The sequence below is a fragment of the Thalassophryne amazonica genome, chromosome 7, assembly GCF_902500255.1.
Source record: "Thalassophryne amazonica chromosome 7, fThaAma1.1, whole genome shotgun sequence".
In the NCBI taxonomy this organism is placed as follows: Eukaryota; Metazoa; Chordata; class Actinopteri; order Batrachoidiformes; family Batrachoididae; genus Thalassophryne; species Thalassophryne amazonica.
The window spans coordinates 109,630,451-109,752,346 of record NC_047109.1 but is presented as its reverse complement, the minus strand read 5'-3'; the positions used below and the strand labels follow the sequence as shown (position 1 = coordinate 109,752,346).

General features: G+C 40.6%; 3 protein-coding genes across 4 annotated transcripts; all 3 read right to left on the bottom strand.

The window, feature by feature from the left end:
- Positions 1-1,024: 1,024 nt before the first annotated feature.
- sult2st3 (sulfotransferase family 2, cytosolic sulfotransferase 3) lies at positions 1,025-30,517 on the bottom strand. Of its 2 annotated transcripts, none has more exons than XM_034175322.1 (6): positions 30,204-30,517; positions 19,189-19,397; positions 14,440-14,566; positions 13,418-13,512; positions 5,292-5,472; positions 1,025-1,618 (listed from the first exon to the last, which is right to left on the bottom strand). In XM_034175322.1, exons 1-6 carry the CDS (start codon positions 30,337-30,339, stop codon positions 1,503-1,505), a joined length of 864 nt encoding a protein of 287 aa, XP_034031213.1. In that variant the 5' UTR covers positions 30,340-30,517; the 3' UTR covers positions 1,025-1,502. The 2 variants fall into 2 exon arrangements, with proteins under 2 accessions (XP_034031213.1, XP_034031212.1); XM_034175321.1 differs by lacking the exon at positions 30,204-30,517 and adding an exon at positions 25,596-25,773.
- Positions 30,518-37,637: 7,120 nt separating this feature from the next.
- Positions 37,638-63,974, bottom strand: tmem147 (transmembrane protein 147). Its single transcript, XM_034175320.1, has 8 exons — positions 63,913-63,974; positions 59,120-59,231; positions 52,240-52,309; positions 46,946-47,011; positions 46,636-46,772; positions 46,456-46,540; positions 45,118-45,239; positions 37,638-39,017 (listed from the first exon to the last, which is right to left on the bottom strand). Exons 2-8 carry the CDS (start codon positions 59,194-59,196, stop codon positions 38,897-38,899), a joined length of 678 nt encoding a protein of 225 aa, XP_034031211.1. The 5' UTR covers positions 59,197-59,231; positions 63,913-63,974; the 3' UTR covers positions 37,638-38,896.
- Positions 63,975-73,992: 10,018 nt separating this feature from the next.
- On the bottom strand, positions 73,993-94,539 carry gapdhs (glyceraldehyde-3-phosphate dehydrogenase, spermatogenic). Its single transcript, XM_034175319.1, has 11 exons — positions 94,520-94,539; positions 82,646-82,699; positions 80,677-80,773; positions 80,411-80,517; positions 79,024-79,114; positions 78,808-78,926; positions 78,554-78,635; positions 78,007-78,158; positions 77,642-77,804; positions 74,902-74,999; positions 73,993-74,443 (listed from the first exon to the last, which is right to left on the bottom strand). Exons 2-11 carry the CDS (start codon positions 82,666-82,668, stop codon positions 74,374-74,376), a joined length of 1,002 nt encoding a protein of 333 aa, XP_034031210.1. The 5' UTR covers positions 82,669-82,699; positions 94,520-94,539; the 3' UTR covers positions 73,993-74,373.
- Positions 94,540-121,896: the final 27,357 nt, after the last annotated feature.

Below are 121,896 nucleotides of genomic sequence, written 5' to 3'. Positions count from 1 at the left end.
TGGCTTTTTTGTCCATTTTAAAGCATTGGACATCATTGTAGATGAACAGCCTATAATTTTTTGCACCTGCGTATAAGTTTTCCCCTCTCCAATCAACTTTTTAATCAAACTATGCTGTTCTTCTGAACAATGTCTTGAACATCCCATTTTCCTCAGGCTTTCAAAGAGAAAAGCATGTTCAACAGGTGCTGGCTTCATCCTTAAATAGGGGACACCTGATTCACACCTGTTTGTTCCACAAAACTGTCAAACTCACTGACTGAATGCCACACTACTATTATTGTGAACACCCCCTTTTCTACTTTTTTTTTACTAATTGCCCAATTTCATAGCCTTAAGAGTGTGCATATCATGAATGCTTGGTCTTGTTGGATTTGTGAGAATCTACTGAATCTACTGGTACCTTGTTTCCCATGTAACAATAAGAAATATACTCAAAACCTGGATTAATCTTTTTAGTCACACAGCACTACTATTATTCTGAACACTACTGTATAATCAGCCTAGTTCTACTGTCGTACAGGCTAGGTAGGTGATGGCTGAAATTATAAAGACAAATTTCAAAGGCTCTCTGAAATAATCTCATGAAGGCGCTTTCCACAGATGGGTATTTTTTTAAATGTTGGTTCTTTCAGACTGTCCGAGGGTTCTGAACACAGCATCAAAGACACGCACAAAGTTCAGGGGAAGACAAGAAGCGAATTCTGCAACAAGGAGTAACAGGAAGACAGAGGACGGGAATGAGAATGAGAGGAACAGTAGTAGCCACTAAACCAGTATTGATCAGTGTGTCTGATATTTATTTTGTGTATTTGTATTTATATTTGCAACCTGTTTTACTTTTTAAATACTTTAGACACTCTGTGTGCTTCTTACTCTGTGTACTGCTATACAATGCTGCCGGAACCTCAATTTCCCTGAGGGAGTCTTTCCAAAAGATCAATAAAGTTCTATCTAATATAATCTAATCTAAGTTATGAGAAGAAGAAAACATTTTAATTTCTAATAAAAGCACAACAACAAAAAATATTAACCAGTTTCATTTCATTTTTCTTTTTTCCATTTTAGGATTAGTGAAATTCCAGTAAAAACACTGCATATGAATAAAAAAAAAAAAAAAACTAATCAGATTATTTCTGTGGCTTTCCTTAGAGTTTCTTTTTCAGTTACATATAAATTACAAGAACAGATTTCTATTGAGAAACATTTACAATAAGAAAAAAATATATATTTATGCTCTTTAATTTCATAGCATTTAGGCTTTCGTGCATAAGGCAGAATGTGTTTGTCAGTCTTATTAATCATTGTTAGTCAAGAATGTGCAACATGTTAGAGCAGCTGGGCCGACTTCAGAGATGCTGCTGGATACAGGGTTAGTCATGATGCTAAGAGGTGGATGAAGGAGCAGGACGAAGTATCGTCTCTCAGCAGCTGGACAGACGCAGGTGTTGATTTTATTTCCGCTGCTCTCTCTTCGTTTCTGTCCGTGTCATGGCTGATGGTCATTTTAGGTCATAGAACAGTGAATCGGTCTCTCCCTCCAGCTCTTCCAGAATGATTGCCGAAAACTGAGTCAGCTGATCCGGGCTGAAGTGGTTTTTCCAATCTCCAGAGATTCCTGTTAAAAAGACACAGCCATAAAAAAATCATAGAAACCATAAAGTCAAATCACACAAAAATATAGAAAAGTAAACACATTTTAAAGCAAAGAAATTCTGCAAAGACATTTCTTTTTGACAAATCATCCAAACGTCACGCACAGACACAATGCTAAAGAACCTTGTATTCATCTTAATAATCTAAAAACTAATAGCAGCTATTGCATTTGCAAAAACTTTTAAAAAACACTAAAAAGATCTTAGTATCTCAAATGTATTAATAATTATAAGTCAAGTATTTGACCATTTTTCTTAATATCCATAAATTTACATGTTAAGAAATATTCTTGGTTATCTTATGCAATTTGTAAAAAGTTCATTCATTCATTCATAAATTTTCTGCCATTTATCCGAGTCTAGGTCACACTGGCAGCACACCAAGCAGCTCATCCCACACTTCCCTGTTGTTGGTCAAGTTCTCTAACTCTTCCTGATGGGATCCCGAGGCCTTCCTGAGCCAGCTGGGAGATTTAATCCCTCCAGGTTGTCCTAGATGCCTGGATAACGGGGGGGGGCATCCTCACCAGATACCCAAACCACCTCAGCTGACTCTTTTCAATGCAAAACAGCAGAGGTTCTACTCAGAGTCCCTCCCCGATATTCAAGGTTTTCACCCTGTCCCTGAGTATGAACCCAGATAACCGACGCTCTCATTTCCGCTGCTGGTATCCATGACCTTGTTCTTTCGGTCATGTCACATTTAGTAATTTTGTACCAAATGGTTTATTTGTTTATTTATTAGGATCCCTATTCTCTTCCTGGGGTCGACACAGATTTACAAACACAATGAACATAAATCAAAAATGCATTCGAGTATAACAGTAAAATAAATAAGTAAATAAATAAAATAAAATAAAAAGTAAAAAAATTCCAATCAAATTAATCATCATACATGGTGAAGTCTATACACATACAACCCCAATTCCAACAAAGTTGGGAGGTTCTGTAAAATGTGAACAACAGAATACAATGATTTGCAAATCCTCTTCAACCTATATTCAATTGAATACAACACAAAGACAAGATATTTAATGTTCAAACTGATAGACTTTGTTGTTTTTGTGCAAATATTTGCTCATTTTGAAATGAATGCCTGCAGCACATTTCAAAAAAGTTGGGACGGGACAACAAAAGACTGGAAAGTTGATGAATGCTCAAAGAACACCTGTACTCGCTGAAACAGGTGAGTGTCATGATTGAGCATCCCCAAAAGGCTCAGCCGTTCACAAGCAAAGATGGGGTGAGGATCACCACTTTGTAAACAACTGCATGAAAACATAGTCCAACAATTTAAGAACAATGTTTTTCAATGTTTAATTGCAAGGAATTTAGGGATTCCATCATCTACAGTCCATAATATAATCAGAAGATTCAGAGAATCTGGAGAACTTTCTACACGTAAGCAGCAAGGCCGAAAACCAACATTGAATGCCCGTGACCTTAGATCCCTCAGGCGGCACTCCATTAAAACCTGACATCATTGTGTAAAGGATCATACTGCATGGGCTCAGGAACACTTCAGAAAACCATTGTCAGTTAACACAGTTCGTCGCTACATCTACAAGTGCAAGTTAAAACTCTACCATGCAAAGCAAAAGCCAAACATCAACAACATCCAGAAACACCGCGGCCTTCTCTGGGCCCAAGCTCATTTGAAATGGACAGACGCAAAGTGGAAAAGTGTGCTGTGGTCTGATGAGTCCACATTTCAAATTGTTTTTGGAAATCATGGACGTCGTGTCCTCCGGATAAAAGAGGAAGAAGACCATCCAGATTTTTACCAGCGCAAAGTTCAAAAGCCAGTATCTGTGATGGTATGGGGGTGTGTTAGTGTCCATGGCATGGGCAACTTACACATCTGTGATGGCACCATCAATGCTGAAAGGTACATCCATGTTTTGGAGCAACACATGCTGCCATCCAAGCAACGTCTTTTTCAGGGACGTCCCTGCTTATTTCAGCAAGACAATGCCAAGCCACATTCTGCACGTGTTACAACAGCGTGGCTTCATAGTAAAAGAGTGCAGGTACTAGACTGACCTGCCTGCAGTCCAGACCTGTCGCCCATTAAAAATGTGTGGCACATTATGACGCGCAAAATACGACAACAGAGACCCCGGACTGTTGAACAACTGAAGTCGTACATAAAACAAGAATGGGAAAGAATTCCATCTACAAAGCTTCAACAATTAGTGTCCTCAGTTCCCAAACGCTTATTGAGTGTTGTTAGAAGGAAAGGTGATGTAACACAGTGGTAAACATACCACTGTCCCAGCTTTTTTGAAACATGTTGCAGGCATCCATTTCAAAATGAGTAAATATTTGCACAAAAACAATAAATTTTATCAGGTTGAACATTAAATATCTTGTCTTTGTGGTGTATTCAATTGAATATAGGTTGAAGAGGATTTGCAAATCATCGTATTCTGTTTTTATTTACATTTTACACAATGTCCCAACTTCATTAGAATTGGGGTTGTATGAAAAAAATAGTCTATATATGTGTAACGGTACACCAACAGATTAAACCCAGATTACTTGTTGTGTTAATAAATGCAGTTTTAGAAGTTTAAAAAAAAAAAAACATTAATTTGAAGTGAGTTTGATATGATCAGGTAATAAATTCCATTCATTCATACCCCTAAAGATGACAGCATTCTTAATGGAATTAGTTCTAACTACAGGTAGTGCAAAGTTTCCCTCCACAGCATGTCTAGTTATGTATCTATGATGTTCTGAACTAAAAGAAAAATTCCTAAACAAAATACAAGGTGACTTAGTGACTATCTATTTTGAATAATCTGTAATTTATTTATCATTTCTCCAGTGGCATTTGACCAAACTGCTGCGCAATAGTCCAAGTATACTAATATTAATGCTTTAATAGCATAATTTGTTGTGCTTAAAAACCTTGCATGTCTTCTCATAATCGATATACCCCTGCCCATTTTTACAGAAATATTATTTATATGTTTTTTCCATGACAATTTTGAGTCTACCAAGCTTGTTCTCATGTACTTGATTTATTGTCATATTATTAATTTTAATGTTTAATACAGGGTTTTCCATAATAACCTAACTGGAGCCAATAATCATACAGTTAGTCTTTATTGTATTTAACACTAGCTTGTTAGATGTTACCCAGTCAACTACATTGTGCAGTTCCATATTTAAAACAGTTTCTAATTCATTGCATGAGCGTGCTGCTGTATAAATGGTTGAATCATCAGCATACATTACGACACTAGTTTTATCTAAAATATATGGTAAATCATTCATGAAAATTGTAAATAATAATGGACCAAGGCAACTTGCCTGACCAAATGGTCATTGGCAAATGTCTATCATGAACCTTTTTAATGAAGTTTGTACAGTAACTTCATAGCTGTTTTTTTTTAATGAAATCTGTTTCATAGTTGTCACTGACAAAAACAAATATCAAATGCAAGAGTTGGTTTTTTTTGTTTGTTTATTTTTTTTTACAAAAATTATACTTTTCTTGCATGGGATAATTAAAAATTGTACATTTTGTGAAAAAAATCTGTCAAATTAGCATGTTAAAAATGCATTTAAAAAGCATGTCATGATTTCTTCACATTTTCAGGGCAAACGTGATGCCCACAGCAGCCTCACCTTTCCTGAAGAATGAAGACTTGCTGTGGTTCATGAGCTCCTCTGGGACCAGAGAAAAATTGGACATCACGTTGGACTTCATGTTGTTGAATTTGCAGTGCTCTGCTATCTTCTCAATCACGTCTTCATTCAGGCTTTTGTCCAGGAACTTGGAAATGCTCTTTAGAGATCCAGCCAGATCCTAGAACACAAACAGCAGACTGGCATAAGTGAGTATAAAAAATGAATGAATGAATCTGCAGCTCTATTCAGCCTTGCAGCACTAACGCTGTGAGGATCTGTGTTTCTTCCTGTTCTGCTAACCTCTATACAGGACAACACACCTGTTAAATATTTTTCTTCTATATATAACTGGTTATAAAGTCATTTTCACATAAAGAAATAACTAGAATGTAAATATGGTTAAAATAGCGAGTCTGTTGTGTGAACCAGCTGGCTTCTGCGCTGCACTTGTATAAGTCTTAGTGCGCATTAACTAAACACAGATTTGTTAAACAAGAAACTATAAAAAAAATTCTTTGATTCACAAAGTTTTTCATGCAGATTTTAACTGTGAAGGAGCAGATTTAAAAAAAAAAGTCCACAATAAACTCTTGATCACATAATACGAGTGAAGCACTGCACAGTGGTGCGAAGCGCGCTCATGGTACAGGGAGTCCCAAACAGGAAGTACCAAATTTTGAGTCCATAGTGAAACAGGAAATGTCAAATGTCAAGCACTTCCTGGATCGACACTTTCTGGGTTGACAGACGAGATCCCATGGAATTTTGCGGGAACTCAGTAGCAAGTTCACACTGAAACAGGAAGTGCCAAATTTTGAGTCCACAGTGACACAGGAAATGTCAAATGTTGAACATTTCCTGGCATGGGTGGAGCTAGAGTGAAGGCCAGGGTTGCGCTGGACTCCCCTGAAATCTGATTGGACACAGATGATTGACATGTCACAGCACCACACGTCTGGTTGAAAAGAGCTGCATTTTGAAATTACTGTCACATTGACTGCTAGGTTCCTCCTGTCCAGTAGTTGGTGCTGTGTCCCACAAAAAGTTCTAATCCACCTTAGGGCCCAGTCCCACTGGCGTTTAGGAGGATTTGCGTATGGATTGTGCACAAACTTGGCTCATATTCGCTTAACATCCGCAATATGCGTGAAACATGCTTGTATGAGTCGGCCGACACCCGCACATGTCCGCAATTATTCACAGAGGCATGTTTTTCCATTTCCAGGATTTTTGAGCTGCACAAAATTTTGGCTGCGGATGACATCCGCCTTACATACTCCATACATACTCAGTACATACACAAACACACTCTATGCGCTGTATATCCGCCGTCATCTGCTGATATCCGCAACTGACTGATTTATGGCTTGGCGGCGGACTGGGACAGTGTGTAAAAAGGATATTTTGCATGCCCATCATGTCCACATCACAAACTAAAATAAGTTGTAGCAACTGCATACAGATTGGCCATGAATAAAGCGTTTTTATTACGCCTGCTTTGCATCTGATTTGCGGCGGATGCAAATCAGATGCTCTGTGTTCACAGCTGGATGCCGTTCTTTGTTCTACCGGCTGCCGCGCACTCTGTGCTGGATGCTGCGTATATAAAATAATTACTATGTGGTGGATTAATCATTTTATTGTGCAAATTCGCTTTTGAAAATGGCTCTAATCACCTCCTGAATTACAGAGGAAGCTGCAGCTGGGTCGTTCGCGTGTGCACGCGCGTGTCAACGGCTCAGCTGCAGAAAGCATTTTGAGATGTCTAAAAAGGTAATTATTTGACTTGTTTACATTGTCAAGGCTTGATAAAACAGTTGCGTGTTTTTTCCTTCTTGTCTGCAGCTGTTAAAGTATTTATTCCTATGTTTATAACAGATTTAACTTCTTGTTATAATCGTTCAGACGAGCTGCGCTCTGATGCGATCCGCTGACGTCACCACTCGCCTTGTTCACTGCTTATTTACTCCAATCAACTTGTCCAAGTCTAGCAAATGCTCCAGAGGCTGTATTGTTGGTGTGAATAGTAATGCTGAAAGGCCTGAGTGCGCTTCTTTTATGACCGCAATGCAGATGCCGTGCACGCGCAACGCGTGCGTGATGCATTCATAATACACCTGTAATACTGCCGTGATAATCACAATGCGTCGGATCTGTTTCCTCACTACATGCGTTATACAACCGTGACTGTTCATAATATATTCACTATATATTATTAATATATCTGTAATTCATACTGGGAGATTTGTCATTTTTGGCCATTTTTGTTGCGGATGACAACAAATGCCCGTGATTTGTGTACTCAATTCATGCGCAACTAATCATCTCCCCAGTGGGACCAGGTCCTTAGCAGAAGAAGAAAAATGTTTGCTTCAGATTTGAACTGAACACGTCGCTTGCACACCAAACTTATATTGGTGAGTAAATGACATATTTTATGCCAGAAATGAGGTCCAGGTTGTTAAAAACAGCATTTCTCCTTTAATTTGGGTTGTCTTATATATGCGTGTGTCTCCAGTGATTTTTAAACGAGCAGGCAGCTGTTGATTAAATAACTTCTTAATTCTGCTGTCTGAAGTACTTAAATAACCTCTTAATTTTGCTCTCTGAGTGACACCAGGATGATGGATGCATTTCACTTAAAATACCAGAGGTTCTGAACTGTACTTAAAAGTACTGGAACACTTACCCCACAATAAGTAGGGGTGGGCAAACTACGGCCCGCGGGCCACATGCGGCCCGTTTGCCTTTTTCATCCGGCCCGCCAAAGATTGGTACAGAATTGCTCAAATCAAATATCATAATTGTGACAACATTCATTTGACCTGTTCCTGTAATACCTGATCATTCCACCAGGTGGCGCATTACATACAGTGACGCATTGACTTGATTTTGCCAAGCCGTGCTACTCTGTTATCACTCTGCTGCTGTTGTGAACCCATCGGCAGCAATGAGTGGGCTAAAGAAAAGAAAAGTCGACAGTGAGTGCCGAGTGTTTAATAAGGAATGGACAACTAAATATTTTTTCACTGAAGTCCGGTCAAAGGCTGTATGTCTTGTTTGTCAAGAAACCGTCGCGGTTTTTAAGGAATACAACATCAGGTGTCACTTTTCCACCAAGCATGCTAATTATGCTAACAGCCAGTCAATGCAAGAAAGGACAGCTACTGCACAGCGGTTGGCAGCTAGTTTGCAGGCTCAGTAAAACACCTTTACCCGGCAAACTGCCATCCAAGAATCAAGCACGAAGGCAAGTTATTTACTGGCATTCAAATTAGCAAAGACCAGTAAGCCTTTCTCCGAAGGGGAGTTTCTCAAAGAGTGCATGGTAGAGACAGCAGCTACTTTGTGTCCTGAGAGCAAGAACAAATTTGAAGAAATAAGCTTATCACACAGGACAGTGACTCGCTGTGTTGAGCTAATTGACGAAGATTTAGCTAGCAAGCTAAACAAACAAGCAGAGTCATTTACATTCTATTCTTTGGCACTGGATGAAAGTAATGACATGAAGGACACCGCTCAGCTTTTAATTTTTATCAGAGGGATTAATGATAATTTTGAGATAACGGAGGAGTTTTTGGCCATGGAATCCCTGAAGGGAAAAACGAGGGGAGAGGATTTGTATAACAGCGTGTCGGCGGCCATGAAAAGGCACAAGCTACCTTGGAGTAAGCTCGCCAACGTTACCACAAATGGATCGCCAAATCTGACTGGAAACGTCGGATTGCTCAAAAGAATCCAGGACCAGGTGAAAGAGGACAACCCTGAGCAGCGTGTAAATCTGTATTGCAGCTTGACCACGTAGTGAAGCCAGTTGTAAAACTCGCAAACTTTATTCGAGCGAGGGGACTTCAGCATCGTCAGTTTATTAAGTTTCTTCAAGAAACTGATGCCGATCACCAGGACTTGCTTTACCACTCCAATGTCCGCTGGTTAAGTTTGGGGAAAGCATGTCAACGAGTGTGGGAGCTCAAACAAGAGATTATCTCATTTTTGGAGCTACTTGAGAAAGCTGACGATTTTCCTGAGCTGAGTGACACAGATTGGCTTTGTGATTTAGCTTTTGCTGTGGACATACTGACATACATGAACGAGCTGAACGTGGAGCTACAAGGCAAAGACCAGTTTGTGCATGAAATGTACACAAACGTCAGAGCCTTCAAAACCAAGCTCACCTTATTCTCAAAGCAAATGTCAAACAAGTCATTCGCTCATTTCCCCACACTGGCGACACTGAAAGAGGCCCCTCGACATGTGAAAAAATACAGGAAATCACTGGATGACCTGCATGCAGAATTCTGCCGTCGGTTCTCTGATTTTGGAAAAACTGACAAGTCACTTCAGCTGGTTTCATGTCCCTTCACACAAGATCCTGAAACAGTGCCAGAAGAGTTGCAGTTGGAACTGATTGAACTCCAATGTGACACTGTCATGAAGGAGAAGTTCAACTCTGTTAAACTGGATGAGTTTTATGCTTCATTAAGTGCAGCCACATTTCCAAACATCCAGAAGATGGCACAGAGGATGCTGGTGTTGTTTGTGTGAACAGACTTTTAGTGTGGTGAACACCAACAAAGCACCCCACAGATCCCAGCTGAGCGATGAACACCTCAGGTCTGTTCTGAGAATTGCCACAACAAAACTGACACCGGACTTTGATGCACTGGCAAAAACAGGTGATCAACAACACTGTTCCCACTAAAAGTTAATGTAAGTAATAACACTGTCATGCCTTTTTTATGTTTGATATGTATGCATCTGGTGCTGACTCAGCCCGTGTGTCAAATTTTAAAGTCAATGTGGCCCCTGAGCCAAAAGGTATCTTCCTTAAACTCAAACTGAAAGCAAATCTCTACAACTTGATAGAAATTAATAAAAAATATCAAATCCAGCTTCCTGATGAAGTGGTATAGAGGAGGATTTTCTTAAAAAGAAGACCTGAACATTCAGCTACAATTTCACAGAAAGTACATTTGAGATGAAAGTCTAGATTTGATGTTTTGGTGAAAGAAATGTTTGTATTTCTTCATAATTGATGTAAATAAAGTCCAAGACATTTTCAGTGACTTGGAAATGTTCATGTTTCCAACCCCTGACTTGTCTGATGAAAACTGGCAATAAAACTGATTATTATTTACAGGTATTATCAAGTTTTAGAGATTTGCTTTCAGTTTGAGCTTGAAGAATTTTAGAAATAAATCATTTTAGAAATTTTCTTTGACCCTTCGCCATGGAACATCAAGTCATGATAACTCCTTCATGCTTTGTCTGATTGACGTGAAACTTCACATGTGTGATGAGGGTCCCCTGAACACACTTGTCCAATCTGTTTATGCTCTGAGCGCCCCCTAGTGGATGAACAATCAACTTGTCATAACTCATTCATGCATTGTGAAACTTGAACTGTGTGAGTGTCTGATCCTGTATGCACCTGCCCACATCTGGTCATGCTCTGAGTATTATTTTAACTGCACTTGATCCCAAATACCATCAATACTCCTGACGGATGATGACAAAAACTAAGCAGCACTATATGACTACAGATATATGTGAACACACACACACTGATAGGTTGTATGACTCAACCATCCATCCTAGTGAAAACCCCAAGAAATATTTCATGTCCATAGCAAGGGGGCGCGGTGACGCGAGAGCCCGTACATGACTGGTTGCAGTCCTAGATCTTTATATGTTTTGTATATCTTGTATTTGAAATGCCATAAACAAATTAAAATGTGTGAAATACCAAGTGTTCCAATACTTTTGGAGGGCACTGTATCCTTAAATAAATAATGAATGTTTATGAGTTCAATGGTACAAATATTTTATGACGTGAAAGCTGGAACAAACCATTCAACTTGGCTTTGCCTCGTTGAATGGTTTGTTCCAGCTTTCACCGAATTAAATATTCGTTCCACTGAAATAATGTAAAAACATTCATTATTTGTTTTATATAACGGCTAAAACAGATCCTTGTCATTTTATATTATATTAATTTACAAACAACAGAAAAGTGACTTACATTTTGGTACCTCCTCAGTGCAGCGAACAAAATAACGTCAGAAATTATTCCAGCTTTGGTGCGTCACTGCTGCTTTGACATCAACAATCCAACACGACCTTTAAATAGGAGTCCAAAAATCATTCTGATGATGACATGCGCCATGCCGTGCACCAAATCATCGTCCGTCAGCAAAACAAACTCTGCCATGATTGTTTTAAAGCTAAGCACCGCCCGGCTTGTGTAAGTGTATGCGCGGTGCGCAGTGCACACATGTACTACCAAAAAAAAAGACTGTGTGGAACGTATGGAACCAAATTTGCACTCTAAATGGAACCAAACTGCACTCTAAGTGTAATGCAACACAAATGGGACAAATAATCCACGTCATGGGACATACAAAGCACCAATCAAATGACAAAGATCCACTCAACCGTTATATAAAACCTTATGATGTGGTATTATTACTGTTTTGTTTAAGAGTGTTTCATTTTCACTGTTGCTGCATACTATATTGGCCATATTGTACAGCCCTACTGTCAACTAGCTGAAAACTTGGAATATTAAAAAACAATCTGCTGAGGAGCCCTTCAATTGTCACTCTTCAAGGGGCAGAGATTGAAAGGGTCAAATCACTTAAATATCTAGGAATTTTAATTGATGACAACCTTAACTTTAAAGGACACGTTGAACAACTAAATGGGAAACTGAGACTGAAAATTGGTTTGTATTTCAGAAACAGGCTATGCTTTTCTTTTAATGCAAAAAAGAAACTCGTAGCTGCAACATTTTTACCAATTTTGGATTATGGTGACCTCATTTATATGAATTCCCCAACTCAAGTATTGAAACTATTAGACTCAGTCTACCATGCCTCTCTGAGGTTCATCACAAACTGTAAGCCTCGCACACATCACTGCGAACTTTACACATGTGTGGGCTGGCCAGCCTTGGATTCTCGTAGACTCACTCACTGGGGTATGTTCATTTATAAGGGTATTCTCCATCTGCTCCCCTCATATCTCTCTGAATATATTCAACCAAAAGTGGCTGGATTGTATCCCTTACGCTCTCAAGAATCACTGCTCCTGTCTGTACCAAGTGTCCGCACAGAAACTGGGAAGGTGGCATTTCAGTTTTCTGCCCCCACAACATGGAACACTCTACAGAAAGACTGGAAACTAAAGGAACTGGTTCCAATTGGCAATTTTAAACTTTTGCTCAAAGGTTTGGAAATGAAATCCATGATTTGTAAATGTTTTTAAATAGCTGTATTATTGTATGAAAATGTCTTTTATGTCTTGAAATTGTTGTGATCTGTGCTGTTGTCTTGGCCAGGACTCCCTTGAAAAAGAGATTAGTAATCTCAATGGGACTTTCCTGGTAAACTAAAAAATAAAAAATTAATTTACATCTACATTTAAAAAATGCTTAAAGTGGCAGGGGGTTAAGAGGGCTGTAATTAGGGGGGTCTGTGGGGTGGAGCCCCCCAGAAGCTGAAAGGCAAAAAAGAAAAATGCTTAAAAAGGTGGGGGTCCCCCAGAAGCTGAAAGGTTTTAGTTATGCTCATGCTCCCAAGACCCATTTTACAAAAAAAAGTCTGAAGGACCTAAATGACATGGTGAGATGCTGAAGAGCTTCGCTTGTTCATGTCCACGACATATACATATTAATATACTGCAAATCCAGGAACAACAAACTATAAAACTGCCACCATCCAAAGAATGACAAATACTGTAATTTTAGGTCATACTGTCCACCCTCACTTCAACACTTTCTGCCTTTTTCAGTGTTTTGTATTTTGTAATATAAATGCTTTTTCCACAGATATCTAAAATTAAATTGATAAGAGCAAGATTATTGGTATATCTCTAAAAAAAAGCATGCACATTTAGGCTGACATGAATATGACACCATAGTCATGTTCTGAAAATGGAAAAGCCTTCTTTGGTTCCATAAACAATAAACACTGCCACCAGGTGGTTACTGTGGTAAGTGCAAGATTGTGTGACAAGACAAACACTGACATTCCATTTTAGGATCCACCCGAAAAATTCTGTTATTAGATTTAAAAAAATAAATCCCCACTGGCCCTAAACGGGACTGGAGATGAGTCTTTTACCTGAACAAGTTCTTCATATGTGATGTACATGATTCTGTCTGTGAGGTCTGTGTGTCTCCAGCTCTTCACGTGGTCCGTCCATTTTCCAAACAACACTGCACAAAAACAGCCAGTTATCGAAATACAAAGAACCACTGATTCTACCATTCTGCTTCTACAAAAGAAGACTGCAAATTAATTCCATTTCAATTCGGTTTGTTTCATTTATACAGCACCAAATCACAACAAAGCTGCCTCAAGGTGCTTCACATGTGTAAGGTCTAAACTTTCCAACCCCACTGTGCAAACACACAGGCAACAGTGGTAACGAAAAACTCCCTCTGATGATGTTTTTCAGAAATATTCAGCTGGTGATGGACATTTATAAGCGTGCACAAAGCTGAGCTTCCTCACTTTGTCAGTGTGATGTATGACACACCAGATTAGGCTAAGCATCAGCTGGTCAAACTGATGTCAATGTCTCGCTGGACCAAGAACCATCATTTTGGTTTTGTCCAAGTTTAAAAGTAAGAAACTGCTAGACATGCAGCTTTTCAATGACGCAAGGCAATCCTCTAAGGATTTTATGTGTATAAGATTAACAGCAGTTATCCGCATGTACAACTGAGTATCATCAGCATAGCAATGAAAGTAATCTCGTAACGCCATAGTATGTGTGTAAGAGGTGCTATATAAAGGAAAAGAAGCAGGGGCCTAAGATGGACCCCTGTGGAACCCAATATTTAATGGCAACGTTTGAGGTAACGCTATTATACAGGAAACAGTGAGAGTGACTGATTAGGTAAGATGTCAACCATGTAAGGACATTCCCAGCAATCCCAAAATGATTCTCCAGCCTATCGAGTAGAATACAAGGAGTTTAATAGATTGTTAATTCAAATGAAGCCAAAAAGGAGCCGTGATTATGTGCTAATTTTAACTGCAAGCTGCTCATAGTTTCCTTTTGTTATTATTATAATTGTAACATTATTATTTTTGCTTCCCACTTGTATAAATGTTTAATGAGTGATGTGAACTCTGACCTCTTCCCTCCAAAAACTTATCCATGAACTCGTCAAAAGTTCCAGGATCATCCAGGAATGTGGCCATTTGGTGGAAATAGAAGGACGACACCATCACATCCTTCGGATTTCGCATTACATAGATAGCCTGCCACAAAGACAAATCAGGAAAATAGGTATTAAATATCAGCTGAACAAGAAAATGTGTGGTGATGACACAAAATGTGATTTTCATATTAGGAATTTTATGACATTCCTGAGAAATGAGTCCGGATACAGAAGGAGAAACTGTACGTGTTTATAATTATTTAAAAGATCAAAGCAGCCAATGTGATGTTTTAAACAATAAAATTTAATGGAATACGTATCTTTCAAGAAAGGCCCAAACATTCTGCCAATTTCGCTGAACATGTAATGTTCGTGTGCCCTAAAAACATTCTGAGGAGAAAAAAGTTTATACTAAGAGTGGTTACATTCTTATTGTGATTCTTCCCAAAAATGTCAATCAGCTGAGCTCTCACACTTTGTTGAGATTTACCGATAATGATCTCTCAGTTACAGGCGCACCATTCGGCAAAAGTCCTGAAAAGTACACCCCCCCCTCCCTTTTTTTGTGCATCTGACATCAACTTGTTGTTGGTGTTTAATCCCCCCCCCCCCCCACACACACACAATAAATTTCCCCAATTTATGCAGTTTCCCCTGGGATGAATAAAATATTCTGATTCTGATAAAATGTTCCATTTTAATGGAGAAAAAGGCCGACAGGCTGACCTCCTCCAGCCTCAGAGGACAAGGCTTAGAACTGTGGGTGAGCGCGCCTTCTGCTCAGCTGCTCCCACTCTGTGGAATGCTCTCCCTCACCATCTAAGGGCACTACAGACTGTGGATTGTGGCTTAAAAACTCATATTTTTTAGAAAAGCTTTCAACTGACTGTTTTCAGAATCAGAATCAGAATCACCTTTATTGGCCAAGTATCTAAAAGAATACAGGGAATTTGACTCCGGTTTGAATGAGCATGTATAAATATACACTAAACGCAAAATAATTCACAGTAAAAAAGTCAGAATATGCAAATAAATGTGCAATTAAAAATGTGTGCAAAGGAGAAACAGAAACCGTTTTAATTATGGCCTCTCTGTACCTTTGTTTTAGTTATGTATCTTATCTGTGCTTTACTTTAATGTCTCTTAGATGTTTTTCTGTGCTTTTTTATCTTTATGGCTGTAGCACTGTAGCATCATTTATGTTGGGATGATGGTTTCCGTGGGATCTGACAGCTCGGTTTTGACCTCCTCTTCATGAACCCGGGACAAGGCGTCAGATCTTTGGTTCTTGGTCCCGGGGCGGTAGGTGATTTGGAAGTCAAAACGCCCGAAGAACAATGACCAGCGGGCTTGCCTGGGGTTCAGACGCTTGGCGGTCCGGATGTACTCCAGGTTCCAATGGTCCGTGAAAACCGTGAATGGAACCGCAGCTCCCTCCAACAGGTGTCTCCACTCCTCAAGAGCCTCTTTCACCCACATCATAGTTTCGCTCAGCCGGGGTCAACCTGCGGGAAAAATAGGCACAGGGGTGGAGGACCTTGTCGGACTCCCTGCTCTGGGACAGCACGGCTCCAATCCCTGAGTCAGAGGCATCCACTTCAACTATAAACTGGCGGTTAGGATCGAGCTGCACCAGAACTGGCGCAGTAGAGAACCGGCGTTTCAACTCCCTAAACGCGGCTTTGCACTGATCCGACCAGGTGAAGGGGACTTTGGAGGAGGTCAGGGCTGTCAAGGGACTGACCACCTGACTGTAATCCTTAATGAACCTCCTTTAGAAATTTGCAAAGCCGAGGAACTGTTGCAGCTTCCTACGGCTTGTTGGTTGGGGCCAGTCTCTCACCGCCGCAACCTTGGCCGGATCAGGGGCGACGGAGTTGGAGGAGATTATGAACCCCAGGAAGGACAAAGAAGTGCAGTGGAATTCGCACTTCTCACCCTTTACAAACAGCCGGTTCTCCAGCAACCGCTGCAGGACCTGACGTACATGCTGGACATGGGTCTCAGGATCCGGGGAGAAGATGAGTATATCATCTAGATATACGAAGACAAACCGATGCAGGAAGTCCCGCAAGACGTCATTCACCAAAGCTTGGAACGTCGCGGGCGCATTGGTGAGGCTGAACGGCATGACCAGGCACTCAAAGTGACCTAAGGGGGTGTTAAATGCCGTCTTCCACTTGTCTCCCTTCCGGATCCGAACCAGGTGGTACGCATTCCTAAGATCCAATTTAGTGAATATTTGGGCTCCATGGAGGGGTGTGAACACCGAATCCAACAGAGGTAACGGGTATCGGTTGCGAACCGTAATTTTGTTAAGCCCTCTGTAATCGATGCATGGACGGAGTCCGCCGTCCTTCTTGCCCACAAAAAAGAAACCTGCAACCATCGGGGAGGTGGAGTTCCAGATCAACCCGGCAGCTAACGAGTCCCCGATGTAGGTCTCCATTGATTTGCGTTCTGGACATGAGAGGTTGTACAGCCTGCTGGAAGGGTACTCAACGCCCAGGATCAAATCAATGGCGCAATCGTATGGCCGGTGCAGATTCCCTTCCAACCCTGTGTCCACCAGTGCTGGGGCGTGAAGGGTTAGATCCTCACTCAGGATCGTGACTGGGATGCGTGTGGATTTATGGGGTTTCCCCACGTGAGTGTTATGACCCACCCTTAGCCCAGTCTCTAAGGGCGGGCGTTGTAGTTTAACCGCTTGGGGCAATTCCTCTGTATGTGCTCACTCGAGCCACAGAAAAAACACTCCCCGCGGGCCAGCCTCCATTGTCTGTCATCTGATTTGACTTTGGCCCTGCTCGTGTCCATGGCTTCGTCAGCAGGGGGAGCTGTTGCCACACGGAGCTCTCTGGCTGTGGAGCGTGGGGACGGCGGCACCCTTTCGGACCCGGAAGGAAGAGGGACGGCTTGTGCCCGGCCACGCCCTTTGCCCCACTCCCGACGATATTCCTCTAGTCGGTTGTCTAACCGTATAACCAGGTCGATAAGCCCGTCAAAATCCCGCGGTTCGTCCTTAGCCAGCAGATACTCCTTCAGGACCGGAGACAGTCCGTTTATGAAGGCAGCGCGGAGTGCAACCTTATTCCAGCGATGCGGAAGTCGACTGCATACTCGGCTGCACTCCGACGCCCCTGTCTCGTTGACAGCAGCACGTTCGAAGCAGTCTCGCCTCTATTGGGGTGATCAAACACTTGCTTGAACTCCCGCACAAACCCAGCATATGTTGTTAGGAGCCGTGAATTCTGCTCCCAGAGCGCCGTAGCCCAGGCGCGTGCCTCTCCTCAAAGCAGATTTATTACATAAGCCACCCGGCTTGCATCTGACGCGTACATGACGAGACGCTGTGAAAAGACGAGCGAACACTGCATTAAGAAGTCTGCACACGTCTCGACACAACCTCCGTACGGCTCCGGAGGGTTTATGTATGCTTCAGGGGACGGGGGGATGGGGTTCGTTGAACGACCACTGGAATGTCTGTATTTGGCACTCGGTCAGCAGGAGGAGGCGCTGTAGCAGCACCCTGTGTGTGCGCTTCCACCCGAGCGGTGAGAGCCTCCATCCTCCGATTGAGTATAACGTTCTGCTCGGTTAACAAGTCCAACCGAGCAGTGAAGATTTGCTGCAGCTCACCTAACACGCCTCCTGCTGGCGCCTGTGCACCTAGCGTTTCCATTGGTGGTTCATCCGATGGTTGACGCCTCTCGGGATCCATGACGTTGGCCGAGATATCCTGTTGGGAAAGTGTAGTGACACGGACCCACAACCGGGGGTGTAAATGAAAGGACAATGGATAAGCCAAAATATAACAATTTAATGTTGTAAACTGTGCACAACGGAATACAGACAAATGCAGTTTGAGAATGATAGTCAATTATACGAAAAGTGACGTGTGGGCAGGCTCGAGGATAGAAGACGTCCGTCCAGAGAAGAGCCGGGTCCCACACGGCTTCCACCGCCAACGGATCTGAAGAACACCGGAGCCGACAAGTCCTGAATCTCCAGGTGGCCACCGTCTCCAGCTGTCAGACCTGGTACTGCTGGCAGGAAGCAGAGACAGTTAATGGTGGGTGTGTGGATACACACCCAGTAAATCCTCATACACAGAAACAGTTCCTCCGGGAGGGAGCACCTCCACCTCCGAAATAGGAACACAATAGCAGCTCTTGTTAACCACTTATCTGGTTGGAGTGAGAGGCGAGGACGTCGATTCTCTCACAGATCGCCAACCCAGCTGAAAGTGCACCACAGGAAAATGGCTGCAAACAGATCACACATAAGTCACAGTTCAGACACAGCAGAGAATATTACCTAAGCGGTAGATGATATCTCGGCAGCGAGGTGGAGTTGCTGCCCGGTTTTTATGGTGATGTGGTGATGATGAGTGACAGCTGTCACTCCCGGTTGCTCCTACGCCCTCTCGTGCCTGAAGCCCGCACTTCAGGCAGGGCGCCCTCTGGTGGTGGACCAGCAGTACCTCCTCTTCAGCGGCCCACATAACAATTTATTTGATGTAAAGTGCATTTACAAATAAAATCTATTATTAGTATTGTTATCCTTAATCCCAGAGTTGCTCCTGGTGTGTAGTGAGCGCTTTGCATGGCAGCACCCTGACATCGTGGTGAATGCAAGGCATCATTGTAAAGCGCTTTGAGCTTCTGATTCAGATGGAAATGCACAATTTAAATGCAGACCATTTACTCTCCAACCACGAACCTTGGCTTTGGAAGTGTGGAAGGAAGCGGGCATTAGATGGTATGGCAAATGTGAAACAAATGCCCGAGGCGACGTTAAGTTATTCACGACCAATTCCAGTCTGCTCTCCTCCAGCCAGGGAACTCTGTCCCAGTTACAAATGGTCTGAACTGGTGTCAGATCTCCGCCATTCAGCACCAAGGGGAGGATCTCCTGCATCCACACTGTGCCTGCAAACATGAATGGAAAAATCATAAATGTAATTATTTTGCAAATTACATCACTGTTGCTATGGCAATTGTTCCACCTAGTAGAACAATACATACAATTTAATTTCAATTTATTTTCATTTATATAGCGCCAAATCACAACAAAGTTGCCTCAAGGCGCTTCACACAAGTAAGGTTTAACCTTACTAACCCCCAGAGCAAGAACACAGGCGACAGTGGTAAGGAAATGATGATAAAATAGTAAGACCCTTCAGCTGCTCGTTTGCACTCTTGGGTCACCACAGCAAATCCAAGGTGGATCTGCATGTTGAATTGGTTTTACACTGGATGCCCTTCCTGACGCAACTCCACATTAGATGGAGAAATGTGGCAGGGGTGGGATTTGAACCAGGAACCTGCCGCACCAAAACCAAGTGCACTAACAACTTGGCCGCCACCCAACCTCCCTCTGATGATTTGAGGAAGAAACCTCAAGCAGACCAGACTCAAAGGGGGCGACCCTCTGCTTGGGCCATACTACCGACACAATTGACAAAAACAAATGTACAGGAAATTTTGGGCGTCCATGCACAGGATGAGAGGCTTGCAGAAAAACACACCACCCCTCTGGATGGAGCTGCACCTCAAACAGAGAGAAAGAAAAAAAAACAGAATCAGGCATCAGAAAACAACAAATATATTATAATTTGTCAGCATTACGCAAAAAGAAAAACCCTAGGCTTCACTAACAGATCCAGAATTTAGATACAGTTGAGGCTGCGGCACACGCCGTTTACTAATAAAATCAATTTAAAAGGGTAAAAAGCATAGAAACATACTATGCCAGTATGCTAGCCATACGAAAGGTAAAATAAGTGCATCTTATGTCTGGACTTAAAAGTCTCCACAGAATCTGACTGATTTATTGATGCTAAATGTGTTCAGTTTGGGCCCAACAACCTTGGAGATAAAGTATATAAATAATGAATACTTAGGAGTGCAACAGAAAGAATATTGAAAGTTGAAAGATGGAATACACAAAGATGTTTTATTTGTTTTATATGACACCTCAATAGATTTCCATCCATTTGACATTTCTTCTTGCAGCAGAAGGCTGAGGGCAGCGGGACCCAGTTCACTCCATGAAGATGTCCCCGCCAACATGACGGCTGCTGGATTTAGCGTCCTCCTATCATGAAAGCAGTTCTATGAGATGCCAATGGAGATGTGTCATCTTGTTAAATGACAAGCACCTCGCGTCATCATGAAGACCTGCAATAGTGCGAAATGCTTTGGAGAAAAATGCATGGACCGTACCAGCAATGTACGCTCGTGATGTCAGCCATGCAATGGCACAAATAATGAATGTCACGTGAGACAGAATCCACCACTCAAATGAAAGGTGTCAGTCATTAATTTTCTGTGCCCGTTTACTCCAATCAAAGGTCACCGGGCTGGAGCGTATCCCAGCAGCCACCAGCCATGAGGCAGGGTGCATGCTGGGTAGGGTGCTAGTCTGATGCAGGATCACATACAGTGGTGGGCACAGTTCCGCTAATCCACTAACTACTAATTATTGAAGCTAATGTTTTCAATATCAGATTAGCTTTTTAGATAATTTTGAAAACCATCATCGGACCAATTATCTTCCAATAAGATTTAGCCTGATAATTTTTAGATCACTAACACGTTTTTGCAGATTTGTCTAGACAAGGGTGCCCCCTATCTTCAATGTTGTTCGCGATAGTGATAGAGCCCCTGGCTATTGCTTTGAGAGCTGCTGATGGATATTCTGGAATTTTCAGAGGTAATATGGAACACAAGGTATCACTGTACGCTGACGATCTCTTATTATATATATCAAATGGGAAGGAATCTCTACCAGTTATACTATCAATATTGCAAAATGTTGGTATAATATCTGGCTATAAAATAAATTTTTCTAAAAGTGTGTTATTCCCAATTAAGGGAATGGACCAGCAACATTCCAGCTTCATAAATTCATACCCATTCACAGTTTCTAAAAAATTTAAATATCTAGGAATCATTATTACACAAGATTTTTCTAACCTTTTTAAACATAATATATCAAGTTTGCTTGAGTGAATAAAATCAGATTTTGACAGATGGGTTAACCTTCCAGTTTCTTTGGCAGGACGAATTAATGTTGTGAGGATGAGTGTTTTACCAAAATTTCTATTTGTATTTCAATGTTTACCGATTTTCATTTCAAAAACATTCTTCAAAAAATTAGACGGCTTGATTTCTCATTTCATTTGGAACAAGAAGACTCCTAGAATCAAGAAATCTTTTCTGCAGAGACCAAAAACACTCGGGGGCATGGGGTTGCCTCGCTTTCAGTTATATTATTGGGCTTGTAATATTCGTTCTTTGTCTTTTTGGTGTGGTGGACCAGGGGTCGACTGGTTGAGATGGAAAATCATAGCTGTCACCCATCTTCACTACGGGCACTGGTCTATTCTTCTGTTAAGACATCTATTTCGAAAGTGAAAAATGTAGTTGTTAATCATTCAGTAAAAATTGGCGCCAGTTTAGGAGACACCTCGGTTGGAAGATGAGTTCAGTGCTTGCTCCAGTAATGGGTAATCATGAGTTTGCCCCAGGGCATATAGGTACATCTTTTAAGCAATGGGAAACTAAAGGGATACACTGTGTTTGTGACCTTTTTATACAAGGCACTTTTGCTAATTTTGATCAACTAAAAGAGAAATATAACATTAACAGGGGAGATTTCTTTAAATTTTTACAAGTCCGCAGCTTTGTGAAGGAGATGTTTCCCTCTTTTCCCGGTCGACCCCCTGAATACGAGTTGAACTCAATTATTTTAAATGACCCACTGACAAAGGGCTCAATTTCTAAGGTCTATAATGATCTGTCAGATATGGAATATCTGCCCTCTCTAGGCCACCTGAAGGAAGCTTGGCAAAAGGACCTTGGAGTAAACATATCGGACTCCCAATGGAACAAGGCTCAGGATAATGTCCACTCATCTTCAATCTGCGCTCGACACGGATTATTGCAATTTAAAGTTTTGCATAGACTTCATCTGTCCAAGCAACATTTGACTAAAATGTTTCCTGGGACAGACCCATCATGTGACCGTTGTGGCCAGAGTCCGGCCTCATTGGCTCATACCTTTTGGAGCTGTCCAAACATCTATAATTACTGGACAATGGTATTTCAGATGCTCTCTGAGATTTGTCATATACGTTTAGTCCCAGACCCGGTTCTTGCCTTATTTGGTGTTGCCCCAATTACAACTAATCTTTTAATTAAACAACTGTAATAAAATTTGTGGTGCTTCTGGCTAAAATATTAATACTGTTGAATTGGAAGCAAAAGAACCCACCCTCCTTTACTAATTTATTACTGGATATAATGAAACATGTACAATTAGAAAAAATTAAATTTGAGCTGAAAGGCAAGGTGGACACATTCTACGGGATATGGCAACCGTTCCTAGATTACTTTAACAGGTAAAGTGAATTATATTTGTGATAGATGACCTGCCCCCACTCTCATTCTTTCTCTCTTTCTTCTCTTCTTTCTCTTTTCTTAACTCTCTGTATTTTTTTTATTTGTTCCTAACTTTGTATGTGTCAAAAAAAGAAAAAACCTTAATAAAGAGATTTAATTAAAAAAAAAAAAAAAAAACCTTTGATAAGTCTGACATCAAAGATTTTAGCACTTACCTGTTAAATGTTAAGTAGCAGATAAAAAGCTCTACTCTTTGTAAACACAGGAGAGCTGGTTTCAGGAAATACCGGTCTATCCTCTGCAGTCAAAGAAGAGCTGATCACAAGATCATTACTCTTGACACCATACTAACTCACCAGAAATATCACCCAAGTTATCCAAAGGCATGCAGTTTTAACTTATGGTTAAAATTTTAACCAAAGTAATTTCAGACATGTTATTTAAATTAGTGTCACTTCTAAAGTTTTATGAAGTGAAAACATCAGCTATATGTTTTAGTTTTAAAGTATTGCACTAACTTTGAAGGTTTTAGTGTGGACATGCTGTGTCCAGGTGCATTATGGGTAATCTCAGTACACTCATGACAGGAGAAATGCATATGAGACGCTCTGATCAGGCTCCACACGGACAACAGCATTAAACTCTTTGTATATTGTGCCTAAAACTCTCATGATTATATTCTCTGGGTTTATAGATGTTGTTATTGTGTTTGTTTTAAGTAAAAATGCCAGAAGAAGATCAGGTTGCTTCTCCATTATTTTCAATTGGAATCACTGTGAGTTACAATCGATTCCTGTTTGCTTTATAACGTCCTGCTTATTGTCCTACAACACTGTTTGTGTTTATGTATATATATATATATATATATATATATATATATATATATATATATATATATATATATATAAAAGATGAAATTCAGTTTGCAGTGATGCCGTTAGTCTAATCTGACCACTTTTTTTAGTAACGAGTAATCTAACGCGTTAATCTTTCCAAATCAGTAATCAGATTAAAGTTACTTCTCCATGTCACTGTGCGTTACTATTATTTTTCATTGTGGGTCGATAACAGCATTAAACTTGGTCTGTGGGCAGGAGGTCGGGGTTCGACTGAACTGCTCACTTTCAGCGAGCTGTGAGCTTTTAATCCGCGGTTTTTTTTGCAGCTGCTCGACTCGTCCTCACCTCTTAAAGCGCGGTGATCAGCACACCTGCACTGAACTTTACGAAGACATTTTTATACTTTTTTCCCTCCTTTATTTAGAATTCTGAGCTGAGCCGCTCTGTATCGTCTCGTTAAAAACAGCTGATCCTCCGCGACGCGTCAACAACTAACACTATTTTCCACTCAAATGCACCTAAACTCTCTTTCTGAGGACCACATGATGTGAAAACGCAATAAAACTTTCTTACCTGTAAATCTGGTCACGTTTTCTGCATAAATAAATGTTATCCATTCTTTGTGCTCAAACGCCAAAGCAGGGGCGAATCTAGATGGAATGGGGACGTGGGGCAAGGATGCGCCCCCCCCACAACACCCCTAGATTAAAGGTCCAGTTTTGAAGCCGTTTTTTATTACAACTACTAATACTGCTTAAAATAATAATAATTTCGACAAGTAAAATGTTTAGAGAATTTAAATGTTAGAAAAATGTTAGAATTTAATAGTTACATTTATAAACAATGTAGGTTTGAAATTGCAAGTTTTACTGTTACAGTGCTGTCAACAGTTAAATATGAGGTCAAGAAAGACGTCTTTATTTTACTTTTTATAAAATAAGTATTTGTTTTCATTGAAGTCAAGAAAGGGTGACAAAACAGGTATCATTGTCATGTTGACGTGGGTTGTTGTCGGCAGCTGGGGAAAGTAACTAAAAAAGTAACTAGTAATCTAACTTAGTTACTTTTACAATTGAGTAATCAGTAAAGTAACTACGTTACTTTTTCAAGGAGTAATCAGTAATCAGTAATTGGATTACTTTTTCAAAGTAACTGTGGCAACACTGGCGTTCAGCTGATTAGCTGTTATCGAAGCTAACTTTTTGGTTAGCTGTGCCCGCCACTGGTCATATACAGACACATATACGGTCAATTTAGAGTCATCAGTCTACCTAACCTGCATGTCTTTGGATGTGGGAGGAAGCCGGAGCACCCGGAAGGAACCCACACACACACAGGGAGAACATGCAAACTCCACACAGAAAGAACCAGCTGGGAATTGAACCTACAACCTTCTTACTGTGATACAACCTTTATAACCACTAAGCCACCGTGTTGCCCATTACATTTATAAACTATTTTGCTTGTAAATTCATTTTTGACTTTTGCAAATTTGCTTTCTAAATTTAGATTTTTATAAATGTGTTTCTCAACTTGGAACATTTGTGTCTACACTGGTAAATCTGCTTTCTTGTCTAAATTTGGTTTGCACTTCGGGGCCACCCTAATCGTGTGCAGTTCACCTTTGGATAGAATTCATCAAAGGCCACACGGATCTCTGTATTACGTCATCACTGCATGAATCACAAAAGATTAATTCGATTTTAAACACATGCTGGGCTACACTCTGAGTGTCCCTTTAAAACCTGCAGACAAACTCAGAAAATAAATTCCGATTTACACCATGAATAAATTAAAAAAAAAAAAAAAAAAAAAAAAAACATAATCTTACAGATTTGTAAAACAGACCGAAAACGAGGTCGAAAGACAAAATTTGTCCCACCTGACTTCGGGTACGTAACAGCCACGACATCGTCATCTTTAAATGTGAACTCTTGGACAAATTTCAAGCTTTCCAAGGAATGAGTCTCTTTCGGCAGCAAAATACCGTGGTGCAAGAAATATTTGTCTGCGGAGAACATGTTTAGGTGCGCGAGAGACGAGCACAAACGTGTCCAACTCCACTGTTGCCTTCAGGGGACGTAGGAAAAACAGACACCGAGCAATGAACGCACCCCAACCTCAAATCCACAACACTAACTAATAGTTAATAATAATAATAATAATAATAATAATAACTTTTAATATACCTCAAAAAAAAAGAAAGACATGTTTGCTTTGCAATCACTGAAAGCGTTTGGGCGTCATTGCACTTTTCCACACTCTGAATAAAGGACTTTAATATATTTTGAACACTTGCCTGTAAGTTTTTGCAGCCGTGATCCAAAATCAATTCAGCTGACACAGTTTCTCACACGTACCTGTTTAAATACAATGTACACTCATTTTCCATTGGTTTAGAATGACTTAGAGAGACAATCATTTCTTTTTTTAAGCTACATTAGATTCTATTGTAAATGGCATAAAGCACTTTAAACTCAGTATCATGGTGCAGAACTGCATGTAACCACATAGAACAGTGTTACATGTCTTTGGCTTGAGAAAAATCAATTTAAACCATTTTACCATCAGACAAAACCAGGTACAAAACACCTAAAATATGGTTACAAACCATTTACAACATCCGATGTGCATTTAAAATGTACAACCCCAATTCCAAAGAGGTTGGTACGTTGTGTAAAATGTAAATAAAAACAGAATACAATGATTTGCAAATCCTCTTCAACCTATATTCAATTGAATACACCACAAAGACAAGATATTTAATGTTCAAACTGATCAACTTTATTCATGGGCGCAATTTGGTGGGGGATAGGGGGGACATGTCCCCCCCCCACACCTTTTCAACCAGGGGGGACAGAATATGGTATGCCCCCCTCCACCTTCTGACATATATGTGTGTACTTGAAACATGCTATGCCAGTCTTATGTGCAAACCATGTCAGAATAGTATCTTTGTATTTTTAGCAGCATTGACTTGTTTCCAACACCTGTTTCTTGTTTGTCACATTCAGAATTTTCTGGGACTGCATTTGCCCAGATTTGAAACCAAAAATAGTTGCCTCGAGGGACTAGTGTCTACACATAAGTATCAATGGACCATATGCTAATTTACTAAATTCTGAAAGTTAGAAAAGGAAATCAGAAAAGCTATCTGGGACCTCAGACCTCAATTATTGCTTGATCTGCAAAATGAGTCTATGGAAGTGAAATTATGTTCAGTATGAGTGTTGTCATTAGTGCCACTTCGAAAATTAAACTCATGATAAGTAATTTATCATAAACTTATGATCTGTTGTTTTTTCAAACTTATGCAAAAACAAATCTTGAGGAAAAAAAATACAGTATGTGATAGTTAATAATTATTAAGATCCTGTTCTTTCATATTTATGAATACATTTTACCACATTGCAGTTGTTTTTTTTTTTTAATGAAAACTCAACCTATCATTCTTTTTGAGTTCTACACATGTGGTGATACCTTATTTACACCAGGATGTTAATAAAATCAATGCTGGCTATTCTCAGAATAAAGTACTTATATCCACAGTTTCAAATTGCATAAGTCAAATGGTGACCACTTTATGGTCTCAAAACATTAAAATTACTGTTCTGGATGCTCAGAATGCATCTGAGCTTATCTAGAAACCGTTGGCTTCTGGGGGCCTAAAGCGGCCCCCAGACCCCCGCCCTATGGGCTTCGGCCCTGCAGGCCTCGCACTGTGCCCCCCCCCCCCCCCCCAAAAATTTCTAGTTCTAAATTGCGCCCTTGACTTTATTCTTTTTGTGCAAATATTTGCTCATTTTGAAATGGATGCCTGCAACACATTTCAAAAACTTTGAATAGATGACATCTTAACCAAGTCAAAATTGATGAATGTGAATAATTTATTGGTTATAAAAACGGAATTCACTCTTGTGACTTACCAATTACAACCAGTACAAAAAACAGTTTGATTCAAACAAACCAAACCAAAGACCAAAACATCACATGGGAGAAGCTTACAGTAAATAAATGAGAAAGTTATTGTTATCAATAAGGGAAGGAGCTCAAGGGGGGGAAGGAGCCTGAGCCTGTGCGGGAGGTTGAGAGATACTGACTAGAGATAGTCGGGCTCACCTCCACACACAGCTTGGGCTCTGGTACCCAACTCCTGGAGAGGGGCTGGACGCTCCACTTTTCTGGCGTGGAGAGGTGGAGAGCTGGGGTAGCATTGCTTATTGCTCCCCAGCTCAGTCGCCATGTGCTGGAGTTCACCCTGGTGAACGAGAGAGTCGCGTCCCTACACCTTCAGGTCGGGGATGGGTCTCTCACTGTTGTCTCAGCCTACGGGCAGAGCAGCAGTATAGAGTACCCGACCTTCTTGGAGTCCCTGGGAGGGGTACTAGATAGTGCTCTGACTGGGGACTCCATTGTTCTCCTGGGGGATTTCAACGTCCACGTGCACGGTGACAGTGAGACCTGGAGGGGTGTGATTGGGAGCTGAAACCGAGTGGTGTTCAGTTGTTGCACTTCTGTGCTAAGTTAAAATCAGCACAAAACCCATAAAACATGGTTTGAAGCCATTTAAAACATTTTTTAGCATGTTTTATTTAAAATCAGTTTGAAAACACTTTAAAATCAGCCAAGTTTACTAGACTGAAATAAACCAAAACAAAGAGTAAAACATCACACACTAAGTTAAAAATGATAAATGAGTCTGAAATTATCATTTACAACTGTGACTTGTCATTTGGTTAAAACCAGTACCCACCCCACCTCGCGCTCCATGACTGCTGGGATAGGTTCCAGCCCCCCGCGACCCTTAATTGGACTAAGCAGTTGAAGATGAGTGTGTGTGTGTGTGTGTGTGTGTGTACTGACACAGAGCTTTTCTTTAAAATCTATATTAAATACTTGACCTCCAAATTAAGGGTGAAGCTCGGCTTCCTTTATAGAAGTAAGTTGTATTTCCCCTTAAGTGCCCGGAAGCTCCTGATAACTGCTACCTTCCTGTCCTTACTGGACTACGGTGATGTTGTCTACAGTCCCTGACCCCGGTGTATCACTGGTTGTCGCCGCCTCACACACCAATGTGAGTTGTATGCCAATGCTGGCATGCCCTCTTTGAATGCAAGGTGATGTACACATTAGATGATGCTGGTTTACAAGACTCTTATTGGACTGGTTCTGATCTGTTTATCCAGTTTACTTCAGAGATCAGAAAGCCGTTACTCTTTGCATTTGAACGACATGTTAAGGTTCCATGTACCTCATGTCTGCACTGAAACAGAAAAGAAAGTGTAGCAAGCTGAAATCCGGATTGAAAAGACGTTCCCGCTAGCTTGGCTAACGGGGAATTCCCCTTTGGCTGACCTGGTAGAGTTCTGGTCTTTAGTGTGAGCAGTCCGGGGTTTGATTCCACCGTCGTCCTGGCCACAAAGTTCTATGGTCACAATTGGCGTTGTCAGCAGGATGTGGGTAGTCACAGAACATGCTTAAATGCACCTGTGACTTCGGGACGAAGTCAAAAATGGTGGGGAGATATGCAGCAAGATGAAGTCCAGATTGAAAAGACGTTCTCGCTAGCTTGGCTAACGGGGAATTCCCCTTTGACTGTAGAGTTCTGGTCTTTAGTTCGAGCAGTTGAGGGTTCAATCCCACCGCCGTCCCGGCCACAAAGGTCCTACAGTCACAAAAGCTTTCAGTTTTTCTGCTCCCTCTGATTGGAGTGTCCTCCAGTCCGAACTGAAATTGTCTGGGTTAACTTCTTTGAATGTTTTACGCTCAGTTTTAAGAGATCGCAAATGGAATTCTTGTGCACAGTGCCCGTGTCTTTAAATTCATCGTTACAACTCACAATGACCAAGATGATTGTATTGTACTTGTTATTAATGTTCTCTTGATGATGTTAACCTGTCTATTATGATGTGTGCTGCTGCCGTTCTTGGCCAGGTCACCCTTGTAAAAGAGGTCTTGATCTCAGTGAGGTTTATCTGGTTAAAAGAGGTTATTATAAAGCCTTTTAAAACATTTCAAGCATGTTTCCTTTGTTATAAACACTGGATAATTATCTAAGTAGTTCAGAATTGTTGTTCTTTTGGTGACTGTTTCTGAGTTTGAAGAGATTCATGCTTTCATGTTTGCAGGTGACGTTTATGGGCTCAACATTATTCCGTTTAATCTCCTACTTGAAACTTTTCCATCAAACCACTTGGTTGCTTCATGGAGGACGTGAAGTGAGCACGGGCGAAACAGGATGAAAGGATAGACAAAGGACATGCCAAAAAGTAATGTAATCCAGAAGAACAGGATCCACTCTGACAAAACCTGCAACACTGATTTTATCATTGGGGACACGGAAATAAATTTTACTTCTAATTTTGCCTTTTGGTGGCAAAGATCAGCATCCCCTCCAACATGTACGAACAGTTCTCAGAATGGTTGCTAAACTTTATACAACAACATGCAAAAAATTACAAAAATAGTAATAATATTCAGCAAAAGGTACCTGATTTGGGGTAAGTCACCGCAATCACATCGGTGTCCTCCAGCTGGAAGTTTTGGGCATATTTTAAGGTTTGGTCGGAGTGGCAGATGGTCGGCAGGAGGAGGCCGTGGTACTGCATGTACAGTGAGGAGGACATGCCTGTGGCTGGCTCAGAGTTTGAGAAAGAACGCAGATAATCTCAGTCAGTGTGAACTCCCTCGAGGTAGTTTTTCCCGCCTCCTTTTTCTTCACCGCCTTCACAACATTCAAACACCAGCGTTAAAGGTGCAGTACAAAATCAGCCTCCAGCTTTTACAGACAAATCAGCTGTCTGTGCAGTATTTTCAGCTACGTGTTTTTAAGATGTGAGGTGACTGATATTAGCTTCATAAAGAGGTCTATAATGTGAGCCTTTTTGTGATGGATACACCACAAGTTATTTGTTCCACTACTAGGCACTGTGCCGTCGCTGTTGCATTGACTGTCTGTACAGGAGCAGAAAAGGATCCTTCAGTAAAGATGGCGCTCCTATGATCACGACGTGTCCGTGTTGTCCTTCCCATGATCATATCAAGTCTAAACAACAACATATGATTAGCAATGAGGATACATTTTGAGCCCGACCCAACATTTCTCAACACTGCACCCAGTGAGTCAAAACTTCACACATTCTCAAGAAATAGTAGAGAAGCTTGAATCTTCGACTGGACTGGGTTGCTTGACGTGAGGACGTTTCGCTTCAAATCACAGAAGCTTCCTCAGCTAAAATTCAGTTGTATAAAATTCAGTTGTACAGGTGCCCACAACTGCAGAGGGAAGGGCTAAAGAACAACAACTTGTACAGAAAGCCCTCACAGTATGTGGGTACCCATGATGGTCCCTGGACAAAGTGCAGAAGTCCCAGAAAACAAAGAGACCAGATAGACAGGAGACGGAGACAAGAAGAAGAGGAGTGTCTCTCCCTTATTTAGCAGGAGTAGGGGAAAAACTATGGAGGATCTTCAGAAAGCACAAAATCCCAGTTTACTTTAAACCGGTTAACACCTTGAGACAGAAATTAGTTCACCCTAAGGACAGGATCCCTAGTTACAAACAGAGCAATGTAGTGTATTATATCATATGTCAGGAAAACTGTAATGAACACTACATAGGTGAGACTAAGCAACCTTTAAACAAGAGGCTATACCAGCACCGCAGAGAGGTCACCAGTGGACCTCAGTCTGCAGTTCATCTCCACCTGAAAGACACTAACCACACATTTGAGGATCTTAGCCAGAGAGAAGAAATGGTTTGAGAGAGGTGTCAAGGAAGCATTCTTTGTAAAACATTTGAAACCCAGCCTTAACCGGGGGACGGGTCTCAGACACGCTTTGTCCCCTGTTTACAATGTGGTACTCAGGTCAAAGCAGTTTCAGTCTTTTGTTCATGGTAATGAGTCATTCATGTCATCAGGAGAGTCATCAAGGGAGTCATCAGGGGAGGCTTCCATCCCATCATTAGGAGAGTGCTAACTAGAGCACAATAGGTGCTAATTAGAACTATTGTTTAGTCACTAGCCTATAGCAGTCTGCCTCTCGGTAGGAGGGGTCTGGTTAGGTTAAAAACTCCAGCTTTTGTTGGCTTCTGGTTTATTCTTCTCTACAAGAGTCAAGACAGAAGTCAGACTACCAGAGCAAGAATTTTAGCTGAGGAAGCTTCTGTGATTTGAAGCGAAACATCCTCACGTCAAGCAACCCAGTCCAGTCGAAGATTCAAGCTTCTCTACTATGGAAACCACCTGGACAACTGAGAGCCTACACAGAAATTCTCAAGAAATGTTGGTTTCTCACTCAGAATGCCAAAGATGGAGAACCACGCCCTACTTTTTCTGAGTCAGGCTCAAAACTTCTCTATCGCCCCTTGTACGTTTAGCTGACCCGTGTTGGTTCCACCTTGTTAGTGACTGTAAGTGGAGAAAATAAAACACACGTTTTGTCACAGTGGGAAGCATAGCTAACAGATGGCATTGAGTGCACCTTCAAAAAAGCGGGGCGACTGTTAACAGGATCATGGGCATGAACGATACGTCGGGCGTATTGATGCATTTGATGAGATGGCGGAGAATTGGGTTACCTATGTGGAAAGGTTCGAACACTTCATAACTGCGAATGTTACTGAAAAGATGTTCTTCTCGGTGTAATGGGCCCAGCTACAGATGGGCTTTTAGGTAGCCTAGCCAAGTCAAACGAGAGTATGTTGCAAGGATGATGGATTCCAACACTATAAACGAAACCACCAAGAGGTGGGTGAATCAGTGACACAATATATAGCAGTCACTGAAACGCTATCAGACCACTGTGAATTTGGCACAAACCTGCAGGATGAGAGACTGAACACAGATGCAATACAGAAAAGATCGCTGACTGTATCAACGGAGACGGTAGCAAGAGAAATCCACAAGCTACATGATGCACAAAAAGTAAATGCACTGTTCTGATTATAGTCAGCAATGCAACAAGTGTGAGTTTAATGTGCACAGTAATAAATAAAATGCAACATGTAAACAAACTAAAAACAGAAACATGTTCATAAAGTAAAACTAGAGCACCGCCAACACTAGTTTCCAATCCCACAAATTTTACCTTGGAAAAAACTTTTCAACGTCAGATTCCTGTTAGAAGTGACTTTTCATAAGATAAATGTAATGCGATCAAATGTCAGGATGTCTTTCGTTCATGCACTTAAACCTCTTAAGCCCTAGAGCCTATTTCACAAAATCACATACCCATACATTATGATTTATTTCTCAGCTTGTACAAGGTAAAAAATGTAGAAGTTTGGATCAGCTAAAAGACAGGTCCTAGGGGATGGTGTGGATGCAAAAAAATTGAAAGTAAATAATACTTGGTAGGAGTAAATGAGATTGAGATTGATTTTTTCCCAAAAAATGAATTCTGATTTATTTGCTTGGCGTTTCAGCTGTGGTTAGTTGATATGTGATTGAAGTGGATACTTTTGTAGAGGAGACTTCGCTTGACATGTTGATGTATAATAAGTTTATGTTGGTGTCAGCATTGGTTAGTTATGAGTGTTCAAATGTTCCAAAACAAGGCAAGTCCCCAAATTTGGGGACTCTAGGGTTTAAGAGGTTAATCAAAGTTTTTTGTGCTGTTGTTGGGTTTTTTTCCCAACTTTTTCAGTTTCTGAATTCTTTTTCATATAATTTTCACACAACACTGGTTATCTCTGCTATGCACAATTTGTCATTACTTTTTGGCAGTTGGTTTCCGACTGATAACTGGAAGACAAACAGGCATAAAATTGGAACCTCCATCCAATTTTGGTGGTTTTAGTTAAATCCATAACAGAAAAATGAGAGTGATTGATGCACTTCCCAGGAAACACAAAAACATATTCAAAATGTTTTGCTTTGATATTAGAAAGGTTTTTCTACAAAATGCGTTTTGAAAGCATTAAAGTGTCGACTCTCCGAAACGTAACAAAATGTTTCAGAACGTTTCAGTAAGATGTTGTGTGTATGTTTTCCGAAGGTCACAACAGAATGTTTTAGGACAATGTTTGACAGATGTTTCCCAGATGGTTTGAAACAGCAGGTTTGTTAGCGTACAAAAGGTGTGTCCCTCCCTTACACGGGCCTGACGGCTGAAAGTCTCCTCCGAAAGACTAGGCAATTGAAACAAAATACCTTGCTCAAAGGTGTAACTGTTGTGAATGGGACTCGAACAGGTACCAACTTAAAATCTAATAAAAAGATCAATCTCTTTAAGAAAACTTATAATGCGGGAACGTGAAACATCTCTAAACAATGTCTTAAGATCAGGAACGTTATAAAAATTCACCCGAATGTGAGCAAAATCAACACATTCAAGCAGGACATGTTTCACTGTAAGTATGCAGTTACACGGTAAACAAAAAGGCGGGACGCCCGCTGCAAGTAAATATGCATGTGTCAAGTGTGAATGACCTATACGAGTCAACACAATGTCTTCCCGTCGCTTAGCTAGCGGTAGAAGATTAAGCGATTCAATGAGCGGTTGATGGTAATGAAGTTTATTATTGGGATAGAGATCCCACAAAGTTTGCCATATGTTTCTAAAATAATTGTTAATCTTTGGTTTTAGATCCGTGTAGGGTAAGTTTATTTCTGTAACATCCATAGCAAGTGCTTTTGCCAACTTGTCAGCTTTTTCATTCCCCTTAATGCCTGTATGACTACTAGGGATCCAGGCAAATATTACTTGCTTGCCTAATGTACTGATGTTATACAAAGTTTCCAAAAGCTGAACAATAAGTTTATAAGTTTTGCCCTGCAAAGCTGTCAAACTACACAGAGAGTCTGTATAAATAACAAAACATCTGTGGGCACCCAAAGCCATTTTCAGGGCAAACAACTCGGCTGTATAAATAGAACCGTCTGGTAACCTAATTTGCCACTGAAGAGGGCCACTTGCACAAGCTGCACCAACTTTATTCTGGTCTTTCAACCCATCTCTATAGATCTCACAGTAATATCTGTATTTATACATCATTTCTCCAAATTTAGTCAAAAAGATTAAATCATTGGTACAACATTTTCTAAATGGCTTTAATGATAAATCAAGTACAGGGTTCATAAGCATCCAAGGTGGAATATGAGGAAAGCGGAAAGAAGCTATATTAGCAGAACTGAGTATGTGCAATAGAGCATCTTTAATATGTAAACCAAAAGGTTTAATAGCTGACGGCTTTCAAGTATAGAAATTAGAATATCGTGGCATAAAGGTACCACCATATGTCGGATTGTGACAGTTATTTTTTAGTTTAACTGTGTAGTGTAGAGATAACTTTTCTCTCTTATAATTGAAGAAATTGCAAGTTCTAAACATTTGAAACGCATTTGTGTATTTAGGTACAAATATCCCTATTTAAAATCGGTAAAACATTTATAAAGAACAATCAAAACTTTGGAAACTTTTTTGATTTTCTTTTTGAATTCTTCTAGATAATGTAAAAGTATCCAGTTCATTTCTCTTAACCGTTAATTTTCCCTTTGTGTATATTTATAATACAGGAATCTGTTATTGTAATTGTGATGATTTTTATTTTTAATATTTACAGGGAAAGGCAGCAGTGGACCCCCCCTCACTCCTGCAGAGTCTCACTGTGATGAGAGAACTGATGATTAATGAATAGACGATATAGACAAATTAATACCCCTGTAGAGACAAAACTCACAAGTGCAGATTAGACATTTTATTGTAAAGCTGTCTATATTCAGTCATTCATTCATCTTCAACCGCTTTTCCAGGTTTGGGTCGTGGGGGCAACAGCTCCAGCAGGGACCCCAGACTTCCCTTTCCTGTGCCACATTGACCACCTCTGACTGGGGGATCCCGAGGTGTTCCCAGGCCAGTGTGGAGATATAATCTCTCCACCTAGTCCTGGGTCTTCCCCGGGGTCTCCTCCCAGATGGACATACCTGGAACACCTCCCTTGGGAGGCGCCCAGGAAAGTATAAGAGTAAGCTGTATATAAATGGCTATAATAAAGATATATATCAATAATTCAGTGAGATTTGTGTTTGGTATCTGCAGCTTCCATCATATCAAAGTTGTTCGGGAACAAAGTGTGATTAAACACTCAAGTCAGAGAGAAAGTTTGTAAGTTCTCACATTCAATAAGGCAGCTTAGCATACAACATAAGGGTAAAGAAAAGAAAAGAAAAAGAGGTATTGACAGAAAACAGAAACCTAAATAAAAATGTTTAGGTGCAGGGCAGCAGTGGTTTAGTGGTTTGCACTGTTGCCTCACAGCAAGAAGGCCATGTGATCAATTCCCACCTGTCCCCTTTCTGTATGGAGTTTGCATGTTCTCCCCGTGTTTGCGTGGGTCCCTTCTTCCTGCCACATCCGAAGACATGCAGATTAGGTGGATTGGAAACTTTACATTGTCCGTAGGTGTGAGCGTGTGTGTTTGTCTATATGTGGCCCTGCGACAGACGCGTCATGTCCAGGGTGAACCCCGCCTCACACCCTATGACTGCTGGGATAGGCTCCAGCCCCCCGCAACCCTTAACTGGAGTAAGCGGTTGAAGATGAGTGAGTGAGTTTCAGGTCGAGAATCACCCAGATGATCAGATATCTGTCTGGACTCCACAGACAGCAACAGCCGGCACAAGTCTGTTTGAGACAAATGTTCTCCTGGAACACTGACAGCTCTCTGTTCTAAACTAACTACACACAGGACACCAATTAAATTAGTACATTTTATTGTAAATTTACAGTTTATAGTGAACGATTATTATTGTAAAGGTATTTATTGAACCTATTGTCAGAGATTTGATATCCAGCTTCCTCTACGGATATCCGGGAGACTTCAAAGGCCTTCAAATGAACCTATTCATCCATTTCCATTATGTGCTAATCAAGTCTCTCTTTGTCTCCGAGGTGAAAAGGTCCATACCAGGTTCTGGTGATGACAAGGTCAGCTGTAAAGGTAGTAGGATAGGCGGAATGGGTGCATGCGACAACCTGGCAGGACTTCTCCAGATGTATGTTTCTGCTTCAACCCAAAATAAATCTCTTTGCATTGATATATCTGACTCCTGATTGCTCCTTCACCATCATTCTTATTTTATGCTGAATATCATCGCAGAAATTCCACAAGGGTCAAAGTGCTTTACATTGATGTCTCACATTCACACACACACACACACACACACACACACACACACACACACACACACACACACACACACACACACACACACACTGATGTCAGGGCGCTGCCATGCAAGGTGCTCGGTACACACTGGGAGCAACTTGGACCTTATTGTCAGTGGACCCATAATGATTTTCTGGTTAGAAATTTGAACCGCGGATCTTCTGGTCATTAGCCCACCGCTTTAAATAAAACTACTTGTACATACACACGTGTGTGTGTTTGATTTTTTTTGTTTTTTTTACCTCAGTGATAGCCCTAAATTGTCCTATCCTAAATTATTTAATTGAATAGGATACAGGCCTGAAATGCAGGAATGGATAAATGTGAGTCACATTTTTTTTCGTGCCTTGCCACAAAAAGTGCCCCATTTTCATGACATTTTTTTTTCCATTTTGCTATTTATAATCCTCCCCCTTCTCTCAACACTAACCATAATCTAAGTGTGTCCCCTGCCCTAAACCTAACCATAACCCCCTATTTCATGCATCCATCACGCAAAGTGCCCCATTTTTGTGCCCCCGTCACAAACCCGTAGATTAATGTACTTTTCGTAACACCACCAGGAACAGCCGTGAGACTGGGTTGGTATGTGTGCATATCAGCTTACAGTCTGGACTGAGTTTCAGAGAATGAACCAATGAGAGGAAAAAAAAAAAAAAAACTTCACCAGCAGAAAACCAGTGATCAGATAAACACGAGCTGTAACACCCAACAGACAAAACAAGACATCCATCCTTTTTTCACTTCTTTAGCTCTTCATCCTCCTGTTCAATTGTCTGTATGTCTCCTTTCGGTTTTGCCTTCAGTGGCGTTGGTTTGTTAGATAAACGTTTCTGAAGATTAATCCTCCAAAATCCCCTCAAAGAACCATTTAATTATTTCAGCCCCAAAGGAGGCCAGGTGTGCTCGTTACTGCCTCTGCGCCGCTCATAGGTCTGGTCTTTGTTTGGTGTCACAGGAGGAGTGTGGGAATGGAACTGATAACATTTTGCCAAATGCAAATACAGGGTCGGGGGGAATGGAACTGATAACATTTTACCAAAAGCAAATACGGGGCTTTTAAAGAGAATCTGATCATTTTAGGGTTTTACCGCTAAATCAAAGTGATCATTTAAAAACAGCCCGAAGGTCACAGGAGGACGGAAACGGGTTTGATCTCATTTTACATCAAAACTGTAACTGGGTTTTAATATTTTGGGGCTTCTGTGTTAATAGTTTTCCACATGATGACCAAATTTGCAAAAAGCCATTTGACAAACTGTGCTGAAGTTATGTTTTGTCATGAAATCCACATTATGATTACACACACTGTGTCTGCAGCCTTCCACAAACTGACGCTCGTCTCAAAAACAAGTTACAGAGAGAGTCGTTTTCTTGTTTATCAGTTCTATCAGCGGTTCAGGAGGAATACTGTTGGATCAAAACATTTCCAGTTTACAGCAGTAAGAACATCTAAGTCCTGCTTAGGCTCTGAGGCTCACTGATGCCAGGGACAAGCCCCAGACTCCACACTGTGAAGCGGATCAGAGTCTATGACTGGACAGGACGCCAGACCAACTCGGGTTACTTCCCCAGCCAAGGCTGGTCACCCATTTACAGCCGGATCGGACTGGGTCGAGTCTGAAGAAAAGTGTCACGCAAAGACAAACCAGGAATCAAACTCACATCCACATACTGACAGTCCACACAATCCCCAAAAAGTATATATATATATATATGTGTGTGTGTGTAAATTCACTTTGCACCGCTGATATCTGAGTATTTGGTGGACTAAAAGCGTGGTATCGACCCAGAATGCATTTCTCCATGATGGCTCCAAGTCACACGTGTCATCCATGTTGGAAACACAGTGAGTCCCAGTTCTTCTGTTCGCAGATCAAACAGGTTCAACTCAAAACAAATGAAGTGGTGTTTTTTTTTCTCCCTCTGAATGTGAAGTCAGGTCCTGATTTATTAATGTCCTGTTCTGATCCGAGCCGGAACCAATTCTGATCCCAGCAGGGTGCCGAGGTTCAGTTACTGTGGACCAGAGTGACGAAGAGGAACAGTGAACACAGAGAGATGGCGCCGGTCAGCACGGCTTTCACCAACAACACCATCCAGCTGCCCAGCAGGAAGACGTGGACAAATAACCTGCAGACACAGAACGATACACCGAGGACATTACAAAGAGAGAGAGTGTGTGTGTGTTTATTAGTTCATTTTACTAGTATCTGGCAGTAAACTGACCATCTCTGGATTTTGGACAAAAGACATTTGAAGCCATCATGTTAAACTCTGGAAAACTCTTACTGGCATTTTTAATGACCTAACAATGACCTAACAGGGGAGGTGATGGTCTAGTGGTTAAGGCGCTGGACTTGAGACCACAAGATCTTTGATTCAAATCCCAGCTTGACTGGAAAAATCACTAAGGGCCCTCGGACAAGGTCCTTAATCCCCAAGTTGCTCCCGGTGTGTAGTGAGTGCCTTGCATGGCAGGACCCTGACATCGGAGTGAATGTGAGGCATTACTGTAATCAGTGTTGCCACAGTTACTTTGAAAAAGTAATCCAATTACTGATTACTCCTTGAAAAAGTAACTTAGTTACTTTACTGATTACTCAATTGTAAAAGTAACTAAGTTAGATTACTAGTTACTTTCCCCAGCTGCCAACAACAACCCTCTGCCACCTCAACATGACAATGATACTTGTTTTGCCAAAACTCACTTTATAGTCACCCTTTCTTAACTTCAATAAAAATAAATACAACCCCTGGCAAAAATTATGGAATCACCGGCCTCAGAGGATGTTCATTCAGTTGTTTAATTTTGTAGAAAAAAAGCAGATCACAGACATGACACAAAACTAAAGTAATTTCAAATGGCAACTTTCTGGCTTTAAGAAACACTATAAGAAATCAAGAAAAAAAGATTGTGGCAGTCAGTAACAGTTACTTTTTTAGACCAAGCAGAGGAAAAAAAATATGGAATCACTCAATTCTGAGGAAAAAATTATGGAATCACCCTGTAAATTTTCATCCCCAAAACTAACACCTGCATCATATCAGATCTGCCCATTAGTCTGCATCTAAAAAGGAGTGATCACACCTTGGAGAGCTGTTGCACCAAGTGGACTGACATGAATCATGGCTCCAACACGAGAGATGTCAATTGAAACAAAGGAGAGGATTATCAAACTCTTAAAAGAGAGTAAATCATCACGCAATGTTGCAAAAGATGTTGGTTGTTCACAGTCAGCTGTGTCTAAACTCTGGACCAAATACAAACAACATGGGAAGGTTGTTAAAGGCAAACATACTGGTAGACCAAGGAAGACATCAAAGCATCAAGACAGAAAACTTAAAGCAATATGTCTCAAAAATCCAAAAATGTACAACAAAACAAATGAGGAACGAATGGGAAGAAACTGGAGTCAACGTCTGTGACCGAACTGTAAGAAACCGCCTAAAGGAAATGGGATTTACATACAGAAAAGCTAAACGAAAGGCATCATTAACACCTAAACAGAAAAAAACAAGGTTACAATGGGCTAAGGAAAAGCAATTGTGGACTGTGGATGACTGGATGAAAGTCATATTCAGTGATGAATCTCGAATCTGCATTGGTCAAGGTGATGATGCTGGAACTTTTGTTTGGTGCCTTTCCAATGAGATTTATAAAGATGACTGCCTGAAAAGAACATGTAAATTTCCACAGTCATTGATGATATGGGGCTGCATGTCAGGTAAAGGCACTGGGGAGATGGCTGTCATTACATCATCAATAAATGCACAAGTTTATGTTGATATTTTGGACAATTGAAAGGGTGTTTGGGGATGATGAAATCATTTTTCAAGATGATAATGCATCTTGCCATAGAGCAAAAACTGCAAAAACATTCCTTGCAAAAAGACACATAGGGTCAATGTCATGGCATAGGGTCAATGTCAATGAGCAGATCTGATTTGATGCAGGTGTTAATTTGGGGGATGAAAATTTACAGGGTGATTCCATAATTTTTTCCTCAGAATTGAGTGATTCCATATTTTTTTTTCCTCTGCTTGGTCTACAAAAGTAACCGTTACTGACTGTCACAATCTTTTTTTCTTGATTTCTTATAGTGTTTCTTAAAGCCAGAAAGTTGCCATTTGAAATGACTTTAGTTGTGTCATGTCTGTGATCTGCTTTTTTTCTACAAAATTAAACAACTGAATGAACATCCTCCGAGGCCGGTGATTCCATAATTCTTGCCAGGGGTTGTACTTGTTTTATAAAAAGTAAAATAAAGACCTCTTTCTTGACCTCATATTTAACTGTTGACAGCACTGTAACAGTAAAACTTGCAATTTCTAACCTACATTGTTTAGAAATGTAACTATTAAATTCTAACATTTTTCTAACATTTAAATTCTCTCTAAACATTTTACTTGTCAAAATTATTATTATTATTATTATTTTAAGTAGTATTAGTAGTTGTAGTAAAAAAAAAAAAAAGGCTTCAAAATTGGACCTTTAATCTACGGGTGTTGTGGGGGGGCACATCCCTGCCCTACACCCCCATTCCAGCTGGATTCTCCCCTGCTTTGGCGTTTGAGCACAAAGAATGGATAACATTTATTTATGCAGAAAACATGATCAGATTTACAGGTAAGAAAGTTTTATTGCATTTTCACATCATGTGGTCCTCAGAAAGAGAGTTTAGGTGCATTTCAGTGGAAAATAGTGTTAGTTGTTGACGTGTCGCGGAGGATCAGCTGTTTTTAAAGAGCAGATACGGAGCAGCTCAGCATAAAAATGTCTTTGTAAAGCTCAGTGCAGGTGTGCTGTTGTCACCGTGTTTTAAGAGGTGAGGATGAGTCGTAGCTGCTGCAGAAAACTGTGGATGAAAAGCTCACAGCTCGCTTAAAGTGTGTAGTTCAGTCAAACCCCAACCTCCTGCCCACGGGCCAAGTTTAATGCTGCTATCGACCCACAATGTAAAAATAATAGTAACGCACAGTGACTTGGAGAAGTATCTTTAATCTGATTACTGATTTGGAAAGATTAACGCGTTAGATTACTCGTTACTAAAAAAAAGTGGTCAGATTAGAGTAACGCCTTACTTAGTAAGGCGTTACCGGCATCACTGATTGTAAAGCACTTTGATCGTCTGATACAGATGGAAAAGCGCTATATAAACGCAGTCCATTTACCATTTAACAAATAATTTATCGAGAAAAAAATAATAGAGTAAATAAATAATTCTGAAAACTAGAGTGAAATGACTTAAGACACTTGTACAAGATGTTGACAGTATTGCACATAGCTCTGAGTAACTGAAAACTCTGTTCATTATGGATTCATCCTGCAGAAGGAGGAGGAGTTATACAGTCTGAGTACCACAGGGAGAAAGGACCTCCTGTGGCGTTCTGTGGTGCACCTCGGTGGTCTCAATGTGGCTGAAGGTGCTCTGATAGGACATCAGTGTGGCATGCAGGAGGTGGGAGGTGTTGTCACGGATGGTGAGCAGTTTTCTCACCATCCTCCTCTCTGACATCTCACCACAGACTCCAGTTCCACCCCAGCACAGTGCCAGCTCTCCTGATGAGCTTGTTGAGTCTGTTTGTGTCAGCTGCCTTCAGCCTGCTGCCTCAGCAGCATAGAAGATGATGCTGGAGACCACAGAGTGATAAAACATCTGCAACATATTTCTGCCGACACTGAAAGATCTGAGCATCCTGAGGAAGTACAGTCGGCTCTGACCTTTCTTACACACAGCATCTGTGTTTACAGTGCAGTCCAGTTTGTTGTCTATGTGGACAGGTAGGTACTTGTAGTAGTCCACAATGTCCACCTCTGTTCCACTGATGGTAACTGGGTTTGGACGGGTCTTTTGTCTTCTGACATCCACCACCAGCTCCTTCATCTTAGATACACTGAGCTACAGGTACACTCCTGTACTCAGCCTCCTGGTCACTGCTGATGCAGCCCACAATCACAGAGTTGTCCAAAAACATCTGCAGGTGGCAGAACTGTGACCAGAACCTGAGTCTGGGTGTGAACAGAAAGGGAGACAGGACTGTCCCCTGTGGTGCCTCCGTACTGCTCTTGATGGTGTCGGATGTAATGTCTCGACACATCACATACTGTGGGTAGCCTGTGAGGTAGTTGGTAATTAAGGCCACCAGTGGAGCCTCCACCTTCATGTTCCGTAGCTTATCACTGAGCAGGGCAGGCTGGATGGTGTTGAACGCACTGGAGAAGTCAAAGAACATGACTCTAACGGTGCTGCCTGCCTCTTCCAAGTGAGAATAAGCTCTGTGCAGCATGAAGATGATGGCATCCTCCCCTCACCTGTTGGGCTGGTACGCAAACTGCAGGAGATCCAGCGATGACTGTGCAGAGGTGACTTCATAACATGTGATGTTAGGGCCACAGATCTGTAGTCATTAAGTGTGTTTGGGCTCTTCTTCTTGAGCAGAGGAACCAGACATGAGGATTTCCACCACTCAGGAACATCTGGCTCAGGCTCAAGTTGAAGATGTGCTGGAAAATCCCACACAGCTGGATAATCAGTACTCTGGGGCTGAGGCTGTCAGGACCTGCAGTCTTTCCTGGACTCCTCAGTTCTTGCTGCACCCTCTTCAGCTCCTCTCTGTCTCCACTCCTGAATGCAGCCTTCTTAATGTCTACCTTAATGTCCTAAGTTACCCACGGTTTGTTATTGGGGTAATGGCGCACAGTCTTAGTTGTGATGATATTGTCTGTACAGAAGAGTGCCAGTTTGCACCTCATTGTCACAAATGAGAGTGATTGAGGCACTTTTGATTAAGATAAAATCTCAAATGCACATCAAAAGGGTTTTTCCAATGTAAAATTAAAATGTCCACAAAACCCACAATCTGGATTAGATCCACATCAGACTTTGTCAGCTGATAGTGAGTGCCAGTCTGCACCTCACTTTCACATTTGAGAGTGATTGGGGCACATTTGATTAAGATATAATGTAAAATATACATTAAATGGTGTTTTCAATGTTAAATTTACATTAATGGCCACAAAAACATTGTTAGCCGATAAAGGACACCATCCTACATAATGAATGAAAGAAATTCATATGAAAGAAATTGTACTTTTTTTCTTTTACAGAGTTATACATTTTTTAAAATTTGTTCAATGTTAAAGACAGGGAATTTTCAAATTTTCCAAGATTTTTTCCTGACTTTGCCCTTTGACCTTGAAGATTGAATCAGTTCTTGCCTATCAAGATATCAATCTTCAGTAAAAATTTCATAATGATATATGAAAAATTGTGGGCAACAGGCCGTTCACAAACAGACAAACAAACAGGGGTGAAAACATTGGTGGAGGTAGTAAGTAATAGTTGTATCCTTACCCACCACATAAAATACCAGTCTCAAAGAATCCTAAAAATGGACAGATTTCATGGACAGCGGGTTGTTTAATGGGAGCTTTCAACATTGTGTTGTCTATTGACTCCCGGTAAGATAATAACAATCATAAAAAGGCAATCAAACTGGTGTCCAATCACTTCCAAATAAAGGTACTCAACAGAAAATAATGTATGTAATACATGTAATACATGTTATTTATTCGTTTTTTTATTTTTAATAAATTAGCAAAAAAAAAAAAAAAAAACACTTCACATTGTCATTATGGGGTACTGTGTGTAGAATTTTGCTGAAAAAAAAATTAATCCATTTAGTAATAAGGCTCTAACATAAAAAAAAAAATGTGTAAAAAGTGAAGTGCTGCGAATACTTTCTGAATGCATGGTAAGGATTATTGTGAATACATACAATGTGGGTCGTTCTGCTCTCAGTTCAGTGTGCTCTGTTGGGTGGGATGCGGACACTTGACCAATATGGTGAGTGAAGAATATTCAATTTCTTCACTTTGAGAAGCTTTTGGGTTTGTTTGGTACTATGTTTTGGATTATTATCCATTTGCACTGTGAAGAGCCGTCTGATCAGCCTCAGTCAGACCACCCAGGGCTTTGACCCCAGTGTGGGTAGCTTTTGTCTTTAGCTTTGTATGATAAACCATTTGACGTTTTTGGCCTCTAAAAGAAGATACTTAATCCTGAGTTACAGAGAGGGGGCGTCGCCTCACCGTCATCTGATCTGGACCGATGGATTTATGTGGATCTGCAGACGTGGTTCCACTGGGCTCAGCTTACTATCACATTCTCTGAATAAGTAGAAAACTGATCACATGTTTGTGTGTTTGTGAACTGATTGTGAGTCTTACTCCATTAAAAAGGCCTTGTAAACACACAGCGCCAGCAGAATCGTAACAGGAAGCCTGAAGCTCTTCGGAAGGTCGTATCGCGTAAACATCCACACCACTGCTGCCATGGCGATATAATGGACCTACAAAGAGAGAAATGATGGTAATTTATAAGTTGACATGAACATTACACATAATTTGTTGGACTGAATATAAAAGAGTCGAGTGAATTTTTTTTCAAAAACATTTTCCATACACATACTTTTAACTGAACAGTTGTTTTGAGTTGTTTGACATCATTTTTCAAAACAAATTCCAGAACAATTAGGTGGACACATTTCCATGTTACGTCATACTGCCTCTATGCGGTCAATAACACAAGTGCATGACTACAAAGTGAAATGTGCCCTTAGCAGCTCAATGCCAGTTTCAGCACACATTTCCGTACACTTAAACCTACATTCTGTGCATGCCATTTAATGTGTGAACACTTCAAAAAGGTCTCAGTTGGAAAATGTGCTTGATGGACAAAGATGACGCTCAACATCAGTTTTTAAGATCAGATGAGGGTCAAGGCTTCTGGATGAGACATCTAATCCATTGCAGGTTACTTCCCCAGCCAAGGCAGGTGTCATAGACCGAATGGTGTGCCCCTAAATATCGGTCCGCCTTTTGCATCTGCGCATGCGTCATTTCAGACTACAGCAGCACGTCTGAGACGGAGTCTCTTCACCCAAAGCAATCAAATGGATTAATGGGAATATTAACCAGCAGCTGATGAATGGAAAACCTCTTAAATCATTCTAAAGTCAGTTTAAAGCAGAAACAAGGCTGTTTTAAGCAAAAACGAGGCGATATTCGGTGACATATAGCTGCAGCGCTCTGATCGCTTTTTTCGTCTTTTATTACAAAATAATACTGAATTTATGTGGAAATTATTGTTGTACAAAAGCTTCAGATATCTGTCGCTGAGACAGATGATGACTGGAGTGCAGTTTGAAGCAGAAACGAGGGGATAATCCATGAACCGCGTTATCACGGGGGAGCGATTTTTAGGGGGACCGTTCGGTCTGCGAAACAGGTACCAGTTTACATCCTGGTGGATATGAAGTGTTTTGGAAAGACAGACACAGGTAGTCTGACCAAGGACTGAACCCAGCTCTATATGTTGGTATCCCAGCTCCTACCTGCTCTGCCATAAATACAAGAGTCTGTAGTAATTTTCATGAAAGTGATTATCAGACTAAGAATCTTTAAATATGCTCACATTAATGGGAGAGAGTGTCGTTAATTAGACAGAACATTTGATACGTGGACTGAATTTAGGGAAAACAGTAAGAAAACTGTCCATTTACTCACCAGACTGATGTTTGAGTCGAAGCTCATCTGTATGTATTTCCAGTCAAACTCGATCCCTCGGGCACCAACCCACAGAGGAAGACACCTACAGACCCACATCAGGACCGATAAAATCTAATTCAATTAAAATGCAGAAATTGTTGCGCATTAAAGTTTCATTTACAGTGTATCATCACTTGCCTGGACATCACAAGTTCGGCCGTAGCCCAGCCCATAGCCGCCACCATGATCTTATATTCTCCTTTCCCAGCATTACGGGACATCACAAGGTGGAGACCCAACAGGTCGGCCAAGTCCACTGTGGCCTTCATAAACTCCTATTAAAAGAACAACATTCATTTCAGCCTCTCTGAGTGCGCCGTCTTACAAATCTTTATCTGCGTTTAAGATGACTCTATCTTAGCAAACCCAACACACAATGCTGGTTTGTGGTAGTTCTTTCTTTCAGGCACATTTTACAACATTAAGCAAAATGGAGCTGAACACTCACCCCTACGAAGTCATAAACACCAGCTCCTCCTTCCCAGGTGGGGAAAAACGTAGCCAGGAACAGCATCTGAAACAGGATGTCAAAGACTTTTCACCTTTATCAGTAGTGAGAAGAGAAAAAAAAAATTCACACCTCTGTCACAGCCCAAATCAATGAATTCTGAAATACACAACGTCTTTAATAATGTCATGAACCTCAAACTAAACTAATCTATAATAGTAAGTCCGTTCGGCTGCTCCCTTGTTTGCACTCGGGGTCGCCACAGCAAATCCAAGGTGGATCTGCATGTTGAATTGGCACAGGTTTTACGCCGGATGCCCTTCCTAATCTATAATAATAACAAGAATTTCCTGCATCAGTTTTATTACTGCAATGCTGCACTTAACGGAACTGATGAGCCGTATATACGTTTAGGGGCGAAGGCGGGTCTTTGGCGCCTCAAAACCTGTTGCTTCGGGTAGATGGAACTTGTCAGCCTAGGAAGGCAGTTCATCTAGGAGAAGGAAACTCTGATCTCAAACCTCCGTTGCCTTGCAGCTATATCCAGTCTTAGAGTAAACCTTGGAGTAAACCTTGAAAGGCAGCCCACAAATTCTGCACCAGGCACCAAGAACAAAAGAAGAAAGAAGACTCCAGGTCTTCGTTTTGAAAGCTGGAACATCAGGACCATGTGCTCTAGCCTCTCAGCTGATCTGCAGCAAATTGACGATGCCTGCAAAACTGCCATGATTGACAGGGAACTCTCACGACTAAATGCTGACATTACCTGCCTCCAGTAAACTTGGCTGGCAGACAGCAGTACCATCAAGGAAGCAACTTACACCTTCTTTTGGCAAGGGAAGTACTTGGACAAATCCTGGTGGCAGGGTGTCGGTTTTGTTGTGAAGAACACCCTGGTCATGTGCAATGAGCCACCATCAACTGGCAGCGAGAGAATCCTTGCCCTCTGGCTTTGAATGAATGAATGAGTTTATTCAGCACGCACATAAACAAAACAAAACAAAATACCAACATAAACTCTTACTAACATAAATTAAAAAAAAACAAACAAAAGAAAAATACAACAATAACTCAGTTTCTCAAATTAGGTGCGGCCGAAAGGGCATGGGCTGAACCAAAAGCTTATAAACGCCCACCCCGTACACCCGTTACTATCCACAGTTAAATACACTCAAATAAGATAGAAATGAGAAAATAACATAACTAAACAGAATAGAACAATTTCATATTTATATTTTACATTTACATTTTATATCTACATTAGAATATAGTTAGGTACTAACAATTGCATCAATGGCATTCCATTATTTTCAATTCATTTAAAATTTAACACATTTTTACCTTCTAAGCAATTACAAATAGTCTTGCACCCTGATCATTACTGGCATAATGTCATACACCAAATATTGTTCAATGTCTATACAATAGTCTACACTTCTTACTAACTCTATTAACATTTTTACTCATTTATGTACTGTGCTAACATAATGTTTATATTTCTTTTTGAACTTATAAATGTTTCCACACAATTTAATGTGGTTGTCCAAATGATTCCATAATTTAACTCCACATACTGACACACACCAACTTTTCAGAGTAGTTCTTACATAATTTACTATAAAGTTACCACATCCCCTCAATTCATACTGTCCTTCTTTCTTACAGAACAGTTTCTGTATTACAGTTTCTGTATTACATGGCAGTTCATTTTTATTGGCTTTAAACATTAGTAATGCAGTATGAAACTTTACCAAATCAGTCATTTTTAATCATTCTGACCTGATAAACAATGCATTTGTGTGGTCTAGATATCCTACTTTATGCAAAATTCTAACTGCGCGTTTTTGTAATATAAGTTTCAACATGTTCAGACCCAGCCTCCATCATCAGTGCAAACACTCCAACCCAGAGGACAAAGACCAGTTCTACAAGCCTTCTTGATGTCCTGATAAGTCATTCACGCAGGTGCAGATAGAATCAAAAGACAAAAATTTCCTGTATATTTGTATTGCCAACTGTGTTGGTAGCATGGTCCAAGCAGAGGGTCACCCCTTTGAGTCTGGTCTAATTCTGCAACTAGTTCACACTAAATTTGCCAAGAATGGATCCACAGACACCCAACCTTTGATGTTTTCATGATGATATTTTAATATGCCACAGATCTGAAGCCTGTAAAATATTGTGATTGTGGAGACATTACACTAGCACTATTCTATTCTTGACTGACCTTTGACTGGAAAAGCTAGCAGGACCTTTAGCCACACTACGCATGCTCCTGCTGAGATAGTGACTTCACTTATTATCTACCTCTGAAGTCTATGAAATCCTCAACAGGGTGAATGTGTGAAAGGCGGCTGGCCCTGATGGCGTTCCTGGATGTGTGCTCAAGGTCTGTGCAGAGCAGTTGGCTGGTGTCTTCACTGACATCTTTAACAGGTCTCAAACCCACACTACTGTTCCCCCCATCTTTAAGTCTGCCACCATTGTTCAAGTGCCCAAACACACCACAGCCCTGACCCCCATCACTGCAAAATGTTTTGAGAGGCTGGTCCTCTCACAACTGAAATCCTGTCTGCTTGCTTCCCTGGACCCATATCAATTTGCCTGTCGCCCCAACAGATCAAATGAGGATGTCATCTCAACAGCACTCCACCTTGCCCTCACCAACCTGGAAGGCCCTAACACATATGTTAGGATGCTTTTCAATGACTTCAGTTCAGGATTTAACACCGTTATCCCCTCCAGGCTGATCTCCAAGCTCAGTCAGCTTGGCATCAGCAAACCACTCTAACTGGATGTGGACTTTTTAACTACCAGACCTCAGGCTGTTAAATGGGGACACCTCTCCTCTACAATCACACTGAACACAGGTGTGCCGGAAGGAACCATTGTCTTTTCACCCACAACTGTGTCCTTGTTTATGGCTTTAATGCCATAATCAAGTTCACAGATGATACCACAGTGGTGGGTCTGATTAGAGGGAAGGATGAGATAGCATACAGGGATGAGGTTCAGCCCTTGGCTACATGGCGTAAAGACAATAACCTGGCATGCAACACCTAGAAGACCCAGGAGATCACTGTGGACTTCAGCCAAGCCCAAAGCAAAACACACACCCCCATTCACATCAACAAAGACGTAGCGGAGTGTGTGTCAAGCTTCAAGTTCCTTGGGGTTCACATCTCAGAAAATCTCTGTTGGTCTCTCAACTTCTCCACCCTGTTCAAAAAAGCACATCAGCACCTACACCATCTACACACTCTCGATACAGGTACCTGCACAAGCAGGCTTAAGAAGAACTTCTTCCCAGATGTTGTTACACCACTGAACAAAACTCCACCTTCTGTCTAGCACATGTACTTTACCTTACCACAGTTTCATTGCACTGTCACAGTATATGTACGTCTGCACAGCATCTGTTCCTGCTTTACACAAATTATGTACTATATATTTTTTATCATGTAATTACCTCACTACAATCATCTGCACTCCTGTATATATCTATTCAAACACTATTGTATAGAGTGATGTTCATGTCACTGTAGTCACCTATTTATACATTACTGTACATACCCATCTGTATATTATCCATCTCCTATTTGTCAACATCACTCCAAACTGTACATATTACTTAATTGCAATTGGTATTTAATGCTTTTTTTGCACATATATATATTTAGATATCAGCTGCATTTCAATGTTCCTGTATTCTGCACAATGACAATAAAGTTGAATGTAATCGAATTACAACCCCAATTGTTTTACCCCGAAGCCATGCTGTTGTAAAACGTGCAGAATGTGGCTTGGCATTGTCTTGCTGAAAAAAGCAGGGACGTCCCTGAAAAAGACGTTGCTTGGATGTGCAAGTTGCCCATGCCATGGGCACTAACACACCCCCATACCATCACAGATGCTGGCTTTTGAACTTTGTGCTAGTAACAATCTGGATGGTCTTTATCCTCTTCTGTCCGGAGGACATGATGTCCATGATTTCCAGAAATAATTTGAAATGTGGACTCATCAGACCACAGAACACTTTTCCACTTTGCGTCTGTCCATTTCAAATGAGCTTGGGTCCAGGGAAGGTGGCAGTGTTTCTGGATGTTGTTGATGTTTGGCTTTCGCTTTGCATGGTAGAGTTTTAACTTGCACTTGTAGATGTAGCAACGAACTGTGTTAACTGACAATGGTTTTCTGAAGTGTTCCTGAGCTCACGTGGTAAGATCCTTTACACAATGATGTTGGTTTGTAATGCAGTGCTGCCTGAGGGATCGAAGGTCACGGGCATTCAATGTTGGTTTTCAGCCTTGCCGGTTACGTGTTCTCTAGATTCTCTGAATCTTCTGATTGTATTATGGACTGTAGATGATGGAATCCCTAAATTCCTTGCAACTGAACGTTGAGAAACATTGTTCTTAAACTGCTGGACTATTTTTTCACGCAGTTGTTCACAAAGTGGTGATCCTCACCCCATCTTTGTTTGTGAACGGCTAAGCCTTTTGGGGATGCTCCTTTTACATCCAATCATGACACTCACCTGTTTCCAAACAGGTGTTCTTTGAGCACTGATCAACTTTCCCAGTCTTTTGTTGGCCCATCCCAACTTTTTTGAAATGTGTTGCAGGCATCCATTTCAAAATTAGCAAATATTTGCACAAAAACAAAAAAGTTTATCAGTTTGAACATTAAATATCTTGTCTTTGTGGTGTATTCAATTGAATATAGGTCGAAGAAGATTTGCAAATCGCTGTATTCTGTTTTAATTTACATCTTACACAACGTCCCAACTTCGTTGGAATTGGGGTTGTAAATAGCTTGTTTAGGACGTTCCCATTGCAAGTCTCTAAACCTTTCAGAAATGTGCTGTTGTCACTGCACACTATTTTCTTGCTGAGGGCAAGTGCTTATATCACTGTACACATAAGATAATCGTTAGTCGTTTAGAGTTTTCAATCAGATCATTTCTGAGAGCAGTCACACCTTTAATTTAATGAATTAACTTGTATTGCTTTGTTGAGGCAGATAAATAAACAGAACTTAACCACAGGTAATGTTTACACTGAAGTATTCTGAAGTTAAAATAATAAACCCTCTGGTTTCTTCAGAGTGCAGTCGTTATACTCTTCAATCTAGCAATATTATCAAATTATATATTGTGATAAATATTGAAATCTATCAATACTGAGGGGTCGGGATGGATTGCTACAGTATATATATATATTTTTTTTTGCCGTATCTTCCAACACTAGTTAACAGGTCTGCTACACCTGTGGCTGATACAGCGTCTTACTTACCTTACACAGCTGAACGAACAGGTACGTAGCTCCAGCCTGAACACACCTCCAGAAAGCATTGTACTCTGATCTAAACAATAATTAAACAAGTACTTACAATACATGACTATGAAATGGGGGAACACATAATAACCAATGACTAACATTACTGTAAGTAACTTCCAGCAAAAACACAACATCCTCAGTGGAGCCAGTGGTGTGCACAGCTAACCAAAAAGTTAGCTTCGATAACAGCTAATCAGCTAACTGAAAAGTTATCTTTTATGAAGATAAACCACCCAAAAATTTATCGGAAGCTACAGCTAACTGATAACCGATAACTTTCAGTAAACTACTAACAAGCTGACTTTGAGTTTTAACACCACAATCGCTTCTAGTAGTATCAAAAGTGCCCACAAACCCAAACAATGAGTCAACACTTCTGTCTTTGCGCACCCTGCCCACTGCTGGAAGCTCCTGTTTACTACATACAAGGTCTATTAGAAAAGAAACCAACAGTTTTATTTTTTTTTAAAACTATATGGATTTGAATCACGTGTGATTACATCAGCCAAGCTTGAACCCTCGTGCGCATGCGTGTGTTTTTTCACGCCTGTCGGTGACATCATTCGCCTGTGAGCACGCCTTGTGGAAGGAGTGGTCCAGCCCCCTCGTCGGATTTTCATTGTCTGAGAAGTTGCTGAGAGACTGGCGCTGTGCTTGATCAAAATTTTTTCAAAAGCTGTGAGGCACATCCGAGTGGACATCATTCGATAAATTCAGCTGGTTTTCGGTGTAAATTTTAACGGCTGATGAGAGATTTTGGATTGTTTCTATCGTTGTAAGGCCTTCCCACGGAGCCGGACGTTGCGCAGCGCTCCGAGGCGACGTCGTCATCCTGTTTCAAGCTGAAAACCTCCAAATTTAAGCCTCTGTTGACCCAGGACGTCGTGAGAGAACAAAGAAGTTTCAGAAGAGCTCGGAATCAGCAGTTTATCCGGACATTCCACTGTTAAAGGAGATTTTTTTTAATGAAAGACGTGCGGATGGATTGGCGCGCCACAGGAGAAACACCTCCGTGTTGATAACCATTTGTAAAATCCAGGCGGCTTTTGATGGCTTTCAGTTGAGTATCTGAGAAATTGTTTAACAGCAGGGCATGTTCCAACTTGTCCTTAAGGCTTCCAACGGAGGTGTTTTTCCTGTGGCGGGCACGCGGTGCCGGCTGCGAGCCAATTTAATTTGAAATAATTTCAATAATTTGAAATAATGCACTAATTCTGAAGTTCTGTAACAAATGCAGAAACAATCCAAAATCTCTCATCAGCCGTTAAAATTTTCACTGAAAACCAGCTGAATTTCTCGAATGATGTCCACTCGGATGTGCCTCACAGTTTTTGAAAAAATTTTGATCAAGCACAGTGCCAGTCTCTCAGCAACTTCTCAGACAAAGGAATTCCAACAAGGGGGCTGGACCACTCCTTCCACAAGGCGTGCTCACAGGCGAATGACATCACCGACAGGTGTGAAAAAACTCTCGCATGCCCACGAGGGTTCAAGCTTGGCTGATGTAATCACACGTGATGGTTTTTAAAAAAAAAATAATAAGGTCGGATACTTTTCTCACAGACCTCGTATTCTGCAGCAGTGAAGCAGTTGAGAGGAGCAAAGCTCAACTCTACACAAACAAAAAACAAGTCATTATTCCTTAACAGGATACAGTAGTGCCGCCTTGAGGCAGTCTTGGAAAATAAAGCACTTATGACTTAAGGTTTTGAAATAAAATCAAATTATTCCGAATAGAATAACTCTATTAATGTCACTTCTGCCCTTTGTACAAAGTTAAAATATAACATATCTTTTAATTTGAAATAATGCACTAATTCTGAAGTTCTGTAACAAACGCAGACAGATGCCAAAGGGATTATGGGTAAATGGGCCTCCACTAACACTGATTGGTTGATTAATTCATTCTATGTAAAAACCAACACGTTAATGTGACGTGACGTGTCTGTTGGTATTTAAATGTGCTTTTGCAAAATATGACATTTTATTCATAATGTAAAAAAAAAAAAGCCATTTGCAAAAGCCAAAATTCAAGTTGTGATTTGATAACCTTCTGATATAACCAGGGTCAAAATTCATAGAACACTGCCACCTACAGATGTCCAGACACTCAGACCCTTACCCATAATTCTGTGTACCAGTTTTTTTTTGGGGGTTTTTTTTGCGCCAGAGAGTTCTGCAGTTTAAACAACAGAATCCACAACGACAATTGTAAATGCACATTATACAACCAAAATGTACATTTTTATTTCTTTAGCTGCAGCAAGAGGCTGCAACAACTCTCAGGCGTGCAACAGATAATGGGATATCTCAATACTTAGGTGAATACTGCCATGAACATAGCTGGTCTCACTACTGTTTTGTAAACTTTCCCCTTCACTCTTGCTGATATTCTTCGGTCACAAATCACTCCTGCCACCTTTCTCCACCCACTCCACCCTGCCTGCACTCTCTTCTTCACCTCTCTACCACACTCTCCATTACTTTGAACAGTTGACCCCAAATATTTAAACTCATCTACTTTCACCACTTCTACTCCTTGTAACTGCACTATTCCACTGGGCTCCCTCTCATTCACACACATGTACTGAGTCTTGTTTCTACTGACTTTCATTCCCCTTCTCTCCAAAGCATATCTCCACTTCTCCAGACTAGACACAACTTGCTCTCTACTCTCACTACAGATCAAAATGTCATCTGCAAACATAGTCTATGGGGACTCCTGTCTGATCTCATCTGTCAACCTGTCCATCACCACTGCAAACAAGAAAGGACTCAGAGCTGATCCTTGGTGTAATCCCACCTCCACCTTGAATGAGTCTGTCATTCCGACTGCGCATCTCAGCACTGTCACACTATTCTTGTACATGTCCTGCACTACCCTAACATACTTCTCTGCCACTCCAGACTTCCTCATACAATGCCACAACTCTTCTCTTGGCACCCTATCATAAGCTTTTTCTAAGTCCACAAACACACAATGTAACTCTTTCTGTCCTTCTCTGTACTTTTCCAACAGTATTCTCAGAGCAAACATTGCATCTGTAGTGCTCTTTCTCGGCATGAAACCATATTGCTGCTCACAGATCTTCACCTGTTTTCTAAGCCTAGCTTCTACTACTCTTTCCCATAACTTCATGTTGTGGCTGATCAGCTTTATGCCTCTGTAGTTACTGCAGCTCTGCACATCACCCTTGTTCTTGAAAATAGGAACCAGCACACTTCGTCTCCACTCCTCAGGCATCCTCTCACTTTCCAAGATTTTATTAAACAATCTGGTTAGAAACTCTACTGCCATCTCTCCTAGACATTTCCATGCCTCCACTGGAATGTCATCTGGACCAACTGCCTTTCCACTCTTCATCCTCTTCATAGCAGCCCTCACGTCTTCCTTGCTAATCTCTTTTACTTCCTGATTTACTCTCACCACATCATCCAGCCTTTTCTCTCGCTCATTTTCTTTATTCATCAACTCTTCAAAACATTCCCTCCACCTTCTCAGCACACACTCTTCACTTGTCAGCACATTACCATGTGCATCTTTTACCACCCTAACCTGCTGCACATCCTTTCCAGCTCTGTCCCTTTGTCTGGCCAATCGGTACAAGTCCTTTTCTCCTTCCTTACTATTCAGCTTCTTGTACAGCTCGCAATATGCCTTTTCCTTTGCTTGTGCCACTTCTCTTCTCGCCTTACGCCGCATCTCCTTGTACTCCTGTCTACTTTCTTCATCTCTCCGACTATCCCAAAACTTTTTCGCCAACCTCTTTCTCCTTATGCTTTCCTGGACCTCTTCATTCCACCACCAAGTCTCCTTGTCTTCCTTCCACTGTCCAGATGTCATACCCAGTACTGCCCCAGCTGTCTCCCTCACCACATCTGCAGTACTTTTCCAGTTGTCCAAAATTGCTTCCCCTCCAACTAGTGCTTCTCTCACCTGCTCGCTAAATTTCACACAACAGTCTTCCTCCTTCAGCTTCCACCATCTGATCCTTTGTTGAGCTCTCACTCTCTTCTTCTTCTTTACCTCTAAAGTCATCCTACAAACAACCATCCTATGCTGTCTAGTGACACTCTCTCCTGCTACCACCTTACAGTCTGTGATTTCTTTTAGCTTGCATCTCCTATAAAGAATGTAGTCCACCTGTGTGCACCTTCCTCCGCTCTTATATGTTACCCTGTGCTCCTCCCTTTTCTTAAAGTAGGTATTCACCACAGCCATTTCCATCCTTTTTGCAAAATCAACTACCATCTGTCCTTCCCCATTCCTATCCTTGATACCATATCTACTCATTACTTCCTCATCACCTCTGTTCCCTTCACCAACATGCCCATTGAAGTCTGCTCCTATCACCACTCTTTCATGCTTGGGTACACTCTCCACCACCTCATCTAACACACTCCAGAAATCTTCTTTCTCCTTCATCTCACAACCTACCTGTGGGGCATATGCACTGATGATATTCATCATCACCCCTTCAATTTCCAACTTCACACTCATCAGCCTGTCAGACACTCGCTTAACCTCCAACACACTTTTAACATACTCTTCCTTTAAAATGACCCCAACACCATTTCTCTTCCTGTCCTCACCATGGTACAACAACTTGTACCCACCGCCAATGCACCTGCTCTTACTTCCCTTCCACTTGGTCTCTTGCACACACAATATGTCTACCTTTCTCCTCTCCATCATATCAGCCAGCTCTCTCCCTTTACTAGTCATACTACCAACATTCAAAGTCCCCACTCTCATTTCCACCCTTCTAGTTTTCTTCTTCTCCCGCTGTTCGTGGCAATGTTTTCCTCCTCTTCTTCGTCGTCTTTGCCCAGCAGTAGCCCAATTTCCACCGGCACTTAAAGGTTTTTAACTGTTAATGCTTTATTCGCTTCACCTGCAAAAACATACTAGCGATCTAAAAATTATAAGACCAAAATTTATCGGATAATTGGTCCAATGATGGTTTTCAAAGTTATCTGAAAAGCTAATCCGATAATGAAAAGATTAGCTTCGATAATTAGTGGATTAGCGGAACTGTGCACACCACTGAGTGGAGCTAAATAATGACAATTACATGAATGCATTTAAATCATGAACAAGTTTCTGACCCAGATAAAGTCTAAAATTAAACCATTTAATCACAGATAAATCCTACACAAGGTTTCATATCACCTATGACACAGTTTCACAAGTGCTAGACCCCATTGTGTAGTTGTAAGAGGATTTTTTTTTTTTTTTAATTGGGGATCTAAATCTTAAACGTTTAATCAGCTTACCCGCAGACCACCCAGTCTCCAAACATTCTGCTCAAACTGACAAGTACATATACTGTATAGTTTCATAATATATTCATATGAGCAACTCCACAGTTATGGAATTATAATCTGATGAAATGTTTAATAGTGAGCTCCAGAGCTGGGTACCAATTCAAATTTCAAGAACTGATTTGATTCCAATTCTTAAGATTCAGAATTGATTATTTCGATTCGATTTGATATTGATTTGTTATTAAAACCGTTTTTGAGCTGTTAACTAATTGTCTAGTTATGCAACATAATGCCATTATATAGACATTTGACAGCAAATTAATGAAGTATTGGTAGTTAATAATGACGGCTATAAGACTGATGGCACAGACCATCACCCTCCCAGAATGATAGAGTATTTTACAAACATACTGAAGGGCAGAGTTACTGAACAGATCCAGGGCAACCAAAAGAGGACACCAGAGGTACCTGGTTCATTGGCCCTGACACAGGTACATTTCTACACCCTTCCATGTAAAGCTGCAACAAAAATAAAAAAAACACACTATGGCTTTACATCACAAAATATGACCCTCAAAATTCAGGCAATAGTGTTTCAGAGAGTTGTAAATTAAAAATTTTCCATGGGCAAACGATCCCGGTCTCCCCTACAAACACTAGCGTCTGCAGCGCAGCATGATGCAGGAGAACCTTTACCACAGCAAATGCTGGTGGAAAAGAGACTGACTGAAACGTCAGTCCACACCAGTGAACCCTCATGCGAGAAATGAAAGAAAGAAAGAAAGAAAAAAAAAAAACCACGACTGTGAATTAAATGGCGGACTTTTCTCTTTTCTTGCCCGCAACAGACAAGAGTCCCGGTTGTCATGACTGACATGTACGAGAAGAACTGCATCTCACAATTCATGTTTTAGTGTTAACTATTTTATGGGATATGAAAAGATTTGATTTTCCAATGTATTGCAATAATTTCTGTCCTGACATATCAATATTAAACTGACAGAAATAATTTGGAAATATCTGGAAATGACCATACTATATGACAAAGTTATTGCGAGCAAAATCTTTAAAGGCTGTGTGCTACCAGTAAAAATTATTAGAGTTTTATGAAATTGTACATGATGTGTTTTTATGTTAGGTACAACAAATTTAGAGGGTGAGACGAAGTTTTTTTTTTTTTTAAATTTTGACCATTTTTATGGACCACCCTAATATATATATATATATATATATATATATATATATATAAATCGATCTTTGGATGTGTGAATCGATCTGTGGGAATTAAAATGAGAATCGTTTAAAAAACAGCGAATCGATCTTTTCATCCCAGCACGTGAGCTCAAATATGGCCAGATTTTGCTGTCATTGTAATTCCGTTACCTTTGAATTGCTCATATAGCCCATAAGTAAATTATATTCACAAACATAGACCTAATGACTTGTGTTATCAACTCGATGAGTCATTGACATCACAAAACACAACAGTATGATCTTAGTCCATAAATGCACCGACAGGATGCAGACCGCACAGTCATGCATCAACTGTCATTCTTCAGACACTTACAGTCCGCTGCACTTGTATGTGATAAAATAAGGAAAATAAGCCAATGCAAAGCAGTTCCCAAAGTGAAACAGTGTCATGATGTCCAGTCCACGGTGTCGGCCGCTTCAGCTCCCTGTAAGAAAGAAAGAAATCAGGACCTCACTCACTCACTCACTCACTCACACACACACACACACACACACACACACACACACACACACACACACACACACACACACACACACACACACACACACACACACACACACACACACACACACACACACACACACACACACACACACACACACACACACACACACACACACACACACAAATGCGAACCGGCTTGAAATACATTACAAATTGAATGCTTTATTATCTGGCTGCAAAGCCAGAAGGGAAATATTAAGATGCACTCCGTCTCTCCACCCATCACACTTCCTTGTACACAACAACTGAATTTCCCTCCGGGATCAATAAAGTATCTATCTATCTATCTATCTACAACATGAATAAAGTTTAACTGACTTTCACTGAATTTGAAGCAGACATCCTACGTGATGATGGGTTTGAATGTGAACATGACCGGGTTTCCCCAAGAATGTCCAAGGACTGCCAATGTTACGAAAAATACAACTACAGTTAACATAAGTTAACCTCCTCATGTTTTAGTAGTGTGTGTGTGTGTGCGCGCGCGCACGCTGGTATTTAAATAATATTTCTAAGATAGCCACTCAACCAGACTTTCTGAATGTACTCGCTGTGACGCCTAACATGAGCATGAGAGATTCATGAAAGAACTGCGGGAGGTCTGGGGGGGGGGGCTGGGCCATATGCACAAGCTGCGGGCGAGCGTGCCACAACAGCGGAGATGATCGGAGAGGAACAGCCCCTTCTGGAAGTGGCTGAGCTGCTGCCAGCCTGGCCACAGTTGCAGGCGGACCCGGCACCACGAGGGGGCGTTTGGGGGCGACGCCCCCTCACGTCATCAACCTCGCCCCCTCGGATGTGAGAGTTGTCAAAAATAAAAATAAAAAAGAGAGAAAAAGAAATACTGGAAAATATAGCGCCTCGCAGTTTCGCAGATTTTTTTTAGTCCAATTTTGCATGCTTTTTTTTTCTTTTTTTAATTTTTTTTTTACAGCGCATTGTGCTCTGCATCCTCATCAAGCAGGCCGGTGTTCTGTCGAGATGACGGGACACCTGTTGCGGCACCGTGAAGGGAGAGTACGTGCATTGTGTTCTGCGTGTCTGTTTATAAGAATCTTCTCACCCAGAAGAAAAGAAGAGCGCCAACAACTACCCATAACTGTGTTCTTCACTCAGAAAAAGACACCTGCAGCGAGGTGTGAGTGGAAAAAGCTGCGACAATGGCGCAGCGCCAGGACGAAGAGGCACGCTCAGAGGAACTGTGAAATACTGGTCAGTCACTATTAATAATTTCTTATGTGTCCAACCTCGTACGTTGATCGTTAAAATTAAATTCGTTAGTTCAAAAATCCATTATAATTATTTATAGGACGTTCTATTTTTATTTCTCAAATAAATGTTTGGGCTTGAAAACAGGTTGGTCTTATTTTCTACTAAGGTTTGAACTTTGAGAGTGTTTACACACGAGAGAAAAGTGAGAAAATGTTAATGCCTGTATAAGAAAAGTGTATAAAGTGTGTAGTGAGGGGTTTTACAGCCTTAAAACGTCTATAATAATTGTAAAAAATAACGCTGACTACTTCGCGGATTTCGCCTATTGCGGGCTATTTTTAGAACGTAACTCCCACGATAAACGAGGGACCACTGTATATGTACATGAAAGGTTTATCTTTGACCCGCTGTGTGACTGTCATGCCCAATTGCGCTGTGTTTGCGCTTGTGATGGAGGGCTGTATGTGGGGTTAATCTACTGTCTCGTGTCGTTTCTCAGATCAGTTGTTGGTTTGGTTTTGTGATATGCAGGAGATCACTTGACCGAGAGTCTACACATTCAAATAATTAAAAAAATACTGTCATCACTCTTTACTCTTACTCAGTCAGTCTCTTACAACGGTGTAGCCTAAATACACAAGCTTTCTAGGAGCGCACCCAATTCATTACGCACGCTCAGAGGCACGTACCCTTCCGGTGCGCACTTTTTTTTGGGGGGGGGGGCGACCCCGCCCCCTGTGGTAAACTCATCGCCCCCTTAATATTTTTTTTCTGGCACCAGGCCTGGTTGCAGGCAAACATCAAGATTTCTGAATGTATGCATTTAATGTTTTTTGTTGTTGTTGTTGTTTTTAATTGAGGCAAACAATTCTGCAGGAGTGGAGCCCACAGCACTGTGCCACTTTCAGTCTTTTGTTTAAATCTGGATCTCTCTCTCTCTCTCTCTGAGGACATGCAATAGGAGTTCTTTGATGTGCTCATTGTGAGGATGCATGAACAAGCAAGATCTATGAGGCCATTCTTCCATTAAACAATACACAATGCTCATATCCAGCTCCAACAGCAAACATATGGATCTTTAAACTGGGGAAAATCTTTTTGCTAAATGCTGTGGAAATGTGACATCTTATGCCCATCAGAGACCAAATGCAGGAGGATGTACACTGTGTGTGCATCTTGGAGCCAACGTGACCCGTAATTGCAGGTATAGAAAATGGATGGATCGATTATATACTGGATATGGAAAAAAAAGACACTTGATCCAGCAGAGAAATCATTCTGTAAATTGATGAGTGTGCTGTAGGCTTTATTAATGTTATTATTTATTTTAAAAAGTGGGAACATATTTCCACAGTCTATTCACATGGAAGACACTAGGATAATAAGAACTGAACACTTGGGCGCAAACGTGTCATTTGTGTTCAGCTGTGACAGGCTGTAATGACTTTAAAGAATTTTATGATTTTCGTGTATCATATGAGGAATTTTCCTATGTTATTAAGGCCATCCCATTATCTGTTGTACAGCTTTGTCAAAACTCTGCTGATTAGAATACTGTACTAATTGTTCATCTTCTTAATACTGTCTGTGGTAAAGTATGTATCGGGTCACACAGAAATAACAGAGCAATTAAGGTGTTGTTCCAAAATGTAGCCTCAACAAAACCTTACATTACTTCTTATTGTTACTCTCTTCATTGGCTTCCTGTTAATTCTAGAATAGAATTTAAAATTCTTCTTCTTACTTATAAGGTTTTGAATAATCAGATCCCATCTTATCTTAGGGACCTCATAGTACCATATCACCCCAATAGAGCGCTTCGCTCTCAGACTGCAGGCTTACTTGTAGTTCCTAGGGTTTGTAAGAGTAGAATGGAAGGCAGAGCCTTCAGCTTTCAGGCTCCTCTCCTGTGGAACCAGCTCCCAATTCAGATCAGGGAGACAGACACCCTCTCTACTTTTAAGATCAGGCTTAAAACTTTCCTTTTTGCTAAAGCTTATAGTTAGGGCTGGATCAGGTGACCCTGAACCATCCCTTAGTTATGCTGCTATAGACTTAGACTGCTGGGGGGTTCCCATGATGCACTGAGTGTTTCTTTCTCTTTTTGCTCTGTATGCACCACTCTGAATTTAATCATTAGTGATTGATCTCTGCTCCTCTCCACAGCATGTCTTTTTCCTGGTTCTCTCCCTCAGCCCCAACCAGTCCCAGCAGAAGACTGCCCCTCCCTGAGCCTGGTTCTGCTGGAGGTTTCTTCCTGTTAAAAGGGAGTTTTTCCTTCCCACTGTCGCCAAGTGCTTGCTCACAGGGGGTTGTTTTGACCGTTGGGGTTTTTCCGTAATTATTGTATGGCTTTGCCTTACAATATAAAGCGCCTTGGGGCAACTGTTTGTTGTGATTTGGCGCTATATAAATAAAATTGATTTGATTTGATTTATTGGGCACAATTCAAGGACAATATTCCACAAAGTTAGAGAAATTTCCTTTAAAATATTGCATAAAAATATACCCGTTAGATTCTATATGACAAAATTTAAAAAAAGATATTGATACATCTTGCTCCTTCTGTTCTCTGGTGCCCGAAACGGTACCACATCTATTTTGATACTGTGACATGACAAAAAAAAAAAAAAAAACTATGGAAGGATGTTGCAAAATATTTTTCTATAACATTACAATGTCATTTTGATTTAAAGTACGAGCACATTGTATTTGGGTATCATACCCGTCAGTCACAAAAGGATGAGGATAAATTCTTTATTGTTAATCAAATTTTATTACTGGTCGAATACTATATTCATAGAGCAAAATTTGCAGGTGAAAGGCCTCTATTTTCTGTGTTCATAAAAACTCTTAAGTTATACTTCCAATCGATTGCCAATTTGGAAAATGTGAAAGCTCTGAAAACGTTGAATATCTGTGAAAAGTATCATATTGTTTAAATTTATTGATATCTTAAGCTAATGTGAACTGCAAGTGATTTTCAGATACAATATGCTCTTCTATTGTTACACATGGCGGGGACCCCCCCTGATACATAATACACATATATTGTGCCTGCAAAAAAAATAAAAAAATAAAAATAATGAATGAATGAATCCTCTGAGCCTGGCTTTCAAGGCAGACCTGCTGAAGTCGGTTAAAGTGACCACGACAATCCATTTAACACATCGGATATTCAAACAATGTACAAGATTACAATGAAGCGATCGGCTATCTTCGCTTAGCTTATTTTAGTTTAGCTTAGAACAACCTTTAAGGTGTGTGGAGCAGCTAATGAAACCTGGAGAAATGTCTTCAACCAACACATTCACAAACATGTGAAATTTTAAAACGCTGTCATTTAAAGTGAATTTACAGCGAGGGCACTTATAAAAAACGAATCTCACCTCAGAAGATCAAAAACAGCGAGCGACCGGAAAAAGAAACAAGTTGTTGGTTCAACCTCTAAAAGACTCCGATGGGCTTCTTCCGTCCCACTGGCTAATATGTTGAAAGCAACTCAGCCGCCATATTACCACTCCCTACTGACAAGTTCCATAATCTCTTGCACGCCAGAGAGTAGCCAGACAACCATAGACGTCATAAAGAGACATACATACTGTATGTCTGAGTGGTCTGTTGCTGAGTAACCAAGATTCAGTACCATGTCCTACCAAGTACCCAATGTTAAGTCTCATGGAAAATCTTCGTTTAACTATACAAGTGTTTTGTTATGGAATCAATTACCTAGTCATGTACAGAGTCAAAGGAGCAGGTCTCTTTTTAAACACCTAATCAGACAATTTTTATTTGATAACCTCAATGCTGAGGAATCTAGTTCTTTTATATATTATTAATTTTTTTTTAAATAGTATACTATTTAGGTACTTTTTTTTTTCACCTAGTCACAAATTCATATGTTCTCTTTACATTGTTAAAAACAATTTTTTTGTACCCATGTTGATTATGTACTGTATCTGTTTTTTTATATAAGGACCACAATGGAAATAAGCGTTTGCGTTTTTTTTTTTGTGTAATCCTTTCATTTTAATGTTACTTGTATACAATATTTGTTATTGTTATACAATGTACATTTTAATAATAAAATCAATCAATCAATCAATCAATCAATCAATCAATCAATCAATCAATCTCCCCGACATAAACAAGCCCTGAGTGACATCACAAAGCAGGCTACATTTTCACCTCAAACATAATCTTTGTACCAACAAAGCCTCAAACTGTCCCTTTAGGTGTGTGTGCACAGTTTACAGCTTGTGGGATCATTGGGAGTGAGCAGACAAACATCTGACTTGATTCTGAATCAGCAGCAGGCTCGGACTGATAATCTGTGATTTTGGGCATTTGCCCGGTGGGCCGCTGCACGTTTAGACGTGCGTGGGCCGGCCGTCCCATATTTGGGTGATTCTTAGACTACGGGCACTTTTATGTCCCTTGATCATCATGTTTTATGAAAAAAAGAAAAAAAGGGGAAATTTCACACTTCTATAGTTATCTTTACAATGAAAGTGTTTTAAGAAATTTGTCCTAGTAGTCTATGATGACTTTTTCACCTTTTTTCAGCATCATTATATGCAAATATTGCCGTTTTGTGCTTGTCCCACACCCAGACTTATGATCTTCAATGATAAAAATGAATAGCAAACAAATGTTTTTTCTAATGTTTTAAAATATCTCTGAATAAAATATCAGTAAAATAATCAAAACATAATTGGGGTATTCAATGTCATACAACTGTTGTGATTTTTTAAACGAAATGTAGTTGTCCCACACTATTGCCGTAATTTCCACCACAACAATAATGTCCCTTTAAAAAGTTTGTATGAAAGATTGTGTGGGTAGTTTCTATGGAGATAAACAGTAACATCAGAGCACATGTATATAGCACCAAATCACAACAAACAGTTGCCCCTCCGCGCCAAAAAAAAAAATAGTGCGCACCGGAGGAGACGTGCGCTCCTGGAAAGCTCGTGTATTTATGCTGCACCGTTGTAAGAGACTGACTAAGAGTGAAGAGTGATGACAGTATTTTTTAAAATTATTATTTGAACGTATAGACGCTCAGTCAAGTGATCTCCTGCATTCCACACAGAGCCGGTGTTCTGTCGAGATGAGATGCGCCAACTTTCGACACTCTGAGCTGTGATGTACCTTCGCATTGTCCAATAGGAACGACGCGTCGGGCCAAAACACGGAAGACTCATGGCAGAAACCACTGATCTCTACAAAATGGATTGGACCAATCCGATTGGTGCAGAAACCACTGATCTGTACAAAATATTAACGTGTGACAGGACTGCTCATTTATAGAGCAGTTTTCTGAAAAAAAAAATCATTGGAAATGTTTTTTGTTGTTGTTACCTCAAAATTTCTGATTACTGTTAAAAAAGTTTAGAACACTTGTAATTAAAATAGGTAAATAAATCAATAAATGGTTCTTTAGAAACCTTTCATCAGTATTAAAACCACCTGTTATTTCAGATTAGATAATTTCTTGTTTAACATAAGGAACCTCAGACATTTATTTTTAGACAAATAAAATAACATGGAAACTTGTATATTTTTTGAAGTCTGGTAGATTATTTATATCTTATTTCAACCAGAAAAACAAACACTAAATAAATACAAGTGTTTATTATAAATGCAAAAGGAAATAATTTAACAATGTATATATATATATATATAGTCATTTAAACTTGTAATTTCGTCAAAATATGTAATTGCCTTTAATGTTATCAGGATGCCCCTTCGTGGCGCCAGGTCCGCGTTTTGTACTATGATCAAGGTGAAATGACAGTGAAAGTGTGTGTTTAGGTGTGTGTTCATGGTGTTTAGGTGTATAGTATTTGTTCATTGGGGGTTCGGTATGGACGGGTGGGTGTGCGTGTTTGGGGGTGGATTCGTCGGGCCAGTAGTGTGCTGGTCCAGAGGAAAAATGCCAGGGCTGAAATTTGTTCCCAGTCCGACCCTGATCAGCAGTCAACAAGGTTTTGATTTAACTAGCTATCAAAATGCCTCACAAAACCAAGAACGTGGTAAGTGTTGGGGGAAAAAAACTACAAAAATAACCTTTACTCAAAATATAGAAAATCTCTGGTTTCCCCTCGTGAGTCCGTGGGAAGTGCAAATAGAATACTGTTATTTCTACCTGGTTCTTTTTATGTAAAATTCTGCCCCTTACCAAAAATCAAACCATTGTATTCCCCATTTTGACTTTATTCAAGGTCACGTTAGAAACCAGGCCTGGGACCCTCACAGACAGTGTCCATCTTGTGAAAGGCCCCAAAAATCATTCATCTTTGCGCAAAAATGGGTTCAGCATGCATACACATCTTTAATAACACCACAAAACCGATACCCACAGCATGTGCAGCAAAAAGAACAGTCTTCTTTTCAAAAACAGAAATCTGTCCGGGCGGGGCTCCCAGTCCCACATGCCCTCAGTCTAAGCACAAACATGTAACTCCATGGTAGAAAGCAGAAATAAAGCAGACATTAAAAGACATTAAAAATGACTGCATGGTGTTGGGAAGGTGTCATAGCACGGACCCACAACAGGGGGCGCAAATGAACGGACAATGAGTAAGCCAAAAAGTAACAATTTAATGTTGTGATAATACACAACTAAATTTACAGAAATTTGCACAGTCAATTAACACCAGGTGACGTGTGGGCAGGCTCGAAGATAGAAGACCCCCGACGAGAGAGAAGCCGCGTCCCACACGGCTTCCACCAACGGTCTGAAGAACACCGGAGCCGCCAAGTCCCGAATCCCCAGGTGGCCTCTGTCTTCGGCTGTCGACCCTGGTACTGCTGGCAGAAAGCAGAGATAAGATGAATGAGTGTGAGTCCGCACACTCAGTAATCCACAGTCCATACACAGTTAGGAGGGAGCACCTCCACCTCCAATCACACACACTCGTGCAGCTCCTGGTCAACCACTTATCTGGGTTGGGGTGTGAGGCGAAGCCGTCGCTGTCACACCAAACGCCAATCCTCCAGACAAGGCAACACTCCAGGAAAACGGCTGCAATAGAAGTTCAGGTTATTACACACAAAGTGTTAGTCAGCAGAGAAATTACCTCTTCAATAGTAGTCAATTTCTCGGCGAGGAGGTGGAGTTGCAGTCCGGCTTATAAAGTGGTGTAGATGAGTGACAGCTGGTGCGATGAGTGACAGCTGTCACTTCTTCTGGGTCTGGCGCCCTCTCGTGCTTGGAGCCCGCACTCCAAGCAGGGCGCCCTCTGGTGGTGGTGAGCCAGCAGTACCTCCTCTTCAGCGGCCCACATAACACATGGTTTTTTTTTGTGCACTTTTTCTTGACAATTATGTTTCATGAACTAAAATATAATGCAAGAAATGTTTTTATCCACTGAGTTATATTTCTGACAACAATCAACAGCAGTTTTGAAGTGATGCTGTCGCGCATGAGCCCCCCCAATCACCTGACAGAGGTTCAGTGTTTGACCTCAGCAGGTCTGTGACGTCATCAGAAACATCTGCTTTGCGTGGGGTCAGTTCTTATATCTATCCTCGTCTTTTTACCATCATTGAGACACACTAAGTTTCTTTCACTTAACATATCCTCTATTATCTGACTGTTAGTATCTGCCCCCCCACCCCCCCAACCCCCACATGATTTATGGGCATTGAAATCCTCACACCAACTATCAAAGCCTTTCACTTTCTCCAGTTCCTCAAATTCTGTTTCTTCCGCTGATTCATTTTATGAACATTTTTAAAATACAAACACTCATGATTTGATTTTACAGACCACAATGGAAGTAACTGATGACACTTCATCAGTTTAATATGCACTTTATGCTTATATTTAGTAAATTGTCTTACTCCGTAAACTCAATTGAGCCCTTTCAAGAAATTGTATAAAAATCCACTGCAATATTTTAAATGTAGCTTTTTAAATATATTTAAACATGTTTTAATTGCTATCTTATTAAAGACTAAATTTGAAAAAACAAACAAACAAACAAAAATACAAAACAAATGCAAGTCATCAGAGGGCTCATTCATACCCTACATGCTCTATAAATGTACAGGTAAATATACACATACAGTAGTGTTCAGAATAGGGGTGGTGGCCAAGTGGTTGGCCACCACCCTGTATGAAATTGGGCTATTAGTAAAAAAAAAAAAAGTAGAAAAGGGGGTGTTCACAATAATAGTAGTGTGGCATTCAGTCAGTGAGTTCATCAATTTTGTGGAACAAACAGGTGTGAATCAGTTGTCCCCTATTTAAGGATGAAGCCAGCACCTGTTGAACATGATTTTCTCTTTGAAAGACTGAGGGAAAAGGAACGTTCAAGACATTGTTCAAAAGAACAGCGTAGTTTGATTAAAAAGTTGACTGGAGAGGCGAAAACGTATACGCAGGTGCAAAAAATTATAGGCTGTTCATCTACAATGATCTCCAATGCTTTAAAATAGACAAAAAAAAAAAAAAAAAAACCAGACGCGTGGAAGAAAACGGAAAACAACCATCAAAATGGACAGAAGATTAACCAGAATGGCAAAGGCTCACCCATTGATCAGCTCCAGGATGATCAAAGACAGTCTGGAGTTACCTGTAAGTGCTGTGACAGTTAGAAGATGCCTGTGTGAAGCTAATTTATTTGCAAGAATCCCCCGCAAAGTCCCTCTGTTAAATAAAAGACATGTGCAGAAGAGGTTACAATTTGCCAAAGAACACATCAACTGGCCTAAAGAGAAATAGAGGAATATTTTGTGGACTGATGAGAGTAAAATTGTTCTTTTTGGGTCCAAGGGCTGCAGACAGTTTGTGAGATGACCCCCAAACTCTGAATTCAAGCCACAGTTCAATAAAGTTGTCTAAGTCTAAGTCAGTTCACAGTGAAGACAGTGAAGCATGGTGGTGCAAGCATCATGATATGGGCATGTTTCTCCTACTATGGTGTTGGGCCTATATATCGCATACCAGGTATCATGGATCAGTTTGGATATGTCAAAATACTTGAAGAGGTCATGTTGCCTTATGCTGAAGAGGACATGCCCTTGAAATGGGTGTTTCAACAAGACAATGACCCCAAGCACACTAGTAAACAAGCAAAATCTTGGTTCGAAACCAACAAAATTAATGCCTCGCAGATGTGAAGAAATCATGAACTGTGAACTGAACTGTGTAAACTGTGGTTATACAACTAAATACTAGTTTAGTGAGTCACAGGATTGCTAAAAAAGCAGTTTGAACATAATAGTTTTGAGTTTGTAGCGTCAACAGCAGATGCTACTATTATTGTGAACACCCCCTTTTCTACTTTTTTTTTTACTAATAGCCCAATTAGAGTGTGCATATCATGAATGCTTGGTTTTGTTGGATTTGTGAGAATCTACTGAATCTACTGGTACCTTGTTTCCCATGAAACAATAAGAAATATACTCAAAACCTGGATTAATCTTTTTAGTCACACAGCACTACTACTGTTCTGAACACTACTGTACCTGTAATGGTGTTTTTGATTACGTATGACTTCATCATATGACTGCACCCCTTCATTGTGTAGTCATTCATACTAATGAATCACAAATATTTTTTTTTTTTATCAATATATGATGTAGATCATCCATCTGGGCTTCTTGGTTGAGGAGATATTTTTTAAGAAGTAATTTTTCATACCGTTTTCCTTGAGCTTGACCTTTAACCAAACGATTCCAAAAGATAATCATCTCTAGATATCGACCCTGACGTGGGACACTGCGGTCTGCTTTTGGAATGTCCTCTTCTATGGGGACAGCTTGTGCTGTGGCCCACTGACCATGTGATGGATGGATACAGGGCACTGGACTTATCTCATGCCCCCCCATCTGTGGTGCCAGTGACTGTGGTAATGTCAATGGATTTTTTAATGCTATTCTGGTTTTTTTGTTTCTTCAGCTTTGTAAAAACCTTGTAACTGTTAGTATGACCGAAGCAGAGGGTCACCCCTCTGAGTCTGGTCTGCTTGAGGTTTCTTTCTCAAATCAGAGGGAGTTTTTTTCTTACCACTGTCGCCTGTATGCTTGCTCTAGGGGTTGGTAAGGTTAGACCTTACTTGTGTGAAGCACCTTGAGGCAGCTTTGTTGTGATTTGGCGCTATATAAATAAATTGAAATTACGTTGAACCACCATGGTTAACCTTTTGCAGTGTGCAATTTGGGAGATATTTAACAAAAGAACTACTGAAATGAAACAATGATCTGTAATATCATAAATTTGCATCAATTTGTATATGAATTGATTAAACAATTAATCAAATAATATTTGCATGATAACATCCAACTATAATTAGAATATACAACAGCAATTATATTCAACATCCAACAGTATTTGTATTAAAACATGCACAGTGCCTGCATTCTGGAAGAAATTAAAATTTATTCACTGGATCTGGTTTAATCATCTTGGTCCAGAGTTGATAGGTAACCTATCTATCTATCTTCAATATCAATAAGCCATTTGCACTCCCCTTTCCATCTTCTGAAACGTTCAGGCTTGACAACCTCCAACTAGGTCGGGACAGGATGATGAAGAAGGCAGTGGCCAATGTGGATCCAATGCAGCCTGGGCCTGCGGAGACTCTGGTGATGTCGGCTGTTTGCTATCAGTTTATTAAGCCATCTATTGATGACTTTTTCTTTATGCCTTAAAAATGAGGAAATGCTTTGTTTCATACAAGGGTGATTCTTAGACTACAGGTACTTTTATGTCCCTTGATCATATTTTATGAAAAAAAAAAAAAGTATATAGTTATCTTTACAATTAGTGTTTTAAGAAATTTGTTCTAGTAGTCTATGATTTTTTCACTTTTCAGCATCATTATATGCAAATATTGCCGTTTTGTGCTTGTCCCACACCCAGACTTATGATCTTCAGTGATAAAAATGAATAGTAAACAAACGTTTTTTCTAATGTCTTAAAATATCTCTGAATAAAATATCAGTAAAATAATCAAAACATAATTGGGGTATTCAATGTCATACAACTGTTGTGATTTTTTTTTTTTAAACGAAACGTTGTCCCACACTATTGCCGTAATTTCTACCACAACAATGTCCCTTTAAAAAGTTTGTATGAAAGATTGTGTGGGTAGTTTCTACGGAGATAAACAGTAACATCAGAGCACATATATATAGCGCCAAATCACAACAAACAGTTGCCCCAAGGCGCTTTATATTGTAAGGCAATGGTGTGGTGGAAATTACATTTACAAGGCCAATAGTGCCCGTAGTTAAAGAATCACCCACAAACTGTAAAAAAAATGAACCAGTCTCAGTGAGAGAAAGTGATGCATGGATTTTTTTAAGTTATTTCAACTTACCTAGAGAAGTCGTGTGAGATTAACTCAGTTGAATGTTGAAATAACATTTGTGAGACAGCGGTTAATTTTTTAAAGTGTGGGTAGTACCCATATGAAGTCATTTCTGAATGAAGCATTAAGTTATCGTTATTTTGTATGTAGTCACAATTAAATAATGGAACTCGACTTATTTGTAATTACAAATCTAGAGCTTTCTCATCATTATCACCACTATAACATAATACAAGTTCAATGCATTTACAACTTGGAACCATATCATTTTCTAATTGATTGTTTCTCAAACTGCACCATCTACTGGCAGACATATGAAAAACATTTATTTAACCGGACCAAAACTGGGAGAACATGTATCCCAACCAGGGATACAAAGTGAATCACCACAGGGAGGGATATCAAAAGCAGAGAAGGAAATCTTGCACATTGTGAGCCTCTTAAGGATAACCATCACTTGCATGTTGCCCGTGGAGATCCACGGGCTCTAGATTGGGTAGCGTTTATAAAATAGATAGCTGACATTTTTCAAGAGTGGTAATAAATTTTCAGTTTCCAGTGCACGTTGACCTCCGCCAGGGCTGCCCTTTGTCACCGGTTCTGTTCATTATCTTTATGGACAGAATTTCTAGGCGCAGCCAGGGTGTAGAGGGGGTCTGGTTTGGGAACCACAGAATCTAGTCTCTGCTGTTAGCGGACGATGTGGTTCTGTTGGCTTAGTCAAATCAGGACCTTCAGCGTGCACTGGGGCAGTTTGCAGCTGAGTGTGAAGCATCCGGGATGAAAATCAGCACCTCCAAATCCGAGGCCATGGTTCTCGAATGGAAAAAGGTGCTTTGCCCTCTTTAGGTCGGTGGAGTGTCCTTGCCTCAAGTGGAGGAGTTTAAGTATCTCGGGGTCTTGTTCACGAGTGAGGGAGGGATGGAGCGTGAGATCGATAGATGGATCAGCGCAGCATTTGCAGTGATGCAGTCGCTGTATCGGACCGTCGTTGTGAAGAGAGCTGAGTAGGGGGGCAAAGCTCTCGATTTACAGATCGATCTACGTTCTGATCCTCACCTATGGTCATGAGATTTGGCTCATGACCAAAAGAACGAGATCGCGAGTACAAGCGGCCGAGATGAGTTTCCTCCGCAGGGTGGCTGGGCGCTCCCTTAGAGATAGGGTGAGGAGCTCGGTCACTTGGGAGGAGCTCGGAGTCGAGCCGCTGCTCCTCCACGTTGAAAGGAGTCAGTTGAGGTGGCTCTGGCATCTTTTCCGGATGCCCCCTGGACGCCTCGCTGGAGAGGTGTTCTGGGCACGTCACATTGGGAGGTGGCCCCGGAGACACGCTGGAGGGATTACATCTCTCGGCTGGCTTGGGAATGCCTTGGGGTTCCCCCGGAGGAGCTGGGGGAGGTGTGTGTGTGGATCAGGAGGTCTGGGCGGCTTTGCTTGAGGTGTTGCCCCCGCGAGCCGACTCCGGATAAAGCGGAAGAAAATGGATGGATGGTAATAAATTATGCAAAGCTTGTATAATGAGTTGGAATGCCGTGAGTCCAGAATGGTTTTAGAACCTTAGACAACAATTTTTAGAAGAGGAACTCAACTCTTTTTCCTGTTAATTGCGTAATTTTTTAATGTTAATTTATGGTCTTAATGTATTTTTAAATTGTTTAGGTTCTTGTTATCATATACACACTATTATTTTATCATTTTATTTTTTATATGGACCACAATGGAAATAAGTGTTTTCACTTTCTTGTGTCATCCATGTATTTTTAACGCATGTACTTATAATGAACGTAGTAAATAAACTCACACACAGATGCTTTAGATGTACTGCCCCCTGCTGGAATGGTGTCAACCCAGAATGCAATTGGCAACATTTGCTCATTATCTGTAGTTTCTCCAAAAATATTTGTCCTATCAACTTTGTTTTTGCAGCGTTCATCCTTGACCCCAAATACACAAGCACACCAAATGTCAACTTTCCCTTTTTTTTCCTGTGTGATCAACCCCCCACCACACACACAGTGAATATTTTGTGGTGCCATGAATGCGCATTCTGCCAGATGTGACTTGAATAAACTGTTAAAATCTCTCCAGTAAATTACCATTTACTGTTTGTTTAATGGCATTAATAATAAACGAGGAAACAGCTTTGTTTTGAACTTTTATTGGTCTTTATTCTTAACTGGGTTTACATGAGTTACTCTCAGTTTTGCCCTTACACTCTATTAAGCCTTTATAACACATAAAACAGGGAGATGGATACAGCAGTTACCATAGTACTGAGCCATAACGACACATCTAAAGTGACGATGAGGGAGGAGGACACACGGACACGAATACCTTCACTAATCCATCGCCTCGGGATTAAAGTTCATAACGGATAAACTGAGAACACGCACACACATTGTTGCTGCTGCCTACGTTTTAGTAGAGCTACGAGCTGTGATGCTATGGCTGAAACCTGTGATGGAAAGAGAAGGAGTGGGTGGGATGGTCCCTTTTCTGATGTCACCAACTGACAGGACGCGTCTACTCCCTGGAGTGCATGTACAACAGCAGGTCAGCAACACGGTGACTGTAGCCAAACTCATTGTCATACCTAGAGGAAAAGAAATAAAAAAAACAAACAAAGATTAGACTTTAAAAACGATCTTGGATTTTAGATCAATAATACCTTGCTTTTTCAATATATAGTTGGCTATTAAAAATATACTGTGTAGCTTTATAGCTCCATAAAGGAGATTAGAGTCAGGCCCATAGGTATTTGGACAGTGACCATTTTGTTAGTTTTGCCTCTGTATTTCACCACAATGAATTGATACAATCAAGATGCGGTTGTAATGTAGAATTTGAACTAAGGGTCACACACAGGGTGGACCCTGGACAGGCTACCAGTGTGTTGCAGGACCAACACACATACAGCAGGCATCAGTTCAAGATATCTAACAAAAATGGCACATTAATGTGTCAGAGCTACGTTATAGATTTTGATTAAACCAGAAGAATTGTGTTGCCAGGTATGAGAACAGACAGTAATTAAGATCTGTGAATACTGACCAGGAAATGAGCTTCACAAAGTTGTCATTGAGGGAAATGCCAGCACCAGCATCAAAGATGGAGGAGTGTGTGTCACCAATGAAATCAGAGGACACCACCTGGGGGGGGGAACAAAACCTCACATCAATGTCACCATTTTACACAAAGCATTCAAAACCAGACCATTTAACAGATCAACAATTATTTGCCGAAAGGATTAAATCAGTCTAAAATAAAGTCATTCTTAATGCTAGTTTGGACAACCACTTTGAGTTGTGCTACTCCCAGAGGTGGGACGAGTCACTGTCAAGTCATCAATCTGCAGCTTGCAAACAACTGGTGGTCATTATGACTTGGGACTTGCCGATTCATGACTTGAGAATGACTTCGTCCCACCTCTGGCTACGAAGTTCACATATAAAACATCCACACAGTGTAATGCAACTCAAATGTCAAACTGCCATTGTCACTCTCTGGTGATCAGCAGTGTAAGTGTCTGCTGCAGGGAGTGATGACAGCAAAGCAATCACAATACACATTTATCAATCAATCAACTTTTTTCTTATATAGCGCCAAATCACAACACACAGTTGCCCCAAGGCGCTCCATATTGTAAGGCAAGGCCATACAACAATTATGAAAAACCCCAACGGTCAAAACGACCCCCTATGAGCAAGCACTTGGCCACAGTGGGAAGGAAAAACTCCCTTTTAACAGGAAGAAACCTCCAGCAGAACCAGGCTCAGGGAGGGGCAGTCTTCTGCTGAGACTGGTTGGGGCTGAGGGAAAGAACCAGGAAAAAGACATGCCGAGAAGGGGGGCAGAGATCGATCACTAATGATTAAATGCAGAGTGATGCATACGGAGCAAAAAGAGAAAGAAACAGTGCATCATGGGAACCCCCCCACAGTCTACGTCTAAAGCAGCATAACCAAGGGATGGTCCAGGGTCACCTGATCCAGCCCTAACTATAAGCCTTAGCGAAAAGGAAAGTTTTAAGCCTAATCTTAAAAGTAGAGAGGGTATCTGTCTCCCTGATCTGAATTGGGAGCTGGTTCCACAGGAGAGGAGCCTGAAAGCTGAAGGCTCTGCCTCCCATTCTACTCTTACAAACCCTAGGAACTACAAGTAAGCCCGCAGTCTGAGAGCGAAGCGCCCTAATGGGGTAATATGGTACTACGAGGTCCCTAAGATAAGATGGGACCTGATTATTCAAAACCTTATAAGTAAGAAGAAGAATTTTAAATTCTATTCTAGAATTAACAGGAAGCCAATGAAGAGAGGCCAACACGGGTGAGATATGCTCTCTCCTGCTAGTCCCCGTCAGTACTCTAGCTGCAGCATTCTGAACCAACTGAAGGCTTTTTAGGGAACTTTTAGGACAACCTGATAATGAATTACAATAGTCCAGCCTAGAGGAAATAAATGCATGAATTAGTGTTTCAGCATCACTCTGAGACAAGACCTTTCTGATTTTAGAGATATTGCGTAAATGCAAAAAGGCAGTCCTACATATTTGTTTAATATGCGCTTTGAATGACATATCCTGATCAAAAATGACTCCAAGATTTCTCACAGTATTACTAGAGATCAGGGAAATGCCATCCAGAGTAACGATCTGGTTAGACACCATGCTTCTAAGATTTGTGGGGCCAAGTACAATAACTTCAGTTTTATCTGAGTTTAAAAGCAGGAAATTAGAGGTCATCCATGTCTTTATGTCTGTAAGACAATCCTGCAGTTTAGCTAATTGGTGTGTATCCTCTGGCTTCATGGATAGATAAAGCTGGGTATCATCTGCGTAACAATGAAAATTTAAGCAATACCGTCTAATAATACTGCCTAAGGGAAGCATGTATAAAGTGAATAAAATTGGTCCTAGCACAGAACCTTGTGGAACTCCATAATTAACCTTAGTCTGTGAAGAAGATTCCCCATTTACATGAACAAACTGTAATCTATTAGACAAATACGATTCAAACCACCGCAGCGCAGTGCCTTTAATACCTATGACATGCTCTAATCTCTGTAATAAAATTTTATGGTCAACAGTATCAAAAGCAGCACTGAGGTCCAACAGAACAAGCACAGAGATAAGTCCACTGTCCGAAGCCATAAGATCATTTGTAACCTTCACTAATGCTGTTTCTGTACTATGATGAATTCTAAAACCTGACTGAAACTCTTCAAATAGACCATTCCTCTGCAGGTGATCAGTTAGCTGTTTTACAACTACCCTCTCAAGAATCTTTGAGAGAAAAGGAAGGTTGGAGATTGGCCTATAATTAGCTAAGATAGCTGGGTCAAGTGATGGCTTTTTAAGTAATGGTTTAATTACTGCCACCTTAAAAGCCTGTGGTACATAGCCAACTAATAAAGACAGATTGATCATATTTAAGATTGAAGCATTAAATAATGGTAGGACTTCCTTGAGCAGCCATTTATTTACATAAACAACATATTCTGTGTGATTTGGTCCCTTAAATTCGGACAGTCAGTCATTTCTACGTGATTACTGTCTAAATCAACTTTTCAAATAGCTTTTGAAGTCTGCTAGATGTTATGACTAAATCCATTTCAAAATACCTGCTCCCTCACAAAATAAACAGACTTCCATCCAAAAACCCAGCTGAGTACAGTTACATGATTCACCCATTAACTGGGGGCTGTCTGTATCTCAACTGTGGAGATTGTAAAATCAGCAAATTCCACTTTTTTAAATTTTTGTTTTACAATTTGAAATGGTAAAACTGGCTGTTACCTGGTCCTCGGTGTATCCCAGTATTCCCTTCAGGGGTCCGTGTGCGGCCTTCTTCACAGCTGCCTTGATGTCAGCGTAGCTTGCAGGTTGGGATAGACGGCATGTCAGGTCTACCACTGACACGTCGGCCACGGGCACCCTGAAGGCCATACCTGTCAGCTTACTAGACAAAAACAGACTGCTGTCACAATCTGTTTTAGGAACTTCACAACATGAGCTCATGCTTCCTGAACAGCATCTCAATTTGTTCTTCTAAAACAGCGTCTCCGGTTCAGGATCCTTAATAGATACACCGAACAGACAAGCAGAAATATCCCAGGAACGGATTGGGCTGACGAGTGCAAATGTTTCTGGTTTCTTCTTACCCGTTGAGTTCAGGGATGACCTTGCCCACTGCCTTGGCAGCACCAGTAGAGGCTGGAATGATGTTGGAATGAGCACCACGTCCATCACGCCAGGCTTTGGCAGAGGGACCGTCCACTGTCTTTTGAGTAGCTGTGTATGCATGAACAGTAGTCTGCAGAGGACAGTGAGTGACATCAGATAAAACAAATCATAACTCAACACTCAGCCCACATTCTGGGAACAATTTAAGGCTTTTTATCCTGTACGTGTAGTGAAAATATGAGTACTGTCAATATCCAAACCATCAGTGTGGATAGCTAAGCAGAGGACTGAGTTGCATAAGAACTTCAAAACATTTTCACCAGCATGTTTACATTCTGTTCCAAGTCATCATCACTACTATCAACTTATTTCATTCATCAGTGGAAAAGATTTCCCATAAAACATGCACGTATGGTCCAAATGGACCAAAAGTGTCCATACAGTCACTGATGTATAATATCTCCACAAATTAATCCATTCCCAGAGACATAATTTTGGTGAGTATAGCACTTGTTTGTGACTTACCATGAGAGCTTCTTCAATACCGAAGTTGTCATGGATGACTTTGGCTAGAGGTGCCAGGCAGTTGGTGGTACAGGAAGCGTTACTATCAAGAGAATGTTGAATAAGGGTATTAACTGTTATGTGCTACTGAAATTGGTTCACTTGTATTCATTTATTATTGCAGTGAAATACCTCAAAGATGTGAACAGATAAATGCTGGAACATGCCTAAAACCATTTATAATTCAGGTCTGCCCAAATCCAAACTTGTGTTACCTGACGATTGTCATGGAGGAGGGGTCGTACTTGTCCTCGTTAACACCCATGACAAACATTGGTGCATCAGGCGAGGGGGCGGAAACGACTACACGCTTCGCTCCACCCTGGATGTGAGCCTGGCCGGAGACAGACATCATGCACAGGTCAGATGATGTACTACTGGTGAAATTTGTGAGATCATATCAGGAAGTGTCTGTGTGGTTGTATACATACAGAGGCCTTCTCCACACTGAGGAACACTCCAGTGGATTCAACTACATACTCAGCTCCAGCAGCTCCCCATGGAATCTCTGCTGGCTTCATACTAGAATCAGACAAGGAACAGAGCAAATAAGTGTCACAACTACCATGTTACGCTGACAGGACAAACCTAGTCTTCATGAGGACAACTCAAAGACAGCAAATCATCATTTTGTTACACAAAATATCAGAAAACAATGAGACATTGGGGGTAGCTGCTTGCGCAGAGGAACAAAAAATGTGGTTCAGCATTCTTATGACAAGTGGATATTCTGTGTTGTTGTGGTCTGTCCCCTGTCCTGGTCTTATGTCCTGTCTGATAGTTTTTATGTTTTCCAGTATGTCACACTTTGAGTTCCCCTTTAGTTTGGCAATTACTTATGGTTTGTTTTAGGTGCTACTCACCCCAGGGTTCTTTGTGAGATGACATTTGACTCCATCTCTGTCAGTCCCTGCATAGCGTTTGTAGGTGTGTCCCTATCACTTGGTGTTCCTTCACTTTGTGTGTCTCATCACAATCACCTCACCTGTCGCTTGTCACCTCGTTACATGTCACTATTTAAGTTTGTCACGTTCTGCCTTCAGTTGCTGGGTTATTGGGGTTTGTTCTGGCCCCGTTATTTGGACTTGATCCAATAGTCCTTGATTATTTGGCCTATTCCTCGGTTTGGGACTTGCGTTATCCATTATGGCTTCAGTAAATAAATGCTTTACCATTTATCCCCACTGGTTTCTGTCTGCACTTTTGGGTTGAAACCTTTTGAAATCGTAACACTGTGCTACCTCAGTAGAGTGTCCTGAGGTGGCAAACAATCATCTCTTATCAAAATGATAACTGATGTGTAAAGACTGACTGATAAAAAAAAGACTGATTGTGAAAGAGATAAGTTGAGAAACGGCTAAAATTGACACTGTGCTCACAGTACACTGTTTTATACCACTCCAGTTTATTGACATTGTATTTGTGCAGTGCAGGCACGATGCCTCAATGGACTGAAACCACAGTGAGTGCAACAAGGGTGTCAAAGTTATAAGAGCAGAACTTGGTACAGTGGTAGGATTCTTTCTACGTGGCCCAAATTCATCTGGGATAACAAGAGTTCATATCGTACGTGCTTGAAGCTTGTTTCCTCTCACTCTTATACACAAGATGTGACCAAAGAATGAACCCAAACTTATGTGTTGAAATACTCTTGTTTCAACATAAGCAGAGAGGTAACGTTAACCTCCTCAAGTATAAAAAAAAAAAAAAAAAAATTTTTTTAAAGAAAACAGCAGAGCAATGCTGAGCTTGACCATTAGCTTGTAAAATATCACCTGCTTCTATTCAAAGCATAAAACTCAAAACATCTTCTCTTACCATTGGAAAACACTGATGGCGTTGCCGTCAACGATTAGCTTGCCGTCGGCTTGACAGACCTCACCATGGTAACGGCCGTGAGTGGAATCATATTTAAACATGTAGATCTAGAAGGAGTGAATGAAAAAGTGGTTTTATAAAGGCAAAAAGATTATGCATGAGTGACATAGCAATTGTTTAAGAATCCACCCCCAAATTACTGTTCTTACACTGTTAAGATTATTAAAATGGGAATAAATTGTGTAAGTTGATGGACGGTTTCTCACCATGTACTGTAAGTCAATGAAGGGGTCATTGATTGCCACAACCCTGATGCCTTTCTGAAGACAAGCTCTCAAGACCAGGCGGCCAATACGACCAAAGCTGCAGAGAGACAGAAACCACTTTCACACATGTATGTGAACAATGCAGGACACTGTGGTGCAGGAATATTGTCTGACAACCCCATTCAATCATGACCTCAAATGGGCTCAATGTAGAAGTCAAATGCAGGATGACATCTGTGACTGCAGAACATCTCATAGAAACCAGAGTTTGGCTGGATCAAATTGAATGTTGGGGCTCTGGAGTAATTTAAGTCCAAGATCTGACCTGCAGCAGTTACTGACATCTTAACACTTGGTAAATTTTGTTGTTTTTGACCATTATAATAAAGAATCAGTTTCTGATGAAATTACGTATTAGGTCAAGTATGAAGTGGGCATACACTGCAGGACAGAACCACCTTCGGTCCTGGATAGCAACCACCCATGGCAAACAACTTGCCCATCTCAACACTGAGGCATCTGAATGCTGGATTCATGGTCAGAGAAATGTGCCACATAGCCAAAATGGTAAATGGACTGCATTTATATAGCGCTTTTCCATCTGCATCAGACGCTCAAAGCACTTTACAATAATGCCTCACATTCACCCCGTCAGGGTGCTGCCCATACAAGGCGCTCACTACACACTGGGAGCAATATGGGATTATAGATCTTGCCCAAGGGCCCTTAGTGATTTTCTAGTCAGGCGGGAATTTGAACCCAGGATCTTCTGGTCTCAAGCCCAACACCTTAACCACTAGACCATCACCTCCCCCAAAAATGTCATAGCTGAAGTTCCTCCATGATGCAAGTGGTACAGTCCATCAAAGTCTCCCTCAGTAGCGGTTCATGTGGCACAAAGTCATTCTAGGTGTATGCAAGGATCCTCTGAAGACACCCAATACCAAAAACATCCAGTTGTTGCCTTTAGTCCAGGGGTGGCCAAGTTCAGTCCTCGAGAGCCACCTTCCTGACACTTAGTTGTCTCCCTGCTCCAACACACCTGAATCCAATGAAAGACTCGTTGGCAGACTTTTAATGAGCCTTTCATTGGATTCAGGTGTGTTGGAGCAGGGAGACAACTAAGAGTGTCAGGAAGGTGGCTCTCGAGGACTGAACTTGGCCACCCCTGCTTTAGTCAAAGGTTCACATCCATACAGTAATTCAGGAAGCACCAGAACCTTAAAGACTTGGACCTTCAAATGTAGTGACATCAACAAACACCTTTGTCTCGGGATCACATGATTCCACAAGCTCTTCTCAGGTGTCTCTCAATCTCAAAAGCAAAGGACACAGAAACATGAACCTTACTGCTGAAGCAAGTGAATCTCTCTCCAAGTTCAATACTTTCACCACAGAGATATAATTCTAATGGGCGAATCCAGGAAGTCTATGAAAGCCTGGATCTCAACCTTGAGCCACAACGATCACAAACCCAGGCACCCCCGATTCCTCACTCAAATTCTCAAGTACTGCAATCAGGGAATCCACTGATTACCCCAAAACAACAGCATTGGCCATTAATTCAGTTTCAGTAAACCTTTCTTTAATGACAAAAGCACTTAAGCCATTTGTCTCTTAAACACCGTAGGAGCCACGACACATTCCAAATGAACACCAGAATTAAATGGGAAGAAATCAGAGATTCTACACACACTGACACACAAAGATGTGTGTTGTGTCAGGAGGATCTACTCTCTCATTAGTCATTCTATGTGGATACATGTATTAAAATGAATCCAAAGAAGTCCCATCACCCAGTTTCAAAACTTGCCCACTAACACCAGAAAATAAAAATAAATAAAAAACCCTAACGTCTTTCAAAAATTGCAGCTAATTAAAGTCATAATTCTACCATCATCTTCATGCTGGGACTCTCCTGTATCAGCATAAAATACAATGCATTTACTTTTTTTTCCTCCAAACTCACCCATTGATTCCAACACAGACCATGGTTGCAGCTGAATGGGGGGCACTGAGTCACCTGGAGGTAAAAAGGAAACAGGAGTCATTGGGAGATGACATATCCCCCCCGGTCCCCACAAATCAGTAATACAAAGTGCCGGGGATCACCCAAGTAAACACTTATGCTAAATAGGAATGGAATTGGTCAACTGGTTCTTGAGATATCGTGCAAACAAGAGTGGCAATAACAACATTTTGAATATCTCGCTGTGACCACAAGGTCACCGTAATCGACTGGTGTCAGGGGATCACCCAAGTACACCCTTATCCTAAATATGAATGAAATTGGTGAACTGGTTCTTGAGATATCGCGCTAACAAGCAAAAACGGATGGACGGGCAGGCGAAGACGCTTATCGCTATACGCCCCATATGATGTCAGAAAGGCAACTGGATAATGGCAATAAATGCAAACATACAGGCTTCTTACTCATTCAATTAAATTTAAATTTTATTGATGAGCTCAGGTCTAGGAGCATGAGCTGCTGCCAAGTGCTGGCACAGTTCACCCAGGGCAAGTTTCGGTGTGTTGTGCCTCAGCTGCAAAAAGACATTTTTCACTGTGATGTGGACAATGAGTGATTCAGAATGTTGAGCGCTTATTCACTCCCACCAGTGCAGTGCAGAGGATACAGACATCGGTTCCGCTCATGCGTGCACCCACAGCATGTGTGCATACCTGACACAAATTTATCACAGAACCAAGATATTCGAGATGTAAGCTCAGCTCTTGCATGAATTCAGAAGGCACTGTTAATACAGTATTCATACCATTTGCCATTGTGTTTCATTTACCGTACAATAGTTCTTTTTAGCATGCAATTTTCGTGGTACGCCCCAACCACCGCGCATGCTCACACTACTGGGGGTGGTGTTTAACTAAACATAGCGGAGTTTGTTTTGCTGGCAGATGACGATTTGAAGGAGCTAATTGACGCTGCTATTTCTTCTAACACACACACACACACACACACAAAAACCAATCCATGCCGAAAGCTGTCTGGAGGCACGAAGAGCTGTTAAGATGAAAAGCTGTACAAGTTTGACGCCATTTTTTGCTGGATTGAGGAAAGCAGACAGCAGTCTGTATAGTCAGCAGACGTCATCACGGACAACTGAGAACAGTTTTGGACTCCTATTTAATGTTTGTGTTGGACTGTTAAGCACCAGTGATGAGCACCAAAATGTAACTCCCTTTTCTGTTTATAAAATATCAAATGACAAGGATCTATTGTGCCGTTATATAAAACAAATAATGAATGTTGTTCCATTCTTTCAATAGAATGAATATTTTATGAGGTCAAAGATGGAATGTTCCATTCAATGAAGCGAACCTCATGAAATATTTGTACCACTGAACTCAAACATTCATTATTAGTATACTATCTAAGCTAATCTTTATGTAGAATACAGGCATCTATTGGGGGAGAACAGGACTAACATATTTCAGGCACATGATTAGAAAATGAAGGAAGGAGAGTGAGGGTGACTGAGTGCATCTGAATGTGTAATATAACATGTCTCTGCGGACTGAATAAAGCAGAAGCCTGGCCTTGACATTCTGCAACCTCATCTTTCTGGTCTGTTTAATACAATCATCTCCTTGTTTCTAACTTCAATACCTTCTCTTTCAACTCTAGCAAGGATGAGCACTACTGGCTTTCAGAACTTTTTTCCATAAACACAAAAGATAACCAGAGAAAGACCTTGAAACCTACCCTTTTGCTGAATGAGGAACAATGCTTTGGAGAACAGACAGCATCAGTTTCAGTAAACCTTTCCTCAATTGACAAAATTACTTCGATCCCTGACAACTAACACGAATGTAATTTTATGGGTGCAGGTTATTCTTTTTTAAAAAGTTTGTAATAAATACAACCTATCACAGTTATTTAAATACTTTGAGAATTCAATCAACACATGATCAAATAAGCCAGCACAGATTTTTAAGGAAGACTAAGTAGCTTCTTGAAGTTGTTAACTGGCTGAAACGATTAATTAATTAACTTGAATAATTTGATTACTAAAAATGTTCAAGGCAAAATCTTTGCCTTGAGGCTTCATTTAACGGTGTCGTACATACGCTAGGCCTGTATGTGGCGCTATAACACTTCCACAAAAAATGGTGAAGACAATAAATCATGCACACAGCCAATGTAAGAACTAATCAATGTAGCAGGCGATGCTACAACTTTACAAAGCTGTATGCTGGAGAAAATAAAGCCTTTTAAGAGGAAGATGGTCAGTGCTGATCATCTGAAACAGGCTTATTATGCATTTCAAGTAAAGCAGTGTGTTTGCATTTTATTTTTTTTAAACACGGTTTGGTTCACTGGCTGCTCTCCACCTCTACATATGAAGCAAAAGGACACACTTTAAGTGAATCATGTTTAACTATAAAAAAAAAATGCCTTTATTTGGATTTGGTAAGAGATTTTAATAACAGGCTGCTCAGTTGATTTATAAGTTTAATGACAGTTTGTTTCAGTCAAACCATATTTTCAGGTGTGTTAATTTCCTCCAGAACTATCTGCCAAACTAGAAAACTGCTGCATCCTTGTAAGAGCAGAATACTGCTGGAATGAATTTGAATAAGGAAAGTTTGGGTTTTTCTCACTAAATGGATGCTGCACTCACTGCAGTTTATTGTCTGGAATAGTCCCAGATTGCATTTCACAGCTTCTAGAGTTCATTTTCATGCAGGTGGTGTTGGGGGGTAATTTTGGGTTTCAGCTTTTGTTTTTCACCACTTTCATCCCTGAATATGTCAATCATGAGTCACGTTTGTGCAGATTAAAGTTACTAACTGGGACTCCTGTCTTGTTGGGAGAAAGAAATGAGAATCGTCCGCCGTTCTGTTCACACAGCTCCAAACACTGCGCGGCTCTCTGCCGAGTCAAGTTAGAACGATAGAATCCAGTCAGAATTAATAACTTCAAAGCGAAACACCATTTTGTTTATTTTTATTTATGTCCAGAGATCAAGGGTACAGTGACCAATTTCATATTTATTTACTTTAAGACTCAATGAAATACATAGAAAACCTGTAAAGCCTACTTTTAGTACAAAATTCACAAGCGGTATCGATAAGGGAATCGATAGATAAAATCTTATCAATACCCATCCCTACGGCACAGTGCATGCAAGTGCATGGATCAAAGTTGTGCAAGTGTCAGAGGGCCTTTACTCGCAGGACCTGAGACGGTCGGTGTCTCTGAAGTTTCAAGGCTGGTTTTCTGCTTTGAGATGGTTGGTGGGGGAGAAAGAGCCCCCAGTATCCCCAAAACAAGTCATATAACCATTACAATTACTCCCAAACTGTGAAATTCAGGTAAAAAGTGACTTAATTCCCCTTTAAGGGTCTACTGTGATCTTTCATACATGCACTGCTAATACTGCAAAACACCATTCATGTTGAAAGATGATATTAACCATTTACTTTCTATATGTCAGCTAAAAATTTTCTGTCAGAGGTTTAGAGTAGTCTTTCATGATTCAAAAATACAACACATCTGCATTTTGGTCAACAGCTTGCCTACTGTTGCATTTTGCTTTGAATTGTGACCACAATGATGGAGGGGGAAAAAAAAAAAAAAAAAGGCTTGGCAATTTAAAAAACACAAAATTATTGGAGAGATATTTTCTGAAAATTTCTAAATGCGGCAAATATAAGTGAATACAGTAGCAACAGCTAGTGCTGCATAGCCAGTACGCAATGTGTGTTTCTGTGCATGTCAGGCAGAGAAACTAATGGCACTGCAGACTGTCCTTGAACAGGGTTGACTGTCATTGTAGTTGACTTTAATCTCCTAATCTGTTGTCCGTGTGTGTGTGTGTGTGTGTGTATACTCACGCGCATCTCTGTGGGGAACAGAAACTGGCAAGAACAAGCACTTTAAAATTGACTAAAGGGGGGCAACCAGATCAGGATAAATTATCTCCATCATGTAGAGTCCAGTCAAATGAAACAGAAAACGTATTATGAATGTTTTTAGAGTAAATTCTTCTATGTGTACCCATTTCTAGCACCTTCCTTTCAGACCTCAGCAGACACTTACATTCTGCCCACAGCATCAGGCACAAGGCCACCAATCCAGGAAAACCAGAGGGGGTCTGCCTTTCCTCTTCACTTTGTTCCCACCATCAATCACCTAGTGTGCTGACCTTCTCCTTTTCACCTCTTCTGGAGTTTGCTTTGCCTTGTTGCCTACACTCTTTCACACTTTTGGGGTCAGGTCCATAAGTAGCTGGACAGTGTTTTTTTTCTTAATCACTTACCAAATACTTATGATCTGAGTCTCTCTCTGCTCATGCCACTCTCATTTTGTCTCACAGAGCAGTTGCACTGCATTTTCCAACACAAAATGGCCATAGTCCTGATCAACAACATTGTGGCAGAGGGGATTTTTTTCTTCACTAAAGTAAATAAAAACTTGACCTGAGAATGTTTCCCTAAATACAGCATCAAGGACATTTTGTGAATCTCAGAATGTGCCTGTGGAAGGTGGGGCACCTTGTGGGGGGTTTGTTGGCAGTGGCTGGGGTTGGGTTGAAACTGGGGAGTGTCCTAATTTTCAATGACTGATCTGGCAGAGGTACAATTGCAGATTAGTGCAACCGGGACTCTGGTCTTTGCTTCCGGGTCGTCCTTTCAGGCAACATTTGCCTATACATGGTTGCTTAAATGAAACACTTCTCTTACTGCATGTTGTGACAATTCTGTGTTTTATTTCGCTGGTATGGCCAAAAGCAGATGGTTGCCCCACTAAGTTTTGTCTGCTTGAGGTTTATTCCTATAATCAAGAAGTGTGCTTGCTCAAGGGGTGGGTAATGTTTAAACATTGCTTGTGATTTCGTGCTGTAAAAATACATTGAAAGTATGGGCCTCCATACCAGAATTCTGTAGTTGTGAGTCTAGTGACCTAGCAATCAAAGGTGGCAATACAGGTCAAATGTCTTTGGACATTATATTTATACCCTTTCAACAAGCTAGAAAAGTCCATTCTTGTCTTAAAAATAGATAATCGAATGTGTCGGCAAAAATACCCCAGACAAGAATAGGGTTGCGTATCGAGAACTGGTTCTTTTTGGGTATTACTATTATTGTTGTCGTTGCTATTATTAATAATAATAATAAATAAACAAAAATCAATTTAAAAATTACAATTTGTAATACATTTGACTCTTATAACAAACGCTAAGCTATTAATTATTATACAGAAAACAAATGCACACAAACGAGCCGAGATGTGAAAAGCTTAATGCTAACTTTATCATTGAAAATGCCATAGACATGCTAACGTGTTAGCTTCGGTCCTGTTCTTAAATTATAAATTACATCTATCAACTGTTTCAGAAGACCATAACAGGTCGGTTTAACATAAAAAATGTAAATATTACTCACAGACATATGCTCTTTGGGGTTTTAGCAGGGAAAAATTAAGATAAACCGAAATAAAACAAAGAACCACAAAGCAGCGAGTCGGATCAATGCTTCAAGCTTCAAAGAATAGCTGCACTGCAGAAACGGTTGATTACGGACCCTGCAGGGGTTCTGTAATTGATGTAGAGACAATTTTTCCCAACAAACACCCCCCAAAACAATGGCCGCTCTGAAGGACGATTTGGAATTGTTAAGCAAAAAGGCTACTGATGTCGGTGGATCGAATCATTTCTTCACAATACCCGAAAAGAACCGGTTCTCGATACCCAACCCCAGTGATTTCCTCCAGAACTATCTGCCAAGCTAGAAAACTGCTGCATCCTAGTAAGAGCAGAATACTACTGGAATTAATGTGAATAATGAAAGTTGGGTGTGGTTGGATAATGGCATCGATAGATAAAATCTTATCAGATTTGGACTCCACACTGCCACAAATCTAATACAACACATTCTAGGTCTAGCTTGTGTTTTTATATCAGATTTTCTTCATCCAACATGAAACCGTACACAGTACAACATGCTGCAGTGCAGCCTTCTCCTCTTCTGAAACTCTTGAGAGCAAACAGAAGCACTTTAACTGTTCAATACACATAATGGAAAGACATGTTTCTAGCACTTTCCAAGCCTTTCCATTACTCCAGCCAACCTTCCTCTGTCTCCACCTCTTTAATCTGTGTTGTCTTTGTACAGAAGCAATCTCTTCTTTTGGTAGATTTATGTTTAGAAATTCAGTGATTTGCTCTGATACCAGATGTTAGACCAAACCCAAAGCTGAATACTTAAAGTCTTTTGTAGCCACTTCCCTTTCAGATTGGCTAGCCAAAGAGAAAATTCATTGGCCTATGATAGTGCTGTTATCCTCGGTTATGGGAAAGTAAACTGATACTCACTTGTCTCCTCCATCAACTTTACATAAATAAGCGATAATTGGACATAGTAAACAAATGTATATACACAAGATGGGCTCCAGCTCCCTCATGGCCCTTAATTGGAGTAAGCAGTTATAAAAAATAAAAAAGAAAGAATGAATTAGTATTGTGTCAGCCGGATCCTGCAACATAATCCATGTCATCACTATCCCCCGTTACTGTTTGTTGCCAAAAAGAAGCTTTGTTAAACAATATATCAAAGTATAGAGTGTGTCAATTATGTTGACAGCATAATTCGATGCTAACACTAGCCAGTCAACTTTACGGAGGACATGTATTTACTCTGTTGAAGCAGAAAAAAAAAAAAAAAAAATTTTTTTTTTATAAACACATTGAGTATACGAGGTCTGTTAGAAAAGTATCCCACCTTTTTATTTTTTCCAAAAACCTGATGGATTTGAATCACGTGTGCTTGCATGAGCCAACCTTGAACCTTCGTGTGCATGCGTGATTTTTCTTCACGCCTGTCGGTTGTGTCATTTGCTTGTAAGCAGCCTTTGTGTGAGGATGGGTGGAGTCTCTCGTCGTTTTCTCTTTGCAAGGAAATGGCGTAACGACTGGAGCACCGCGACTGCAACACATTTTGCCACAAACTGGGCGACAGCCAGGTGGAAACCATTTGGATTATTCAGATGGCTTTCGGTGACGATCCTCTGGGCATCACACAGATTAAGGAGTGGTACAACCGGTTTAAAGACGTCCGCACAACGGTGGAGGGCGCGCCGTGCTCCAATCGGCATCAACACGCTGAAACGACCGGATCATTTCCAAAGTGAACGCTGTGGTGATGTGGGACCGTCGTGTGATTATCCGAGAAATTGTGGAAGAGGCGGACATCAGCACTTTTTCGGCACATTCCATTGTGAAAGAAGATTTTGCCATGAAAAGAGTGGTGGTGAAATTCATTGGCACGAAGCTGATGGTGCAGCAAATGCGCCTCCGTGTTGAAGTCTCACAGAACATGTTGTAACATGCCCAGCTTGTCAACCATTTGGAAGATTCAGACGGCCTCCGGTGGCTTTTCAGTCGTGTGACTATCCGAGAAATTGTGGACAAGCAGGACATGTCCTGGGGGGGGGGGGGGGGGGGGGGGGGGGGCTGCACAATATATCATTTGAAGATCACCATTGTGATGTGGACATGGGCAATTGTTACATCTCAGGACTTGTGTTGGGGCATAATTAATTAAGCATGCATGTTTACATTGCCAAGTGATAAGGGTAAAAATCCACTTTTGTTTTCATGACTAACCATCAAAAGATGTCAAAGACGTTGAATTTACTCAAATAAAGGAGGCTGGTAATGAAAGTGCATGGTGGCTCCCCTCAACTTCTCTTGTTTTTGGTGACCGAAAAGATACTTTTTAAAAACGGGTCCCAGAGTGGATAAATGTGAAAATGCTGGATTTGCATCTCTGTATTTCTGAAATGATGATGTCATAGACTGCCTCTGTGACCTCAGATGTTCATAATTAATGACACGTTGTTGTCAGTATAATTCAAGGCTTTTATGTCTTGGTGGGTCATTAATGAGATTGATGTTCATCACGAGCAGAAAGCTGGAGACGACGGATGGCTGTGGTGAGCACTGATCGCGAATAAATGGAGAACTGTGACGCTAATAAAATAATGGCAGAAAGAACTTTCAGCTTTTAAAATAAGTTACTTTTCTTCTTGAGAAACAGACCCAGGGCATCGTATTATAACACTAAGGGACATCTTTAAAAACGTTGCATTTATTCACAAGCGACTTCCACGATAAAGAATTAAAGTTTTTCCAAGTGCCGTCTTCCAAAACAAGGCAGTCTTCTGTTGGTAACAGCTTTCCATGGGCTGTGATTATGAATTTGGTTGAAAGAACAAAACAGGTCAGATTAAAAGACTTTAATTACTCATTTTGGCACTTTGAAACATTCTAGCTTTCTGCTGCTACACTGATTAGCTCCTTACACCAGCTGTGAGCATTCATCTCCTGCATTTTTTGTGGAAGTGTTACAGCACCACATACAGGCATGGCATATGTACTATAGCGTTCTTGGATACAGAGAGATGATCCTGCAGGATATTCATATATCGCAATATATGTATATCACTATGGGATAAAACATTATGGACCTAACAAACAATGTAAATAAAATCGATCGACCAATTGATCAGTGTTTCTCCTATAACGTTTTCTGGGCAAGGCCGAAAACTTTCTGAAGTATCCTTGCATTTTTGCTGGACTCTAGTTAACCACAGGGGCTAGACAGTCGACTGCTCACTCAGCAACACATCTGTCAAGAAGTGGAGTAAAGCATTTTAAATATTTAACTGACACCTAATCTGCAGCACTATGAAAAAAAAAAACAAGGACAGCATAAATGTCAAAGTAATTACATGCTATGTGACATTTCATCTCATCACCTTCTCTCGATTATACATTGGGATCTTCTTGTGGCTACATTAATTCATTTTCTAATCTTGATTACTCCAATTAAGGGTCACGGATGGAGGATGAATCCTATCCTAGTGATGGCTGGGGGATGCAGGTTGCACCCTGGACAGGATGCCAGTCTACCGCAGAGAGGTCACATATAAACAAACATATTCACACTCTCACCTACAGTCAATTCAGAGTCACCAGTTCACCTAACCTGCATGTTTCTGGAAATGGAAGGAAAACAGAGTACCTTGAGGAAACCCAAGCAACTACAGGAGGAATTTACAAACTCCACGAGGACCTGGGACCATCTCGCTGTGAGGTTATAGTGCTAACGGCTAAACCACTTTGCTGCTCATCTTGTCACTACATTTAAGAATGATAATAGTAATCATCATCATGGGCAGCACAGTGGTTTACTGATTAGCCATGTTGCCTCAAAGCAAAAAGACTGTGGTATTCCTTCCCACCTGGTCCTTTCTCTGTGGAGTTTGCATGCTCTCCCCATGTCTGTACAGGCTCCATCTGGGTGCTCCGGCTTCCTCCCACTTCCAAAGACATGCAGGTTAGATGGACTGGTAACTCTAAAGTGACAAAAAACTCTTTGGACACTGTCTGGCTGCTGTAAAGGGCTATATAAATAAATGTTGATTGATTGATAGCAATCTTATCAAACAAACTTGTAGGTTGTGATAGCAATTTGTGGTAAACGCAAAGTAAAGGTGAAAATGTGGGGGGCGGGGGAATAAAAAAAAACAAAAAAAAAACACACACACCACACATTAAGCAGCACAACTAAACTGGGGTGGGTGGGTGGGGGTGTTAGTAAGCAAAAAAAAAAAAACCCTCCAGAATGAATTCCTGGACATCAAAATCCCAAAATTTTCTGGGAGCCGTCAGCAGCCCCCAGACCCCCTATCTGCAAAGATCAGCGTTCACAAAAAAAAACACACCTCGCTGCCATTTCAGAGCCAGGCTACCAGCCTGGTTATTGTTACAGTCCTTCAAGAAGCCTCAGAATGTCCCATTTTTCAAAAGCTCCGCACCCTGTAATGGGAGACAGGGGCCCCCCTTCCGCACCACTGCCCCACTCGGTTGCTCCGCTCCCTCACATCTCGTGTCGCCCGCTTGCTACATTTTCCTAGAAAAACCCCTGAAAGGCTTATAACTGAAACCCCCCACCTCAGTTATCACTTTATCATATTCAAATTTTGCAGAAGCTTGATTTACATGACCCATATTGAAACATGCATTTATACCCACCAGTTCCAGATAAAGCCATCAATCTGAATCATTCTTTTCAAATCCGTAACAGCAACGGACTATGCCCTCTGTTTTAACAATGATCAAAAATGTAGAAAATGGCCAATTCACCTGATAATTAAAAAAAAGTTTATTTAGACCCAAATGTAGACATTATGGGGACAATGGCACCATACTTGATGCACAATTTTCAAGTCACTCTTAAGCACAGAACCTGAAATAAAACATAAACCAAACTACATGCAATGAATCATGATATTGAGGTCAAACTGTTACAACTATCAAAATCCATTTAGGACTAATACAAGTAGTTTCTGATTATGTGAGCAAATAAGGGCAGATAGGACTGTTCACATTGTCCTCACCCTGGCTTCTGAAGGGGTGAAAGTAATTATCAGAACAGGGCCTTAAAACCATGTGCTACGTGCCTACAGCACATAGCATCTTCCTGGTGCTCCTGGGCCTATGTAGCAGTGGCTGCCATTAATCCAAAATCTGGACAATAAGGTGTGATAACTTGTGCTCAGTGCTTTCAAATCATTTCAGGACGATAAAAAGCTTGAAAATAAAGATTTCTAGTCTGCCAGCATCACTATAAGAGCTGTAGGCCTGCTGTGACCTTCCCCCTGCTGTAGTGACGACCTTGAAACGACAAGAATGTAAGGCTGCATCTGCATATATTAAATGAAAGATTAAAAGAAAGCATTTAAAGCAAATAAATAAGTACTGATTCATATATATAAAATAAAGAGAGCATGCACAGAAATACATTGTGACAGCCATGCTTCAACATGCATTCATTTTTAACCTATTCGCCATTTTTTCATAAATTACCCCGTTAGTTTCTCTCTGAAAAGGCATTTATCAGATGTAAAGCTTTTTAGGCCTCTTATCGCATCAACAGGTCGATGGAGTCAAACTGCGGCAGAATCAAGCGACACGACGCACAACCCGTCTGCCCTTCAAGATGACGCATTTTACATTTCCACACTTCATCAAGAGAATTCACCACTTTTCGTTCTAAGAGCGCAGCGGCTTCCCTTATTTGCGACAAATCCTCATTGAAATGCAATGACGCATCGATCGACTTCATCAGGAGGAGCCGACGAGGCACGTAGCTTCTCATCTCCATCCACGTATAACGGTTTCATTACAGCTCAGCACGCCTCTGCAGGGCCGCTTTTACTGGAAACTATTTCAGTTTAGTTTTAAAAAAAAACAGAGCCACGATGCGAAATTGTGATATATATAGGGGTTCTTTTACCGCGTTACATAACAGCGTCTTTTTCCGCTTCCGCATGACGCAGCACTTGGAGCGGCTATTGTCACGTTATCCGCTAGCTTCGAATGAATGAATGAATCATTGAATTATTCATTTTAAGTGCACGATAAATAATCCATTACTCCTTTTACTCTTTATAACCAGAAACCCTATGCTGCGAGTGTTTCAGTTAGGAAGCCAGATTATCCAAACGGAATGTATTTGTTACACAATGCAGTCAACCTCATTCCAGGTGATAGCCGCATCCCCCATTTTCATCCGCACCGCTTCAGCGCAAATAAAAAAAAAAGCCCCCCCAAAAAAACGTATTAAAACTGCTGTAATAGCCAAGGGGATGTATTTGTTATATTTCAGCACGATGTTTTCTAGAAAAAAGAAAAACAAAAAAAAAAAACGAACTAACATATCTTACACCGTAATTTGACTACATCGCTAAAACGACGTGTAAAACTTTACAATGGAAGGCCTGCGGATGCTGACTTTTAATCTCGGACGATCTTACCTCTGAATTGATGCTGCTAGAGTCGGAGTAAGCGAACGCAGCAGTGTCGCCTCCCGGTTTTATACTGCTCACGTGCCTCCGAGATCCCGGTTGCCCTGACAACGTGGATCACGTCATCTTCTTCCTGCTGCAAGGATCCATTCTGCACGAGCGTCTGGTCACGCTGCTCCAGAGTGGTGACCGCCACGAAAACACGGCATGTATAAATCATACAGCGACCGCCGCAATCTGAGAATGAATTACTATGAAACATAATATAAAACAGACGTAAAGATCGGAAAGTAATGAGCTAAAAGTCTGGTAGTTTGCTGAAAGGGAAGTGATGAATGACGACGCATTTAATGTGACTCCCACATTCATACATGTAGACACGTGGATCTGATGAAATGCTCATACAGCTTCAAATTCCAAATCTCATTAAGAAAACAAATGTTGGTTTGTTTGTAGGTTTACTGCAGACTATGCAGACAACATAAAAACTGTTTATTATTACTCAGCACTAAATTTTAATTTAAATATTTTAATTAAATGAGTTTATATCGGGCCAAATCACAACAAAGCTTCCTCAAGGCGCTTTGCAAGTAAGGTCTAACCTTACCAAGCCCTAGAGCAAGCACACAGGTGACAGTGGAAAGGGAAAAACTCCCTTTGATGATATTGTAGAAGAAACCTCAAGCAGACCAGACTTGGAGGGGTGACCCACTGCTAGGCCATTCTGCCAAACAGGTTTACAATACAGAACATACACTGTAAAAAAATTTGACCAATGGGGTGTGCAGCCAGTACACTCTGAGGGCCGGTGCCAAGCCCGGATAAATCAGGAGGGTTGCATCAGGAAGGGCATCCAGCGTAAAACAAGCCAACCCAACTATGCAGACTAAGAATCGAATTACCATACTGGATTGGTCGAGGCCCGGGTTAACAACGTCCGCCACCGGTGCTGTTGCCAACAGGGTGCTGGTGGAAATTGGGCTACTGCTGGGCGAAGATGACAAAGAAGAGGAGGAGAACATTTCCACAAACAGCAGGAGAAGAAGAAAACTAGAAGGGTGGAAATGAGAGTGAGGACTTTGAATGTTGGTAGTATGACTGGTAAAGGGAGAGAGCTGGCTGATATGATGGCAAGGAGAAAGGTAGACATATTGTGTGTGCAAGAGACCAAGTGGAAGGGAAGTAAGAGCAGGAGCATCGGCGGTGGGTTCAAGTTGTTGTATCATGGAGAAGACAGGAAGAGAAATGGTGTTGGGGTCATTTGAAAGGAAGAGTATGTTAAAAGTGTGCAGGGGTGGTGGCCAAGTGGTTAATGCGCTTGGTTTCAGTTCAGAAGGCTCCGGGTTCAAATCCCACCCCTGCCACATTTCTCCATGTAATGTGGAGTTGCGTCAGGAAGGGCATCCGGCGTAAAACCTGTGCCAATTCAACATGCAGATCCACTTTGGATTTGCTGTGGCGACCCCGAGTGCAAACAAGGGAGCAGCCGAAGGGACTTACAGTATGTTAAAAGTGTGTTGGAGGTTAAGTGAGTGTCTGACAGGGTGATGAATGTGAAGTTGGAAATTGAAGGTGTGATGATGAATATCATCAGTGCATATGGCCTACAGGTAGGTTGTGAGATGACGGAGAAAGAAGATTTCTGGAGTGTGTTAGATGAGGTGGTGGAGAGTGTGCCCAAGCATGAAAGAGTGGTGATAGCAGGGGACTTCAATGATATTGAAGTCCCCTGCTTCAATGGGCATGTTGGTGAAGAGAACAGAGGTGATAAGGAAGTAATGGGTAGATATGGTATCAAGGATAGGAATGGGAAAGGACAGATGGTAGTTGATTTTGCAAAAAGGATGGAAATGGCTCTGGTGAATACCTACTTTAAGAAAAGGGAGGAGCACAGGGTAACATATAAGAGTGGAGGAAGGTGCACATAGGTGGGCTACATTCTTTATAGGAGATGCAAGTTAAAAGAAATCAGAGACTGTAAGGTGGTAGCAGAAGAGATTGTCATTAGCATAGGATGGTTGTTTGTAGGATGACTTTAGAGGTAAAGAAGAAGAAGAGTGAGAGCTCAACAAAGGATCAGATGGTGGAAGCTGAAGGAGGAAGACTGTTGTGTGAAATTTAGCAAGCAGGTGAGAGAAGCACTGGTTGGAGGGAAAGCAGTTTTGGACTACTGGAAAAGTACTGCAGATGTGGCGAGGGAGACAGCTAGGACAGTACTGGGTATGACATCTGGACAGTGGAAGGAAGACAAGGAGACTTGGTGGTGGAATGAAGAGGTCCAGGAAAGCATAAGGAGAAAGTGGTTGGCGAAAACGTTTTGGGATAGTTGGAGAGATGAAGAAAGTAGACAGGAGTACAAGGAGATGCAGCATAAGGCAAAAAGAGAAGTGGCAAAAGCGAAGGAAAAGGCATATTGCGAGCTGTACAAGAAGTTAAATAGTAAGGAAGGAGAAAAGGACTTGTACCGATTGGCCAGACAAAGGGACAGAGCTGGAAAGGATGTGCAGCAAGTTAGGGTGGTAAAAGATGCACATGGTAATGTGCTGACAAGTGAGGAGTGTGTGCTGAGAAGGTGGAGGGAATATTTTGAAGAGCTGATGAATGAAGAAAATGAGCGAGAGAAAAGGCTGGATGATGTGGTGAGAGTAAATCAGGAAGTAAAAGAGATTAGCAAGGAAGAAGTGAGGGCTGCTATGAAGAGGATGAAGAGTGGAAAGGCAGTTAGTCCAGGTGACATTCCAGTGGAGGCATGGAAATGTCTAGGAGAGATGGCAGTGGAGTTTCTAATCAGATTGTTTAATAAAATCTTGGTAAGTGAGAGCATGCCTGATGAGTGGAGACGAAGTGCGCTGGTTCCTATTTTCAAGAACAAGGGTGATGTGCAGAGCTGCAGTAACTACAGAGACGTAAAGTTGATCAGCCACAGCATGCAGGTGAAGATCTGTGAGTAGCAATATGGTTTCATGCCGAGAAAGCACTACAGATGCAATGCTTGCTCTGAGAATACTGACGGAGAAGTACTGAACTGTTTATGTACACTGTCTTTTCCTTGTTTGATTTTAATGGAAAGCACTTTGTGCACCTTGTGTGTTGTAAAAGGGCTCTATAAATAAAATTTGATTGATTGATTTGAAGTACAGAGAAGGCCAGAAAGAGTTACGTTGTGTGTTTGTGGACTTAGAAAAAGCTTATGATATGGTGCCAAAAGAAGAGCTGTGGTATTGTATGAGGAAGTTTGGAGTGCCAGAGAAGTATGTTAGGGTAGTGCAGGACATGTACAAAAATAGTGTGACAGCGGTGAGATGTGCAGTTGGAATGACAGACTCATTCAAGGTGGAGGTGGGATTACACCAAGGATCAGCTCTGAGTCCTTTCTTGTTTGCAGTGGTGATGGACAGGTTGATGGATGAGATCAGACAAGAGTCGGCATGCACTATGATGTTTGCAGATGACATTGTGATCTGTAGTGAGAGTAGAGAGCAAGCTGAGTCTAGTCTGGAGAGGTGGACATATGCTTTGGAGAGAAGGGGAATCAATCAATCAATCAATCAATTTTATTTATATAGCGCCAAATCACAACAAACAGTTGCCCCAAGGCACTTTATATTGTAAGGCAAGGCCATACAATAATTACGTAAAAACCCCAACGGTCAAAACGACCCCCTGTGAGCAAGCACTTGGCGACAGTGGGAAGGAAAAACTCCCTTTTAACAGGAAGAAACCTCCAGCAGAACCAGGCTCAGGGTGGGGCAGTCTTCTGCTGGGACTGGTTGGGGCTGAGGGAGAGAACCAGGAAAAAGACATGCTGTGGAGGGGAGCAGAGATCAATCACTAATGATTAAATGCAGAGTGGTGCATACAGAGCAAAAAGAGAAAGAAACACTCAGTGCATCATGGGAACCCCCCAGCAGTCTAAGTCTATAGCAGCATAACTAAGGGATGGTTCAGGGTCACCTGATCCAGCCCTAACTATAAGCTTTAGCAAAAAGGAAAGTTTTAAGCCTAATCTTAAAAGTAGAGAGGGTGTCTGTCTCCCTGATCTGAATTGGGAGCTGGTTCCACAGGAGAGGAGCCTGAAAGCTAAAGGCTCTGCCTCCCATTCTACTCTTACAAACCCTAGGAACTACAAGTAAGCCTGCAGTCTGAGAGCGAAGCGCTCTATTGGGGTGATATGGTACTATGAGGTCCCTAAGATAAGATGGGATCTGATTATTCAAAACCTTATAAGTAAGAAGAAGAATTTTAAATTCTATTCTAGAATTAACAGGAAGCCAATGAAGAGAGGCCAATATGGGTGAGACATGCTCTCTCCTTCTAGTCCCCGTCAGCACTCTAGCTGCAGCATTTTGAATTAACTGAAGGCTTTTCAGGGAACTTTTAGGACAACCTGATAATAATGAATTACAATAGTCCAACCTAGAGGAAGTAAATGCATGAATTAGTTTTTCAGCATCACTCTGAGACAAGACCTTTCTAATTTTAGAGATATTGCGTAAATGCAAAAAAGCAGTCCTACATATTTGTTTAATATGCGCTTTGAATGACATATCCTGATCAAAAATGACTCCAAGATTTCTCACAATATTACTAGAGGTCAGGGTAATGCCATCCAGAGTAAGGATCTGGTTAGACACCATGTTTCTAAGATTTGTGGGGCCAAGTACAATAACTTCAGTTTTATCTGAGTTTAAAAGCAGAAAATTAGAGGTCATCCATGTCTTTATGTCTGTAAGACAATCCTGCAGTTTAGCTAATTGGTGTGTGTCCTCTGGCTTCATGGATAGATAAAGCTGGGTATCATCTGCGTAACAATGAAAATTTAAGCAATGCCGTCTAATAATACTGCCTAAGAGAAGCATGTATAAAGTGAATAAAATTGGTCCTAGCACAGAACCTTGTGGAACTCCATAATTAACCTTAGTCTGTGAAGACGATTCCCCATTTACATGAACAAATTGTAATCTATTAGATAAATATGATTCAAACCACCGCAGTGCAGTGCCTTTAATACCTATGGCATGCTCTAATCTCTGTAATAAAATTTTATGGTCAACAGTATCAAAAGCAGCACTGAGGTCTAACAGAACAAGCACAGAGATGAGTCCACTGTCTGACGCCATAAGAAGATCATTTGTAACCTTCACTAATGCTGTTTCTGTACTATGATGAATTCTAAAACCTGACTGAAACTCTTCAAATAGACCATTCCTCTGCAGATGATCAGTTAGCTGTTTTACAACTACCCTTTCAAGAATTTTTGAGAGAAAAGGAAGGTTGGAGATTGGCCTATAATTAGCTAAGATAGCTGGGTCAAGTGATGGCTTTTTAAGTAATGGTTTAATTACTGCCACCTTAAAAGCCTGTGGTACATAGCCAACTAATAAAGATAGATTGATCATATTTAAGATCGAAGCATTAAATAATAGTAGGGCTTCCTTGAGCAGCCTGGTAGGAATGGGGTCTAATAGACATGTTGATGGTTTGGATGAAGTAACTAATGAAAATAACTCAGACAGAACAATCTGAGAGAAAGAGTCTAACCAAATACCGGCATCACTGAAAGCAGCCAAAGATAACGATACGTCTTTGGGATGGTTATGAGTAATTTTTTCTCTAATAGTTAAAATTTTATTAGCAAAGAAAGTCATGAAGGCATTACTAGTTAAAGTTAAAGGAATACTCGGCTCAATAGAGCTCTGACTCTTTGTCAGCCTGGCTACAGTGCTGAAAAGAAACCTGGGGTTGTTCTTATTTTCTTCAATTAGTGATGAGTAGTAAGATGTCCTAGCTTTACGGAGGGCTTTTTTATAGAGCAACAGACTCTTTTTCCAGGCTAAGTGAAGATCTTCTAAATTAGTGAGATGCCATTTCCTCTCCAACTTACGGGTTATCTGCTTTAAGCTGCGAGTTTGTGAGTTACACCACGGAGTCAGGCACTTCTGATTTAAAGCTCTCTTTTTCAGAGGAGCTACAGCATCCAAAGTTGTCTTCAATGAGGATGTAAAACTATTGACGAGATACTCTATCTCACTTACAGAGTTTACGTAGCTACTCTGCACTGTGTTGGTATATGGCATTAGAGAACATAAAGAAGGAATCATATCCTTAAACCTAGTTACAGCGCTTTCTGAAAGACTTCTAGTGTAATGAAACTTATTCCCCACTGCTGGGTAGTCCATCAGAGTAAATGTAAATGTTATTAAGAAATGATCAGACAGAAGGGAGTTTTCAGGGAATACTTTTAAGTCTTCAATTTCCATACCATAAGTCAGAACAAGATCTAAGATATGATTAAAGTGGTGGACTCATTTACATTTTGAGCAAAGCCAATTGAGTCTAATAATAGATTAAATGCAGTGTTGAGGCTGTCATTCTCAGCATCTGTGTGGATGTTAAAATTGCCCACTATAATTATCTTATCTGAGGTAAGCACTAAGTCAGACAAAAGGTCTGAAAATTCACAGAGAAACTCACAGTAACGACCAGGAGGACGATAGATAACAACAAATAAAACTGGTTTTTGGGACTTCCAATTTGGATGGACAAGACTAAGAGTCAAGCTTTCAAATGAATTAAAGCTCTGTCTGGGTTTTTGATTAATTAATAAGCTGGAATGGAAGATTGCTGCTAATCCTCCGCCTCGGCCCATGCTATGAGCATTCTGGCAGTTAGTGTGACTCGGGGGTGTTGACTCATTTAAACTAACATATTCATCCTGCTGTAACCAGGTTTCTGTAAGGCAGAATAAATCAATATGTTGATCAATTATTATATCATTTACTAACAGGGACTTAGAAGAGAGAGACCTAATGTTTAATAGACCACATTTAACTGTTTTAGTCTGTGGTGCAGTTGAAGGTGCTATATTATTTTTTCTTATTGAATTTTTATGCTTAAATTGATTTTTGCTGGTTATTGGTGGTCTGGGAGCAGGCACCGTCTCTACGGGGATGGGGTAATGAGGGGATGGCAGGGGGAGAGAAGCTGCAGAGAGGTGTGTAAGACTACAACTCTGCTTCCTGGTCCCAATTCGCCCAGCCTGGCCTCCAAAGCTACGAATAAGCTACACTTATTACAAGTACCATTACTGCTAAAGGAGGCCGAGGAATAACTAAACATTTCACACCCAGAGCAGAAAAGTGCGGGAGAGACAGGAGAAGCCGCCATGCTAAATTGGCTAAGAGCTAGTAGCTGCGCTAAGCTAGCGGATACCTAAAAACACACAAAGTGAATAATGTGTAAATAATTTAGAGGTGATTCAGCAGAGGGAGTGCTTTAGTTAAGGCACGTGAAGATTACACTGTGAAACAAATCGTTATCTAGTTAACTAGATCAATCTAACTGCGCAGATTAAACAGCTAACATACAGCAAAACACCGCTGTGCTCCGGAACAGGAAGTGATACAATACCGCAGTGAGAGCCAACCACCAGTAGAGGCAAGCCAGTGAAATGAAAGTCAGTAGAAGCAAGACTGAGTACATGTGTGTGAATGGGAGAGAGCCCAGTGGAATAGTGCAGTTACAAGGAGTAGAAGTGGTGAAAGTAGATGAGTTTAAATATTTGGGGTCAACTGTTCAAAGTAATGGAGAGAGTGGTAGAGAGGTGAAGAAGAGAGTGCAGGCAGGGTGGAGTGGGTGGAGAAAGGAGGCAGGAGTGATTTGTGACCGAAGAATATCAGCAAGAGTGAAGGGGAAAGTTTACAAAACAGTAGGGAGACCAGCTATCTTGTACGGTTTAGAGACGGTGGCACTAACAAAAAGACAGGAGGTGGAGCTGGAGGTGGCAGAGCTGAAGATGTTGAGATTCTCTTTGGGAGTGACAAGAATGGACAAGATTAGGAATGAACAAATCAGAGGGACAGCTCAGGTGGGACGGTTTGGAGACAAAGTCAGAGAAGCAAGATTGAGATGGTTTGGACATGTGCAGAGGAGGGACCCAGGGTATATAGGGAGAAGGATGCTGAGGATGGAGCCACCAGACAGGAGGAGAAGAGGGAGACCAAAGAAGAGGTTCATGGATGTGTTGAGGGAGGACATGCAGGTGGTTGGTGTGACAGAGGAAGATACAGAGGACAGGGTGAGATGGAAACGATCGATCTACTGTGGTGACCCCTAACGGGAACAGCCGAAAGATAAAGAAGAAGAAGAAGGTTACTTAAAAAAAACTGTGGCGACAACATGACACATAATATAATTGAATAGATTTTAAGTTAGACAATTTTGATTAAAAATTATCTTATACATTAACTAAACTTAAACAAAAAAGAAGTACATGTTAATAAAAGCAACAGCTGAAATGTGTTGGATTCAGTAATAGCATGTCAAATGATGAGTTATATTGCCAAAATATATATTTCACAAGGAAAGCTGATTTATATTTACTAAATATCTGCATAAAAAAATTAACGGATTAAGAAAATAAAATAAATCAACTCATATTCTGCCACATTGTTGCTTAATTCAACACATTTGCACTGTTGTTCTTACTTATCTGTACCTAAAATAATCGTTTAATATTAAGTTTTAATTTGTATCACAGGACTTTAAATCTATGCAATAATATTGAATGTCACTTTGGCGCCACAATTTTTCTGTGTCTAATTTACCCAATATCCTGATTAAACTTAAGTAAACTGTGGCATCAAGAAACATCAACAGATTACAATGCATAAAACAGCAGCAGATAAACATTTATTTGTACACCTTTTTAAAACATGCAAACAAGTGCAAAATGCCAAAATACAACAATACATATAATAAAACAGAGAAGGGGCAATGTCAAAGACATGATTCCACTCCGCTCAAAGTATGGTTAGAACCATCACACAAAGAACAATTAATTGGAACTCAGTTAAGCCTGCTTCAACAATTTGTTATCAATCACATAAAAGTACACTTTTATGTATACAAAAGGGGCATGTAGAGCACAGAACAGGTATGAATGTGTAGACTCACTGGGGAAAAAGACCTCAGCCATTCTGCATGACCAAATGTGAGAAATGGCCGAGACCCACGTGGCATGAACACTTCTATTTTCTTTTGTTGTATTTTTATGCTACATCATGTCGCTGTATTGGGACCTTTGACTCCATTTCAATTTCAATTTCAATTTATTTCCTTTATATAGCGCCAAATCACAACACAGTTACCTCAAGGCGCTTTACACAGGTAAGGTCTAACCTTACCAACCCCCAGAGCAACAGTGGTAAGGAAAAACTCCCTCTGAGGAAGAAACCTCAAGCAGACCAGACTCAAAGGGGTGACCCTCTGCTTGGGCCATGCTACAAACATAAATTACAGAACAATTCACAAAACAATTCACAGACAAATATATAAGAAATGCTATTGGTGCACAGGACAGGAGGGTCACCAGCATGAACACAACTCCCATCTCTGGATGGAGCTGCACCTTAAACAGCGAGAAAAAACAGAATCAGACATCAGAAAGACCAAAAAAATACTGTATAATTTGCCAGCATTAAACAAGAAAAACAGAAGAAATACTAAGGTGATCGCCGGCCACTAGCCCTAAACTTCACTAAAAGACCCAGAATTTAGGTAAAGTTGAGGCTGCGGCCCGTTCCAATTACTAATAAATGAATTAAAAGAGTAAAAAGCATAAAACAAAACTGTACCAGTATGCTAGCCATGTGAAAGGGAAAATAAGTGCGTCTTAAGTCTGGACTTGAAAATCTCCACAGAATCTGACTGTTTTATTGATGCAGGGAGATCATTCCACAGAACAGGGGCACGGTAAGAGAAAGCTCTGTGACCCGCAGACTTCTTATTCACCTTAGGGACACAAAGTAGTCCTGCACCCTGAGAACGTAAAGCCCGGGCCGGTACGTAAGGTTTAATTAGGTCGGCTAGGTAGGGAGGTGCCAGTCCATGAATAATTTTATAGGTTAGTAGCAGAACCTTAAAATCTGATCTCACAGGGACAGGAAGCCAGTGAAGAGATGCCAAAATGGGTGTAATGTGGTCAAACTTTCTGCTTCATGTCAAAAGTCTGGCTGCAGCATTTTGTACAAATTGGAGACCCCTAATGCTAGACTGCGGTAAACTAGAAAATAGAACATTGCAGTAGTCCAATCTAGAAGAGATAAATGCATGGATCAGGGTCTCAGCATCAGCCATAGACAGGATGGGATGAATCTTCGCTATATTTTGCAGGTGGAAGAAAGCAGTCCTAGTAATGTTTCTAATGTGGAGGCCAAAGGACAACGAAGGATCAAAAATTACCCCAAGGTTCCTCACGTTGTCAGTGTGATGTATGACACACGAGCCAAGGCTGAGCGTTAACTGGTCAAAGTGATGCCAATGTCTCACTGGACCAAGAACCATCATTTCAGTCTTACCAGAGTTTAAAAGTAGGAAGTTTCTAGACATCCAACTTCTCACTGCTGCAAGGCAATCTTCTAAGGATTTTATGTGAACAAGATTACCAGCAGTTATTGGCATGTATAACTGAGTATCATCCTCCATGACACTTATTTTCCTATTCTAACAATAATGTTAGAATAGACAGAACTCAACAAAATAGACATTAGACATTAGAATAGACAGAACTCAACAAAAAAACACATTATATAAAGTGCAAATGATATATTACAACACACCAAACTTTTGAAGCCTGCAGATCATCACCCTCACATAAACACATATGTACAGTGCCTTGCAAAAGTATTCGGCCCCTTGGTATTTCACACATTTTAATTACGCCCGCCAAGGGCGTAATAACATCATCATCGTTTATTTATTTGTCTGTCTGTTAGCATGATTACGTCAAAACTACTGCATGGATTTTATTGAAATTTTCACCACCGATACATATTAGACCATGGAAGACTCCACTGAATTTTGGAGGTGATCTGGATCCAGATTCTGGACCAAGCTTTTCCTTTATATAGGCTTTGAAAGATAACTTCAAAGCTACCTTATGGATTCTCACCAACTTTGCACCACAGGTAGATATTAGGGCATGAAAGTCAACTGAATTTTTGGAGGTGATCCAGATCCGGATTGGTGGACATCAGAAATCTTTGATTGCTCGTTTGTTTATGCCATTTCAAATACAAAAAGTAAATCGAGATGAGATGAGATTTATTGTCATTGTCATTACACGAGTGCAACAACAATGAAATTACGTTTACACTCCAATTACCACAGACAAAATACAGCAATTAATCCAGTTATTACTTGTTTACCGTAATAATGGCACACATCAGAATTAAATACAACACATATACATTTGACATTGTTTATGTGCACTAAAGTTGAAGCAGTCCGTCATCCAAATTGAGGCAAAGTGGGTGAAGGCTGCAGCAGGAGGGGCCCGCGCTGCCCAGCATGGGGAGTTGCAACCTGGTCTCATGGCAAGTCATGATTCAGCAGCACGAAATATACATTAATCTATTGGTTCGTGATATTGTGAAGAAAAGCGCCTCATTTTCGTCACAGCAGCACAAATTCATTCCAATTCATTCTGTGATGGCTGCATGAAATTAAAAGTGAAGCGGGGGTCGGGGTGGTTATGGTTCGGGTGGTGGGAAAGAGTAAGATTAGATTATGGTTAAGGTTAGGGTCGGGGGTAGGAGCAGGATTAGGAATAGTGAGTTAAAAAAAAACCCCATCACAAAAATTTGACTCATTTCGTCACGGGAGCATGAAAAAAACATGAGACTGGGCTGGTAGTTGAAGGCTGCAGCAGTAAAAACCGCGCTGCCTTCGAGGTGGCAGGGAGGAAGCCAGGGTAAGGGGAGTGGAGAGACACAAAGGAGGGTAAGGGGGTGGGAGCATGCGTATCAGTCACTGTCCATGTGTGAGTGGCAGATGAGTTAAGTTTTTGTCAGTTTCTGTCTGTGTGCGTGTGTAAAGTCTGACGTTGCTAGGCAACAGCAGGCTAGGGGGTAGATAGATGAGAAGGGGGAGACGAATTCCTTCACCAAGGGCGTAGATCCTTCTGGGGGAAGAGCAGGGTATTTGACCTTCAGGAGCCGATAAGGTTGCCATGTTGATGTTAGGCGGAGAGATACAGAATTCCATTTACAGCACCTCTGACCGTCAAGAGTCCAAATTTGTGAAGACTATTCTCCGGTCTTCAGCAGCACATTCCTTTGCAATGCAGTGTAAGTCCTCCAAGATGGTATCCGTTTTGCATTTGAGTTCAAGATTTCACACAGTCTGAGATTACACAGCGTTGCCTAAGTCATTAATCATGACGGACAGATGAGGGGACGAGATTCTGGAAGCAGCCATCTTGCTAATATTCCTGTGGGTCAGGGCAGCACACAAACCAAGCAGTGCCAAACCTCCCACCATAAAAGTGAATAGAAATGAATCCTCTACGTCTTCCACAGAGAATGGAGCCACACATGCCACGCTTCATTTCTCTCAGGCGTCGAGAGCATAGCCCGCTGGGTTGGTTCCATTAGGGCATACAGGGTCCCCCAGCCCTGATTTCCTTGTAGAAAAAACTGTTATCAATAGCATTGAGAGACCAGTTGATCAATTCCATGGTTAATCCAAATCTTTTTGAAGAATTCACAGTCTGGTGAAGCTGGGACTTTGAAGGTTGGAGCAGAGATAGAGAAGAGAAAAAGAGGAGAGGAGAGGGGAGGAATGCGACTGTCGTTGCCAGAGTCCCAAGCTATGTGATATAGATATAACTCTCCAAGTTGTAGAGATTTGCTTTGAGTTTGGGTTTAAGGAAAATAATTTTATAAATTTTTATATACGAGAAGCCTGACTTACTTTTTGTAGTTGTAATGGCATAAACAAATTAAAATGCTCAACAACTCAACATATTAATCCAAACTGAAACTGCACGAATGTTAAACTTATCTGAAACGCAAGCATTTCACAAAGTCTTGTGTGTCAGTTTTGACAGTGACTTGTCAATTCACTTTTGATTGGCAAGGGTCACTTTTCTTAAGGCAGTAGCTTATTCCTGAGGGTTCGGCGTCTGTTACAGAAGGAAGGATGCAGCAGCAGCCAGTTAGACTAAAGAAAGGCAGCATGATGTCAGCCGGCTGCTCAGTCGAACACAATAAATCAAGATGGTGGAAAATACTGCAAAACCGCTTATTTCTGTGTAAATCTGTTTACTGTATATTTTGGAAAAAAGTGAGGAATAAACACTTAAATAAAACTGTGTTTTTAAAACCAGATAACACCTCTGAAGTATTTTTCAAGGCGTCTTACAAATGCCTTCAGGTCAAACCTCACGCACGTGCGCACTGTAGACGGCATTAAAAGAAAAAAAATATTTGCTATGGAATTCTCCCCAGATAAATATGTTGTCTTTGTTACAATGAGCGAAAGTTTTGCAACACATTACAAAAATAAATGTACTTTATAGTGCTTGGATTCGCTCGAAACTAAATTTGGTCAGTTTTGTGAAATTTAAAGGGCTTTTATTTAAATTTAAAGGGCAAGCCAAATTTGCACAGCCACAGCAATTAAGCAATCGACCCCAATGACTATAGGTTGAAAGAATACATGCACGAACACACACACACACACACACACACACACACACACACACACACACACACACACACACACACACACACACACACACACACACACACACACACACACACACACACACACACACACACACACACACACACACACACACACACACACACACACACACACACACACACACACACACAGTCAGTCTTATATATTAGATCACGACCTGCTCACTGGAGCCCTTATTTTCGCAGTTCACATGGTACTCAGGTCAGATACCAAGCATCACACTTTAGGTACTATGTAGTAGCGGCTGGATAGGGTGCACTGTAATTACAATCCGAACGGGCCAGTGCACTGCATATGAGCACATTTTTTCAATTAAAATGTACCTGTATATTGCAGTAATATAACATTATTTAAAATAAAATAGAATAAATTATTAAATGAAATGAAATTAAATTATAAGAAAAAAGCTTCTTGCAAGTTTAATATCTATGCAGCGTTTAAGGTGTGTTACCGCCATCTATCATGCAGTAGTCCAGAGTTTCCCATTTCCATTAAGACGACAAGGACCAAAAAGAAAGAAAAAAGAAAAAAACATGAGGTTCTCACAGGCCTGAAGTTATTTTACTTTTTTTTTTTCAGTTTTGGTTTGTTTACATTATCTATTTAAGTTATATTTAGATATGAACAGTTTCCACTTATAGATAACATTGTGCATGATTTTTCATGCTGTTGTTTGAAATACTGGGATTAGGCTTTAGAAGTTACACTCTGCTTCCATCTACTGGCGTGACAGTCATCCTACACAATAAACAGTTTTCATGTTGCTCATGTCAAAATAAGATATTGAAATGAAAATGGACTGTATTTATGAAGTGCTTTTTCATCTGAATCAGAAGCTCAAGAAACTCAAAGCGCTTTACAGAGATGCCTCACATTCATTTAAGGACCATGCCCATTACTGATTTTCCAGTCCGGCAAAGGTTTGAACCAAGGACGCCTTGGTCTCAAGCCCACCGGTTAAGCACGACCATCACCTCCCCAAAAGTGCATGCACTGAAATTCTGTGTTGGCATGTTTATTTATTTTTGATGGACACAAAGAAGTTAATTCTCCTCTGCTGTTCCCTTTTCTACAAGAGACACCAAACCTGGATGAGTTACGATAATAATGAATGAATGAACGAACAAATTTTATTCGGCAAGCACACACACACACACACACACACACACACACACACACACACACACACACACACACACACACACACACACACACACACACACACACACACACACACACACACACACACACACACTTAACAAAAGAATATGTCATAATACAAAAAAAACAAAAGAAAACAAAAACTCAAACAAAATCAAACAAAAACTCAAACAATTTCTCAAAGGGTGAAGGCTGAAGCAAAAGCTTATAAAAGCTCCCCCCCTTCACCAGTTACTATATACACATATATGTACACAGTACACCCATACAACAAATACCAAAAAAGAAGACAAGAAAGACAAGCAGAGACAATACAGATTAATCAGTAAAAGAAAATATCTGAACACAGCAGAACAAACAGCAGTATAGCACAGATAAAACAGTAACAAAGTCAGTTAACCTAATATATCGTACTATAATAAGAAATTATATTGTTTTTATAAAGTCTTTTCAAGCCAGCCAAAGTACTAGATAATTCAATACTATCAGAACACTTATTCCAGATTTTAACACCTTTTATGGAGATGCAGTGATTTTTTTTTTTTACAGTAGTTCAAATCTTTAAGCTGTCAAATACTAATGTTCCTCTCAGGTGATAACAGGACTCCCTCATTTTAAACAGTTCCTGGACATGTTGAGGCAAGAGTTAATTTTTTAACTTTATACATGGTCTGTATCATAATATAATCAACCAAGTCCCAAAAGTTCAAAATGTGTAAGCAAGCAAACAGTGAGTTTGTTGGCTCGCGATATGTTTTTTTAGTTATAACTCTTAGAGCTTTATTTTGTAACTGAAATATTGGGTTTGTGTTTGTTTTATATGTGTTTCCCCAAACGTCAATGCAGCAGGTCATGTATGGAACAAGCAATGAACGATACAGTGAAACCAACGAATGCTGGGAGAGGAAGTATTGTGCTTTATACAGAATCGCAATAAATTTTGACATTTTGGATTTAACATAATTTATATGAGTTTTCCAACTTAATTTATCATTGATAAACACTCCAAGAAACTTGGTTTTGGTTACTATTTCAATTTCAGCATCATCCAAGAATAAGTTTCCACTTAAGTTCCTGGGCTTATTTCCAAATACAATACATTTTGTTTTTCCCAAAAGAAATGATAATTTATTTGAATCAAACCAGTATTTAAATTTTTGTAGTTTCCTCTCCATCATGTCCAGCAGCTGTCCCAAATGATCCCCACTACCAAACACAGTCGTATCATCGGCAAACAAACAGACTTGGAAACCAAACCTATATCATTAATATACAACAGAAACAGTAATGGCCCAAGGACGGAACCCTGGTTCAGAATTTGTCCCCCCAAAATAGACACACTGATACCTACTGCGTAAATAGCTAGCTATCCAATCAAGGGCCAGTCCTCTAATACCATACTTGTAATTTGTCTAATAGTAAAGTGTGATCTATGGTGTCAAATGCTTTCTGCAAATCAAAGAAAACTCATACAGTGTATTTCTTCTTCTCTATTGCATTTGTAACTTGTTCAACAAAATCAAAGCCAGTGAAGTAGTACGATTTGTTTCTAAAACCATACTGCTGTAAACTGAGTATGTGATGTTTAGTTATGAAATCGTTCAACCTCTTCACAGATATCTTTTCCAGAATTTTTGAAAACTGTGGTAACAGATTGGCCTGTAGTTTGAAAAGACATGTTTGTCACCAGATTTGAATCGTGGTATCACCTTATCCATTTTCATTTTGAAAGGAAATTTCCCAGTCATCAATGAGAAATTACAAATATAAGTCAAGGGTTTAACAATATAATTGATAATATTTTTTTTTTTATCAAATCAATTTTATTTCTATAGCGCCAAATCACAACAAACAGTTGCCCCAAGGCGCTTTATATTGTAAGGCAAGGCCATACAATAATTACGTAAAAACCCCAACGGTCAAAACGACCCCCTGTGAGCAAGCACTTGGCAACAGTGGGAAGGAAAAACTCCCTTTTAACAGGAAGAAACCTCCAGCAGAACCAGGCTCAGGGAGGGGCAGTCTTCTGCTGGGACTGGTTGGGGCTGAGGGAGAGAACCAGGAAAAAGACATGCTGTGGAGGGGAGCAGAGATCAATCACTAATGATTAAATGCAGAGTGGTGCATACAGAGCAAAAAGAGAAAGAAACACTCAGTGCATTATGGGAACCCCTCAGCAGTCTAAGTCTATAGCAGCATAACTAAGGGATGGTTCAGGGTCACCTGATCCAGCCCTAACTATAAGCTTTAGCAAAAAGGAACGTTTTAAGCCTAATCTTAAAAGTAGAGAGGGTGTCTGTCTCCCTGTTCTGAATTGGGAGCTGGTTCCACAGGAGAGGAGCCTGAAAGCTGAAGGCTCTGCCTCCCATTCTACTCTTACAAACCCTAGGAACTACAAATAAGCCTGCAGTCTGAGAGCGAAGCGCTCTATTGGGGTGATATGGTACTATGAGGTCCCTAAGATAAGATGGGACCTGATTATTCAAAACCTTATAAGTAAGAAGAAGAATTTTAAATTCTATTCTAGAATTAACAGGAAGCCAATGAAGAGAGGCCAATATGGGTGAGATATGCTCTCTCCTTCTAGTCCCCGTTAGTACTCTAGCTGCAGCATTTTGAATTAACTGAAGGCTTTTCAGGGAACTTTTAGGACAACCTGATAATAATGAATTACAATAGTCCAGCCTAGAGGAAATAAATGCATGAATTAGTTTTTCAGCATCACTCTGAGACAAGACCTTTCTAATTTTAGAGATATTGCACAAATGCAAAAAAGCAGTCCTACATATTTGTTTAATATGCGCATTGAATGACATATCCTGATCAAAAATGACTCCAAGATTTCTCACAGTATTACTAGAGGTCAGTGTAATGCCATCCAGAGTAAGGATCTGGTTAGACACCATGTTTCTAAAATTTGTGGGGCCAAGTACAATAACTTCAGTTTTATCTGAGTTTAAAAGCAGGAAATTAGAAGTCATCCATGTCTTTATGTCTGTAAGACAATCCTGCAGTTTAGCTAATTGGTGTGTGTCCTCTGTCTTCATGGATAGATAAAGCTGGGTATCATCTGCGTAACAATGAAAATTTAAGCAATGCCGTCTAATAATACTGCCTAAGGGAAACATGTATAAAGTGAATAAAATTGGTCCTAGCACAGAACCTTGTGGAACTCCATAATTAACCTTAGTCTGTGAAGAAGATTCCCCATTTACATGAACAAATTGTAATCTATTAGATAAATATGATTCAGCAGCGCAGTGCCTTTAATACCTATGGCATGCTCTAATCTCTGTAATACAATTTTATGGTCAGCAGTATCAAAAGCAGCACTGAGATCTAACAGAACAAGCCCAGAGATGAGTCCACTGTCTGAGGCCATAAGAAGATCATTTGTAACCTTCACTAATGCTGTTTCTGTACTATGATGAATTCTAAAACCTGACTGAAACTCTTCAAATAGACCATTCCTCTGCAGATGATCAGTTAGCTGTTTTACAACTACCCTTTCAAGAATGTTTGGGAGAAAAGGAAGGTTGGAGATTGGTCTATAATTAGCTAAGATAGCTGGGTCAAGTGATGGCTTTTTAAGTAATGGTTTAATTACTGCCACCTTAAAAGCCTGTGGTACATAGCCAACTAATAAAGATAGATTGATCATATTTAAGATCGAAGCATTAATTAATGGTAGGGCGTCCTTGAGCAGCCTGGTAGGAATGGGGTCTAATAGACATGTTTATGGTTTGGAGGAAGTAACTAATGAAAATAACTCAGACAGAACAATCGGAGAGAAAGAGTCTAACCAAATACCGGCATCACTGAAAGCAGCCAAAGATAACAATACGTGTTTGGGATGGTTATGAGTAATTTTTTTCTCTAATAGTTAAAATTTTATTAGCAAAGAAAGTCATGAAGTCATTACTAGTTAAAGTTAAAGGAATACTCGGCTCAATAGAGCTCTGATGTTTTGTCAGCCTGGCTACAGTGCTGAAAAGAAACCTGGGGTTGTTTTTATTTTCTTCAATTAGTGATGAGTAGTAAGATGTCCTAGCTTTACGGAGGGCTTTTTTATAGAGCAACAGACTTTTTTTCCAGGCTAAGTGAAGATCTTCTAAATTAGTGAGACGCCATTTCCTCTCCAACTTACAGGTTATCTGCTTTAAGCTGCGAGTTTGTGAGTTATACCACGGAGTCAGGCACTTCTGATTTAAAGCTCTCTTTTTCAGAGGAGCTACAGCATCCAAAGTTGTCTTCAATGAGGATGTAAAACTACTGACGAGATACTCTATCTCACTTACAGAGTTTAGGTAGCTACTCTGCACTGTGTTGGTATATGGCATTAGAGAACATAAAGAAGGAATCATATCCTTAAACCTAGTTACAGCGCTTTCTGAAAGACTTCTAGTGTAATGAAACTTATTCCCCACTGCTGGGTAGTCCATCAGAGTAAATGTAAATGTTATTAAGAAATGATCAGACAGAAGGGAGTTTTCAGGGAATACTGTTAAGTCTTCAATTTCCATACCATAAGTCAGAACAAGATCTAAGGTATAATTAAAGTGGTGGGTGGACTCATTTACATTTTGAGCAAAGCCAATTGAGTCTAATAATAGATTAAATGCAGTGTTGAGGCTGTCATTCTCAGCATCTGTGTGGATGTTAAAATTGCCCACTATAATTATCTTATCTGAGCTAAGCACTAAGTCAGACAAAAGGTCTGAAAATTCACAGAGAAACTCACAGTAACGACCAGGTGGACAATAGATAATAACAAATAAAACTGGTTTTTGGGACTTCCAATTTGGATGGACAAGACTAAGAGTCAAGCTTTCAAATGAATTAAAGCTCTGTCTGGATTTTTGATTAATTAATAAGCTGGAATGGAAGATTGCTGCTAATCCTCCGCCTCGGCCCGTGCTACAAGCATTCTGGCAGTTAGTGTGACTCGGGGGTGTTGACTCATTTAAACTAACATATCCATCTTGCTGTAACTAGGTTTCTGTAAGGCAGAATAAATCAATATGTTGATCAGTTATTATATCATTTACTAACAGGGACTTAGAAGAGAGAGACCTAATGTTTAATAGACCACATTTAACTGTTTTAGTCTGTGGTGCAGTTGAAGGTGCTATATTATTTTTTCTTTTTGAATTTTTATGCTTAAATAGATTTTTACTGGTTATTGGTGGTCTGGGAGCAGGCACCGTCTCTACGGGGATGGGGTAATGAGGGGATGGCAGGGGGAGAGAAGCTGCAGAGAGGTGTGTAAGACTACAACTCTGCTTCCTGGTCCCAACCCTGGATAGTCACGGTTTGGAGGATTTAAGAAAATTGGCCAGATTTCTAGAAATGAGAGCTGCTCCATCCAAAGTGGGATGGATGCCGTCTCTCCTAACAAGATCAGGTTTTCCCCAGAAGCTTTGCCAATTATCTGTGTTTTATCTATGTTCTAATTATTTATCAAAAACATATCAAGGTTATCACTGTCAATTGATTTTTTTTCCTTTTTAGCTTATGAACTGTGTTAATAATTTCATTTTCATCAGTTTCTTTAATATACATTGAATCCAGAGTTGCACTAATTGTTTTGCTGTTGTCCAAAGAGCACATTTTTGAGGATACAATTGAATTTAAGAAGTTTTTACCCACATTAAAAAAAAATAGTTGTTGAAATGATCAGCAATAACTTTATCTTTTACGATTTTGTCAGAATTTGTATGAAAATAAGATGGATAATCTTTAACAACTTTTTTCTTTTTAATGATTTCTTTTAAAATCTTCCAAGTGCCTTTAATGATGGTTTTATTTTTTCAATAAATCGCAGTAATACTGCTTCTTACATGATCGCATAATGTTTGTTAATTTGTTTTTGTAAGTCTTATATTTTCTTTCATCTTCTTTTGTTCTGAAATGTATAAACTGCTTGTACAAAAAAAATATTTTTACATGCATTCTGGAGTCCCTTTGTAACTCAAGGTTGATCAGTTTTCTGCATTTTTTCACTTCTTGGTGTAAACGGGCAATGTTTGTCATACAAGTTGGAAATAATGGAAATAAATAATTCATATGATTTGTCAACATACTCATTATAAATATCACACCAGTCTTGATGTATTAAGTCCCTTCTGAGGTTCTCAATAGTAACATCAGTAATTTTAATTTTGAGATTTGCGATTTCCTTTTGCTCATTTTTATCACCTGATGATTTGATAATGATAACAAAAACATTTCCATATACTATGACACACATGCATATTAAAAATGCATTTTCACATTTTGTTGTCACAAAATGTGAAAATGCATTTTTAATGTCCTGGCATACTGCCCCAGTGTTCAGACACACATCCTGCACACAAACAGGGCTCATGGTCTGGTTTCTCTGAGTGACATGCGACCATGTGTAAAATGTTCCAGTCAATTGGAGAAAAATCACCAGACCTTGAGGCCAAAATAGGAACTGTAAAATTACTGGAAGCTCCCTCTGGATTTGGCCCCGACTGAGCCTTTGGAGATGGACCAAAGCACGGGGACATTCTGCAAAATCAAATAAAGTCCAGAAGTACTTACAGTGAATCCGGAAAGTATTCACAGCACTTCACTTTTTCCACATTTTATTGTTACAGCCTTGTTCCAAAATGGATGATATTCTTCTCTCTTTTTTTTGGGTCAAAGTTCTACACACAATACCCCATAATGACAATGTGAAAAAAGGTTTCTTTTGAGATTTTTACAAATTTATTAAAAATAAAAAACCTACGATATCACATAAGTATTCACAGCCTTTGCCATGAAGCTCAAAATTGAGCTCAGGTGCATCCTGTTTCCACTGAACATCCTTGAGATGTTTAGTCCACCTGGGGTAAATTTAGTTGATTGGACATGATTTGGAAAGGCACACACCTGTCTACATATAAGGTCCCGAACCAAGCATGAAGGGTACAGAAACATTTCTGCTGCTTTGAAGGTCCCAGTGAGCACAGTGGCCTCCATCATCTGTAAATGAAAGAAGTTCAGATCCGCCAGGACTCTTCCTAGAGCTGGCTGGCTGTCTAAACTGAGCGATCGGGGGAGAAGGGATTTGTCAGGGAGGTGACCAAGAACCTGATGGTCACTTTGTCAGAGCTCCAGCATTCCTCTGTGGAGAGAGGAGAACCTTCCAGAAGGACAACCATCTCTGCAGAAATCCACCAATCAGGCCTGTATGGTAGAGTGGCCAGACGGAAGCCACTCCTTAGTAAAAGGCACATGTCAGCCCACCTGGAGTTTGACAAAAGGCACCTGAAGGACTCTCAGACCACAAGAAACAAAACTCTCTGGTCTGATGAGACAAAGATTGAACTCTTTGGTGTGAATGCCAGGCGTCACGTTTGGAGGAAACCAGACACCATCCCTACAGTGAAGCATGGTGGTGGCAGCTTCATGCTGTGGGGATGTTTTTCAGCAGCAGGAACTGGGAGACTAGTCAGGATTGAGGGAAAGATGAATGCAGCAATGTACAGAGACATCCTGGATGAAAACCTGCTGCAGAGCGCTCTTGACCTCAGACTTGGGTGACGGTTCATCTTTCAGCAGGACAATGACCCTAAGCACACAGTTAAGATATCAAAGGAGTGGCTTCAGAAAAAACTCTGAATGTCCTTGAGTGGCCCAACCAGAGCCCAGACCTGAATCTGATTGAACATATCTGGAGAGATCTGAAAATGTCTGTCCACCAACGCTCCCCATCCAACCTGATGGAGCTTGAGAGGTGCTACAAAGAGGAATGGACAAAACTGCACAAAGATAGGTGCACCAAGCTTGTGGCATCATATTCAAGAAGACTTGAGGCTGTAATTGCTGCCAAAGGTGCATCAACAAAGTATTGAGAAAAGGGTGTGAATACTTGTGTATGAGTGACGTCTTTGTTTTTTTTTTATTATTTTTAATAAATTTGCAAAAATTGCAAATTACATTTTTCATGTTGTTGTTATGGGGTGTTGTGAGTACAATTTTGAAAGAAAAAAAAAATTTATTCCATCCATTTTGGAGTAAGGCTGTAACATATTATGTGGAAAAAGTGAAGAGCTGTGAATACTTTCTGGATGTGACCGTTCATAAGAGACTCATTCTGCCCTCTGGAGAGCTGAGGGTCAAATCTGTCTCTCTGCTCATGTGACATCATCATCCATCTTCTAAATTCACTTTTTCCAGTTGAGGGTCACAGGAAGGTTGCAGGACCGGTTAATTCACCAAACCTGCATGTCTTTGGAAGCCAGACGGAACTCATACAATCACAGGGAGAACATGAAAACTCCAGAAAAAAGGCCCAGATCATATGTGAAGCCGGGGACCTTGTCGCTGTGAGGCGGCAGTGCCTGTGCTGCACCCCCCCCCCCCCCCCCAGTGACATGTTGGGGAGAAAATGAATAAAAATTCCAGCATATCAATGCAATTGACTCTTTTACCAAAAGAGGGCGAGCTTGTCTTTTCTCTTGTGTCATAGCATGAAAAGAGAAGTGAGTGCAGAGGTCAGTGGGGCATTTCTTTTACTTGGCAAAAACAACCGTGTTATGAAAATGTCACTCATTTTGCGACGGGAGCATGAAGAACGTGTGAGATTGGGCTGACATAAGTATTCACAGCCTTTGCCATGAAGCTCAGAATTAAGCTCAGGTGCATCCTGTTTCCACTGATCATCTTTGAGATTGTTATGTGCTGCCTTGGTTCCTGCTGGGTTCTGCCTCCTCCTCCCTCTCCGTGTGTTTCCAGGTGGAATGCCCCAGATCTGAGTGCCTCACCTGACACTCAGCACTGACAGCTGTACATAAACCCTGGTTCAACACTTCCACCTTCACCAGTAACTCAGTTTGACTCGGCGGGATCTGCCTCCTCTGTTTTTCAGAGTAGAGTTTTTGTGTGCGTTCCAACCTGATCACCTGTGCTTTTTGCATTCCAGTGACTCTTACCTGTGCTTCTGCTCCTCTTCAGTGATCCTGTTCTCCATTGGCTCCGTGGGCGGTCACCTGGATCCCGTCTTCAGCATCACCACCTGCTTTGTCCCCTGGCTCGGGTTTCCAACCCGTCTTCCGTCTTGGTCTATTCTGGTGCTGCTCCTCCTGCACTGGTTCCATCTGGCTGCGATTCCCGGCCTCATCATCGGTTCCGGTCCAGTCTGTGTCTCTGGTCTCCAGGCCTCCATGCACACTTCCAAATTCAGCCCGTATTCCATGATTCATCCTATAAATTGTATTTAGGTTTTTCTTTCATCTCAGTCTCCCGCATTTTGGGTCCATTTGGGTTCAACCATAACAGGAGTTACTGGCCAACGCTATGGATTCAGCGCAAGCAGACCAACTCCACCAAGCCCTCAGTTCACCGGAGTTTTCCTCAGCAAACAACAGCAGCAACTTGTAACCCTCCTTGACCAGGTCCAAGCCCTCACCCAGCAGGTTTCCCTTTCACACTCCAAAATCACCGCTTTGTCCACCCAGTTAGATCAGCTCACCTCTCACCGGCCCCCAGCTGGACTCCTCCAGCTGTTACCGACTCCTGGTTGCCCCCGGTCCCATGTCTGCCTGGATTTCATCACTGAATTGCCTCCATCCCAGGGAAACACTGTCGTCTTCACGGCCCTGCTGAAGCTCCCATCTGCCCAGGAGACCACAGACTTCCTAGTCCACCACGTCATCCGTCTGCATGGTGCTCTTGTGGACATCATGTCTGACTGAGCCCCAGTTCACCTCCTGAGTCTGGCCATCCTTCTGTTTGGCCCTGGGTGCCTTGGTCAGTCTCTCATCTGGGTTGCACCCCCAGACAAACAGCCAGGCAGAACGGGCTAACCATTTTCAATTTTCAATTTATTTTCATTTATATAGCGCCAAATCACAACAGAGTTGCCTCAAGGTGCTTCACACAAGTAAGGTCTAACCTTACTAACCCCCAGAGCAGCAGTGGTAAGGAAAAACTCCCTCTGAGGAAGAAACCTCAAGCAGACCAGACTCAAAGGGGTGACCCTCTGCTTGGGCCATGATACAAACCTAAATTACAGAACAATTCACAGAACAATTCACAGACGAATATATAAGAAATGCTACTGGCGCACAGGACAGGAGGATCGCCAACTCGAATACAACTCCCATCTCTGGATGGAGCTGCACCTTAAACAGAGAGAAAAAACAGAATCAGGCATCAGAAAGACAAGAAATACAGTATAATTTGTCAGCATTAAACAACAAGAAAAACAGAAGAAATACTAAGGTGATCGCCGGCCACTAGGCCTAAACTTCACTAAAAGACCCAGAATTTAGGTAAAGTTAGGCCACGGGCCGCTCCAATTACTAATAACATAAAAATAAAAATCAAAAAATAAAAGAGTAAAAAATGTAGAACTATACTTTGCCAGTATGCTAGCCATATGAAAGGGAAAATAAGTGCGTCTTAAGTCTGGACTTGAAAATCTCCACAGAATCTGACTGTTTTATTGACGCAGGGAGATCATTCCACAGAACAGGGGCACAATAAGAGAAAGCTCTTGCCATGACTGACTGAAGTGATTCCAGGGTGTATCCACCTCACGCCCTATTACTGTTGGCATAGGCTCCAGCTCCCTGTGACCCCGCTTTGGATAAGCGGTTGAAGATGAGTGTGTGTGTTCTTCTGTCACAAGGTGTCTCTGACTACTTTAAAAGTAGTAAGCTGCGTATTTGGCAGCTTATACACTGAAAAAACCGCCCCTCTCAAAATAAGCTAAATAATTTGAAATCTAGCCAAATTGTCTTGCAATAACAACAACAACAACAACAATCTGCCAGTGGGGTAAGAAAAATTTACTTGGTTAGAATTCTCAAAACAAGCAAAATGTTGAGGCATTGAATAATCAAAATGTGTCTTAAAACTAGACAGAATTCTCATTTTAAGATTAGCCTCGGTCTTAAAATAAGGAAAACATTTTTGTTCTTTTGCTTGGATGCTTTGGGATCCACTGCCTTTCCTTGTTACTGGTTAAATACAGCTTGATATTAGCTGGAAAAACTTAAGAAAAAGTGAAATACATTTTCCCCAAATAAGATATTTTTTTCTTATGTAAAAATGCTTGACAAGATTATTTTTCTATTTAGACAAAATTAGGTGAAAATTTCTTTAAACAAGTCTTTTTTTACTTTCTTAGATATTATTTTTTTACAGTGTAGGTTGCTGAAATTTATATATATTTTTTTTCTTTTTGCTTGTCCTTTGGAGCGATTTAGGAGTGTTGTATCTCCGTATTACGATGGCGTTTTAGGGCCACATTGAGGTTTTTTTTTTATGAGTTCGAGAATAAAGTCGTGATATTACGGGAATAAAGTGGTATTTTTAAGACTTCGAGAATAAAGTTGTAATATTAAGAGAATAAACTCATAATATTACGAGGAAAAAAAAGCTTGATTCCGGAAATGGAACATTGACAGCACACAAAATAGCCTCTGTGACAGTTCTCCTCTCTGCAGAGTTTTTCCTCTCATAAAATTATGTCTTTATTTTTGCAATATTATGACTTTATTCTCGTAAAATTATGACTTTATTCTCGTAATATTACAATTTTTTTCTCATAAAAATATGACTTTATTCTCGTAAAATTACAACTTTATTCTCGTAAAATTACGACTTTATTCTTGTAATATTATAATTTTTTTCTTGTAAAATTACAACTTTATTCTCGTAAAATTATCTTTATTCTCATAATATTATGACTTTATTCTCATAATATTACAAGTTTTTTCTCGTAAAATTACGACATGATTCTCGTAATATTACGACTTTATTCTCGAAGTCTAAAAAAAATCAAAAAATTCAATGCCGCCGTAAAATGCCATTGTACCAGATTCATCAGATCCCAATATCTCAAAAACTAATGATGATATAATGCTGAAATTTTGTTTGGTGTTTGCGTGGAACAATAGCATTATTTTTTGAAAGCATGAAGCAAATTAGAGCTGGTCAGTCAGGAAGACTGTTGAATGACTGACTGACCGAAAAGCTCTTTATAGGCAGTGTTTTCATTAATCTGAGTTCTATCTGAGGAAAAATATTTCTGATTCTGTGTGCAATCCAGTCTGTTTTACCAGTCATAAAGTTTTCTTTTCTTTTTTGAAATATAATTTCTTTCTTCCATAAACCCCACATTATGTCTCCAAAGCTGAAAAGCACATGTGCAGCAGAACAAAGTATTTATTGATATTTAGGCTTCGTCATATCGACCATCAGCTGAAACTGAGCCACTCGGCGTGTGACAGACCTTTCACATTCACCTCCTGCCACTACTTAACAGGAAATTTAGGTGCTGTGCACACGGTCCTGTGCACGTGCAGCGAACATATGAGCCTGCAGCTTTCAGACACATCACTGGAAAAACAAACCATTTGTCATTATAATTCAAACTTTTAAAATAATTTCCACATGTTCCACTAATGCCAAGGATTTAATAGCCAATGCATTATCCCTAATTTTCACGTTTACATTACTCTGTGCACATATGATTATATCACATATAGATTTTCTGCAACCTGCTGAAAATGATTTAATACAACTCTAATGCCATGAGCTTGAGCAGTTCAACACACTGAGCCCACGGTACCATTAAAAAGCATCTCGTGACCCCCTCAGGCAGAGGCCTGGCCCTCTCTGATAATATTTTCATAAGCTGTGAATTATAAGTGTTT

Coding starts and splice junctions, on each gene's coding strand:
- sult2st3 (XM_034175321.1), bottom strand. CDS start 25,734: ATGTTCTCCGCAGACAAATATTTCTTGCACCACGGTATTTTGCTGCCG. Junction 19,398..25,595: donor TGTTACGTACCCGAAGTCAG/GTGGGACAAATT, acceptor TCATGTTTGCAG/GCACAGTGTGGATGCAGGAG. Junction 5,473..13,417: donor CATATGAAGAACTTGTTCAG/GTAAAAGACTCA, acceptor TTTGTGTTCTAG/GATCTGGCTGGATCTCTAAA.
- tmem147 (XM_034175320.1), bottom strand. CDS start 59,196: ATGACACTGTTTCACTTTGGGAACTGCTTTGCATTGGCTTATTTTCCT. Junction 46,773..46,945: donor GTGTTTATGACTTCGTAGGG/GTGAGTGTTCAG, acceptor TTCTTTTAATAG/GAGTTTATGAAGGCCACAGT. Junction 46,541..46,635: donor GCCGAACTTGTGATGTCCAG/GCAAGTGATGAT, acceptor GTGGGTCTGTAG/GTGTCTTCCTCTGTGGGTTG.
- gapdhs (XM_034175319.1), bottom strand. CDS start 82,668: ATGGTCTGTGTTGGAATCAATGG. Junction 79,115..80,410: donor GCCATCAGTGTTTTCCAATG/GTAAGAGAAGAT, acceptor GTCTGATTCTAG/TATGAAGCCAGCAGAGATTC. Junction 78,159..78,553: donor GTATTGAAGAAGCTCTCATG/GTAAGTCACAAA, acceptor TGTCCTCTGCAG/ACTACTGTTCATGCATACAC.